Source organism: Camelus ferus, chromosome 35, assembly GCF_009834535.1.
Source record: "Camelus ferus isolate YT-003-E chromosome 35, BCGSAC_Cfer_1.0, whole genome shotgun sequence".
In the NCBI taxonomy this organism is placed as follows: domain Eukaryota; kingdom Metazoa; phylum Chordata; class Mammalia; order Artiodactyla; family Camelidae; genus Camelus; species Camelus ferus.
In genome coordinates, this window is record NC_045730.1 from 25,635,352 (window position 1) to 25,759,450 (window position 124,099).

General features: G+C 51.2%; 1 protein-coding gene and 3 long non-coding RNA genes across 4 annotated transcripts; 1 reads left to right on the forward strand and 3 right to left on the reverse strand.

Moving 5' to 3' along the window:
• The first annotated feature begins 11,293 nt into the window (after positions 1-11,293).
• LOC106728557 (partitioning defective 3 homolog) lies at positions 11,294-114,766 on the forward strand. The gene is made up of 4 exons (XM_032474142.1): positions 11,294-11,633; positions 90,565-90,670; positions 103,770-103,777; positions 114,753-114,766. The coding sequence occupies exons 1-4, from the start codon at positions 11,514-11,516 to the stop codon at positions 114,756-114,758; spliced, it is 240 nt and encodes a 79-aa protein (XP_032330033.1). The 5' UTR covers positions 11,294-11,513; the 3' UTR covers positions 114,759-114,766.
• Positions 13,150-17,863, reverse strand: LOC116661610. Its single transcript, XR_004317561.1, has 3 exons — positions 17,854-17,863; positions 14,410-14,412; positions 13,150-13,236 (listed from the first exon to the last, which is right to left on the reverse strand). It is a non-coding gene; the product is annotated as an uncharacterized LOC116661610 (long non-coding RNA).
• LOC116661608 lies at positions 18,496-22,697 on the reverse strand. Its single transcript, XR_004317559.1, has 3 exons — positions 22,488-22,697; positions 19,525-19,678; positions 18,496-19,181 (listed from the first exon to the last, which is right to left on the reverse strand). It is a non-coding gene; the product is annotated as an uncharacterized LOC116661608 (long non-coding RNA).
• LOC116661609 lies at positions 32,802-48,634 on the reverse strand. Its single transcript, XR_004317560.1, has 3 exons — positions 48,383-48,634; positions 36,538-36,545; positions 32,802-32,812 (listed from the first exon to the last, which is right to left on the reverse strand). It is a non-coding gene; the product is annotated as an uncharacterized LOC116661609 (long non-coding RNA).
• Positions 114,767-124,099: the final 9,333 nt, after the last annotated feature.

A 124,099-nucleotide genomic window follows, 5' to 3' on the forward strand; every position in this document is an offset into this window, starting at 1 on the left:
CTGCACTCCACTTTAGAAACTATTTCCATTTTCACTGAGCTCATTGGATGGTTACAGCAACCCTGGAGATGCGCATTGAATTATTCACGTTGTGCAGGTGTTGAGAGAGAAAGCTGTCGTGATTGCAGGTCCCTCCCCTTGGCCAGCAGCACTGCGAGTGACGAGAAAGCTCACATCAAGCCTTCCGGCTGGAAGTCCCGTGTTTCTCCCATTTCATAACACCGAGTGCCTGCCCTGCAGAGACACCCCCCGCCAGGAAGTGTTCTTCCTGGCCTCTCCCTGCGGCCGGCACTGTGGTGCCCTGGTGGACTGCCGACACCACGAAGGCACGTGGACACAGCCCGCTGCCAACAGTACCTTTCCAAACTGATATTCCACTTCCTCTTCAATACTGGAATCCATGCATTTAACCCTCCACTTTCCCCGCCTTCGGACTGGTAGTCTGGCAGAACTCCTCAGCTGTTGACTGACTCCCTCATTTTCCCAGTATCATGGTCTCCAACTTCAATTTTCTCATTTTATTCCATCCTCGGTCACTTTTAAGTCTCTTTGCTTCTCTCCTGGAGGAACTCAGATCTGTCCATAATCCGTTTCCATGGATTGGACCTCCCCCTGGTTTCAGACATTTCATTTCCTCAGTGGCTCACTTGCCAATCATACATTTTTAAAATTACCCTTTTCTAGAAGCTTTGTCTGACCACCTCTGGCCACCGAGACTCCAGCCTTTGTGGTCCCACAGTAAACTACACCAGCGTGCTATCGTGTCCTGTTTACATCAAGTGCCGGTCCTCCCCTCCCAAGAGGGGGACATCCTTGAGGGCAGAGATGATGTCTTAGCTTTTACAACCATTTAGCTGAGTGCTTGGACAAATAGTGATTTCCCAATAAAAGTGGAAGGAGTGAGTGAATAGATTTTTCACAGAAGGACATCTCTGGGGCCTGGGATGTCAGAAATGGGAGAAGCGATGCCAGGTGTTGGGAGAGGGAGGGAGATGCCCAAGGGAGGCCCCAGGACCCTGGGCTGCAAACCAGATCTGCTGAGAGAGAGGAGGGGTGATGATAGGCATCGGGGAGATGGAGCTGCCTCTGGGCCCCAGCCTGCATACTCCACCCATCAGATCTGGGCAGCTTTAGAGGAGGGCAGGAGGGGTGAGCTGCGGGGTGCTGAGGAGACACTGCAGACACGGCCGGAGGCGTGACCGTGAGTCATGCAGTGGTCATGCCTGGGAGAGCAGCAGAGGGAGCCCGGCACGAGCAGCTGATGGTGGTGCAGCCTTGCCCAGGGGAGACCCTCTGCAGCAGGGTGGGGGGCGCTCTCCTAGGTCCTAGCTACGGGGGAGGGCAGCACCCCCCAGAATCACTCCTGTTACCATCCTGCCAAGATGGTCAGGTGGGGGGGCCAGCCAGCTGATCTGAATCCTTTCCCCACCAGACACTCCCCCATCCCACACATGTACCCCAAATCCTTCAAAGACTCCTCACTGGCCGTGGAATAAAAGGGACATTTTAGCATAAAAGGCCCTCCATGGCCAGATCCCCCAACACACCTGTTACTTGTCACCTCCAGCAACCCTCACTCCCACAAGGCTTGTCTGCTCATCACCGATTCCCAGAAAGCCTGTGACCTCCTGCCTCTTGCTCTTACTCAGTGGGACCCCTTCCTGAATTGCCCGGGAACCACCCCTAGGATGCAGGCAGGAATGTCCCCACACCTCTGGGCTGAGCAGAGACCCAGGGCAGCAGAGGGAGGCTGTGTGGGCATGTGCATATTCACACGCACACACAACACGTGCATGCCTCTGCACACACGTGCACACACGTGCACAGATATGCACACACGCACACACAACACGTGCATGCCTCTGCACACACGTGCACAGACATGCACACACGCACACACACGTGCATGCATCTGCACACACGTGCACAGACATGCACACACAACACGTGCATGCCTCTGCACACACGTGCACACACGTGCACAGACATGCACACACGCACACACATGTGCATGCCTCTGCGCACACGTGCACACACGTGCACAGACATGCACACCACACACGTGCACACATGCACATGCACACGTGCACACCACAAGCACACACGCACGCACACAGATGTAACAGCCTCTAGCATGTTCAAAGCAAGAATCTCAAAGGAAAAGCTGAGGGAATCTGTACATTAATTAGCATCCTAAGTGATTCTTAGCATCAGGCTAAGATCTTCAGAGGAACCTCAAAATTCCAGGGTACTTTAAAACGCAATCCAAAGACCTCCTTGTGTGGACGTATTAGTTTTCTCTTGTTATGTGACATTTGCCACATGTTTAAGGGCTTACACCACACGCATGTATCCCCTCACAGTTTCTGTGGGTCCAGGGTCCAGGCACAGCTGGACTGAGTCCTCGGCTCAGGCTGCTCTCAGTGGTGCCAAGGGCTGTGGTCTCATCTAGAGGTTTGATTAGGGAAGATGCTGCTTTCAAGCTTATTCCTGGGGGCTGGACGGTGGAGGCCTTGGCTCTGGGGCACCAGCAGGCTCTCAGCCACTGTGGCCTCTCCACATGTGGTTCATGACGTGGCCAGCCAGAGTCCCCTTCAGTCAGTGGGGGCTGGGGGCAGGGAGTCTTATAGGATGGAATGTCATCGCCAGAGGGCATCCCAGGACGTTGGCCAGAGTCTATTGATCAGAAGCAAGTTACAGGCCCCAGCCCATGTGCACTGGGGCAAGGGTTATACCACTGGCAGTTCACTGGGGGTGCCTTATGGTGCGTCTGCATGACAGAAAAGGAACACAGATGCTCTGAGAGGGTAGCGTGTCCAGGTCCCAGGAGAACGAGAGGCAGCGTGGACCAGTCGCACTCCTCGCTTCCAGCCCCTGTTCTTTCTGCTTCACACTGTCTCTCACCTGATCACCACGTGCCACTTTCAACCACAGTCAGCACACTTTTCCTGTAAATAGTCCAGACAGTGAACGGTTCAGATCTTCTGGGCCACATGGTCTCTGTTGCAACTGCTCACCTCTGTGGATGGGGCCCAGAAGCCGCAGATAATACGCAGTGAGTGAGCGTGCCTGAGTTCCAGGAAACCTTTGTTTATGGGCACTGAAATTTGAATTCCATGTAATTATCATTTGCTGCAAAATATTATTTTGGTTTTGATCTTTTTCCTCAAACATGAAAAAATAAGTGAAAACCATTCTTAGGTCACAGGCCACACAAGCAGGTGGTGAGTCAGATTTGGCCTGTGTTTACGTGAGTTCACACCTGCTGTGTGTGGAGAGGCTGGACCACTCAGCAGGTGCCCCCACCCAGCACAGTGCTGGGGACATTGGCTGGTATCTACTCTTCCCTTTTTTGTTATTAAAATATAGTCAGTTTACAATGTTGCTTCAATTTCTGGTACACAGCATGTTTCAGTCATACATATACATACATACATTCCTTTCATGCTATTTTTCATTATAGGTTACTACAAGATATTGGATAGAATGCCCTGTGCTGTACAGAATAAACTTATTGTTCATCTATTTTATATATGGTAGTTAGTATCTGCAAATCCTCAAACTCCCAATTTATCCCTTCCCACCCCTCTTCTCCCCTGGTAATCATAAGTTAGTTCTCTACGTCTGTGAGTCTGTTTCTGTTTTATAAGTAAGTTCATTTGTGCCCCTTTTTTTTCAGATTCCACATATGAGTGATATCATATTGTGCTTTTCTTTCTCTTTCTGGCTTACTTCGCTTAGAATGTGATCTCCAGGTCCATCCATGTTGCTACAAATGACATTATTTTATTCTTTTTATGGCTGAGTAGTATTCCACTGTATAAATATACCACAAGCTTCTTTATCCAGTTACCTGTCGACGGACATTTAGGTTGCTTCCATGTCTTGGTTACTGTATATAGTGCTACTATGAACTACTGCAGTGCTGGTGTCTTCTCAGATTACGAGTTCCCTCTGGATACCTGCCCAGGACTGGGATTGCTGGATCATTATAGTAAGTCTGTTTTTAGTTTTTTAAGGAACTTCCATACTGTTTTCCATAATGGCTGCACCAAACTACATTCCCACCAGCAGAGCTCTTTTCAAAATAACAATAACTTAGGAAACATGGTGACATCCATACACATCTAAAGGCTGCACTCTGAAGTAAAGATGATGCCACAGAGCCTGATAGGTGACCATGTTTCCTCCACGTGACAAGTGTCTCGCTGGTCATTGGTGATGGAGATGTACTTAACAAATCTGTACTGAGCCCCTGTGTGGACTAAGCACCACTGCAGGCACCCAGGACATGGTGCTAAACAAAAACAGAGAGGTTTCTGCTTGAATGAAGATGACATTCCTTTGGAAGGGCAGGCGGTTGATTAATAAGCAGGCAGGTATGCAGTGTGTCCGATGGTGATACGTGCTGTGGAGAAAAATAAAGCACGGGGGACAGACAGGGACAGGAGAGAGCTGTTGTTACTCTGTGTCAGGGGGCCAGGAAGTGCAACAGTGACATGGGGCAGAGGCCCAGGAAGCCAGGGAGGCGGCCAGCAGACCCTGGGGGAAGGGCATTCTAGCCGAGGGAAAAGCATGTGTGAAGGCCCTGAGGAGGGGCACCTCCAGCTAGTTACGGATCAGCAGAGCTGCAGGGGCAGACAGGACAGGGAGGGTTGTAGAAAGGTTTGGGGGCAGTGGGGGGGGGTCACGGAGACCTTGTAAATCACCATCAGGACTTTGGTTTTGCATCTGAATGAGATGGAGGTGCCGTGGGGCTCCCAGCAGGGAAATGACGAGGGCTCCCACGTGAGAGAAGGGCTGGGGAGGCAGGACACGTGCTGCTGTTCTGTGGGCACGAGGACTTCCTGCTCCTGTGGATTCTGGGTCCAGGATGGGGCCCAGTGCTTCGTGCTCACCCGAGCGAGCAAGCCCCCCATCGGGAGCAAGCTGGCAGCCTCCGTTCAGCTCAGACACAGCAGATCTCATTCCGAAGCAGCAGGGCGAGCTTTTGAACAGAGTAACCTGACAGAGGCAGGGAGGATGAGTCCGCGCCTCAGATCAGGGACAGGGCATCAGGGGAGCGGGGTGTGCCCGGGTTGCGCACACCTGAGTTCCTGTGGAGAACTCTGGGGCCTAGGCACTGGACTTCATCACAGCCAGCCTCACTGCCACTCACCTCCTTCTGACACCAGCAGGGCTGGCCCGGGGGCAGGAGGATTTCCCGCCTTCAGCCTGGTGGGGCGGCGGGGCGGCCGGGGTGCAGGGGCCGTAGGAGGGTCTCGGGCTTCTAACCAGGTGGGCGTGCAGGCCCAGAGGCACTCTGAGACGGTCCCCATCCTTGGTTAATTCCACCACAGGGACAGCTCTTAAAGCTTCTCCATCACCCATTCTCATTGTTTCAGGATTTGAGAATTTCAAACATTTAATCTTGACAAGGTCAAGGTGGATTATTCCAATTATCAACCTCAATGTGGCTTTTTTTTCTCTTCTCTTTCCTGAATGAGACTGCCTAGCCACATTTGTGAAAAAGTCTTAGAAGTTGATTCCTATCCCCTGACCAGAGGTCCTTGCGAGCTGAGGTTTACTCTGACGTTGGTGTGAGGCTTTATGTGAATTCATTGCATCCTTTTCCTCTTAATCATCAAAGCTGAAGTGTCCTCTGGGTGAGGAGAATTCCACTTCTCAGGAAATGATTAAAATCGTTTCCTTGATCTGCTCCCTATTCCCACCTCATTGTCTCAGTTTTTTAGAGTGAAAATAGAAAACAAAAAAATGACTTTCGGTACTTCAGGTTTCTGGAAGAGCAGTGCCCATCTTGGAGAGAAGGCGGATGGTGTGCACAGCTGGGGGTCCTGATCAGACTCCTGACCCACCACCCACACCCGGGCTTCCCCCAACTGAAAGGCCAGCGCTGAAGGCCTCGCTGGAGACCTTGACCCTGAACTTTGCCCTCAGGGGTTCCGCTGAAAGGACATCTGGTGGAAAGGCCTCTTCACGCCAGTGCACGCTCGGATCTGCTGCGGGTCCGGTGGCCCTAGGGGGTAGGTGGTGTAGATGGCTCTGCTTGAACCTCCTGCAGATTTGTCTCCAGTAGTTGGGTGTTAGCGTCAGCAGCGGGGCTGCCCCCACCCTGCTCCCACCCTGTTGGGACGTGGAGGGCTTCCTTCACAAGCTTGCTTGCTCTTAGGTTTTGGAGCCTGGGAAGGAGACAGGCGTTTGGCTGGGGATCTGGGCTCAGAGTGGTGGATCACAGGGCGGAACTGAAGGACTCAGGCAATGGATTTCTGCTAGGAGTCGGGCCTCTCCCGGCATTCTGTGGTTGGGTGACAAGGGGCATCCAGAAGTGGTGACCTCAGCCTGGACTCCAGCGGTTTCTGGGACTCCTTCCAGGCATTTCTGGGAACTGTGGCAGGACAGTAAGAATGTGGGGGACACTGTGGTGACTGTAGCTGATGACTGGTGGAGGGTGGGCGGCCTGGAATATCTTCAAGGTGAGAACTTGGATGCTCGTGGTCAGGCATGAAAGTCAACCCTACCCCACGTGAAATCACGAGGCCAGGTGAGTCAGGTGCCGCTGGGACTGCACCCGCCTCTCGGGTGAAGACGCGGTGCTGGGTGTGCAAGGTCAGGAGCTGGGCCCCCCCAGGGCTGGGGCCGGTTTTTCTTTCTGTTTTGGAACCAAGTCACACCCTGTGCTTTTCAGGCCCACCGACAGCTTTCAGGAGGTTGCGGGATCATGTACTCTAGTGATTGCCTGCTCGCATCTGAAACCTTTACCAGACTGGGCATCTCTTGAGGAGGGGAACTCACTTCATACCCACCGGCACGAGTTGCATCTCTGTCGGGAAGCTGTTGTTCCCTACCCCCCCCCCCACATCCAAGGTCATTCACTCATTCATCAAACAGTTACTGAGTGACCAGTGTGCGTCCAGCCTTGTGAGGACAATTCTGGGTAAGTGCTGAGACCAATACCACCTCTGACCTTGGGGAGCTCGATCCATCTGTAAGCTCCTTGACATGGCTTCTGTCAGCAGCAGGACCCTCCCGTAGAGCTGTGCTGTCCGGCACGGTGGCCACTGGCCACGTGTAGCCGCTGAGCTCTCACAAGGCCACACACGTGCTGGTTACTCAGTAAGTCTGACGAGTAACTGGATGCGTGGAGGGCGGGCTCACGTTCATGAGCCATGCTGTGTCATGAAGAATTCATGGGCAAAAAGTATGAAAAATTTGGGTTAGTCGACATTTGGTTCTGTCTGAAACATCTGTGAGACATTTGGTCTACACCAGAAGGTTCTTGATATTTGGTCATATTCGGTCCTGTCCAAAACACCCATGAGATATTTGGTCCATGCCAAAAGGTCCTGGATAGTGGGTCCTGCCCAGAGCCATCTGGCATGGACCACGAATGCTCATGGATGTTCTGGACAAGACCAAATGTCCTGTAAGGAAAATATTCTTAGTGTTTTAAAAAAGTTGATTATATGTTGAAATGATAATAGGATATAATGTATTGAATAAAATATATTCTGAAAATTAATTTCATCTGTGGCCACTGAAAGATTAAGCCACACACTTGTTTCCCTGGATGTTTCTCTTGGGCGGCTTCTCTCTAGATGGTCTGCTTCCGCCCCGTCTCTCTCCTCTCTCCCGGGAGGGAGCGCTTCCTCTGGGCACCACCGCCATCCCCGCTGGGTCACACCAGCTGTACTCTAGTGATTGCCTGCTCGCATCTGAAACCTTTACCAGACTGGGCATCTCTTGAGGGAGGAACTCACTCGCATACCCAGCCTGCAGTGCGGTGCTTGGTATGAAGGAGGTGGACCGTCATTATGTGGTGGGTACTGATCCAGTTCTCCTACTGGATTAAACTTGTGTGAGGCGAGGCACGCAGGGTTGGTAACATGATCTGAAGCATCATGTTGAGTAGGCGTCCAACATGTGTGTGAGATATTTCAGAGATAACTTTGCTTTCCAAGGTATGAATTTTTAAAAGTCCTGTTAACATTTAAAAAATTCCTAATTATTAACTTTCCAAGGGTGAGATGCTAGGTGATACAGTACTACACACAGAGGGTGTGTGTTTATTTCCTGGTGCACACGAATGCTGCTGGACGTAGCTGAAATTACAGTCCACGTGGTCACACCTGCCCATTTACAAAATAGGCACAGAGCCCAGCTCGATTCTAATTAATTCTCAGAATTCCCTGTTGTTTTCAAACCAGTTTAATCAGTCAATGGTAAATGAGAAGTATAGAGATGAGGAACATAATTTTTTTTATCCTGGAATATGCAGAATTTAAGACAAAAACACACTAGACAATATTTATGTAACACTTGACCGTTGCCTTGGATGATTTTGCTCCCACTGGGACCAGGTTTGCCTTTATGCTCACCTCAGCCAGAAGCAGTTCGGTCAAGGGAACACTTTAGAGATGTGAAAGCAGCTGGCCCTGATAAATAAGTAAAAATAAAGCATCTTTATGGCTCCATGTCCAGTGGGCATATCAGTGAAAGTAGATTATTTGTGAGGAAATTTTATGCATTTGAACCAAGACACGGAAGTGTCTGCTGTCTAAAATTAACACAGCATTAGTTTTTCATCACTGACTAATGTAAAGGGAATCACTGCTTCTAGATAAACTAGGTAGATTTAAATAAAGCTTTAAGGCTTTCTCTGGTTAGTTAAGATGTTAACACAAAGACATAATTGTTAACCCTATGATCATATTTTTGAAAACCTGTCTAAACCCTTATTAACTACTGACTAGTGGAAGGGATTGGTGGAGATAAGTGGTACCTGTGTGCTCAGAAGCAGGTCTCCCCCCAGTACTGCCATAAACTTGTTGCTGACACTTAGTGTTTAATGTCTTGAATTGCAGTTATGGAAGTAGCTGTCTTATTCTAAACTCTATATTTTTCTTCCTCATTTCAAAAATTCTGCAATGCTTAGCCAGTGCTTTCCACGTGGAAGGTCTTCTCCAACTGTGGGTGGAATTGGATTTAAGTGAAATAGCTCAGTGGTGGAGTGAGTGCCTGCATAAGGTCCTGGGTTCGTTCCCCAGTACCTCCAATAAATAAATAAATAAGTAAAAATAAAGCCTAACTACCCCCCACAAAAAAAAGAAATTTAAGGAAAGGTGCGGAAGGTTTAGCTCAGTCGTGGAGTATATGCTGAGCATGCGGGAGATCCTGGGTTCAGTTCCCAGTATCTGCACTAAAACACACACAACATTAAAGTGACATGAGTATAGATCTGAGAGCCATGAGCTGGGTTCCGGCACTGAATGGTGGTTATCACCAGCCCAGCGATTTCCCTGAGCCTTGGGCTCCTCCTCCTCCCTTCTCCAACCCTCCCGCAGCACCATCCTTTGCCCTCCTGTCTTGACTTTGTTGCCCTTCACCTAACTGGACTCTACCAACTACACACTCCCATGTGGCAGCACATACTAAGTGTCTTAATACATTATTTTATTTTTTAAATTGAAGTATAGTCAGTTACCATGTGCCAATTTCTAGGGTATGACACAATGTTCCAGTCATGCATAGACATACATTTGACCCTTGCCTTGAAAATATATTCATTTTCATATTCTTTTTTTTTTCATATTCTTTTTCTTAACACATTATTTTATTTAGTCCTCACCAGTTATGAGCTGGAGAGCGTCAGCCCCACTTTTCAGCAGATACAACTGAGGCCGGAGAGGCACTGGGCGCCGCATCCAAGGCACTCTTCAGTGGTAGACTCGGGAGCTGAACCCAGATCCCCGCGATGTCCAGTGTGCTCTGGCTCTTCCTGAACTTGCCTTTCAGCTAGAACTATTTTGAGAAAGCCCCTCCCCAAACAAAGATTAAAACAGAAACGTCTATAATTATCAGTAATTGTTATCCTGGATCCAAGTTCTAATGCAAGGAGCAAGAAGACCTCAGCAAGAGCTGTCCTCATTGTCACAACCTTAATTATTGGGTAGACATGTTGAGCGCTGCGGCTCAACAGAAGTATGAGATCCTTTCCTGGGAGTGCGTGCAAGGAAAGTGGGCTCTCTTCTGGGTCTGCCTCAAGTTTCCCCTGGGGCCTTGGGCAAGTGCTTTCAACACTGGTTAGTGTCCTGGGGTAAAAGATGGCACAAGGAACCTACTTACGGCACTGCTTTGCCAGGACAACTGATTGTGTTTGTCAAGGGCTGTGGATGAGAGGAAGCACAACGTTTTATATGACAAACTGCACCGCACCTGGGGCAGTGGACTTGCGGGGACCTGGGAGGCAGTTGCATCTCTGTCCTGTCTCCTTATTTTAAGGTGGGAGGTGGGCGGCCACCAGCTCTTCCTGCTCTGGCCAGAGGTTCTCCTGGAGCTCACGGAGCGGTTGGTGCTTCCCCACACCCTAAACACGCGGGCAAACACGACGAGGGCCAGGACTCTGTGGATATCTGCCATTCTCTCAACGCAGTGACACAGTGGTAAGGGACACTGAGTCTGAGCGCCACAACCGAGACACGGGGAGCGCCACATTTCTTGACTTGATCCCAGTCCCTCTGAACTGTTGCTATGGGGCCACAGGCAGGTAGCTCCTTATGGAGCTGGGTTCCTCTCCGGGTGAGGTGCCGGCGTTCTCAGCGTATTGTTCACAGCTTTGCGTCAAGATTGCTTGGGTTGCAGAATTTTAAGAAATAAAACGATCTGAGTTGCTGATACTGGAGTTGTGCCCGTTGAGGCGAGCGGGTCACCAAGGGGTCACGGGGCTTCAAGGTAAATAGTGGCCTCGGGAGAAGGGCCTTCCCCCAGCAGACCCCTCATTTCTGCCGGTGACGCGTAGCTGCCTCGACTCCGCCTGGCCGCCGGGGTGGGAGGCCCCGGGCGGGAGCACCAGGCCCTCTGCGGCGCGATTCCGCCCCTGCCCAAGCGCCCGGGGAAGGGGGTTCACAGTGACAAAGGAATGGGGGCTGTAGAGAGCACGCGGCAGGCGGGGGGCGGGGGCGCGCGCCCGCGGAGGGAGGTGGCCGTGCGCCCCGCCCCGCCCCGCACCCCGGCGCCTCGCGTGCTCAGTGTTGTGGGCCCGCCGCGCCCCTCCCCTCCCCCCTCCTCCTCCCCGCCCTCCTATCCCCTCCCTCTCTGCTGCGCCCCTCCCCTCCCCTCCCCTCCCTGCTGCGCCCCTCCCCTCCTCTCCCCGCCCCTGGGGCCCCGCCTCTCCCTGCCCCTCCCCGCGCCGCCGTCCCCTCCCCCGCGGCTCCGAGCAAGCGCCGCGCCAGCGCCACACGGCCCCGCCGCCGAGCGCGCCGACACGCCGAACAGGTGGCCGGAGGCTGCGGCGCCGCGCGGGCACAGGCGGGCGAGCCCCGGGCCAGGCCAGGCCAGGAGAGGCGAGGGCGGCGGGCCAGGCATGCGAGCCGAGAGGGCCCCCGGCCCCGGCCCCTAGCCTCCGCCCGCTCCCGCCCCGCGCCCCGCGTGCAGCCGCCCCGGGCCCGGGCGCTCCGCTGCTCCGGCCGCGGTCACCGAGGGGGCGCGGGCCGGCCCGCGGCGGCTGCGGCGGCGGCATGAAAGTGACCGTATGCTTCGGAAGGACCCGGGTGGTCGTGCCGTGCGGGGACGGCCACATGAAAGTTTTCAGCCTCATCCAGCAAGCGGTGACCCGCTACCGGAAGGCCATCGCCAAGGTGAGGGGCCGGGGGCGGGCGGCGGAGGGGCGGGCGGCGGAGGAGGGAGCGCCGGGATCAATATGGCGCTTCCTGGAAGGGGAGGAGGCGGGAGGCGGGGAGACGGAGCGCGCGGCGCCTGCCCGGCCTGCGCCCCCCCGCCCGCCCCCCCGCCCGCGCGCTGGCCGCCAACTTCCCCGCGCCGGGCCCCGCGCCGCCGCGCCGCCTCCCCCGGGCCGGGCCGCGGCGCCTCGAGCCTCCCGGGAGCCGATCCCGAGCCGCGCCCCGGCGCGCGGAGCCCGGCCGGACGCGCTGCCTCCCGGCCCCCGGCTGCGCTCCCGGCTCCCCGCGCAGGCCCGCGGGCGGAGGCCGGGCCCGGGAACTTTTCTGGCGGAGGAGTTCGCTCCCCGCGCCAGGAGTGGCTCGCTGGGGCCCCCGGGCGGGGGGCGCCCCTCGGTGCCGGGCGGGGGTCCCACTCCCACTCCCACTGGCTCGCAGGCTTTGCTGGAGCCCCGCACCTCGGTGCCCGAAGTTGGTCCCTGGGTGACGAGTTTCCCGGCCAGCACCTCTGCGTGGACCCGTCTTGCTCCATGCGGAGCCCGGGCTGCGGCGCCCGGTTCTGGGGTTGAATAGATTTCCCTCTTTCCTCGCGGAGTGATAACATGGTCTGCTCTTAACTGCGTTCCTCTACAACGTGTCAGAAGTGAAAAAGCGTTTTGTTAAATTGTTTTATCGTCTGTGTCTGTTTGACAACAGCCCACGCCTCCCAGATTTCTCCCAAGCACCTGAGGATATTTCCTTTTCCGGAGAGTAATGTCGGGTGGAAAGCACATTCACTTTTACAGTTTCCTTTTGTCCCCGACGTTGGAGTGGTTTGGGTCCTGTGGGCTTTGGGGCCGCAGGTGAGGGGGACGGTGGCTTTGTCCGCCTGATTGAGTGTATACGGGGTGCTGGGGTGGCGTTCTCTAAAGTCTCTTTGAAATTTAAGAAGAAAAAAACTTTTTACACTATTTCAGTACAGAGAAAAAATAGCATAAATTTGGCCTTTTAAGGATAATCTTAGCGATGTTTAATTACCTGACAATGGTAGAAGATGTTGACCTTAATTAACTGTTTTAAAATGATACAGTTGGTTAAAGTTTTTTTTTTAGTGAAAATCAAATAAAATTTGTGGAAATTGGGCACCTGTTTATCTTGAACCTCTGTGGAGGGGGGAATCCCCCTGAACCTACATTTAGCATTTAAAGGATTGGCAATTTGTGATTTGAATGTTCTGTGTCAATAATCGGGTTGCACATAACTCAGGAAACCAACAAAATAAATCTTGAAAGGAAAGAGAAATACAATAATGTATACTCTGCAGTGGCTCAAGTTCCTGAGGGGTGGGAGTGATCCACATTTCTTTGCTTACATGCTTAATTTAAACTTTACTTGCTTAAAAATTAGTCATTTACATGCTTAAACATTTACATGCTTAAAATTAGTCATATTTTGTTATGCACCCGATGCATGTTGGTTGAACAGCTTGTTTGGGAGACACAAACGTAGTTGTTTGATTGAGTCGTTTGTCCGTTCCACAGGAATTCTCCAGCACTTACTGTGTCCAAGGCACTTCCCCGGGGTGCTGGGCACCCCCGGGACCGGGAGAGTCTGGGAGAGAGGCTCCCTATGGACCTCCAGGTGAAGGTGGCCGGCCGCGCGGCTGGCTTGTGGCGATGCAGTGGGAGCAGATGGCGCGGGGATGCCGGGCAGACGGAGCAGAGAGGCCTCGGGGATAGGGCCGGACCTTGTTCTTAGGTATCAGCGGTGGGGGTTTCACAGTGACCTGGGAGCGTGGTCGGCTCCCCGGGAGAAGAGCTCAGAGCCGCGTGTGGAAGGGTGGGTGTGAGAGTGATGGCCTGCTGCAGAGGGAGGAAGGAAGGGCGAGTCTCAGAGTGACGGTGTTGTTGGGGTTGGATATAAACGATTCAGGGATGATTCAGGGGTTTCTAGAATTATTAAAATTCTCTTGAAGTGCAGCTCACAGGTCAGCAGGTACATTTTAAGATGGGTTTTGTGTTCTGCAGAGTAGTCACCGGCTCACAAGACTGCTGCCTCTCAGGCGGTCTTCCAGGTCCACTCGTAATTTTACCTCTGAAATGATTAGGGAGTGGCTGAGATTAAACAGGAGTCACTCTGCCTTCTCCCACCCGCTTTAACATGAGTATGGAGCAAACACATAGTAACACTTACTCTAACTTTTATTCTCTTATCTCTTCCTTACCCTTTACTGTCGAGTAGAACCATGATAAATTCTGTGTGAGGACCTGGGTAGCTGTGGAGTGGCGTTTGGTTGCTAGGTGACAGGTGCCATGACGAGCTCCCATCTGGTGGGGAAGATGGGGGAAGAGCATGCTTGTGGCTTTGTGTAAAAACCGACCAAGGTGAAAAGAGAAAAGACAAACAGGAAAGGGGAAAGAAGGATCCTGAGCATCTAAGCCTTTCTCTGCAGAGAGCATTTTGTGGTGTGGTGGGGCTAATTTTTTGACATTGTATTTGAGTGGTTTTCAGGTTAAACAAGTCAGTTCTTCTGGGCCATGGAGTGGTGTGACTTAATACCAGAAATGTTCTCAGGAAGCAGATACTTGAAGGCTTACACTTACTTGTAGCATTTTTTTCTTCCTCTAGTGAAAAAGGGTTTTCTCTTTGTGATCACTGATGGGTGCAAATGTTTTGGCTATTGCTTCCCATCCACCCATCCTTGTCCAGACCGTCTCTAAGGAAGGTGCCCTGCTAGACTTCAAGGACCCGGGTACACGGACTTCTCTGTGGACGTGTCTGCGGCCCGGCTTCCCTGTGGTCCCTGGTGGACACAGGTGCAGAGTGCCACCTGCCCCGGCTTTGTGGTCTGGTGCCTTGCTTTCTCAGGGCTTTGATGGCCCCTTCTTAATTCTGAGGGGATCAGGGCAGGCCTGAGACTTCCCATTTTTCCTGCTGTGCATCCAAACTCTGGCTAGGAAAAAGATACGAAAATCTCCATGCTTGGTTTTTTGTTTGTTTTTTAAAAAATTGTTGATTTGTTGAATGGCTGCTGTACAAATCTCATACTTTATGAAGAAATGTAAGACTGAATTCTTACACTCAAGAATGCAATCTAGGAGGCAGGGTGAGTATATTAGACAGTCACAGGAGAGCAGCATTGATCGGTAACAGGGTGGTGCAGACGAATAGCAGTTGCTTCTGGATTTCAGAGATGGGAGGGGTCATGGTGGCGTCGGTGGGGGAATCTCATGTAATCACTAGGGTTTGCCTTGTGCTTGGTAAGTGGGAAGACTGGCCTTGGTTTAGGGCAGTGCTTCCTAACTGGATGGTGGGGTGACCTCAAAAGGCGCCTGCCTGGCTGAGGTGTTCTGGTTCTGTGGGTCAGCAGTGGGTCCAGGCGTGTGGATATGAAGAGTGTTCTGACAGGTGGTGGGGAGGCATTGCAGGAAGGGCAGCGGTCTGAACAAAGGTGGTTGGGCCCCAGGGCTCTTTGGCTCCTGTGGTGCCTTCGAGTCCGATGGTGGGGCGGGACCAAGCGGAGGAGGACGAGGAACACTGGGGCAGAGCTGGGGACTCCTGCCGTGTGCTGGTGCAGGAGGACAGGGCATTTGGGCGGGGCAGCAGGTGGACCAGTGCTCCTGCTCTTCAGTACGGAGAGAAGTGAGGGAGGGGCGTGGCTCTTAGCTCACTCCCCATCCCCCACAGCCCTCTTCTGCGGGGGGGGGGGGTGCGACCTTTGGATTGGGTTTGAAGACCTAGGTGTTTTCACCATTTGACCTTGGGCAAACCAGCCCTACAGAGCCACATTGTCTCATCTCCTAACCGGGTCGCTCCCTTGCAGGGTTAACGTGAGTCCTGAGTGGGGTGATGAACAGGGTCCCCTCGGTACTGCATGTGGATCCCTAATATGCTTTACTCACCACGCAGTTTTACTGCTTCTGAAACTCCCCAGTGGTCTCCTCTTCCTGTTTGGTCTTTGCTTAAGAAGGCAGTGTGTAGCTGAACTAAAGAATGGGTAGAAATGCTAATCTTTGCCTAAGCAGCACCACAACCAGAAGAGCAAATTGCGTGTGTGTGTGTGTGTGTGTGTGTGTGTGTGATGGGGGGCAGGGGACATAAAAGTCATGGATTTTGGCTCTAGGTTGATTTCTGGGCCTCTGCTGTTGGGGCCACTGCTTCTGTCCTTCAAGTGTGGAAACCTTGAGTTATTTACTAGCAGTTTGTTGTTATTTGAAAAACTTAAATTTATGGACAGGAACTTTTGAAAATGTGCTTTCCTTTTTGGGAGGGAGGGATGTTGATTACTAAAACCACATAAGTCATGGTTTTTATGGAAAATCTTGTGGTTGGTGTGAGACTTTCTGTGAGCAGATGGATTGACTGCATGTTGTTACACATTTACAAGCTTAACTGAAACTTTTAGGGACATAGTTATATTGTTGCAGAGTTTGAATGACAGTATTTTTGAGTAGTGAAACGAAATAAAATTTATTATTTCATTAACATTTTCCTGCCTTCCCTTTCAAAAAGGAAAAATACACGAAACGTGTTTGAAAGTCTGGCCTTTCTAAAATGCACATCTCGGCGAACTCTTCTACACCCGCTTTCCCTCAGCAGGGCCTGCCCCCTGCAGGCCTCCCCCCACCCCCAGCCTGTCCCTCCCCAGGACCCCACCCCTGCCCGCCTGGACCGCTGGCACTTGCTGCCTTTGTGCAGCATTTTCGGTTTCTTCCGCCTGGAACACGTGCTCCGTGCCTGCTCCAGCCTAAGCCCGGCGCCGCGTGCCCAGACCACCCGAGGTGCCCCTGCCTGGGGCTTCCCCGGGACCCCCCCCCCCCGCCCCAGCGCCTGTGCGACCCCCGGGAACGGGCTCTGCTGTGGGCGCTTCGGGGCGCTGGCTTCAGGACAGAACTGCCTCTCGGCCCGCAGGGGAGGTGCGCGCTTGAAGGCGGCGGCCCTGCCCGGCCTGGCGGGTAGTTGTGGGGGAGGCTGGGGTGCGCGCGGCGTGGGGGACACACATCACGCGCCTTCCCACGCGAAAAGCGCACTTTCACTTTGGAGACTGTACAGTTTTAAGGACTTTAAGGTCTGGCATGTTCGGCATATTGGCACAAAGAGATTCCAACTCAAACTAGGATTTCGTGTGATTTTGGAGTCCCTGGAAGTTATTCTTTTCTGTCAGCTATTTTCAGGGAGTTCAGGCTGTTTTTCAGACCAGGCAGAGGGATTGCCCGGTGGTTTGCATTGGGCCTGGTTCAAGGGCAGGTGGCCAGGGCCGTGCAGGAATCTGGCCCCGAGACACCTGTGCTGGGTCTGGCGCTTCTCATCCTGTCAGTTGGGGCCCGTGGGTAAGTGCCAGGAGTGAACAGAGACGTTGAGGACCTGAGAGTCGCAGAGGGGGTGCTCTGGGCTCCTGCTGAACGTGGAGGAACTGGGCACGGAGGTGACATTCAAAGTCCCACTTATGCAGACGCTCCATCTGTCCTGGGAGGTCTTTCCCTGCCTGTAGAGTTGGATGCAGGTGGGTGACAGTGAACACTTGAAAGGTGAGCAGAGCCCTTTGCATTTTTTTCAAGGTTGGAAAGAAATGTGTAAAATTGGTCCAGGAAGGTGCTTCTCACAGGTGGGGGTGCTTTTCTGGGGGCGAGGCCCACACTGCGCTCTCCTGGGCCACCCACACAGTAGTCATGGCTGCCACCAGGGTCACCCGCAGCAGAGGGGGGGCTCAATAAATTTATACCTTTTGCCTATTTTTGGTATTTTTTTCTGTTTTGCATGGAGAATAGAAAAACCTTTATGAAAAGAAGTGCAAAGTTCTGTGAACATGGTAGAAAGGTGATTGTTTTTTGTCTTTTAGTCATTATTTTATCCTGTTAAAATTGTTTTCCATTTGGAAGGATTATGTAAAAATGACTTTCCTCTGTAGCTATGTCTTCCTGTGTGTGGCCTGCCGTCTTTATGTGGTTCGTGCGGCTGAATACTACTTTTGTTTATTCTTTTTTCCTCCATCAACTAATACTGGAAGTTAGAAATAAAATTTCAAGCTGCATTCTAAATGACTTGAAATGTGAATTACTTATTTTTTCCTCTTAAAAATAACCCCCCCCATGCATGAGAAATGAAAACACGTGTCTACACAAAAACATGTGGATAAACGTTTGTAGCAACATTGTTCTTAATAGCCAGAAGACAGAATAACCCAAATGTCTATCAACTGAACAGAGCGTGGTCTATCCATACATTAGAAAATTATTCAGCCATCCGAAGGATGAAGCTCTGACCCGAGTGTTACCAAAGATGAACCTTGCAAACGTTGTACTACATGAAGGGAGCCAGTCATGAAGTCCATGTGCATGGAAGGTCCAGAACAGGGAATAGTCATCGCCAGGGCTGAGGGTCGGGGGTAATGGTGAGTGACTGTTTATGGGGATGGGGTTGGTTTTCTGGTGATGAAAATGTTCTAAATTTAGACAGTGGTGATGTACTAAACATAATTGCATTGTACACTTTAAATGGCTAAATGTTATAGTACATCATTGCCTCAAGAAAGATGTTAAAAAGATAGACTACATTAGCTATTGTGAACAAAGCCCCATTTTAAGGTGTTTTATGTGCTGAGAGTCCCATAAATCGTGTTTTTCTGTGTCAGAGATGCTCAAAAACCTCAGGTGAAGGCTGGCTACTTCTAGGAGTTTTCCATAGTGTGTGGACCTGCTTTCTTAAGCCGCCTGCCCTACCCTGTGCTGTGCAGTAAGCCTCTGAGTCCCCAGTCCCCCCGGCCCCTGTCAAGGGCTTCACCAGCTAACTGTTCACCTGTTCTGCCCTGTTCTCCCCACCTGAGAGTCCCGCCCGCCCAGCTACCAGCTGCCTTTGCAGTTGACCTGGACGCCCAGAGATGCCCACTGGTGGAAGAGCTTTTCCAGCTTTTGGTTTTGGTCTGTAGTTTCAAGCTTTGGCAGATCCCACAAGCTCTGTGAGCATCACTTTTCCCATTTTCATCTTCCCAGCATTCAGAGGTTCCAGGCTGGGCTCCCGCTGTCCGTCCCCCGAGCCACAGAAGCCCTGAGTCTGCTGTGGTTGGTCTTGGTAGCCTGAACCGAGAGGCCTGGGGGTGTGCAGTGCCTTTGCAGACAGGAGAGCCCCCCCACTGTGGAATGTCCCCCTCACTCACCTCCTGTGCAGTGACGGGCGTGTCCCCGGGGCAGGCACACGCTGTCTGAAAGTTAGGCTGTTGTCCCTCAGCATTCCTCGCTGTCTTTTAGGGTAAATTACATGCTCAGAAGTGACTTGTGGCCATTTCCTTTGTGAAGTGTAGCTAAATGTGTGTGTGGCTCTGCATGATCCGAGACGCGTGGTGTGTGCACGCACGCGCACACGTACATCACACCTCCGTGTTCTTACGGCGGTGCACGTAAAGCGGTTTTAGAGATGACGGTCAAGTCGGGACGTCCCCGCCTGTAAGGCTGTCAGCGCTCAGACACGGCGAGGCGGCCTCCGGGGCTTATTTTCCTCCTGGTGGTGGTTCTTCTGGTGGCTTGTGTTGCTTCCCTGCGGATTAGAGAGCGAATCTGTATGACAGAGTTTATGTTTCTGAAAAGTCCTCTTTGGGAAATTCTGTGATAAAAATCAATGTTTTCTTTTCTATGTTTATTTCAGAAAACAACTCGCTATATGTCAGAAACCTAAAATTGCTAAACACTTAAATATGTTGTATTAACAGATCAAAACCACTGAAGAGAGTACAGATTCTGTGCAGCTGGCTGGTACGACACTGAGTGTTTTGATTTAGTTCTTCAAAGTCTAAAGTAAAAAAACTGGGAAGTTTTTTCATGTTTGTGTTTTAATTTTTTTTCTAAATCTAATATTAAAAATCCAGAATTAAAAAATATACCATTTTCCAGGGAACACACGAAGGCATTTAAGGTGTGTAGCTTGTGACTCTGAACTCCAGTGTGCAGGGTCCTGTGTGAAGAGTGGCTGGCCAGGCTCCTGCCCGGCAGGGCTGCGCCCTGAGCTGGGGTTCTCTCACAGGCAGCCAGCAGCACCTGCAGAGGAGGGAGGTGGCATGTGCCGACCGCCACACGGGATGCGACTCATCACTGAATCCACTGAAGCTGAATGTAGGATTTGGCACCTTTACCACTTTGTTAGAGAGCTGGAAAAAACCTTTCAGACAAACCAAGAGGACCTCTAAGTGAACGTGCAGTCACTTGGATGGATGGCTGTTTAAGCTAGCTGCATCTGGAAAGTGGTGGTTTTTCAGCGTTTGTTCTGTCTGATGAATAGGAAATGGGTCATATTTTAAATTATGAAGGCACATACTATCGGGAAATTTTTTTTTTCAAGGAAACCTGGAAAGCTAATAAAACCCTGAAGTTTTTATGGTGGATTCAGGTTTATCTTTTGTATTTTGTGACCCACTTCTTAGCACACAGATGTTTGCAAACACACAATTAGCTGGAGGTGGAAAGTTTGGTGGTGGATCTCTGTCTCCTAGGAGGCGGGCACTTCCCGTGACACACTCTGGGCGGCGACGCAGAGGAGGAGGTTGCATCATTTGTCTGAGAGCAGGATCGGTAACCTCTGGAAGCCCAGGATCCTTGGCTTCTAAAACCACATCCTTCAGTGGGATTGTTGAGAGTTTGAGGAGAGAAGGTGAAAAAGCGTTGCAGGAGGTGAAACGGAGTAGCTGTTAGCTGTACTGCTCCCTTGCCTTTTTGCTGAGAATGCTTTTTCCAGTGAAGAAGTGCTTCTAAATTGCTTCTTCTCATCCTGCTTAGAACTGCTCTAGATGTGGGAAATTGAATGTCTGGTGAAAAAGTTCTCCCTTAAACAGTTCTCAGAAAGTCTCTCACAACGTAAGAAACAAAATCCCACTGATGCTGGTTTAGTTGCTCCAAGGATGTCCACAGTGGAAGAACTTTTCTAGTGTTCGGTTTTGGACACAGTAGTTTTGAATTTTGGCCCGTCCCACCAGCTCTGTGAGCCTCAGTCTTCTTGCCTGTAATTTGGGAATGTTTTTGTTTGTTGACAGTAATGGAGATCAAGGGATTTAATGTAGATAATTCTTCTGTCATTTTATAGACTCTTAGTGAGTTTTAGCTTTTTCTTTCAAGTTTTACACGTAGATAGGGCCACTTTTAATGGCTAATTCTTCAAGGCAACTTGATTTTCATTTAAGATACCAGTTGTCATTTTTCAAGATGACTTGTTAAAAGGGTTACCACTTTATTCTTAAAAGTACTATAGAAATCCCAGTATTAGTACTTACTAATAAACCAGTCGGAAATAGGGAAAAAGAATGTTCTGATAACCCAGTAGTTAAAGCTGATTCTTCTGCAGATCAGGGGGTATGTCTGTCTGTCTGTCTTCGTAGCTGTGCGCCTTTCTCTGCTATCAGCCCTTGTGATTTTTATAAAACACTTGCAGGTGCTACACTGTTAGATGAATGGAGATTACGTAAAGTTTCTTTGCTCTATTTACCATATTTTAAAAGGCATTGGTTACACATTTTCCATTAAAATCTTTTGAAACTTGGAAAGAGCAGCACTAGAAGTTGTAAGTACGATCGATATTTACACAATGCACAGATGTTTTAATTTAAAGACCCTTGGTGTTTATTAACTAGTGGGAGTTCTGAGAATCCCCTGGAGCTCAAAGAGAGAATCTGAGTTATAAAATACAACGAGAAAGCCGGCGTTTTTGTGACCTCTCTAACCCCTTATTATATAAGCCTCTATAATTCACGTGCCCGTAACACTTCTTTACGCCTCTCTGGACCTTCAAGACGGTGATTTTGAGGCAGCTACTTAGTCAGCAGTAAGTGAGCAACAGAGCATCTTTTGCCTGGGTCGGTACACTGATTCGACTTTTAATACCTTAGTTCAGCTAAAGACACCCAGTGCCAGTCAGCTGGAAGCTTCACCCAAGAACTGACCTGCTCATCAGTCCGAGTGGGGAGTGGTGTCGGGGAGGCTTGCCTGGCTCTGGGTGTGGCCGGGCTGCGGAGTCAGGCCTGCCAGGTCAGCACAGCCCACTGGCTTCGTGCTCCAGACCACCACCTCTTACTCGCCTTTTCCCCACCACAGTACTGAGACTTGTTTTCCTCTCTTGGAGGACTTTAAACAGCTTACTAATTAAAGCGGTGCTTCCTCCCTCTCAGCATATGTGTTTATGGAAGTTGCTAAGTGGTGATTAAAATAATAAAGCTTATCTAGTTGTGCAAGACCCTGTTTGACTTTGATCCCTTCCAGTATTTGTAAACATTGTCTCACATGAGTGCCTTTGAAATCCAAAGCCTTTGTTTCATACAGGACGTGAGAGACATCCAGAGTGGGAGATTGAAATTTATACCCGTCTCTTCCATTTGCAGCTTCCTGTGTTTCGTGGTTTGTAATGAAAGTGGTGAGTGGTGCCTTGCAGAACACTCCAGCATTTCATAACAAAACTGAAGAGAAATAACTCTGGGGGAGCTCCCCCCCTCCCTTTACTGAGGTGTCATTGACAAATAAAATTGTGAGATATTTAAAGTTTACGCCGTGGTTTGATATACATACACATTGCGCAGAGCTCCCCCCATCAAGTTAACACAGTCACCGCCTCCCGTATTTATTTGTTTTTGGTGAGAAGATTTAAGTTTTACCCTTTTACCCGGGAGAGTTTTAGACAGAGCTTAGTCTGTTTTGACGGGTGGTGGGGGTGGGATTTTAGTCCAAAGCAGAGGCGTTTTGGGGACCAGGAGGGAAGCCGCTTCCTTTATTGATCTGGGGGAGTGGTACTTTCAGGTCTGTCTTTGCTTTCGGTGCAGAAAAGCTTTTCGGGTCAGGACAGATGACCGGAAGCTCTTGCACTTACCCGCCCTTCAGGTGGGGGAGTTGTTGAGAAGGTACCCCGCACAGCGATACGCGTGGCGTCTTCTCGGCCCCAGCTGACTGAGGAGCTTCCGGTGGGGAGGAGGGGCACAGGAACCAGTGGTGTCGGCAGACGCCCTCTTTATGAAGAGTGAAGCGTAGCGCCTTGGGGCGCTTTGTCTCGGGCCCTAAGCGCTGGGCTCAGCGCTCCAGGTGTGTTTGTGACTCCCAGGGAGTTGCTGGTGTGCCTGCAACCCCGAGCTTACCGGGGAGGACGCTCGGGCTGAGGAGGGCTAAGGAAGTGGCAGCAAGTTGTGCGTCTGCTGTGACCTCCGGCTGCGGAGCCGGCACTGGGGCTGCGGGCGACTCGCTGCCGTGGCCCCCGCGCTTCAGGCGGTTGCTGCTCCTCAGCGGAGGGAAACGGGGCCGGCCAGGCTCCCTCGCCGCCGGTGGGCAGGTGCGCGGTGACTCAGCAGTGTTGTTCCGCACGCGCGGCCCCCTGATTGGGGCCCAAGGACGCGCGCTGCCCACGCGCGCCGGCGCCCCGTGGGTGCACGTGGTGGGCCCGGGTGATAAGGGGAGGGGCTTTCCAGGCCGCCGTACAGCCCGGGTCTTCCTCCGCGAGGGCACATCGGAGGTACCCACGCCTCTGCCGGTCTTCTCCGGCCTGCCCGAGCCCGTGCACCTGCCAGGCCTCGAGCCCCTGCAGTACCCTCGGGGTGAGGTGAACGGTACCCGTCGGAGGAGAGAGCTGGGTTTCCGACCGGCCCCTGGGCTTAGGAAGAAGTGCCCCTTCGGAGTCGGAGCTGGCCGGGTCAAGGAGGCCTGGCGCCCGTGCGCTTGGCTGGACGTCGAAGCCCCTTGCTGCTCAAGTGTGGTCTGAGGACCCGCAGCACTGGCGTCGCTCCTTGGAAGCTTGTTGGCGCCGTGGACCCCGCCCCAGACTCTCAGAAGCTGCGTTTTAACCAGGTCCGCAGATGACTCCAGAGCAGTCGCTCTCCGCCCTGGCTGCGAGTAGGGGCACCCGATGCCCGGCCTCCCCTCAGGCGCGGGAAGCAGGTCTCCGGGGCGGGGTCGAGGGGTGGGGGGGTCCTGGGCCTGGTCTCAGTCCCGGTCCCGGTCCTTGTTCCAAGCTCCTCGGGCACGTCCCCGTGCCGCCAGGGTGGAGGACCTCTGGGTTAGCGCAGCCTCGCCCTCCGTGCTTGGGGTGGTTGTGTTGTGTTGTGTGACGTGGGACCTGCCGCCTTGGAGCTGTGCGCGGAAATTTCCGGAACACGAGTTGAGAGGATCAGCCAGGGCGCTCACAGGTTGGCCACATTCGTGACAGTAGCTCAGTCTTACACTTTCATTTCTGACTTTAAGTCACTCATTCCTCCTGCCTGTTCGGTTTGAGCTTTAGTTGTGGAAACACTTGACGGCGCCTTGGTAGGTATCCTTGGTCTTAGCCGTTAGCTTTTCACAACGCCTGGTCTTTCAGTGATGGAAATGAGTGAAAGGTCCAGGAGGAGCAGTAAAAAGACTGCACGGGGGTCGGGGGTGAGCGGGAGGAAAGGTCACACCAGTGAATCACCCCAGTTGTGTGAGTGGGAGGAGGTCCTCTGGTGCCTGTGGTGTGGAGAAACAGGACAGCTCACACTTGGGTTTGGGTAAGGAGGGCCTGTGGGCGGTGGACCGAATGCTCCTTCAGCTGCAGTTTCTTTCCCGGCTCGCTGGTGGCTCAGCCCCGTGTGCTGGGGAAACCGTGGGAGAGGAGGCGTAGGCACACCCACGGGGCAGGGGCTTCCTCTCCTCGCTGCACACTCGGCTGCCTGGGATATTTCCCGTCCGACAGTCCGGTCTGCACAGCCCAGAGCCTGAGGCCGAGGGCAGACACGTGCCCCTGAACCCGAGCACGGTTGGAGGCGCTGCCTGCTGCACCCCCCTCCCCCCATCAGCTTTATTAACTTGAACGCAGCCTTGGTTTTGTGTTTCCTGGCGTCCTGGCTCCTGTCTCCCAGGGTGTTTATACATCTCCTTTGTTACTTGAAGTCAGGAAGAGGGGACAGATGCCCGAGCTGTCATTCTTCATGTGGGCCGTCATCTGGACCATCTGCACGGGGGCCGGGATCTTGGCATCCCTGCAGCCCTGGCTCCCAGGGCCCCTTGGGGCCGCTACTGTGAGGCTTGGGCACTCATAGTGTGACCGGCGAGAGGTGATCAAGACTGGGAAGCCATTTCCTCAAGGGTGCTTGAGAGCGGTAAAGTGCAGGTCTCCGTGAGGACATTTAAAACATTGTCTTCATGTATTCTGCAGCTCCAGGGACTTGCACTGAATCTTGCAGACCTGTTAGGAATTACTTTAGTTAGAGGCATGATGTGTCTGGGGACAGTGCTCCTGTGAGAATTGTTTCTTATGGAGCAGTTTCAAATAGCACTTAACGATAAGTTGGTTAGTAACAATGTTGTTTAATAATCCACGTATATTTAGATGTTGCCGCATAACAAAGCACCCAGGACTTCATGGCTTCTTCAGTCAACGACTGATCACATCCCTGGATTTGGAGGGTTGGGGATCTGGGCGGGGCTCCACCTGGGGTTTCTCGGGGTCATTCTGCTGGCAGGTGACCTTGGCTGGAGGTTCCTTGTTCGCTCCATCACATGTCTGGCGCTGGTTGGGGTGGTAGAAGCTGGGGTCTCCTGGGCCTGTTGTCTGGAGCACCTGGTCGTCATGTCTCCCATGTGCAGGGCTCAGGGCCTGGAGAGGATGTCCTAAGAGTCAGGAGAGGAAAGACTTCTTCGGAGACCTAGGCCTGGAGGCCAGCACAGAGTCATTACCCCTGTCTTCTCTGGGCCAGACCAGTCACGGAGCGGCCCAGATTCTGGGGTAGGGGACGCTGGCTCCGCTTGTCAAAGCCAGAGTGTCCAGAGGGGCTTGTGACCATCTTTATTCTGCTCTTGGGATGTGTGTTGTGTGTGTTGCATCTAACATCAAATGTTTAGTCTTTTTATTTTGTGTCATGTTTTAAAATTGTCCTTTTCTTGATCTGGGCACAGCAGTAAAATCTATGTCCTGAACTTTCAAGGCTGACAGACCTAAGAAGTATTCTGAGTTCTTAACTCATGGTCTGACAGCTTTCCCAGGCTGTGCTGCAGAAGGAGACTGATGAGAACACGTTAGGTTACACGGCAGCTTCTCTGAGAGGTTCAGGGCGGCTGCACCACTGTAGATGCCTTTCCTGGAATGGTGAAGTAGCCGTGTGCACGTGAGTTCGTGTGCCGACGAGGCAGTGAAGTAATTTCATCCACCTGCTAATGAGCGCTGTGTAGAAGGCAACTCCTCCAGTGATTAGACTCCAGCTGATTAGAGCTTGAGTGTGAGTCTTACTTTTCTAAGTCAGAATTCTGCAAAATGGATTGAGTTTTGAACATCTGATAATATTTCGGATTATATGCCATTTGCCAAAAAAGTGTTATGTTTAAAGAGGTTATTTTTCTAATGTGGGTTTTGTTTGTTTTTTGGTGGAAGCTTATGGGTATTGCATCAGGTAGGGTGTTTCATTTTAATCGGCTAAATTCTTCATGCTCAGCAGAGACAGGCAGACATTAGCTGGGGTGATGGTGGCCACCCTCTGTGGCGTGGAATGAGGGTGGCGCTGGAAGGTGGGAGACCCCTGTCCCCTGTGTGGTGTCTGTCCATCCCTGAGTGCCCGCATTGCGGGGGCATCTCCTTGTGCTTTTGGGTGATTAAATGGAGTTTTCAAGGGTGGTTTGACCATATGTTAAATTCACTTTACTCATGCAGGTTGAGTGCCCAGCCTTTGACCAGGGTGCAGCTCCACTGTAAGGCTCTAAATGTGGTTCATTCAGATTTTGCTTAAAATGAGATACTTGACGTGTAATTGGTAGGTGTCAGGCTTTGGGAATGAAGCTGTCCAGCCACTACTTGTCGAGGGTGTCTGCTACTCACGCCCCCTCCCCCTTGTGTGGTGACCCCCACATGTTCCCAGCGGGGAGGCTCCCCCAGGACAGCTGTCATTACCACACTCTCCAGTCCGTGTGGTCCGCTGGCCCTTCCAGGTAAAAGTAACCTGTGTTGGCCTGAAAACTGGCCCTGTCCCCTTCCCCTTTGTCTCCAGCACGTCTCTCCAGGTCCTGATGGGTCACCTCTCCAGTCTCCCCAGAGTTGTTCTGTTTCCCTGGCCACCTTCACTTCCTGCATGGCGGCCCCGGCCGGGAGTCGCTCTCACCTCGGCCCCTCCAGTACCTTCCTCTGTCCTGTGCCCAGAGCTATATGCCTTTTTGCTGAGAGTTGGAGGCTTGCGCTGTCCCAGGACAGATGGTCTCCTTTCCGCCCCCTAGGTGGCATTCCCTCTGCGTGGCACCACTTGCTGCTGTGCGGCCCTGGGGATGTCTCTGTCACCACCCTCCCCTCCCCCCACCCACAACCCAGGGAGGGCCAAAAATAGACATGTCCAGTTACTGGGATATAAAGCATCACTGTGCACACATGTGCTTCTTGAAAGGAAGTTTATAATTTCTACTGTTATTACATGTTTTATTACTTGTAAATAAAATTGGATGCACTTTTAAGAAACACGGCTTGTGTGTCCCGTCAGGAAGGATTTCTGGTGTGTTCCTTTTGCTTGCGGTGCAGGTCCCAGCCCCCACCTCCAGGAGGACTGCTGTCCCTTGCTGACAGCTGTGGCTTGACACTCTGGGCTTACTGTGCTCAGATGTCACCATGAAGATTAAGTGGGACATGCAGGTTGCAGGTGGTGGATGGCTTTTCCATGAAGTGTACAGAAGAGAGTGAAATTTATCCTTTGTGGAAAAACTGCATGACAGCTGTGACTAATACTGGAGTTAATGAAGAAATAGTCCTGGTGGTGAGGAGCCAGACTTCTTTGTCTTTTGTAACTGAACCTGAGTGGGTATTCAGGTGTGTGTTTGGTGTTTGCTGTCCCCTGGGGCGTGGAGTCTGCCCGGCGTCGGTGACAGGGCAGGCACTGCTGTGCTAATGACAGTGTCTGGATCGAGTGCGGGAAGCAAGCTGGCGGCTTGAGCTGGGTATGTGGGACACTCCTGTTTCCTTACTTCCTTCTAAGGGTTGGCAAGACTGTTCGGGCCCCGTTCTGTCAGGACTGTCCTCGGCCCTGTGCTGGGCACAGCGGGAGGTGCGTCGGAGTGAGAGCAGCAGGGCGCCTTCCACGTGGCCGAGCCTCCATCCTGGCGGGTCACCGGGGTGGCTGGACGGTGGGCGAGTTGGGGGCAGTTAGACAGTGGACCCGGGCAGTTAGGTGAAGCTGTCAGGCAGAGGCATTGGACCCGTCCACGTGTAGCCCTGGACGGTGTCTTGGATCTTCCGGCTCGGCCCCGTCCGTGTGTTGGGTCCTGACGGGTGAAGTGTGCCGACCCATCCCCGGCGCTGCTCTCTCCCCCAGGAGCTGGAGTGGTTCTCCAGAGGATCGTGTCCTCCCACCACAGCCCCATGGTGGCTCCCAGCACACCTTCCGGAGGGAAGTGCAGCGGGCCGTGGGCCCCGTGGCACCATCACTGCTTGGGGGTGCCGGCTGTGGCGGCAGCAGGCTCAGTGTCTTGGCAGCTTTGCAGGGGGTAGGTTTGGAGGTGGAGCCGGGAGGGGACGTGTCTGCCGGGCTGTCAGGGCTGCCCGGGCTCAGCTCAGGGCGCCCTGAACTGGCAGGTGGTCTCCTGCGTGACAGGTGCTCACTCTGAGTGGCGTAGGACCTCATAAAGTGGGCGTGTCTGGCCAGATTTAGGAATGATCTCACAGGAAAAGAGCTGTTTTGTGTTGACTGACTAAATGGAGGAGCAGCATTTTGAAGGAGAGTTAGGCCCCCGGTTCCTTCCAGTAGAATGATTTTCTGTTCTGCGATCTCTCAAACTGTCAGCCAGAGTGTGTGTGACTGGGAGGCGTCTGTGCCCCTGCGCATGTGTGCACCACGTCTGCGTCTGTGGGAGGTGGGGCGGGGGTGGTTCCTGGACTGGGTGAGCTCTCTAGTGAAGACTTGGGATTTATTTTATAATTAGAGGCTGTCTGTTGGTGTCTCCCAGGTAATAAATGATTCTCTTATGCAATTCAATGGATGAAAGAAATGCAGTTTCTGTTTGGCTCATTAAATCTTTAAAAATTCATTTATACTAGAGTATGTTGCTGGAATATTTAGAAAAGAGGTTTATAGTAAAACTTCATTTTTTTCCCATTTTGTTTATATTCACTCAGCTATAACTTGATTTTTCCTGTTTCACGTACAGACTTCTCATTTACTTAAACTGCTGCATTGCATGAATGCTGGCTCTGCGGCAGGGCAGCTCTGGGGACGTGGGGTGGGGCGGGGCGGAGGGGGCGGGCAGAGCCTCCCTGTCCCCACCGCCACTCAGCTGATCCACGTGGGTGCTCTGCTCTTGCCAGGGAAGTAGTTTCAGCCTCTTACCCTCTTGTTTGCGTGTCAGCTCCGTTACTGAGCATGGCTCCTCAGGGATCTGACTGGTAAATTAGCGCTGGCGGAGGAAGTGGGAGACAATGCACCAGTGTTTTATTTAAACAAACACATGCTACAGTGTATTTTATTGGATTTTGTCCTTTGAATGAGAACACCACGAGTAATCCTATTACAGCCTAGAAACTGCTTGCTCCGCCAGATTACAGGCTTCAGGCTGTGCGGCCGAGTCTTCGAGAGCACATAAGTCTTTAATAAACAGGGCCGTTTCCAGGTTCATCAATAATTAACCGGGGATATGACAAGTTTATCCCAGCCCAGCGCTGCGGCGTGTGAAGCCGCCTGCGCCCGCAGACGAAATCTGCCTGTCGTTAATGTACAGATGATATTGTAGAACATAAGAAGTCACTGAGAGTCCCATCAACCAGAATAGTCTAAAATCTGAGTATTTCTTCTCAGTCTGAGTTTCTGTAGGTTTGTGTGTATATAAACATAGATGCCTTTTAAAAATAGTTGAAATCATGTTGCATGATCGTTACTACTTATTTTACGTGACAGATTCACGTTTGCCCGTGTCCTTTAAAAATGGTCATAATGTTAAAGGCCATATGGCGTTTCCCTGTGTGGATATGTACATATTTATCTAGCTATCTGCCTGTTGTTGGCAATTTGTTACCCTGTTTTTCACCACTTAAAAATATTGTAACCATTTTAGCACATAAAAGTTGGTCCAGTTTGGATTATTCATTTAAATTAGGTGTGTAGTGACTGGGTGGGGAGCCCTGAGCTCCAGTGTGCGCGTTTTGCCATGGGCCGGTGCACGCCTGGCTGGCCCGGGAGGGTCTTCTTGCCTCCTCCAGGGAGACCTCCCGGGTCGGTGGGTGCACTTGCATCCACAGCTGTGAGTCCCTGGGCCCAGGAATGAGGGCTGCAGCCTCCTTTTGATAGTCTGTCCGCTGGGCTGTAATACCAGCACCCCCTCTTTGGAGATTAAATGAGAGACGTGTGTGAAGGGCGTGGCGTGCAGGCTGCCCAGCGCAGGCATTTGGTGCTTGGCGGTTGTGGCGCGGGCGACGGCTCTTACGTCCATGGGTGTTGATTCTCCCAGTGTTAATGGAGCTGAGCAGTGGCTTTGGAGATGGACAGTAACCCATGTCAACTTGTCACCCACTTTCAGAGAGACACACAAAGTGCTTCCTTGAACTGGGATTCTGTGTAAAACAGTTTGGCAGCCAATGTCTCGTATTAAAAAAAACCAAAAAGACCCAACACAACTCTTTTTTTCCTGAGGACGCTGTGTGGGTGGAATGCATCGGTGTCCTCGTGCCTAGATGATGGCCCACCGTGCCTTACGGACCCTGCAGGCGTTAGTCTGCACAGCAGGTGCCCTTCTGCTCTGTGCTTTGGGTGACATTTTGGGGCCACATTTTCCACAACGTTCCCTCCAGTCTGACAGGGTTATGATGGTGAAATTTGTTTTTTCTCCACTTAAGGACGCACACATTTCCTCTGCCTCTGTGTCGTCTCCCAGGATCCCTTCCAGTGTTGACTGAATGCAGGGATGCTGAGGTCATGCTAAGGTCTGCACCGTGGTTCCTCCCGCTGCCTGCGCACTCCCAGACCTCACGTGGACCAGTGATGAGGTCCTCTGGCCCTGGCCGTCCCCGACAGCTCTCCTCTGCCCGCTCCCCTTCTCAGGGAGGTGGCTGTGTGAGCAACACTGTCTTTTGTTAAGATTCTGCTGTTGGAATCGTCACTGTTTTGTCCTTTCTTGAGTGTCACGTTCCCGTCGTACGTGAAGGCTGTGTCCTCGTTACCTGCTGCGTTTGGATGCGTCTGTGCTGGTTTAGCACTGGTCTTAGGAGCTAGGTTTTATCTTTGTGTTCTGGACATGTGTAATAGATTTATAGGGATTTATGTTAGGTTTCCAAGGATTGAAAGAGTTGTGAGAGACCTAGTGGTTTTCAGGTCCGTGACTCCAGGCTGGGTGCGGTGCTGGTTTTCAGATTGCTTGCTTTCGAGAGCGTTTCCCAAGCCTTGCAGCCCCGTGCCCTGGTTTTGGTGTCTGATCCTTCTGAAGTAGGGATGCACAGTAGTCACTTCTTCACTGAAGTCTCGTGACAGTTTTGGACTTTTGGAGACAAATCTGTATGTGCATTTCGGGAAACAGGTGTGCACAGGATCCTAGTTTGTGAAGTGGCAGGGAGTGTGAGCAGTGGGTGGATTCTGGGTGGATGTTGGAGCTGACGGGCGTGGCTCTCCCTCTGTCCCTCTCTCTCCTGCCAGCGCCTCCATTCCTTTCTAATCCCCGGGAGGTAACAAGACACCTCTGACTGTCATTCCTTCCTGTCGCCTGCCCCCTGGGTGGCAGTGGTGTTGCCTGCTTTCAGAATGTCAGGACTTCACCGCCCCTCGGAGCCACTCACGTCCCCCTGAGGCTCTCACCAGTTGGGGTGGGTGTTTGTTTGGGCTCGTCCAGCATCAGATGCTCTGTCGTCACTTGACCACTTTTCGTGAGTGATGGTGGGTCAGCACTTTGGCCAGAAGAAGTGGTCGACAGACGGAGTCAGTTGGGTTGTCCTTAAGCTGCTACAGAAGAATGGATTTCAAAGTGCAAAGTTAAGGAAATAAGGGGCAAACGATTAAAATCAGGGGTTTAGATTTCTGGGGTTTCAGAAGCATAACTATGTGATGCTTGTGCAAGTTTTTGGAGATTGAGGTTGTTTGCGATTTGAAAAACCATTCATTTTTAAAAGGCTAAAATCATTCCTCATTCCTCACTTGTGTGTTTAAGTAAAAATGTTCCCTAACATTCCAGGTGGCTCGACTCTGGACTGGAGGATCAGCCACTCCCCTGAGAGCACTGGCCGGTACTTTCCACATAAGTGTCTGTAGAACTGCAGTGCCTTGTCTAGCATGAGACAGTTTAGTATTTGTTCCTATAAATTAATTTAAATTCCAATATCCACTGTAACCATTTCCAGCAGTTATAAGGCAGTGAGGAAACTTAGTTGGTGATTCGATTTCTGGAACCAGCTTTTCAAAGAGGACATGAAGGTGAAGTCTGAGGAGTGGGGACCAGTAAAGTTACTATTGTGCTGCGTTTATTAGGAGGGTTTCACGCCCATGAACAGTTACGTTCCTACTCGACAGTGCAGGAAGTTCGGGATGCTTCCCCAGTTCCACAAGAGTAGGTAGGTGAGACAGGGAAAGAAAAGGGAGGAGAGTCTTTGAAAAGTACATTTGGAAACACCAGGAGCCAGTTCTCTCTGCCAAGACCTGCTCTTCTGTTAACACCCAGGTCTCTGTCGGGACATCTACCTGGGCTCTTTTCTTCCGCCGTTCCGTGGCGGTGCGGAGGGTGGGGGTAGGGTTTTCTGTGACTTTTAGGTCTTGCTATTTATGTTGTATGGCTTGGGCTACTATTAACTTTTTAGAATCCTTACTTTAAATATTAAGAGGGTGGTTATAAGAAGTGTAGCACTCTCAGGAACCACTTATGAGGTTCACATTTTACATTCAGTAAATATGCTTCCAAGTGGTTAAAAAATGCGCTAAATGATTTGGAAACATACTAAACCAATAACAATACTTGTTTTAGAGTGATGGAGTATGGTGGCTTTCCCTTTTTTTCCTTAAATTTTTATAGTGTGATTGGTTATGTTTTTGTGATACAGTAAAGCTCTTTACTCTTATTTTCAGTGTGCAAAAGGATTTATTATAGTCTTAAATAATATACACCCTGAGGCAATATTCCGCGTTAAAATTAAAGTCTGTCAAATATCTAAGAGTTCAAATAAATGTACTTTAGAGAGAATATTTAGAAACCAAAATTTTTAGATGGGACTTATATCATTTAATTTGTTATACTCCCCAAATTAATTCTTTTTGCCTATTCTCCCTTGGATTAAAATAAGTTCACCTTGATCCATCAAACCTTAAGGTTTAGCACTCCGACAAAGATGGTATCTTAAAAGGTGTTTTAAGCTAAATAATGTTTAGATGCTTACTTTCAGTCCTTCTTGGAATCAAGCTGGCGTATGGGGCAAACAAGTTGCCCTTTGTGAGCTGTCGTGTGAAGGGACAGCGCTGCCGTGCCGGGGGGTGACTCCTAGTGCTGCAGGGCTTCCGAGCAGCCGGCTGGAGCGGCCAGTCCTGAAATGGTTTGATGTCTTTGTGAGAATTGCAGTTAATTAAAGGAACCAGTGTGGGGCTCATCTCCCCATCTGAGGTTGTGAAAAATGGAGCTCCTTAAGGAGACGTCTGAGCCTGGGGGTGGCTGGGCACGCCTGGCTCCCTCGGGGACGCTGGTCCTCCTTCAGGACGTGTGCAGCCCTCAGAAGCTCCCCAGCTCCCCTGCTCCCCCCGCGCCTCTCAGGCCTGAGGGGACAGCAGGTGCTGGTCTCCGCGCTGCTGGGCCACACTGCGTCTGGGTTACATCGCTGGCCTTAAGTCTGGCTGCCGCGATTTGCTGGGGACTCTGCTGTGATGAGGGGGATGGGGGTCCAGAAGCCAGTTAGGAGGAGGATTGAAGGGAAATTGTATCCTCATAGTGGAGGCAAGGTGTGTCCCCTTACTCTTGTCTCCTTATAAGTAAGTCAAAAACAGCTAAAAATTGCAGCAGGCGTGTCACAGTTTCTCAGTAGGTGCCAGGTTTAGGCCACCTTTTAAAATGCTCAAGCACCGTGAAGAGAGATTCCACTAACTATACAGTTTTTTTTTTTTAACATTTTTTATTGATTTATAATCATTTTACAATGTTGTGTCAAATTCCAGTGTTCAGCACAATTTTTCAGTTATTCATGGACATATACACACTCATTGTCACATTTTTTTCTCTGTGAGTTATCATAACATTTTGTGTATATTTCCCTGTGCTATACAGTGTAGTCTATTCTACAATTTTGAAATCCCAGTCTATCCCTTCCCACCCTCCACCCCCCTGGTAACCACAAGTCTGTATTCTCTGTCTGTGAGTCTATTTCTGTCCTTTATTTACGCTTTGTTTTTGTTTGTTTGTTTTTGTTTTTGTTTTTTAGATTCCACATATGAGCGATCTCATATGGTATTTTTCTTTCTCTTTCTGGCTTACTTCACTTAGAATGACATTCTCCAGGAGCATCCATGTTGCTGCAAATGGCATTATGTTGTCTGTTTTTATGGCTGAGTAGTATTCCATTGTATAAATATACCACATCTTCTTTATCCAGTCACCTGTTGATGGACATTTAGGCTGTTTCCATGTTTTGGCTATTGTAAATAGTGCTGCTATGAACATTGGAGTGCAGGTGTCAGCTATACAGTTTTGTTTCTCTAAAAAGTTCAAAAAACCCCTCTGCATTGCCTTCCTGTAATCAGGCCTGGGTGGTTGGTGTTTGCTGGGTGCACCCCCTCCCTCCCCGCTCAGGCCTTAGCTCCTCCCCCACAGAGCCGTGGACTCTGGCCCTGGGTGACGCCCCGAGTCCTTTACACTCTGTACGTGTGGATGGTGCCCAGCGGTGGTTCTTGTCTGTCCTGCTCCCCTCCCCCGCTTTCCCTCCCAGAAACCGTCATTTATTGGAGAACAAATAACTGAAGGTGAACGTCTTAGAGGAAAGGGCATTGTGCATGTGCAGCATGAGACCCCGCCTTGCTCTGACGTTCTGTCACAGCGTCATGCCAACCTTCTCCTAAAAACACCTATCAGACTCTTGGTTTTAAAGGTTTTTGCCTGTTAATTTCCCTTTGGAATCAAGCATTAGCTGTGAGGGAAAGCTGAAATCTGGCTGCCTCTTCTGTTTTCTGAATGTGGAGACCACCAGAATCCAGTACAAAGACTGGGAAGTGTTGAAGCGTGGACAGGAAGCACCAGCTACCCCAGCGAAGCACCGCGGCTCATCGGAGCCTGGATCTGGGTGGGAGAGGGAGCGCTGCCACAGCCGCCCCGCGGCCAGCCGGCTCCGGGAAACGCCAGGTGTCGTCCGACTCCTGGATGCCCCGTCCTGTGCATGTGCGGGCGCTCTGGGGGGCTGGGGGGCTGCCCCGGCCCCCGAAGGTGTGGAGCGGCGCTTGGGTGCTGAGCTGGAACTGGGAAGCGGGAGAGGGGAGAGTGATCGGCCCCAGGTTCAGGAAAAGTACAGAGTGAACGGAAGTATTTCCTTTCACGTGTCGGAAATCCCGAGTTGCCTGTATGTTTCCCCTCATGGCTGCGTGAAGTGGCGTCTGGCAACCTAGCCCTGACGCGGAGTTTCAGCTCCCTGGCTGTGTGGCGTCCTGAGTGCTGGTTCTCGGTGTTTCCTTACTGCGGTGCAGTTGTGTCTCGTGTCTGCGCTGGGCATTGGTCTTTGTTAATTTAGCCAGAGAAGCAAAGCAGAAACAGCAGTAATTTTGAATTACAGCTCTTCCCCTTTTTATTTTAAAAAATACAGCTTCTGTAGGAGCCGTGGCAGGCGAAAAGAAGGGACGTGCAGTATCCCTGGGGATCAGACAGGCAGGAGACCAAAGATTTCAGTAATGGGTCCCAGTGGAGTCTTCACAGCAGAGCAGGATTTCCTCCTAGTGTGATTCTCAGCGACCTCCAAGATATGGTTCCTTAGCACAGCCCTCGTGTGACCTCTTTCTGATTGCAGGCCTATAATAATTAGATGTTTATCTCCAATTAATATCTATTGTATTAATAGTGCAAAGGAAATGCTTGTGCACCTTGTCATGTAAATCACTGTCTTGTGGTCTGCATCATTCCAAAAGTGTTTTTTTTCTTTTTCTGGGTGGGGAAGGTAGTTAGTTTTTTGTTTGTTTGTTTGTTTTCTAAGTTTTTAAATTTTTAAATTTTTCAAGCAGAAGCACTGGGGATTGAGCCCAGGACCTCGTGCATGCTAAGCATGCGCTCTACCACTGAGCTATACCCTCCCCTCCAAAAAAGTGTATTGAGAAGGCCGTTGACCAGGAGTTCTCCCAAAATCCAGTACTTGGGCTTGCAGAGAATTGTTGTCCATTGTTGAAAAACATTGACATCTCAGGGAAGAAATGGAAAACCAGGGAAATATTTGGTGATTGGTTTTTGAGGTTAGGTTGAGGGCAAAGAAATATAAAATATGTATCACCAACTTTTAAAACTGTTCCTGTAGGAGATGCAGAGTCAAAATAAGTGTGACTGTGTTTTTGTGGTGTGACCATCAGGTACATGGCATCTCCTGAGCAGAGAGGAGGCTGGAGGCAAAAGACAGGGGAGAGGGTGATGGGGGCTGATGGCGCGGTGGCATTCATGTCATTGTTTGCTCATTTCTAAGCCTTTGGCTTCTCAGCTACAAGGGATCAGGGAAGTCGGGGACCCAAGGAAACCACCGAGGAGGTTGCCCCTGTGTACGAGTTCCTCTGAAACGGGCATATCTTCCCGAAAACCCCAAGGGGGAGAGCCATGCTGGATTTTTTTCGCACATGAATCTCCTCTGGATGGTATTGGCAGCTTTACACGATATGTGATTGCAGTGCTTGTAAATGTCTGTGTGCACGTCACTCCAGAGAAGCAGTGAGTCCGGTGGGTTCTTGCAGAAAATTCAGAAAGCGGTGATCTCTGCGTGGCCGCTGTGCGTTACTGGGGCGGTGGCTCTGCCTTCACATGGGTCAGTGCTGACTGACGGCACATACTGTGTGTGCTGTAGGGTGCTGGGTTTTCCTGAGTCGGAGCCTGACAGCTTTGTCCATTAGCTGTAATTTGTCCATCCCCGGTGGGCAAAAATGCTGGTGTACCTGCCTCACCAGTAAGGAAACGTGATGGGTGAGGGGGAGATGCGTTTTAAAGAGGCTGCACTGGGGAGAAAGTCACACTAGGTCTTTTAAACAGCAAAGTCTTTATTAAAAATAGTTTGTCGTTTACATCAGCTCAGCATGCATACAGTTCCCCACATAGCTGACAGCAGGTGGTAGAGCCCGCAGATCCGAGGTTGTGTCTAAGCACGGAGGCCTTCTGGGCAGCGTGGACACACTTTCTTCACCAGACGCTCTGGGGAGAGGGGTGACCCCCATGGTGCGTGCACTCTGCTCCGGTCCCAGTAGCCAGTTCTGAGGGGTAAAGACTCTTGGTGGAAAGGCTCTGTCAGCCTGATCCTGCTTCATCTCACCCTGGTGCTTGTCACTCAGCCTGAGGGACCGGGCCTCCTCCCGTCCGTCCGAGGCTCCCAGGTGGTGAGACTGAGGCAGCAGAGACACTGCTACCTGCTGGGCAGGTGCGTTTGAACCCGCTGCTGTCTTGTGTCTGTCCTCGGCCAAGGAGTGTAGAATCAGACAGACTGGTAATCGGAACTGGGGGTCACCTGGTGGCTCCCCCACAACCTACCTACTTACAGGGATGCCTCGAGACCCCTGCAGGCTGTGTGCGCTGCCCAAAGCTGCATGTGCTGGCTGTGAGCTGAGTGACTTTGGCTTCAGGTCTGGGTTCAGTAATGAAAAGGTACTTTGATCTCCGCATTGAAAAGCTACTGGTTCTTGTTTCTGAGTGTGGTTTTGACTGGCTTGAACACCCGAGGACATTCACCCGTCCATTCAGTTCCCCATCTAATGTAGAAATACAGTAACAGCAATGTGGGAAATTACAAGCAGTGCTTTGTAGGCATTTGGCAACCGTATTACAAACATGAGGCTGGTTTCATGGTCCCAGGGTAGGTCACGGCATCCCTGTCTCCATGGTGATGCTCTGAGGCCACTGGAATCTGCCATGCCTCCTCCCCTCCCCCAGCTCTGGAGGCACGTGGACCTGGGGTTCAGAACCGCTTCTTAGCTCTGGGACCTCAGGCAAGCTACTCAGCCACTGAGTTGCAGCTTTTTCTTTCTTGAAAGGGCTTGGTGCTGCCGATATCTGGAGGGCGCTGGGCAGCAAGATCTAGGTCCGAGCCTCCTCGTGTGCAGCCTCGGGGAGGCCAGCCCCGTTCGGCCTAAGTTTTCTGATCTCTTTCTTGTTCTTACGATCAGGATCTCAGGGAATCAGCCATTAGGTGATTGATTACGGAATCGGCATCTCTTCCTGGGTTCCTGGTGCTAGGGATGTGAAGACGCCCCCTCAGAGCCCCCGGTCCAGTGAGAAACCCTGGCAGCGGGGTGGAAAGCGGTGCAGAGATGTAAGCACCACGTGCCCTGGGGCCCAGGGGAGGCCGCCTTCCCTGGGCTGGTGGCAAGTGAGAACCCGTCCAGGGACGTTGCCGTGGAGGTGGATTGGGGCGCGTCCACCGGGAGGAGAGGGACTGACCCGGGAGGGCAGGGCCTCGAGGGAGGGCTGGCTGTCAGGCAGAGGAGTTTGCACCTGCTCCTGTGACAGCTGAAGGCTCCACAGTGGGGGAAGTTACACAGAACTACTGAAAATGCCTTGGAAATGTCCTGGTCTTTTATTTTTTAATTTTTTTGGAAGGAGAGGGAAGCTACTCATTCTCTGCTCAGTGCTGTTCCTTTCCCAGCTTGAAGTTGTGCTGTGAAAAAAGACGAGCAGGAACAGGACTGGTTCTGTCAGCCTCTGCCACCCAGGTGGCCCGCCTCTCCTTGCTCCAAACGCAGCCAGAACCTCACTTTCCTCCTCTGCTGGCTGAAAAAACCGTCATCCCTGCACTTCCGCTAATTCGGGGCTTTGCCTTCCTGACAGAGTTCTTTGCGGTTTGCGCCCCATTTGTGTTTCCTTCTTGGCTGTGTGCCTGCCCCTCCAGAGTTCAGAGACACTGTTTTATAACCGGAACTACCCGGTTAGTCAGACTCATGGCTTTGGGCGTGCGGTCTTTCTCAGGCTGTCGTGTTTTATTGTCTTCTGTCCTACAAAAGCAGTGGTCTTTTTAAAGTGCAAAATGCACTTTTTCTTGGACTTTCAAAGTCAGGTCTCTGAGCCGAGAGATGGTACCTGCTGTGCGTGTTATGTCCTTGTCTTGCTGTCTGTACTTTCAAAACTGGGTGCTTCCAGGTTACTGACTGCCTGACTGATTGGTTCTTGTTTAGTCCAGATTGTGGGTGAATTTGATTTTCTTCGTATTTTTCCAGCATTCGTCCGATGAGCTGCATTACTCTTGTTAAAGAACAAGTTGTGAATTGCAGAGAAGGAAGCCGAGGACGGTAGCGCCTCCTTCTGCTCCTTCAGGGCAGGTCGAGGGTTCTTACGACGCATGTGTAATTCTAGAGTGATACCCCGAGGTTTCCCTTACTTCTTGATTCTGCACAGATTTGTGGTTAGAAATAAGAAAGTTCCACGCGTGCGTGTTTGGTTTCTCTGGACCGTGAGTGGGGCACTCTCCTAGCAGTGCTCCATTTTGCTTCCCGCTGATTTGCACCCCAGTTTCTTCCTGCTGCCACAAGTACATGCATTTCCTCTTGTGATGCATTTTCTGAACAAAGGGTCCCTTTGACTGGCAGCCCACGTCCCTCGTGTTTGTCCAGTCGTGGTCCTGCAAAGACATTGGTTCCTCTGGCTGCTCAGTCTTGGTCTCAAGGGGACATAAAGGCTGGAGAACTGCTGTGTTTTAAGCAGCTTCTCTGCCCCACGACCGTGACCTACTGGGTGCCATGCTCCCTTTTTCTAGGTTGTACAAGTCTTCAGAATAAAGGGATTTTGGAGTTAAAAAAATTCCTCCTCTTTTCCCTCAAAGTACATTTCCTTTCTCTGGTTGGCACTTGTCTCCAGAGTGGTGATTTTCACAGTGTAATTACTGACGAGCCTTCAAGGCCGACGCAGTTCCTTGGGCTTTTCCATTTCATATGCTTTCATTTAAAAAAAAATGAACTTTTATCAGTTACTGAAATTTGGTATCTGTTACTGAAAACTTAGTGTGAGAGTTGAGTTCAGTATTTTAAAGCCCGGATGTCACTTAGTCCTGGACGAGGCCACACAGCAGTGACGGGTGTGAGTGTGCAGCTGGTTTTCCTTCAGGTAGAACTCGAGAGGGATGTCGTATCAGCACAAGGTCAGCGCGGTTTCCAATGGCTGCATTTGTTTTGCTTCTAAACTGTAAATTCGTCCACTTGGCATCATCCTTACCAGTTTACAGTGCATTGTGTCGTGTGCATTTAGCTTATGCTAACTTAATTACAAATGCTTGCTTAAAAATAATGAATAGTATGTGTTTTTTCCATGCAGCGTTCCCTTGTATGAGCCAGGCTTCCGGCGTTCAGCCAAGGAGAGGGCGGTCCCTCCAGCAGCACAGGAGGGCCCAGCAGTGCTGGGCTCTGAGAGAGAGAACCCGCACGCAGAGCCACGCGCGCTGTGCCGTCTGCTTAAGTGATTTTCAAGGATAATTTTGTCTTAAACTTAGCCTCACTCTTGGAAGCCTGTAACAGGTGACTCTGCGCGCTTTGCTGTGACTTCTTCAGCCAGATCTACGGGGTGTGGGGTGTGCTTTGCTATCAGCAGGAGGGGATGGTGATTTTCTTTTTTTGAGGGGGAAGGTAATTAGGTTTATTTTGTTATATTATTATTATTACTTTAATGGAGGTGCTGGGAATCGAACCCAGGACCTTGTGCATGCTAGGCAGGTGCTCTACCCCTGAGCTACCCACCCCCCCTGTAATTTTCTAATGAGAATTTAAGTTAGGTCTGCTTTGCTGGCCCTGTTTCGCGGGATGTGTGTTTTCACCCTCTGTTTGTACAGGGACTGTCCAGGCTTGTCACTGAGTGTGTTCTCTGTCGGGAAGCACTGGTGGTTGGGGAAGGTGGGCTGGGTTACAGACACTGAGAGCAAAGCCGTCTTTACCCCCGGAGGTGGGAGTCCCCTGAGTTGTTTACCTCTGAGCGTTCATCCAGCGGAGCAGTGATAGAATTAAGTCTGTATCATTCTTCATCTGCTGCGAAGGCTTCTCATGGAAAACGCAGGGCACTTTTGGGCACTTTGACTCCGTCAAATTAATGAGAAGACCATTGCGAGCCCAGCGGGTGCTTGGCCAAAGGACTCAAGTGGGTAGTTTAGAAAGGAGGGAATTAACGAGTAAAAAGCCATGGAAAAATGTTGAATAAACCAACTATTTAAAGACCCACAAATTTAAATATTGCCATTTATCTTATTAAATTGACGAAGCAAAAAGTGCACATAACACACACCCAGGGCTGCAAAGTCACGGTGCCCGTGCGTTTGGGCACGTTTGGGGGCTGTCGTGCCCCTGTGCAAAGTGTGCGTCACCTTTTGAAAAGCAATTTGGCAGGATTATCAGGGCCTGCAGCGCCTGGGATGTTGCCCTGTGTGGTGTCGTTCACCCCTCGGAGAGTGAAGTAACGGGTGGCGGTATCCAGCCGGCATTGTCTACATTCTGAAACTGTCAGAATGACTTCAGAGGTGTGACAACAGGAAAACCGTTCCGTAAGCCACAGCTTATCCATTAGAAGAGACAGTATGTAGCCAGTAAATGGAAAGGCGATAGATAGCAAAGTGAAAAAAGGTTATGCTAGGTTAAGTGAAGAAAGGTACCAAATTAAACGTACCTGCAATTAGAACAATGTTGAACACGCTGTAACCAGGGTGACACCCAAGTGTTGCTTGTTGGAGGGTGGGGAGTCTATAGACGCACTTTCTGTCTTTTGGTTTGTAGTTAAGAGCTTCATCAAGGTAAAGAAGAAATTAAGGACTTAGATGCAGCTAATGGTTGGGTGAAAATGAGATGCGAGGGTGACTTTATTTGTAATCCAGGGGACTGCGTCAGCCCCTTTGATGTGCCTCCTGGCTCTGCTCACGGTTCGTCTGCTGCGTAAATGGTGTTGCTCTCCTAGCTGCCTCGGTATGAATGGGAAGCAATTTTGGTAGTTAAATAACATGTTAAGGCCACATTTTGAAGCTCACATTCCATCTGCTGAGTGTGTCTGTTTTTGTAAAAGTATTTATTGCAGCTTCCCTGCTCTGTTGAGAATACAAGCCACAGAACCATGTAGAAACAGATTTTCTAAGTATTTTAGAGTAAACCTTTGACTCATCAGATGTTTTGACTCCTACTCCTCATTGTGGGCCATTTTTATTTCTTTGTTTGCAAAGATTCTGTCCTTGGAAGCTGTCAAGTTGATACCCACATTTAACAACTGATCTGTGATTGAGGTACCAGTGACTCACGCTTCTGGGGGGAACGTATTTAGCACATTTTCCATAGTACGCATCTCAGAGATACTCAGATAACTGAGGCCACGCGTTTTGGGATGAAGGCTGAAATTTGCATGAATGCTTATTCATGCAGTGTGGGTGGATCTTAGCCAAAAAGAGGCGTATCTACTCCATATATTAGTGACCTCCAGGTGTGTCTGTTGAATGTGTGTGTTTTCCTTGCTGTTCTAGAGGAGGCTTGAAGTTGATTTACAGAAAATACACTTTGACAAGCATTTATGGAATCTTTCGATAGCTGTTTGTTTCCTGTAGTGAGGAACCATGGGTGCTGTATTTTCTGCACTTTTGTTTGTGGTGTGTGTTTGGCAGGGCTTTCTTGAGTCAGCAGACAGTGGTCAGTCACGGTTTGAGTTTTTTCAGTTAAATTTACATCTACCGAGGAGCCTCCTCGCTGACTGAAATCTGCGTTTTGGAGGAGGAGCTGAGCTCTGCTTCCGGCAGGTTCTTTCCCGCGTCTCTTCAAATCTTCTTTTTTTATTTGGCCTCTTTGGTTCTTTACTTGCTGGAGTCTCTTTATGTAATAAGTGAAAAAAGGAAGCCCCGTCTCTTGATTTCACAGGTGTGTGCTGAGCACTTAGCTGCCACCAGGCATTGTGTAAGGTGCTGGGACAGTGTCCAACACCAGAGTACTTTAGAGGGATTTAGAAAGTAAGATTAATCTCCGCTTTTGGGATATAGTAATTGGCATATTATAAGGCCTGAGTTTGGAAAATTAGTGAGGGGACCACTATCCTCATACATATAACACTGTCGTGAGGAAAATCTCAGTGAAGGACCCTTCCCTGCTCCCTGCCTGCCTTCATCCAGAAATTTACTTAGTTGGGTGGGTTTTGGTACCAACTTGGAAGACATTCCTTTCGCTGCGTTTACTTACTCCCTGGTGTATTTCCCCAGTCGGACGTGTCATGTTACAGGGTGCACAGTGCCAGTCCTCATCCCTGAGGAGCTCGCCCACCTGGCAGGAGAGAGGAAGGCGAGCGAGTGCCCCTGACCAGTGAGCCCTCTCAGGGCTCGCGAGGACTCAGGAAGCCAGTACTCACCTTCTGTATCCCTGAGACATCGAAAGCTTCTCCCCTGCCCTGCTCCAGGGCTGGTGCTGTAGAAATACTTGCTATTTAGAAAACGTTTTACCTGTGAAACTTGACATCTGAGTAGTGATACTTCCTAATGCTGAGGAAACCTACGTGGCCCAGTGGCAGCTGTGAGGTCTCGTGTGTCTGCAGGTGGCATTTCCGAGCCGACCCGGAAGAGCCGACAGGGTGTGTTTCACTGGATTCAAGTAAGACGGCTTCCTTTCATTTTGAATCATGACTGCACGGTGGAATAAAATGTCCCTGCGAAAATACTGGAATTAGAGCGGTGCAGTTTTAAACATCACTTTGTACCTGTCACGTTTTGTTGCCAAATGATTGGAAGCAAAAGCGGCTTTAGCTGCTTAAGAAGATAATCATGGAGAGAGAATGCAATGTTCTTTCTTCGGGAGGTTGGCTTCTGATTTTATCTCTTCTCGAGAAATACTGTAAACAGGCATTTTAAATAAAGGGAAATACAGAGAGATCAATTTTAAAAGACAGATTAGGAAATCAGTCCAGTTTCCAGCATCCATTTTCATTGAGTTGTCTGTCTGTTTTGGAAAATTTTATCTGTTTATTGCTTCATTGCCAATGTTTAAAGTACTATGTATGTGTTTTTTTACATATATATATAAAGTACCTTAAAAAGGTCGACCTTATTAACTAGATACCTGCTTCTTCTTATGTTCAGAATTCTGAGGATGTGTGTGTCAACCTGAACTGTGTCCTTGGGTTGTTTCTGAATAGGAAATAAAACATTTTGAAGTTCTGGTAATAAAACCACTTGAAAGACTTCTTGTCCATGTTAGTATAACTGGATCTCTCGAGGAACAACTTGGTTTTTGCCAGCGTCGGTGCGGTTCCTCCGCTCAGACGTGTGGTCAGTGGAGGTGCATCCGTCTGGCTGTGTTTCGGCGTCGCGGGCCCCGTTGCGAGGGTCACCGGCCCACGGTGGCGGCAGCAGAACCACACAGTGTCCATCTCTGACTGTTGGTCGTTGGTGTGGTGAGGGGACCGCCCGCACCCCGGTCCTGGCACCCACGCTTGCTGCCGGGCTGGCCTGCCTGCCAGCTGCTCCCGCTGCTGCTTCAGCGGCAGATGTGGGAACTGTCGCCCCGACACGGAGGGTTTCAGAGCGATTGGCTGCCTTGGGAGCATGGGCTTCAAACCTGGTAACACTCACTGTGCAAAGTCTGTTTTTATATTTGCGTCCTGTTTCTATCCTGCCGCATTCGCTTGGTTTATATTCAGCCCGGATGGGCCTGCGGGTCTGTTTAAAGCAGGCATTGTGACCTGGTGGGTGCGTTCCTGCTGGGAGCTGACTGGGCAACAGCCATGCTGGACGGAGCAGGGACCCTTAGCGGCGCGTCCTGTGCTTTGCTGGTTGGGGTGGAGGTCGGCGGTCCCGCCTTCCCGACTGAAGAACATCCTTTGTGATCGGACCTGCGACGTGGTACCGCTGCTCAGGGCTGCCCTGCACTTGTTTCCAGGTGTGACCTGCCTTCGTGGGCTTATCCTGTGGGCTGTTAGGAAACACTGTCATTTTAATCTGCCCCATTTCTGTGAGACCATCAGGCAAGGTCTGGGCTCGCCCTGTGCAAAATTTCGCCTCTTTGCTTCTACGTAAGAGGACAGGATGCTGGCATCTGTCAGATAGGGTCTTTTCAAACCCCAGAGCATCTTAATCCAAGGAGTATGAACTTGAAAAAAAAATTAGGAATTTACTTGTGTGGAGTTTCCTGATGAAAATCGTAAATGCGTGCATGCTTTAAAATGAAAGATTTTGATACCAGGTCTTCCTGCCTCCCTCCCTTCCCCTCCTTCCCCACTTCCCCCTGCCCTGTACCTCTCTCCCCCTCTCCTGCTGCTCCTCCTCACCTCCCAGAGGGAGCACCCGAACTTCATTCCACGACAGCCTCATAGACTTTAGGTGTTTTTTTTTTTTTAGAATAACATTCATTTTCTTTTTAAAAAACATTTTTATTTATTCGTTTTTGTTTATTTGGGGGGAGGTAATTAGGTTTGTTATTATTAGTTTTTAATTTTAGTGGAGGTACTGGAGATTGAACCCAGGACCTCAGTGCATGCTAGGCATGCACTCTACCACTGAGCTGTGCCCTCCTCCCTAGACTTCAGGGTCTTGAGTCCCCAGAGGAACACTTGCAAAATCTCCCCAGACCCAGTGATGTGAGACTTGAAGGTCACAGGGCATAGGCAAACCCATGGCCTCACGTTGCCGCCCAGCTGTCCGGTCTGTGGGGGACCCTGGGGACGGCCACATGTTCTCTGCCCAGAGCTCCCACGTGACCGCAGCCTGTGGCCGATGCCACCAGGGTCCTAGGAACGGGAACTTGACCTGCAGCTTTACTCGTCCCCTCTAATTTACGCTCAGAGCAGACATTCTCGGTTAGGTTCCTGTGGTCCAGGGGTGAGTCATCTGCCCACAGTTACATAGTGCTTCCCAGTCTGGGAGGCCACCCTGCTCCTCCGAGAGTGGGCCCCTGGCCCATGAGGCAACTGCTCAGAAACATCCACGCGCCCTTTCACCCCTGAGCTGAGGGTGCTTTATCAGACCCAGGTAAAGCCGTCCTGTGCCGGGTGCAGTGGCAGGGGCGAGGGGAGGAGTCAGATGTCAGAGCTCTGTCTTCAGGGAGTTTACTGCCAGGCTGGAGGCAGAAGCTTGGTTCAGAGACACTTAGAGTACCAGGCAAACAGGTATGGTTTTAATCAGAAGGAGAAGGTGCTTTTCAGTTCAGAGGCCCGAGAGATGATCATTGGTTGAATAACCAGGAAAGGCTCTGGAGGGGATGGCGCCGAGTAGATGTTAGTGGAAGCACAGACACGTGGGCGTGTTGGCCGGGATGCGTGGCGAGGCACAGGGCGGACCGGACAGCTTGTGTCAGGTGCGGGGAGCACTTGGTGGCTAACGCAGCCACCGGTGGAAGACCCGTTGGGAAGATGGCTTCGTGTAACAGAGGGTCTGGAATGTGAGACCATCGCTGGTGCTTAATTTAGGAAGTAACTGGAAGCAACTGGACATTTTTGAGCAGGGGAGTTAAGTGTTTGGGGCCTGCGTTTTAAGAGGATAAAGTCCGGCTTTGGTGGTGAGGGAGGATCAGAGCAGGGGACCCTCCCTTCCTCATTCTGAATTAGTGTCCCAGGAAGAGAGCCGTGGAGACTCTGCGGCCGAGGGTTCAGGTACCAGGGGCTCGCGGGCCTCACAGCAGCCTCAGACACAAGCGCTGCCAGTCAGTCCGGGATGCGGAGGAGCCGAGAAGACCAGTGCTCTGCGGAGACATGGCAGTGGCGTTGGCGCTGACGTGAGCGTCTCCCGGTTTAATCAGACGGCTCGTCGAGGGAACTGTCCTCTCCGGAGAACGGGCAGGGCGGGTGTTGCGTGTGACGCGGGTGTCGCGTGTGACGCGGGTGTGAGTCTGTGGCTGGCGAGCTGGGGACCGACTCGCGCGCGGAGAAAGCCGGCGCTGAGTCTTTGTCTGCTGCAGGTCTTTGAAGTTCCCCGCAGCCCTTCTGCCAGGGTTGATGGCTGTGCTCGTGTGTAACTTTTTATTTTTTTTAATGACCTTTGAGTTATTCGGAGCATTGTGGTTGATTTTTCATGGTATGTGAAGTATTGCTCTGTTCTCCGAACTGAGGACGATTGAGGCCAGGTTCTTTGGTCTAATTCTCTTGGGGCGGAAGTGGCTTCACTGCGGACGAGAGCCACCCTGTGTCCTGTCATGGCTATTTCTCCCGCTAATCTGTGTGATTGCTCGGTTAAGAGGGCGTTTTTGACAGACTCATCCTCCCCGCCGGCCCCACCTTGGGCACAGTTCTGTCCTCTTGCTGTTGGCACCCGGCCCATCCTGCCCCTGGCCAGCCCGCCGTGCCTCCCACGTGTCACTGCACATGTTTCACTCCCTGTGTGCCCCCGACCGCAGCCTCCCTGAGAGCCAGCTCCTGCGCCCGTGCACCCGGCGTGTGCTCAGTGGACCTCAGAGAGAAGGGTGAGCCTGATGGACGCCTGCACAGAGGCCTGGAGAGGCTTTGGGGAGTAACTGTGAGATCTGTTGTAACTGATGGAATACAAGCAGACAGTCTCAGTGTAGGAGAGGCTGGTACTGTTGTCCCCTGCCCATTTTATAGGTTAGATAAGGAGGCTTGGCAGTCACACGAGAGTGTCAGGACCACGGGAAGGGCACTGGTGACCTCCTCATTTTTACACCTTGGTCAAGCTTGTGTGAGGACTTTGACAGAGCACGTGTGAGCGCTTGCAGGCACGTCGGAGGGGCCCGACAGAGGCTGTCACAGTGATGGCCCGTTGTGCACGTTTACAGGAGTGCGTCCATGGTCCAGCACAGTCTCACGGCAAAGTTGTTGGTGACACTTGGGAGGGTGGGCAGGAGGCAGGCCAGCCCTTGGTCACTTGTATAAAGGCTGGCTCGTTCAGAACAGAGGCGTCACCACAGTACAGTGGGGGTGAGGATGGGTGCCGGGCAGACCGTGTTCTTCGATACCGAATTTGTCATTCAGAGGCTTTCGATTAAACCAGCTGAAGGCGATACTTGAGGGGAGAAGTTGGAGGTAGAGGATGGTGGGCTGGAGCTGTGGCCGAGGCTATGGTGTGCACGGTGTCACTGGGAGGCTGTTCCGTCCTGAGGGCCACACCTGCCGCGTGGCTGCAGGACTGTGCCTCAGAGCAGTGTGTGGGCAGCTTGGTTCTTCGGGGAGTTGGGGTTTGTGGGGTAGGGGCTTCATTCAGCTTTGAAGGAGGCAGAGTCAAGGGGCTTGGTTGATGGGGGCCTGGGAGGGGAGGTGGTGAGCGTGAGCGTTAGCACAGGGAGGTCTCCACGGAGGGCCGGGCCCTTCCCTGTTAGGACCTGGGGAGCTGCACCCGGCCAAGCTGGGTGTCCCTGCCTGTGCTGCAGTGGGGGCGTGGGCTCAGGGCCTCAGCCAGGCTGGGAGCCGGGGGTCAGGCCTGTTTGCCTGCCTCTGCTGTCCAGTGCTCAGAGAGTAAAGGTGGACAAGGGCCAGGTCAGGCCTTCTTTCCCTTTTCCTTCCGAGGTGACACTCAGGGTGACTGTCGGAGGCCCGGGTGTGGCACACGTGCACCTCGGGAGAGCCTTAGCGCCCTGACCTCCTGTGGCGCCGTGGAGCTGATGGCAGGTGGAGGCCAGGTTGATAACAGACTCAGGAAAACACTTGTATGGGTGTTTTTTCAAATTTTTCAGTTTTATTAGGTAGAATTGTTACAGTTTGGCTGCACATATACATTGCATGTAAATACATGTATACAATATACAGCACTTTTTTTTAGCTTATGTATATGTACTGATCGTTGTTTCTAAGGACAGTTTAGAGCTTTAGTTTTTTAAACTTACATAATTATCAAAGGAATAAATCTAACCACAAAATAAGAATCAACAGAATGCGGTAATCCAGTCATTAAAGGACAGTCAGATTGCACAGGTGTTTTTAAAAAAACAAATTCATGCTTCTTACAGAGACTGGACTCTCATCCAATACAAATACATTTTGTATTTTCACCTTTTATTTCTCTCATATTATGAATTGGGAGGTCACACCAAGATGATCAGTTATTACTTTAAAACCTTGTTAATGTTTTCTTCTAGTAATATTATTTTATACGTTCTTAATGGCTTACCGTATTTCTTTGTATGGACATAATACTTACATAACTTTTCACCCTAAATATTTAACTTGTTCTTATAAACAAGCCTGCACTGAGCTTGTTTCTACGTAAAGGCTTACCTACGTGTCCAACATTAGGCTCCAAAAGAGGAATTACTGGGTGAAAGGAAACAAGCTGTGTGTATGGGCACGGCTGCCTTTTTTATTTTAGAAAGGCTGTAGTTTTATAGCCTCCAGCATGCCAGCAGTTGTGGACGTAATGCTTCATTTTACCTTTATCTCTTTCATTATATAAGTTTTAAAAATTTGCTACCTTTGTTCAAAAATTGTAATTAAAAGTCTGCAGCTGTCCTCGGCTCCCTGGAACTTAGGGAGGCGGGCGTGCCGGCTGCACACGCCCAGCAGAGCTTGGATTATAGGGGTAGCAGGAGTGGAAGAGCTCTCCCACCAAACCCCCCAGAGAGCTGGAGGCCGCCTTTCAAGACGCTCCTTCACTTGTCCCAAAAGGAAGCCCTTGCTGAAGCCGCCTCTCGTTAGCTGGTTAATCCAGGTTCGGTTCAAAAGACTTGGAGTCAGCTGACTGCTCAGGTGTGCAGGGGCGCCGTCTGTCCCCACAGCCCCGTGCCTGGAGGAGCCGTCCGGCCGCTCCGGCCCAGGGCCCCTTCTCCCTGCCCCTCCATCTCGCTACCCGGGCTCGCTTCTCTCCCCTGAAATGGTCTCTGTCTTTGATTCTGTCTTGGCCCTGGGAACCCCAGCTGTTGCTGCAAGCACTCCTGGGACCTGGCCTGGAAGTGGGGCCCAGTGAGCCTCAAGGCCCTCCTCCCCGTTGCCTGTGGAAACAGGTGTGGACTGTCACCCCTCGTCAGTCTGCCCCAGCTGCTCCCCAAGACTGCCCTCCCGAGAGACCCTGCTGGGAACCCTGGGCTGCCCCCTGGGTGCAGGTGCCTGCGGCCCAGGGCCTCCTTCCTCCCTGAGCCACCAGAAGGCTTGTGGAGTTCTGAGGGCCCAACACAGTGTTTGGCTTGTCTCCCCAGCAAAACCCTCCCTCTCGTGCAAACTGGCCCCAGTGCTTGGTTTTCTGCACCTCGGAGAGTTATCCTCTGTCTTAATATAAAGTGCCTTCTAACCACGTGCTTGGTGTCTAGGTGCCTCTGGGTCATGGGACCCCCTGCTCACTCTGGTCCCTGGTCCACGCTGAGTGCCTGCTGAGCCTTTCGCTCCAAGGTCTTTGTTTCCCAAACTGCTTTTTTTTTTTTCTCTGAAAAATTTTCAGCATCTCTCACCTCACCTCTTAAGTTGTGTATTTCTTTGTCAATGGCTGGTGGGAGTCCTGGCCAATTCCAGTCTCATTAGAATACGTACCTGCACTGTGGTTTTCCCATTAACTTTTGCTGCAGGAGTTTCTAATCAGCTTTGGGGCTGGTAGCAAATGTGGATAATTGTTTCCTGCTCAGAGTCAGATCTGACACTTCCTGTTGAAACATCTTGCTGTCTGGGATACGAGGCAGATGGTCGCTTGCCAGCTGAGCAGATGCCTGTTCAATCAGAGCATTTTAATCTGCTCTTGTGCCTTCAAGTGTTTCCCTTGGCAAATACCCGCTTCTGACCTGCTTGTCCTCGGCTCTGGGGGTTTTCCCTGCCGAGGGGCTCCATAGACGCTTACAGAGAAGTCTGGTCAAGTATGGGGACTGAGACGTAAATAATTCAGTGCTGCTCAGTCCATGTGTTCATTCAGCCGTGGGCACCGTGTGTGGACCGACTGGGTGAGCGGCTGTTCGTGGATAAGCACGCGGTTAATAGGCCCTCTCGACCGTGGCACTGAAACAGCCAAACGCAGTTTGCTTCTTCAGACTGAGTGCAGGCTGCAGGCAGGCTGCCTGGCTTTGAAAGCCGAGCTCCGTCACTGAGGCCTCGCCGTGCTGTGCTCGGGTTCCTCATCTGTGAAGTGGGAGTAGGGGGGCAGTAATGACGTCACCGTAAGGGCTGAGTGCGGGGCACATGAGTTCATGGCGGAAGGTGCTGAGGATGCCTCCTGGCTCGTCCGTCATCACCGGAGAAACGTTGGCTCTGTTGCTAATATCATGAGCGTGTGGTCACCTCATCCCACCTGAGGGTCAGAGCTCCCGCCGCCCTGCGTACCCAGGGCAGAGGCTGGAGGCACGCCGGGTCCGAATGAGGAGCGTCCACTGGGACCTCTGCGTGGTCTGCCTGGTGTGGCTTTGTCTGTTTCTAAGGAGCTGGCTGTGCGATGTCTGGGCCAGTTTCTTTGAAGGTGTGGGTTTTGGACATCTCGTTGAGGTGGGAGTGCCTGTTACTCATTTTGAGGGTGGAGACGTTACATGGAGAGATTAGAAGGACAGTGTGTTGAGGTTGAACCATACTTTTGGGGGCAGATGTGACTTTTCTCAGTGCTCTGTCTGCTTTTGGCCCAGACAGCACTGACCCAGGGAGGACGTGAAAGTCTCACCATCCGCAGGTGCCGTGGTTCCCAGAGCCTGTGAGGCCGACCCCGCGTCCCAGTGTTCCGCCGCGTCGGAAGGTTGGCAGTGCGGCCCTGTGGGGGCGGAGAGGGCTCTTTACCTGGTTTGCTCGGGTTGAGTGCTGTGTGCTGGGCTGATAAAGGCCCAGGAAGCTCGTCCAGAACCGTCCTGTCCCGGGAAGACGGTGCCGAGCCCTGCGGAGGAGGAGACCCCGCCCGCTCCCTCTCCGCCTTCCCCTTCGCTTTGTCTCCAGCAGAAATTCCCACCATTTACGTCTTCACAAGCGGCTGTCCACACGGCCCAGCTGTGTGTGTGGTGTCTGTGTGTGTGGAGGGGGCAGGGTAGCTTTGCGTCATGGATGTTGTCAAGCAGGTGGAGGTGAGAACTGACGGAGCCCTGGGACCTTCCCCCGGCGTCAGCCGCTACAAACATGCGGCCCATCTTGTTTCAGCCGCAACTCCTGTCCCTGCTGCCCCTGCTCCTGCCGGATTATTTCAAGGAAAATCCCAGAAAATGGACCTTCCCCCCCATAAATTCTGTATGTATCACACAAAGATAAGGACTCTTACCAAGCTTTTATGCTAAGCTGCGTTTTCCACCCAGCCCCTCACTTAGGGAGAGAGATTGGTGCACTGGCTGATGCGGGTAGACTTGCCTGAACGTGGCCAGTGGTTGCATACTTTGGAGATCCTGTATTTAACGAGCAATCCAGATTTAGATGACATTCCTTGAGGAGTTTCAAAGGAATACAACATGGCTTATCCTCCTGAAAGCTTGGTGGACGTTTGACCCCTGTTGATAAATTTTTGTGGGCGTCTTGAAAATTCTAAACCTGTGATGATTATGGCCAAAGACTGGGGACGCTCATCCTTCTAAGATGGTGTCTTCAGCTTAGGAGGGGGTTCTGAATGGGGTGAAGATTGCCATGGCCTTGGGGGAGGGAGGGAGGGGGCAGAGGTGACAGACTCCCTTGAGGCTGGTGTTCTCAGAGTGGGGTTCTCAGCCCTGAGGACTCAGCATCTCTCCGTTTTGAGGTAACTGCAGACTGGCAGGAAGTGGCAGTGATGGGGCAGGCAGTGCCCCGCTGCTCTTCGCCTGGCTTTCCCCCGCGGTCACAGGAGTGCGATGGCCGGCTGCTGACTGAGTCCGTGGCTCTGGCCACTCAGGGTCACAAACAGCTTTGCTGCAACCGCAGACTCTTCCAAAATAGTGACCAGCTCTCAAAGTCGCAGGCTGTCTTCACTCAGTTTGCGTGGTCACTGCATTCCTGGAACATTGAATGCTGTTAAAACTGGGAAAAGATACTGTGTAAAGCAAATTTAAGCTCAAGGCTCCAAAATTTATTAACAGCTTGTTACTTCCTGAGTGTCTGGTGGGACCTTCAGAATGTGAAGGTGATTTCTTCCCTCTGGGAGACTGTCCCACGCTGCAGGGTGTCTGGCTCGCAGTAAATGCCAGCGTTCCCCCACCGTTGTGACAGCAGCGTTTCCACGGGGCTGCCAGGGAGTGGCACCTCCCCTTGGGGAGCTCCTGAGACGCAGGCAGAAACCCGAGTTCCTGATGGGGTTTGTCCCCGGTGCCGGTGTCAGAGAGGATGTGCTCAGAGTGCAAGTGTTGGTTCAGGCCAGTCTGATAACAGCGACGTTCTGACGTCCAGACGTCCAGCCTTTCCTTCCATCGCCTGCGGGGCATGTCGTGTTTGCCCAGGACAGAGTGCCCCGCTGGGTGTGGGAGCCCCACTGTCCTGGGCACACTCATGTTCTCAGAGGTGCAGCGCCCCACCTGTCCCGGCACCAGAAGCTCTGTTTCTTTATCACTAACAAAATCCCCTTTCCTGACCTCGGTCTCCATTGTATCCAAGCAGTTTTGTGGAGCATTGAGTTTTTGTCATACATAGAGAAACCACGCAGAAGTCAAATGTTTTGTGAGACAGGTTGTGAAGTGTTCTTGGGTCTTGGGACACAGTCTGCTGGGGCTGGGCCGGGTGACTCTCAGGGTGAGAGGCAGAACCCGGGGTTCTGTTTTTGTGATCTTTTTTCAGGATGGACTTGTTTCAACGTCCTCAAAGGTGTAAGTGTAAACTCGGCACCAAAGTAGCCCTCTCAGGGGCGCCATGCTCGCTTTGGGGGGGTGTGACGTGAGTAAGTGTCACGGCTCTCAGGCGGAGCATTCAAGGCCGGCTACCTGTGTGGAAGCGGTTTTCCGAAGCCCCTCCTTGAGCCCCCTCCCTCCTCCATCATGAGCCCTGGCTCCTTCCGTGGTAGCACCTCGTCCCTCTGGGGAGAAGGGCGGTGCCCCAGACAGCGTGAAGCACTGCGGGGATCCCATGGAGGGAAGACGCTGGTCTCTGCCCCTGATGATCCTCCAGGGCACCCACTCACTCGAGCGCCCCGGGAAGAACGCTGGAGTCGTTTTATGGGACTTGGTTGGAGAAATGTGCCATTTTCTGCCTCTGGAAACCTCCTGGGAGTTTTGTGTTTCGCTTGATTATTTCTTAGATAAAAAGTAATAAATCCTAATTGTATAGTTCTAGACCACCCTGGATTCTAGAAAGTGTGTGTGACTTTTTTTTTAATGTTTGAAAAATAATAAATCCAAATCAGGATTCTTTGTGTTTTCAGTGAGGGTAGGTACTTGAATGCGTATGTTTTTAATAGGTTGGTTGAACCTTATGCCCAAATACTGCTGTGTCTTCTATGACAGTCTCACTATAAAAAGGTGTATTAATTTTTGTTACCCAATTTCCAGGATTTATCTATTGCAGTATAGAAATTACCCCCAAGCCGACTGGCTGAAGGTCCCAGACGCTCGTGGTCTCTGCGGGCAGGACTGCGGTGTGGCTCTGGCCCACCTGCTGTGAGGCTGGGTCACCCGAAGGCGCGAGTGGGGACGGGGGCCCGCCTCCCTGGCTGTCAGCAGCAGCCTCGCTCAGCTCCTCACCAGGGAGAGAGGCACCTGAAGCAGAAGCCACCTGCTGGTTAGAACCTGCTCTGGGGGTGACACCCCACCACATCTGTTGTGCTCTGGACACCAGAAGCAGGTCGGGGACGCGATGACTCCGTGGAAACCGGGCGAGGAGAGGACAGGGTGCTTCACAGGAGCCTTCATGCACTTAACACGCGGCTCCCTCCTGCTTGGGGTGCCAGGGAGCCTGCTGGAACCTGCGTCCCTCGTGCCAGTGCGAAAGGCTTTGATGGGCAAAGTTATGCTTCTGAAAATGAATAAAGAGATCTCCAAGGAAAATGAAGGATTTTTTAAATTCATAAATGTCCTAAGTGGATTCTGACAGCGGGAAAGCAGGAAACTTGGGGGTGCGTGTGGGGTCTCACTGTATTAACTCGTCAACCACGAGACAATTTTCTCTTGTTTCCTACGTGAAGTAAGCGACGTGCGAGCTGCCATAGGGGTGAGCTCGCTTCGGTAACCTCTAACGCTGGTTTTGACCTCGGCGTTAGCGTGCTGGCTGGAACCCGGCTACGCTCAGCGTCGTCTGCTCGAAAGACCCCTGCCTTGGTTTTGGGAGAGGAGTGTTGGATTGTCTGCCCGAAACCTCTCAGTTCTTTTTATCCTGGTATTTTTTTCCTTCACCCTCTTTGCTTGTTCTAAGTTGGAATGTTTGATTGCTGAGTGCATTGTCCTTCAGTGAGGGGCTTGAGGCAGAAAGTTCTCGTTTATTTTCCCTTTCTGCTGAGGGGCCTTTTCTTGTGGAAATAATCTGGGCGACTCCAGCCAGTGATGTGATGTTTTCCTGGAGCAGGGCCACTTTTGAAACAGCTCTCCAGAGTGCATCGTGCCCTCTGTCAAGCGCGCTCCGTGCAGCGCTTAGTGTCTACTGGCTACGTTTTACTCACACACTTGCACAGTTTCGGTCCCGAGTTTCCAGATTCGACAGTGTGCCCGAAGTCAGACCTGTGCTCGTGTTACTTTTCTGTGCACTTGGGCGTTTCTTTGGTTTCTTACGAAAAGAAAGAACAGGTGGATTTTAGATTCAGTGCTCACTGCGGTTTCTGTTCTCAGTGCTGAGTCTCGGTTACTGGAAGCAGCGGTGAAGTGTTTCCTCTTCCTTTATTTCAGCCCTCACTCACCTCCGGTGCCTGTGACTCCAGAGCTTGCTTTCTTTCCTTTTCTGTTCTCGGGCAGCAGTGAGTATGAAAAAGAGCCGTCAGTTTGAGCCCTTGCGTCATCTCGGTCTCACACCACCTTCTGTCTGACTGAGCGGTTTCGGTCACACCCCTCACAGTTGAGGGATTTCCAGCGTTGTTGGCCCTCCTGGTCACTGAGTCCAAGGTGTGCCTTCCAGGGGGCGGGGCTGCGGCTCTCCCGGTCTTGCATTTTAGGTGGGAGGTTTTTTCCTTCTGTGAATGAGCAACAGTGAAATTAATCCGAACACAGTGCTCCCAGGATTAACACACATTTACGAATTACACTGTAGGTTGAAGGTCCACGGTACCTAACTGCCCCGACTAGAAGGTGATTCATCGTTAGGTGTAGTTCTGCAGAGAGTATGACATCAGAGAGGAAGAGGAAACATTGCAGGTGAGACAGCCCCTCTGACTTAAACTCCCTTGGCTTCTCTCACGTCCTCCGAGTCAGAGCTCCTCTCCTGCAGTCCAGCATGAGATGCCGCGCATCGTGGTGGAGGGGCTTTGGGGGATGTGGGGTCATTCCCCGATGCGTGACCTGGAAAAACTACTTACTCTCTCTGAACCTGGGTTTCCTCATCTGTAAAACGGGGGGAACTCCAGTTTTCTGGGGAGACTTGCTGAGGTTCCTAAGAATGTGAACCACGTGCAGCAGCTGAGTGGTCATCACTGGCCCCTCCGAGACGCTGGGCGGGATTGTAAAGCCCTTTTTCTTTATTGAGCTGACGTTCTCGAGCCGAGTTCGTCCTGAGTCAGCGCAGAGACCTGGGTGAGGGAGACTTGGTAACAGTGGCCTTGTGGGTGGCAGTGGCGTCTGCAGCACGTCGTGGTCGTGGCAGCCTTAGAGCTCACAGAGGGGCAGCAGCAGGCGAGATATATGAGTAAAGATCTAGGTGGGCCCGTAACCTGATTAGACAGTCAGGAGTGAGCTTAAGGAAATTAGATTTCATGCCTAAAACTTCATGTGTGAAAAGGCAGCTTTGCCTTGAAAGGGAATTTAAGGACATGACTGTGCAGCACCCGCAGCCCCGCTTTCCCCCGAAAACTCCTGTCTTCTGCCCCATCCACTTATTTTAGGGACTTGGAAAGTGGCAGTGCCTCCTGGTTGACGTGCTCAGTTTGCGCATGAGCTTGGGGGTTTCTTGCTTGTGGTCCTGCATCTTTGCAGTCAGCCCCTGTCCTCATCGCTGACTGACACCGTGTCGTCGCTGCAGCGTCTCTTCCTGCTGTTCGCTGCCCACAAATGCCACTCGTTAAAACGGGGCAGGTTATTTCTCTGAAAATCATTTGTGATGAGATGTCTGTATGTGTGCAGTTCAAGTCAGGGGATTGTCTGCAATCTGACACCGTCTGAAGTAGCTTTTGGAAGTTGGCGTGTTTTCAGTTTAGCCTCGAATTTATAGATGTTGCTTGAAGATGGAAAAAGAAAGTCTGCCTGATTTTGAATCAGTGACTTTTAACAAGGTATGAAGTGAAAAGGGCAGATTCTTTGTAACAAAATATTCCTTATTGCTAATAAAGTGTTTGAGTATGTCCTGTGCAGCCATGTGCATGCATAGAAAATAGGTAAATATGAGACACAGTCCTTGCTTTCAAGGAACTTGTTTGAGAGTCAAGGAACAAAGTTGTCCCCTAGGGCGGGGCTCTGTTATGTAGCCATTCGACTTGGAAGAGCTTTCGTTGCTTGTACATTTCTCAATAAATCGGTGATTCAGCAACATTAAGAAAAAAAGCTATATGCCATCTGATCTGTGACAAGGATTTTTTGTTTCTTCCACAGTTTCATAAAAACCACTTACCCTGTGTGATTCAGGGGAAGCCACTCTTGGATGTTTTCGTTGTAAGCACAGCCCTCTGCTTGGTTAGCGGGCTGTCAGCCTGAAGTGCCCGCCCCCTTTCTGTCTCCAGCTGCCTCTTCTCCCTGGGCCTCCACGTGCACTCTGTGTGATTCTGTGCCCCCTTTCCCGCAGCACCACCTTCTGCCTGTGGTTCTCTGCTTCTCCACGGGCTGGGTTTGCTGGTCTAGGGAAGAGATTTTGAAGCTTTTGTTAAGCAAGCGTTTGAACACCCTGAGTTCGTGCCCGTGGGGCTGGGCTGTGGGAGGGTGTTCCCTCTTCGCCGGGAGTTAGCTCTCCCGAGTCGGAGTCTCGGGACCTGGGCTGGGACTCTGGCCTGGAAAGTAAGTGGGGGCGTTTTGGTTCCACCACGTAAGTCAGCCCAGGTCAGTAGACAGTTCTTTACGTTGGAAACTAAAAATGCCCACGTGCTTTAAAAGAATGCTTTATCCATTTCAGTAGGCTTGAATTTTGTGGTGTGAAATCACTGGTGTATATGCTGCATTCCGGTCGGTTAGGATTTAAGGGAGGGGGAAGGGAAGAAAACTTACCATTAAATTCATGGGAATAAAGCGTTTCCTTTTACTCTTTCCATCTTGGTCTAAAGCTTTGCTTTCAGTCTTCTAATAAAGTTATTCCTGCTCGGACTGGTATTCTGTAGGAGAATTGTAAATAGCTGAATGTTTACTTTCATCCCAGTGGGTGTTTTGTTAGGCAGCAGTGAAATACAAAATTGCATATTTAACCAGAGTGTGACTTATTTTCTGTTACTTTCCAGGCCACGTGGTGGGGCCTTAGGAGCGTTTGCCTGTGCGTTTGCCATTTTAAGTGGCTGCTCTCCGAGGCTTCCCTGGTGGTGACCTGGTCTCTCCAGTGTGGGGCAGGGAGCGGGGAGGGTGTTGAAGGAGTCATGGCTGGTGTGTCACCAGATGTGGCACCGGGGCTCACGTTGGCAGCGATACGCCTGTTCTTCCAGGTTTGCCCGGAGCTGGCTGCCGGCTTCTCCACGGGTGCCCGGCGCTCTGGGTTTGCTTTTCCATTTGCCAGTCCAGGTGCCCTTGGGTCGGGGGTCCTGTGTCCAGTTCCACCCTCAGCTGGGCGTGTGCGTGGAGGGGGGCTCTGGTGCTGGGGGCTGGTCCGGGGGATGGACCCCTGGGGGGCTGACTGCTGCTCTGACTCTCGCTCCATCCTGACACATCTCAGGATGGGACATGAGGAAGAACGGGTGGTAGGAGAGGATGGAGTCTCCGCTCTGACTGAGGCCCCTGCTGCGCTGCTGCTTCGGCTCAGGAAGGATGAGCTCCCTTGGAACCAAAGCTTTGGTGGCGGGCCATGTTCTCAGACTGGCCCCTGGCCGGGCACCCAGGAGAACAGCCACCAGCTGGCTGCGTCTCCCGGGAGTTCCTGAACCCCAGGCCTTACAGGTTTCGCTGTGTGACAGGTGATAACACCACCCTTCCGAGTGTGGACGGGTGTCTGCTGTGCGTCGGACCTGCCTCTTGCATTTTGTTTGGATGTTTTGTGAAGAGATTCTTTAGAGAGACAGGAGTGTTTGAGGTCAGTGATTACACTTGACCCCATAAAACACTCTGAAACAGTCTTCTGACCCGTCAGGTTTGACTTAGCTTCAGTATACATACCATATTTATATTCTCAAGCCTTTCTTAGCTTTTGCTGTTGTTCTGGGGACATCTAAATGACTTTTCTTAAGAGCTTATCCCATAAATGATACAAAGGGCTGCCGCACGTTAGCGCAGCATGCCCCGCGCTCACTGCCCAGCTGGGAGCGCTGTCTGCGTGGCAGGCTGACGTGATCGAGTTATGTTCGCGGTGCCTCGCTGAGGGTTGAGCCGGGGCTGGAGGGGACATGGGCTCCATCAGACGCTCCTGCTGTGATGAGCAGTTCCCTCCTGGTTCAACTCCTCCCCACTAGGACTTTCTCGTTTACGGGCACCTTAGAAGCTGGGTTTTCTTGTCCCACAGAAAGATCTCCCACAAAAATAAGTTGTTATTCTCTAAGAAAATAGGACTAAATTTTAGTTTACTTGGAAAGCGTTGGATTAGCAAATTAGGAGAACCGTGGATCTCAGACTTGTAGCCAGCTTCGCCCCATCTCACGAGCTGCAGGGTGCACGGAGTTGTCCCTGCCAGCAGAGGGGGTGCCCCTGTGGACGTCCCCACTCCGCCTGGGCTCCATCCTGCTCTGGGACCGTGTGCTTAGGTGTCCCTGTCAGGGAACTGTGAGTCCAAGGTGTGAGCTTGTCTGTGCTCACACCGATTTTGTGACGTAGGTGTGTTCTCCCCACTTTGATAGGAGACAGCACTGAAGCCTGGCGAGGTGGAATGATTTGCAGCACCTCTCAGAGCCTGCGGGTGAGAGAGGCAGGCATGGAGCCCAAGAGCCTCCCAGCTGCAGAGCTCCCTGCTGGGACGTAGGAGGTCAGGTCCTTGGGCTGGGAGGTGATACTGCGCATTCACTTGCAAGCACAGTTTGTCGGGGCGGAGGGAGAGCCTGGGGTTTCTCCCTAGTCTGAGATTTTAAGGTTCCATTTACCTGTTTTCCTAGAGGAGATGCTGTTTGTTAAAGGTAACACTCATGGGATTTTCTCAGGAATCAGGGCCGACACACGACCACTCACCCTGCACCATGAAAGCAGCTGCAGCAGAGGCTTCTGTGCTGGGGCTTGCACATCCTTGTAAAGTTGGGACTATCTCCTAACTTTCAAAGTGGTTTTTGAAAACTAATAATCCATTCTGTAGTTACCTCTTACAGTGGGAAACAAAAGGAAGGCACTTTGGCACTTAAAGAAAAACATACTGGTCACCTGATGGTCACTTTGGGATGGAGGGAGCACCTGTGGGTGTTGGTGAGAAATACCTGACGTTTGCAAACACTGGGCATTTTGCTGATGTATTTACAGAACTGTAATCTGCTTTCTAGAAAGATGTGATGTTTCATTTCTTTAGTTTTTGAACTAAAAGCATAATATGGAATGGTCATTAAGCATGACTACCAGTGTGTTAAAATATTAGATATGTTTGAAAAAAGTTAAATTTTAAGAAGTTGCATGTATCAGTTCCCAGGACTGTTCCTTCTGGGTCAGGGCAGATAATTCTGTTGGAAGTTCTGTTATACTGAGTATTATTTTTGTGGTTGCCAGTTTTGACTTTTGAAGAGTAATAGGCAAATGGGAAGAGCTTTTTGGATGGAAACATGTAAGGGTTAGTAACTGTTGTGCAGTCCACGATGCCGATTCCCGGGGACTGTGGCCCTGGGCGGGGCCGGGAGGCGATGCTGGTTCCCCGGGACTTCAGCCTGGGCGGGGCCAGGAGGCGTGGGCTCTTGTCCCAGCCTTCCCACTGACAGTCCGCGGGCCCAGAGTGTGTGTGCTCCTCTCTGGAGGTTGCCTCTTTGAATCTTGTTTTCTCTTTTGTGCACTGATGTTTGGTGTCTTGGTTTTCAATGTTGATTTTCAGGATGCAGCAGGTGCCTAGGAGGACACAGAGGTCCTTGTCACCTCTGCCTTCTCCGCTGACCCTCACCTGCCTGGAGGTGGAGGGCCGAGGTGGGAGGCTGCCCTGGGCAGAGGGTTGACGTGAAGGGACTGGTGACAGGAGGGGCCGAGCACTAGCTGAAGCCCACAGCCTCTGTTCTCATCCCTAGGGGGAGCAGTGTGGCCTGCGATGATGATGAGCACTTGGAGAGAAGTTTTTTGAAATCCTCTCTCATCGGCAGGACCCTCAGATGATCTGTTTTTATTTAAAAATTTGACATTTTACTAATCATGAATTTTTGGCATTAATTTTGATTTTTTCCCCTAAAATTGCATTTAAATATTTTATCACGACTGCTTTTCGATCCCCTCTTAAACTGTCTCCTGGACGAATGCCTCCTGTCTCACCCGGCCCTGCTCCAGCCACTGCCTTGCAAAGACTGTAATTCTTTGTTGTGTGTCATAAAGAGTGGTTATCAAAGCCAGGTGATTTGGAGGTTTAGACGAGAGATTCCAGAGATTGCCGGTGAACAGGTGCCTGTTCCTGCTGTAGTCAGCAGCTGGGCGGCCTGCTGGAAGGCAGGCGTAGAGGAGGTGCCAGGCTCTCCCCTGGGGGCGGGAAGAAGCCTTTTAGCCTTTCGTCCTGGAAGGTAGATGTAAACAGCCAAATATTGGATTAACTTAAACACATTTGTACTCCTTTTGAGATGGTGAAGGTGATATCCTTGCTCCTGAACTCCTCTTACTGGTGAACGTTTTTTTTTAAACTGGGCTCTCTTGTGGTAAATATTTCAGGATTTACATGGATAATGCAGAGCGTCCTCCAGCATGGGTGATGTTAGGGGAAGCAGTCCCGTTGTCTGGCCTGCTGCCTTTTGCTGTGAGACTTAGCTGTTGTGCTTTTCATTCTGGTCTCTGAGTGAGACCTGGAGGGTCCTCAGAGCAGAGTGAGATGCAGGCGTGGGCCTCGCGTGACCGGTGGGGCCCCTGGGGTTGCTGTGGCCTGTCCGTCCCCAGGGCCGCCCGGCTACTTCCCCAGGACCCGAGTGTCCGGAGGTCTTGGACCAGCAGAGACCTGCTTCTCTCAGCGGTTCTGCTGCGGGTGGCCGAGCGCTGCTTGTGTGGCAGGGACGGCTCCTTGGGAGGGACACGTGGCTCACCGGCCTGCAGCCCAGCTCTGTTTTCTCTTCCCTCCCTGACTGTGGCCTTGACTTGGGACCACTGACCTGCAGGACGCTCCTTCACATTACGTGGGACAAGTTGCTTCAACTTCAGATGCTCATCTGCCAGCCGGTGGTGCGTGTGGAGCCCCTCCGGGCTGGGGGGTCTTGGGGAGGGGGCGCGGCTCTGTGCGCTGCGTTACTGGGCCGCTTTCAGGACCTTAAGCTGAGAGCCGATTTCAGCCCACTTTGAAAGGCAGGTGGAAGGTGAGGCCTCCGTGTGGAGGTGCTGGTTAGGCCGGAGTCCTGTGAGGGCCGGCTTGTCCCGCATTCAGCTGTGGGCTCATCTGATCTGCCGCCTGCCGCCTCCTCTCCCAGGGTGACAGAGCTGTCTGTGTTGGGTCATTGGTCCTGAGCGGTCGCACGAGAACACTGAGGCTGCTGGCACCATGTGGGTCTGGTTCCTTAGGAAACTGCTCACAGTGGCGTCACTGGCAGGCCCGCACCCAGGCCTCTGGTCCTGCCGGTGCACGGGCCCGAGGTCTCCTGCTGGGAGAAAGATGTAATGAGGAGATGCTGCTCACAGAGTGCAGCTGATGTCCACTGAGTCCAGTGTGCTCTGCGAGGCCTTCAGTGTGAACTGACAGCCCCGTGAGCTAGGTGTCACTTCGTTTCAGACAAGGGGGGACTTTGGCGTGGCGATGTCTGCATAAACAGACTTGTGGAGTCAAGTTTCACATTTGAGACATTTAAAATCAGAGTTAATTGATTTTATTATTCTGTGAAGCTTGGATCTAGTAAAAAAAGATATATGCCAATTTATGTGTATTTGGTTCAGAATAAAGATTCCATCTTTGACTCACTGGGAGGTGGGAGGGAACAGAACTTGTTCATAGAACATAATGGAGGCTGGGGGGCACCGAAGCCTGGGAACAGAGTGAAGTGGGGCGGGGACAGGTGGGAGGAGCGGGGTGTGGGATGGGGCGGGAGCCGAGGGAACACTCCAGCTCTGAGCACGCTGTCGCGGTGGGCTTCCGTTCTGTTGTCGCCACACAGGTGACTGGCAGAGGAGCTATCTGGTGCCACCGCCGCCGGTTCACAAGGCTGGTGACTCTGACCTGCTTGGGCCATGAAAGAGCAGGTTAGTTTACGGGGAGACCAGACCCACTGAGCCTGGTTTTTTTTTTTTTTTTAGCTCAGTTTGCCTTCAGAGCGTCCATGTCTGCTTGGTGTACGTGCGTCTCGGAGTCCAGAAGGGCTCTGATGCCTCCCCTGCTGCACTGCTTGGAGCCTCCCCAAGGACGTGTGCCCGCCTCCCAGCGCAGTGACCTGGGAAGAGGCCCTGCCCCCCTTCCCTCTCTCTGTGGTTTCCTGTTTCCTTCCTGATCCTCCTGGGCTGAGTTGGGGGGCGTGCTGTCCCCAGCTGCCGGCCTTCTGTTTCCTTGTGTCTTTAGCTGCAGTCATCTGTCATCTTCCTCCCCTCCTTGGCCTCTCGAGCGTGCATGCTGTGTGCGAGGGGGCCCTGGTGGCCATCTGTGCCCCCCACTCCTTCCGTGGCTTACCATGTTACTTACCTGAACTCCAGATTTTACTTGGTTTTCACCATTTTCGTTAATATCGTCTTTCTGTTCCATTACAGCTAGTTGTCACTGTATATTGATAAAAGCTTGTATGCATTTCAATGCGCAGTAATTTTAAGGGGTGGAGGTGGGGATGGGCGCAGTGCCTCCCAGCTGTCACCTGTCCTCTCTGCTGTGGGAGGTGTTTCTTCCAGATGCTTCACTCAGCAGCCTTTCTCCCAACAGCCCGCTTGTCCTTGTTCTGGTTTTAGATTGTGCAGCAGTGTGCTCCTTGGACACTGTAGAAGTAGGATTAGTGAGACTTTGTATGAGGGGCAGTAGGCTTCCCTCCCGTCTTAATGGGGTTTGAACACCCAGCAGTTTTGGGGTGCCCGGAGCTGAGCAAAGGTGGCGTCTGCTTGTCCGACCCCACGGGTCTCGTGCCAGCCTTCCTGGGACCAGCGGTGCTCGTGCAGGTGTGGTCATTCCATCCTGGCATCTCCCTTCGAATTACGGATGTGTGTCACTTAGGGCGGTGAGTCCAGCGTGCAGGGAGGGGCTGGGGGAGAGGAGGTCATGTTTCTTAGTACGTTAAAACCAGCATTAAAAAAAAGAAGAAAAAAGGGAAACGGCGAACATTTCACGGAGCCAGACCCACAGCCATGCGAGGACATTCAGTCTCTGCTTATGGCACTAGACGCCCACGCCTGGCCCTGCCTCGCCCAGCCCGTCCCTGGCTCAGGTGCGTCCTCAGCCCCGGGTGCTCTGCCTCAGCGGTGGTGGCACCTGCCCGGGCTTCCTGGCCGCGCACCCCCTGCATATGTTCCTGTTGTGGTAACTGTGGGTGCTCGCTGAGCAAGGGGAGTGACTTTCACTTTCCTGGCCTCGGGGTGAGTGCTGCTCTGGGGTGTTGGTGGCAGACTGGGTTGACTGCAGGACTCGGCCGCCGTCCTTGAAGGCGGATGTACCTACAAGGGTTTTCCGCCTTTGACTGTCGTGGCTGCAGAAATAGGAAATCCTCCTGGCCTGGCTGCGTAATCACAGAATAAACTTTGGCTCCTGTTAAAAAGTGAAAGGCACATTGTTTGAGTTTGGTATCTTTGGCCTCACAGCTGTTGGCTCAGCCACCTACACCCACGGGGCACAGTGAGTTCTTGGGTCAGGTAAGCCCCCCGCACCTCCCCCGCACTCTGGCCACTCGTGTCGCTGTGACTGGTCCCCGATCTTGCCTGTGGAGACTCGGCTGTGAGATGGGAGGGGTACGTGTCCAGCCTCCTCAGCGTCTGGAGCAGCCAGTATCCAGCACTTCAAGGTGTTCTTAAACTTTGTTGTGTACATGTCCCTTTTTAGTGAGCATAGACAGCACTGCACAATTACTTATTTCTGTCCCGTTTCTTTCATAAGTGTGTTAATGAGAAAAATCACTCTAAATTGAGTTTAACCAGACACATATAATAAATGATGGGGGACCATAAACTGTGAACTTCAGTCTTTCAGAGTTTCTCTGTTCATTTCTTTCGCATTTACAGACCACGTGCTCTGTGCCGAGCCTCGTGCCAGGTGTGGGGCCTGTGGCGGCCGGGGAACCCCAGGCCCCTGACCTGGCGTAGCTGGCTGTGTGCACACGGCGTCCGTCACCGAGGTTGAGGTGCAGGGAGCAGCGGGTTTGGAGGGACCCGAGGGAGCTGTGCTTGGCCGGGTTGAGTTTCAGATGCCAGCAGTATTTAAAAAATTTTATTTTTGTAAGGGCCAAAATTCAATATTCATTTGTCATTACACTCTCTTAATTCTGTACTTTGTAAGTCTTAAATTTCATTACTTTCCTGCCGTTATAATGTCGTTCACGCATTAAATGTAAATGAATCTTTGGCTTTGACCTGCTTCTCTTCCTGCACTGGGGAGGGAGGGAGTCCTGCACTGGGAATACGGGCCGACCAAACCCAGGACACCTGACACTGGACAGGTGCGCTGTTCGGCAGGTGGTTTATGTATGCCCCCAGGCCAGGGAGGGGGCCCGACACGCTTGTCAGGGGTCCCCTTGGGAACAGAGGGAACCAACAGGGAGGTGGGAGGCAGTGGGTTCGAGAGGACGGGGTGACCCCTGGTTCCCCCAAGGGGATATGAGGGGCTGGTGGGGAACTGGAGGCTGTTCCCCAGGGATGAGTGGGAGCTGAGCCTGGTCCCCACGTGGGGGGCGGTTGGGTGGGGGCCTCGTCTGCGGGATCAGAGTGGGCAGGAGATTAGAGCTAGGGTGTTGGAGACGCTCCTGGTTTTCCAGATGTCAAGGCAGAACATACTGTTGAGCCTTAGTTTTAGACCTTACACCACATACTGGGATTAAAACAATGCTTTTACTTACTGACTGCTCTGGAGAATGGGTGCTGCACTTTAGAAGGCAGTGGCGTGTTTGAGAAGACAGGTGCACAGACAGTTACAGTGCCAGGAATGCACATATCGTGGAACGATGTAAACCAGCCATGAGCGATGTGTGGTTGTCCAGCTGCTTCCATCTGCCAGGCCTTGGGCAGGCCCAGCAGACCGGTTGCTGGCAGCTCCGAGTGGCTGCAGGGGAGGTCGGGGCTGAGGTGGCCTCTGGGGAGCAGCCCCTCAGTGTGCAGGGCTGACTCTAAGTCGGCTTTGGTTTTCCCCGTAGAGAGGGCGTCCTCCCAGTGCGGTGGCGCTGTGACCGGCCCAAAGGCCTTTCTGCGGGCAGTTTTAACCCGCAATCTGTCTGGCCGAGAGGAGGAAAACATGACTGGATAAATAAGTGTTTCAGATACTGACTTCTAATTAATGATACGCATGCTGAAGTGTTTAAGGGGAAAACGTCTGCAACTTACTTTGAAATGCGTCACTAAGTAAGATGGCAAGTGGGTGGGCAGAGGGGTGAGTGGGTGGGTTTGTGATAAAGCAGTCGTCGCAAACCCTTCATCGTGGAATCGAAGCCGTGGACTCTCAGGAGTTCCCGGTACAATTCTTTCAGCTTTCTGTGGGTTTGAGTAGTTTATAGCACAATGGTGAGAGAAAAGTGTTTAGAAGTAAATGGAATGTGTTCCATTAGTGGGTAAAACTGGCATTGAAGAAGGGTTGGAAATATTTGCACATGAGTAGGACTGTTCAACAAGGTTTTTGAGCACGCATGTGTAATGCAGGGTTTTCACGTGAAAAATCCACATTTGAGAGTTTGACAGCACTGGCCTCGGGTTTGGATGGGAGTGTGGCAGTGGCGGGAGGCCCTAGAGGAGCGCTCCACCTTCTGCAGGTCTCCACCTGAGCTGGAGTGAGTAAAGGGGATTCCAAGTGCCTGACTTCGCAGTGGATTTTTCTTCAAGGGTTTAACGTTGCCGAAGAATTTAGCGTAAGAATTAGAACGTACCATCAGCACTGGCTATTTTTGTCTTGTTCTGTTTTCAGCTGTAGGCAAAGGAAAGGGAAATCTTTCATTGATGGGTCAAAAGAATTGAATGTGTATATTCAGTTGCAAATACTGCATTTCCTTTGCAGAATGTGTGTGTGTGTGTGTGTGTGTGTGTGTGTGTGTGTGTGTGTTTTAATGGAAGAAAGGAAAAGAAGATGAAAGCAACTCTTGGATTATTTATTTTTTTTAGGACTTTCTCCCTTTCAGAACTACTCATTGTGGGGTATGATTTTAAAAAGTGTTAATTGCTTGTGTTAAATATTTGGGGAAAAACACACATGAAGGAAAAAAAACCCTGTAGTTTTTCTCACTCCAAGAAAAGTGTTTATGACACCAATGGGGTGTGTGCCGTAGATCAGCATTTCTGTTAGAAGCAGTGGGATTATCTACATACATTGCCTTGCTGAAAGGATAGCAGGCAGAGTGTACTGAGATCTGCTGCTGACTTTGAAAAGAATAAAAAGTAAGGTGGACTAATTGTTTCCGTTTTTTCTATCATAGAGGATGTCATGAGAATCTCCCCGATTAAATGATTGCATCCACGGACTTTATTTTCTCAGGCAGAATCTTTGAAGCCTGTTTGATAAGGTTGGGTTGTATTTTGACAGGCATTGCTGATGAAAGTCAGGGACGTGGAATGCTTGACGGAGAAGCCAGATTTGCGGGATGGGCAGGTGCTTTTGAATTTGGCACGGAGCACTGGAGGGGGGAGGCGGAGGTGGCAGGGGATTTAGACTGTGGTTGGTCACGTGGGGGTGCAGTGCCTGACTGAGTCTGGATTTTGGGTCCTGGCGTGATCACACATCCCATAATAGCTCGCAGTGTGGCGGTGGCGCAGCTCAGGTCACCGTGCTGCTGGTGCTGATTCCTGTTCTCCAGGGTTCTGTTGCAGAGAACCCCCGGTCCCGTGTCTTTGCAGATCTGTTCTTGGTGTGGGGTTTTCCCATAGAACCTGAATGTGCTGCTTGGAGCAAAGGAAGTGCACATCTTACGTTTCATTAGCTATTTGACAAATGGCACTGAGAAGGTAATCTATGCTCCCTGCCTCTGGCGAGCACCGTGCTGTCTGCTTATCATCACTTTTGGCCACTTTGGTGTCAGAAGTTGGTGTGTGATCATTTCTTCAGCTTCCCTTAGTGCTGGCAGTTCTCAGTATCTCACATGTTTTTATCTTTTGCTCACAATTTACTATTTATCTATTTTTCCTTTGGGTTTTTTTTCTTTATGAGCCCCTTATAATGGTGACTTTGTGATACATGTTGAAAATATATTTTCCATCTATCATTTAACTTTTAAAAAATGATACGTACCATACTCTACAGAAAATTTTAACTTCCCGGCTTTTGAGTTTTACATCACGCGTCTTGCTTAAAAAGGCCTTACTCATCCCCAATTGCAAAACTGTTCTCTGTTTTTAAATCTGATACTTTAAACATGATGAAACAAAACACTTAGAATGTAATCTTAAATTAATCTGGCATTGATTTCCTGTTTGTTAAGGTAGCAACCTAAATCCCTCCCTGCAGTACCCCTGCCTGCCTGGGGGGGCCAGGTGCTCTAACACAGTATCTGAAATTGCCGTTTTCTGTCTGTTTCGTTTCTAAGGTGCCCACATACTTCTTACACACAGATAGAGCAAATCAGATAGAGCAAATCGTCACTGGTGGGAATCTGACTGATCTTTAGGTACAGAAATGTGTTGTCCTGGGGCTTTTGTGAGTTCTTAGTTGATGTAATATCCTGTGTTTACTTTTTGGATTGGATAACAACTGATGCATTGCCTTGTGACAGAAGTTTTTAAGAGAAGTTATTTTTTTGAACCTGAGAAATTGTAACTTTCTATGTCATAAATTAATGAGATTAAGAAATGTTTTATTTTGCAGTTCATTCTTTATGATTTTTAAAAACATGGTTTGCTTATATACTCTGTACACTTTTTTTTTTCTGAATACGTGATGGTTTTGCTATTTATGGGGTTCATTTTGTCAGCAGGAAGTAAGTGGAAGACAGCTTTCATTTCACTTTTGCAGAAGGATGATTTACTCTTTTGTGGCTTGCAGTTGATATTCGGGATTTTGAGAAACATGGTTCATATTAAGCTTGAACCTGCTTTACCAGAACAGACACCTGATAAAAACCCTGATCATGCTCATCAGCAGTTGTACTTCTTATTGGTGACACCGTGGAAATGTGTTTGCATGAAAATCTTAGACAATTAGTATTAAAGGAAAATTTTGTTTCTCCTTAAATTTTGTCTTAAGGAGGAAGCGCCCCTTGCAGAGTGATTGTAAGGGTGCACGCTCAGCACCGCTGGTTGTGGCAGTGCTGGGGTCGGGTTCAATGCCCACGTGCAATGAGGAAGTCACTGGTTAGTGACGGCCGCTTAGTCAGGCTTTCACGCGTGATTGATGGTGTTGTCTTTGAACTTTGGAATAAAGTCTGAGGGAAGCACATGAGTCATTGTGCTGGTGAGACTCAGGCTTGCAGCTGAGAGATGATTGCCTCTGCGCTGCTCTTGGGACACTTCATGTCTCTGATCCCCGCTGGCTCCTTTCTTGCAGTGCCACCTGACTTCCTCCAGAGGGCAGGAGAGAGGGAGATGCAGAGAGCCGGTGGATGGCGGGGCCAGGGTCTTCAGGGAGGGAGGGGTCGGCGTCTGCGAGCTGCTGAAAGGGGGAGGCTCTCTCCCACGCTGACACTGGGAGTGAGTGCTGCTGGGGTCCCTTTGTCCAGCGGCTCAGGTGTGTTTTGTTAACACAAATACAGACATTAAGGCATAAGATGTACACTTTATTTACTTTAAAGATAAAAACCAAGAGCCTCCAGAGGAGGCTGCCCAGACCTTTGTGCTGAGGGGGAGAAGGAGGGCTGCGCTGGGTGCCTCTGGCCTCCCTGACTCTGCTTCCTTAATGTCACCGGCACCTGGTCGCACGTTTCCAGAAGCTCGTCCCTGGTGGTGGCTGCCTGTGTAACTGTGTCCTCTAATAGCTCTTTCACGGGGGCCTTTTGTAAGAGACAGGGACACCTCCCTGCTGCCTGTTTTCCAGGGAAGGATTAATAGCTGTGATTAATTTTGCAAAAACCTATTCTTACCGAGATTTAGTCTTGCAAAAATTCTTCCTCTTTGTTCTTCACCTGTCAGTTCTGAGAACCTAGGAACACAGGAGCCTCAGGCTTACACCCCATTATGCTTGCCTTGTTGAATTTAGTTGGCTTCTTTGCTCCGCTCTTGTAAATATTTGCAAATTCATTACAGTATTTACTTTTCCTGTGGTTTAGCTTAAAAAAAAAAAGGTTTTTGCAAAACATGCTGGCATGCTGAAGGAGCATGGACCAGCCGCTGGGGGCTGGAGGTTTTGGATCTTGTGCTCCAGTTACTTGGGCCTTGACTTTCTCAGTGGTTATCTGTGTCCTCCAAAGTCTTTGCTTTCACTTGAAGCTCAGTGGTTTTAATGACAGATAATTGTTTTATATTCTTTAATGCCCTAAAAAGTATTATTTTAGGAAGAACTTTAATTTATAGGACATGTGGCTATAGGATTTTCATGTTACTTCCAGACAGGTTGGGGACAGCTGTTGAGGTAAGCGGTATTTGCTTGGCACCTGCTCTGGTCGGCCCTGGAGCAGTGAGTGTACCGGTCATGACTGTGTCAGCCGTCAGTGGAGAACAGCTCCTCAGGGAGATCTTTAGGGGCACTGAGGCTCTCATGAGAATACATTCTCTGTGCATGCAGCCTCAGACTCAGACCTGCCTTGTTGAAGAGTTCTTAAAAGATGATCAGTCCTAATTTTGTATCTTGACATTTTTCTGAATCAGGAAAAAAAAAAAGGTGCAGAGAAAACAGTTCACAGAAATAGCTCAAAGCCTATTTGACAGGTTTGTGATGGTGACCCACTCACGTACACCTTCATGGAGGTCCAGAGGTTCGGTCCAGAGGTCTTTGTAACACAGAGAACCTGCCCACGGGGGTCTGTGGCTGCAGAATTCTCAAGTTTGGGGAACAGACAGATCCGGGTTTGTGTAACAGGGACCAGATTGTAGGGCATTCTGCCCCTCCCCATTGCTTTTGGCATGAAGGTCATTTCCATTTACTTGGGAGACAATGAAAGAAGTATTCCTGTGGAGCTCAGGGCTGGATTTGTTAGAGAATGATGCCGAGGGTTTACTGTGCCTCACACAGCAGTCTCCCTGAGAAGCCACGGAGAAATTTCCTCCCGGGAAGGGTGTGCGCCAGGTGAGAGGGGGTCTGGAGACCTCCTGGGGTGCATTTTGAATATCGCCCTTGGCTTCATCTTAGTTTTCTAAATTCAATTTTGACTTCAGGTTATTAAAAAATAATCCTGCTGCATTATGCAGATTTGTAGCTTTGTAAGTACGGTATAATGTTGGTGAAAAGTTTTCAGTCTGCAAACTCATTAAGTTGCAGACCCAGTTAATTTAACCTTTGGAAAACAAAGACAGTTTTGGATTTTGGGGAGGGAGAGGCTCTTAAGAGCTGCGGTTGTGGACAATATGCCTTTATACCCCGACGGCTGCTTTTATATTTTTCTGGGTTTGATGTGCTCATGTTTTGTTAAGGATTTCTGTGCCTGTGTTCGCGACGGAGGTAACACGTATTGTAACGTCTTTGTCTGATTTGGGTAGCAGGTTGGTGCTGCCCTTCCAACATGAGTTGAGAAGTGTTCCCTCCTAGTTCTTAGAAGAGTTTGTGCAAAGCTGGCATTGTCTTCCTTGGACGTTTATGAGAGTTCAGTAAGGAGGCTTTCTGAGCTTGGAGTTTTCTTTTTGGGAAGGTTTTAAATTATGAATCTATATTTAAAAACAGGGTTATTCAAATTTTCTGTATCTTTTGGTATCAGTTTTGGTAATTTGTGTCTTTCAAGGAATTCGGTCATTTTATCTAAGTTGTCAAATTTATCAGCATAACGTTGCTCTTAATGTTCTGTTATTTCCTTTTTAATATGTGTTTGATTGGTGGTGTCGCTCTTGCCTTCCTGGTGTCAGCATGTGTGAATTTCTCCTTTTCTTTGATTCCTGTAGCCAGGGATTTACCAGTTTTATTAATTTTCTAGGACCCAACTTTTGGTTTGGTTGATTTTCCATATTTGTCCATTTTCTATTTTGTTGATTTCTTACTTAGTTTATTTCCTTTCTACTTAACTTTGGTTTAATTTGCTTGTCTCCTTTCAAGCTTCTTAAGACAAAAACTTAGATAATTGTTTTTAAACTTTTTTCCTCTTTTGTAATATAAACATTTAGAGCTATAAATTGCCCATCAAGCTTTAGCTGCAAGCCATGAATTGTGATATGTTGAGTTTTTATTATTCAGTTCAAAATCTTTCTATTTCCCTTATGAGTTCATTTGCCCTTGAGTTATTTAGAAGTATGTCCCTTAATTTTCAAATAGATCTGAATTTTTTTTATTCAATTTCAATTTTCTATTCTATTTGAATTTTCAAATAGATTGGTTTATAATTTAATTCTGTGGCTAGGGAACATACACTGTATTTCAGTCCTTTGAAATTTACCAAGACTTGTTTTGTGACTCAGCCTGGGGTTGAATCTGGGTGAAATGTTCCATGTGCACTTGAAACCTTTTTTGTTTCTGTTTTGGCCAGAAAAGGAAAGATAGGTTGAATTGAGAACAAAGCAGCATCTCTGTCCAGGCTGAGGTGTGGGAGTGATGCAGGCTGCTGGGTTCACTGTGACTTTCTTGGTGTGTTTCATGTGGGAGGGGATCTGGGGTCCCCTCCCCTGTGACTGACCGCAAAGCTGTAGTAATGAAACCGGAGGCAATTGTAGGCTATAGGAGGAAGATTGCTTTATTGGTTACTTCCTCAAATTGCAAATTCGCTCACATTCTTTGGGCAGCTCAAAATGATGGAAGTATGATGTGTCCTAAGGAAATTCCATTTTTCAGCAGTAGGCTTTTTATGTAACATACATACAGTTGTCCCTTGGTATCCATGGGGGCTTGATTCCAGGACCCCCTCGAACACCAAAGTCCATGGATGCTCAGGTCTCTTGTGTAAAGTGGGAGAGCATTTGCATATAACCTACACACACCCTCTCGATGACTTACCACACCTAATACAACGTAAATGTTGTGTAAATAATTACTGGCGTGTCGCAAATTCAAGTTTTGCTTTTGGAACTTTCTGGCAGTTTTTTTTCTGGAATATTTTCGATCTGGTTGCATGAATCCTTGGATGGGGAACTCAGTGGATACAGATGGTCAGCTGTATGTGTTTTAAGAATGATAATCTCCCAGGTGGATGAACTCAAACTGTTCTGTTATAAAATGACAATTTAGCCACTGTGCATTTTCCTACAGAAATAAATACTAAAATTTGATTGCCTTGATCCCTTTCCATGTTGACTTAGAGTTTTGCAGCTAGGAGGGAGGCAGATTGAATAAAAGACACTGGGATAGCTGGGACACGTTGAATTACCTTCTCTTTCAGAATTTCGACTTTAAGGGACTCTGTCAAATAAATATGACCATTTGGCAACATAAATTCAATTTAGTTTTCTAGGAATATTGACCTAACTGAATTTCTCTGATTCCTAGATAGTGGTTTTTTAAAAAGCATTTTCCTTCCTGCTGGATTTTGACAGTTTTAAAATCATGACAAATCGCAATTGCAGCCTAAAGTTTTACCTCAATACTAATGCTGCTAATATGTTGCTCAGCTCACATCAGGGTGAGAAAGGGACAGAGGAGGCACTTCTGTGAAAGTCTGATTTCAACCAGTTGATTTATTATCTTGCTGGAAGTTTTGAAATATTTACTGTGTTTTTTGGAAATCCAGGGTGATGTAAAATTCTCATTGTGTCCTGATGTAATTCAGTATGTTTTCCAGGCTCAGAATCTCCCTCCCGACAGCCGGCGCTCCAGCCTCCATCCAGGTACTTGTGCAGAGGGTCTAGTTTCTAACGGGAGCTGAAAGGTTAGCAGCCCAGAGCCGCTCACGTTTGACAGGTGAGCCGCAGTGTTTTCTGTGAGGTCCTCGGAGGGCGGGGGCGGGGGCAACACTCTGCTCGGGTCAGGGTATCGCTCTTGGGAGGCTGTTTTTGTGAGCACTTTAAGAAGCACACTCAAATTCTTTTTTTAAATTAATTTTTAATTTTACTTTTTGGGGGGAGGTAGTTGTTTATTTAGTTATTTTAATGGAGGTACTGGGGCTTGAACCCAGGATCTCCTGCATGCTAAGCATGTGCTGTAAGCCACTGAGCTATACCCTCCCTGCTCACACTCAAATTCTTTATGAACTGCTCTTTAGTTTTCTGATTCAGACTGTAAGACGTATTAAAATTCTCCAGTGCGTATTGAAAAGCCCTGATTTTGCACAAGTGAGGCAAGGGGGATGTTGGAAGTGGTTTTTATCAGAAGGATCTTTCCTTCTTCTCCATCCTTTTAAATTTAATCAGTCCCCAGGGCTGGAGCACAGGTGCGGGCACGGCAGGCGGCCTGAAGCGTGGCGAGGTGACCTCCGGGCGCCTCTGGGAGGTTGCTCAGTTGCGCGGGGTTAACTTGCTGTGTGTAACGTCCGTAGTATATTTTGAATTAAGTGGGATTTTTATGTGCCCACGTTTATCAGATTGGTTTATAGTCACAGACCTTCTTGTTACATCAAGTCACACTGTTAGAAGATGTTTAGCGCACATTTCACAGGTAGAATACTTACAAGCCTCTCAGGGTTTTTTTATTCATAGCACTGTGTCTTATAAAAAGTAGGCTACTTTCAGCCTTCTAAGGGTTTACGTGTGAGGATAGTTTGATAATTTTGCCAAATGGGAGGATTCAGAATACTGCACTAGACGTGACAAACGATTTTGAACATTAACGCACCTCCTGAAAATGTGGAGTCTTTGATTGCTGCTTCCAGGTAATGAGAAAGAAAAGGTGGGTGGAGTAGCGTCTGTGTTCTGCTGGGCAGTGACAGCATTTGCTCCGGTGCAGTGACACCGTGTGAGGAGCACTTAGAAGTAGGCAGTGGTGCGGTGTGACTGCGAGCCGGTCAGGAGCATCAGGACGGGGGGTGGGGGGCGCAGGAGTGGTTTCAGGCGGGGAGGCACTCTGTGGTGTGTATGTTCCCTGCTTCTGTTACTCATCTTTTAGGTGCTGATTTCGGATTGAGGAGAATTCTGTTCCTTTTATTTCTGAAGTGCCCTGTGTCATCACAGTCTGTGGAAGTATTTAAGATTAGGACTAGCTGGCTACGAACGTGACTTTCAAACCTGTGAAGGTTCACAAACTACCCTTATTACCAGAGTCTATTAAGTTTTATTTGTTGTGTTTAATGCACTCATTTCCTGAAGGATGTCTGTATGTTTGAAGCGCTGTATAATTTTGTTCAGTATTTGAGAGCTGAAATGTGAGCGCTTTTCCTGAAACCTGTTTATCAATTATGGTAGATTCTTAACTAGGCTGAGGGAAACGGAGAGTGAAGGGCTTTTGCTGTGTGTGCTTGTCACCTGCGGATCCATCGAACACAACACACTGTTAAGCCTCAGACCTGGACTCCAATCACACAGATGGAATAAACGTGCTCTTTGACCCAGAATGCGTGCAGGGGCCTGGTGTTAACCTGTCTCGGTGCTGACGCTGGATGTGACATGTCAGATGTCAGGTGCCCACAGGCTGTGCCCAGGGCACCGAGTGACTACGCCCGAGGTGGTCAGTGGGGCAGGTGGAGTGGCCTGTGCCTACGTGGGGGGGGGGTGGCTATTTCCCACACCTCCAGCAGGAAACCCCCTCTTCTCAAAGAAGAGAGTGTTTAACAACAACAGGACTGTAGGAGTTTCATTCTGGCCACAGTGCTGGCCCAGGGACGGAGAAGAAGACCAGAGGCAGAAAGGAGTCTGAAGGGCTCCGAGCCCATGAGTCACCAGGCTTGTACCTTGGCTGGCTTCTGACGAGGGGGACACGCACAGCGGCGCTCTGGTTGGTGTGCTCAGGCTTGCTTCAGTTAAGTCAATTTTGAGTCTTCCGAAGCTCCAGGTGAGAGTGCTTTGTGCTTTCAGACTCACTGCCTGGAAGGCCGTCGTGCCCCCCCTGTCGGGGTGCGGGGCGTGATCTGGGCAGCAGTGCCTCCCCGCTGTCTGGCCCGGCCACCTGAGCAGACGAGAAGCTGCCACGTGGATCACTGAGGACACCCAGACAGGAGCAAGCCCACCCCTGCAGCTGGCCTTCCTCTCACCCGCTTTGCCTGTTCTCTGGGTCCCCGTAGGCACATGAGCGCGGGGCTCCCTGCCCACAGCGTTCAGGCCTGGCTTCTCCTGAAGGTGGGCCTCCCTCATGCTGTGTGATGTGGGAGTTGGAGGGCTGGTGTTTGCGGCCCCAAGGGTGGGGGTCCTTAGACCTCAGCTGCCCCTTGGTAACTGCGGAGAGGGAAGCGGCTGGCACTCCCACCTGCCTGAGCGGGGACCAGCGCCGGTTCCCAGTCCGCAGGGACGTGTGGACGTGGCCAGCCCGCTGGGGCCCAGGGTGCTGGGAGCAGGAGCACCCCCCCCCCCCAACACCGGGCCTGGGTTCAGATGTGGTGCCGGCCTTCCCTGAGCGCCTGAGGGAGAATAGCTTTTGTTTCAGGAAACCACTGACTCCTGGCTATGAAAATCGTTACAGCTGAGAGCTTTAGGAAGTTACATTGCATCTGGCTCGGAGAAGGTTGACCATCGATGGTTAAATTTAGGCAGAAATCCACAAGGTGCGAATTGATCATCAATACCGACCCTTGGAGCTGGGACCAAATCTCAGTCGGGGAATTTATGCTTAGACACCACGTGTAGCTGCCGCGTGGCCGAGAGCAGGGCTTGTAAACCACGCGCCTGCTCACCGTAATGGGAGAGTCCGCCCATGCCACGCAGACGCCGCTCCTGGGGGTCGTTCAGGCACGTGGCCATCGCGGGAGGTGGGCGGGCACTGGCTTCTCTCGTCTGGCCTGGGCTGGGTGGTGGGTAGCTGGTTAAAGACGCTCCTCACGTGTTTCTGGTGGAGTCAGTGCTGAGAACCACTGCGTACACCCTGTCTCCCTGTTGAGGGAGAGTGACACTAGGCACTGTGCCCCCAGTGTGCGGCACCAGCCTGCGCTGTTGATGAAGGGACTTTTTGGAAGATCCTGCCCCTAATAATAGTAAGTAACCAACTGAGCAGTGACTAAATGCCGTGAGCTGCTTCAGCTGCTTTAAAGATTCCGACTCCTTTAGTCTGTTAAACTAGTCTGTGTTTGGGGACTCTTGTCACCTACGTTTCTCAGGAGGGGATTGAGGCAGGGGGAGAGGCTCAGGACTTGGCTCCAGCGAGGCGCAGGGCTCCCGCTGCTCCTGCTGTGCGGGCCAGCACGACAGAAGCCCCTCGGCTGGTGACCTGATGGACGGCGCTGGCATTGCTCTTGCCCAGGCACTTGCCTCCACTGCACGGCCGTCCCTTGAACCACGGCATCCGGACCCCGGTGTGATGTGGGGGGGGACGCCCGCCCGCCGCAGGGCTGCCTGATCCTGGCGCCTCCTCGCTCCGACCCCTGGTGCTTCTCAGGATGGATAACGTGGCGAAGAGGTGAAGGGAGAAACGAAAGTGTCTCGTGGTTTGTGTCCAGGTCAGCTGAGATGTGTTTTCACTTAGTATTTCCTGTGGCTCTGTGTGCTGTGTTTACTGTGATGGTCACCAAATTATTTTAAATGGTTTATTGACATTAGGATTAGAGCAGTTTATTATATCCAGTTTAGTTATTTTACAAGCAAATTTAGAAATGTACTAATACACTTGGAAACATTTTACTTGCAAATATAGAAATGTGTAAGCTTAAAAAACACTGCTCCTGTTAGAGATCTGAAGAGGGTAACCATCACCATTGCTCTGTTCCCAGGGGGCGACTTGTGTGGGTTTCAGCGTGGGCCTGATCTGGGAGGAGGTTTTAAATTGCGTGGCCTCAGAGAGAAATGCAGCTTCCAAACGCACTGTGTTGGGTTTTAAAATTTTTTTTTTTGCCTCCTTAAAAAGTTTCTATGTAGGAAAATATTCTGAACAGTATAGGATTCATTTTGCAACATCCACAGACTTCCTGTTCACTTTCTGATGAGCACACAGTTTTATTCTGATTTCTGACCGTGTTCTGGATGAAAAGCTGCAGTTACTACACGCGCTTTGCCTCGATGGGGATGAGCTCCCTCCCACACCCGCCGCGGGGATGGGACCTCTGCTTGTGGGTGTCCTCTGCTGGCGGCTCTCGGTCCCCACGGCGGTCCCAGAGCCACTGCCCTGAGTCAGGGAAGCTGGACTGGACCCAGCATAGAGGTCCCCGGTCCCGACGCCCAGCTGCGGGCCCCGCCCTGTGCCTGGAGCCAGCCTCCCGCATCCCTGCGGGGTCACCAGTACCCGCCGGGCCTCGGTGCCTCTGCTGTGCCGTCGGGATGCTGACGGGAGTGTATCCGAAACACAGTGTACTAGGGGAACACACAGTGTGCGGTGCTGGGTCTCCCACCCCAGCCCCTGGCCTGGAGCGAGCTGTGAGATGGGGAGTTTAAGTGGTTTCTTGACATGATACAGCTGCGATCAGTTCCTCTGCTCTGACTGATACCTGATGCACTTTGGTTTTTAAAGGATTGTGTGAAATAGTGATCTGAGTGGAAAAAAGTAGAGAGATCAGAGGTGGGGAGTCAGGCACCACACTCCTTTAAGGGGGAAACACTGCAGAGAGTCGTAGTGGGCACAAGGCTTTGCTGGTGTGTGTGCGTGTGGCTTCAGCTGTCCTTGACGGCTTCTCCTCGAGGTTTTGTTGGTACGTGTGAGTGGGGGCACCCTCTGCCCTTCGGTCCATACATGCATTTGGCGGGGGGAGCACTGGACTAGCACACCCTGCTCTTGGCTGTGCTTCGTAAAGGCGCTTCTTTTTCGGAAGAAGGTTTTAAACATGCTTTGCGACATCCCAAATGCAGAGGCAAACAGTGTGACGCTAGACGTTTTTGAGGTTGAAGCCTTAAGCCTGTGTCCCGACGGGGTTGGGGTTGGGGGACCACGGGGGTGGCCCGTTGAATCCCACATGTGAGGCCCCCGCTCCCCCTGGCGATGAGCAGTCCCTCCCAGTCCTGACCCCTCCGTGGACGTGTCCTGTGACCACGGTCGACAGTGACCCTGTGCAGAAGCACTGAGCCAGTTTACTCTTGGAACTGGGGTAGTTGTTACAAAACAAACTGTAACTTGTTTTCTGTGGAGGTGATGTCACTGGAAAGTCCAAGGGTGAATAACAGGGTGGCTGCGCATGAAACCTTACTTATTACCATTTGGAAAATAAAGCCAGTGTTTTTCTAGCATTAGAGTTGATACGTTTGCAATCTAATAGACGCTTAATTGAAGGTGTTGGTGGAACCTCAGTACACATCTTTTTCATCTCACTCAGGTTGGTGGTGATACAAATGCCCATTTATTTTTTCTATCAGATACGGAATCAACCTGCTTGTTAGGTCTCTCACTTTCTTCTTTAATCTCGTCCTAAGTGGCAGAAGCGTGGCTCCTGACAGCTCCTGGAGACGCCGGTCCAGCAGTGTCTGCGACGTGGGGTGTGGAACCACAGTGCCCGGCTCCCTGCTGTCCCTGCGCGAGTGGGGCCTGTCACCTCCCCGGCCCTCGTGCACACCGGGCACTCTCAGGGAGGCCCCCACAGCCCTCTTCCCATCCAGCCCAGTGTGTCCGCACCAGCGGCGGTGAGGGTCTGGGGGAGGGGTCGGCTCCCTCGCTGCCCTGCCCTGCGGTCCCCAGGGGCCTCCATCACTTTCCTCCTTTCACGTGCTTTGCACTTGGCTCTTCCCACACTTGTTTGACTCTTTCCAAAGACATTGTGGAGATACAGGACAGAAAGAAACGTGGTCTGGAGATGAGAGTTCTGTTGCCTTTAGAACGCAGTCCCCTCTGCTCTGGGGCTGCCTTCTGGTCGCCGCTGGGCTTTGTGCAGGAAGAGGGGACGTTGCTCAGGAGTTAGACGCCCCACGTCAGGTCTGCTTCAGTGTCACGTCCCTGTCCTGAAGCCTTGTCGCGGGTGCCGGAGTGTCTGGTGTGGACTGAGGAGCAGCGAGTCGCCCTCCGCAGGGTGGGCCCTTTGCCTTCCTGGTGTGAGGCAGGGTCACAGTTGTGTCAGATGCCCTCCAGGTTTTAGTTCAGAACGCGTGACTTCTCATTAAATGAGACGGACATCCTTCGGGACAAGTTATTCTATGTAAATGGTGATGGATCTCCTCCCTAAATGACTTGGAACATATGTAGGACTTCAGTGGTATGTATTTGTGTATCTATGGGTTTTATTTTAGGTGAGTCAAGAATTCTTGACAGGGTACAAAACGGAATCTTTCTGTCAGAAGAAAAAAAAAGACAGGTGAGTGTCAGTAACCCACCAGGCTTTTCAGATTCGCCTGTGAAGAAACTGCTTCCTAACACACTCTGCACCATGAACTGAAATTTTGGTTCTAATCCTTTTATTTTTTTTTTAAAAACTAAATCTTTTTTGGGAGGAGGTAATTAGGTTTTTATTTATTTAAATGGAGGGACTGGGGATTGAACCCAGGACCTCCTGCACGCTAAGCATGCGCTCTGCCCCTGAGCTGTACCCTCCCCCTTCCAACCCTCTTGGTTGTGGGTCCATCCAAAACAGAGACAGGTTTTTGCGGGAGTGTCATCTGACTGGGGACGGGCCCACACAGAAGCTTTGCACCAGAGCAAGTGCACACGTAGGCCAGACGGTGTCGCAGACTCAGCACGGGCTCCCGTGTCGCAGCTCAGGTACTTGGATGTGCCGACTTTATGCTAATTCAGCCCAGTGTGTGGTGTTGGCTGCTTGGTGGTGCTGCGCCCGGGCCGTGGCTCCGTGGCGGGGAGGCCGGCAGGGCTGTGCTGGCCACACGTAGAGCCTGGCAGGTGCCTTGAAGAGCGGCTGTTTCTCTTGCGCTCACAGGGGCACATGTCAGACGGGTTTTCTGTTTTCCTGGTGGAGCCTCATTGACCCGCCGTGAGGTCCTTTGACAAACAGGAAGAGCCCGCATGTGCCCGGAGGGGAGGCTTGAAGGAACCCTTGACACTGCACAATCTGAGGGCTGGAGTTTGACCCGGATGGGATTTAACCTCAAACAGAGGTGGGATGAGGGGAGCGCGTGGCCCCAAGACAGTCACTCAGTCTTGAAAATTTTGGAATTCTGAAAAGTTGATTCTGGGGTCTTTTGAAGTGCTTGTCAGATCTCAGCTTGTGGGTGGAATTTGCTGCCACTGTTGGCGACGTTACCTTGTTTTACCAGTTGCTGAGCGCAGACATGAGGCTTGAGATGACACTGGAGCTAGGACTCAACTCGGGGTTTGGAAGCCGCCCCTCGGCCCGGCCCCAGCGGGGCCTCGAGCGCGCAGCTAGGCTGTGCTCAGCTCACCGCGGTCCCGGGAGGGAGGACGCGTCACATCCGCCTCTGTCCTTAAGTCCCCGATTGAGGTCAAAACGTTCCTTCATGAGGTGCTGTCTTCGGTGTTCTCTGAGCTTAGTTTCGGTCACCAGGCGTTACTAGCGAGCTTCCCGCACCTGTGCTGGCCCTGCGGCGTTGACCCTGAAGTCTCGGAGGGCAGGGTCTTACACAGACCGGCTCTGCCCCCTTCATTCTGAGATGCGAGCGCTGCTCTCTGTCCGCGCGGGAAGGCCTGCGCTGCCTGGTCGTGTGTCGCTGTGGCTGGTAAACGTGTGCAAAGTGTCGAGTGTCTCAGTCATCTGGAGCCTCCCAGTGCACGTCTCCCGCGTCCTCGACGGCTCCTGCTGGTGAACCCCCGGGAGTCTGGACGGTCCTTGCTCCCGGACTTCGGGGGACGAGGAGCGGGGGGTCTGACACCACTCCAGGGCTCTGGGTGAGGAGAGCCGCTCTGGTGGGTGGGCCTGTTGAGCGCTGCGCTGTGCTTCTGCAGACACGAGTGTGTGTCATAGAGCATGTGGGGGGAGGTTCGGGAGGCGTAGCTTTGTCCTTTCAAGCTGTTTCCAAGGTCAGATCTGGTGTTTGTGGAAATGCTTGTCTCCTTTCTGCCTGGAGCGGGTTGAGTTTTCGTGGCCGTGAGCATCTATGAACCTTAGAGATGACCCCCCTCATTTGCACACTCGAGGCCTCGGCGCCGTATTGGGAAACACCCGCAGTCCCCTCCCTGCCCCTTTCTGTGGGGTGGACAGGGCGCCCACTTGGAGCCGCTGTCACCAGAGCCGCGCTCTCGTCCCGCTGCTCTGTCCGCGCGTCCTCAGAGCCTCACCAGCCAGCCTGGCTGCTGCCTGCTGCCCCTCACCCGCCCGGGGGCGTAGAGTCACACGTGTGCTTCTTGGTAGCTGGTCCATTTCGCGTTTTAATTACGGGCTTGTGTAAGGAGGTTTTGCCCGGGTTCCGGCGCAGCAAAGTTGTTTCTTTGCTTCTGTGCAGGATTTTTATCGGAAACTTCACTTCCAGGTTTGCTGCGGAGGGAGATGGTCCAGACGGGTGGGGTCTCTGCTGGCTGCTCTGTCTTCGTGCTTCGCGTGTGCTGCTTAGTGGCTTTCTTTTTTCCTGAGGTGCTGTGTCCCATGGTTTCCCAGAAGCAATGGACTGAAGGCACAGTGACCTGAATTTCAGATGCCTTGTCAGGGAAGCTTGGTGAAGGGTGGTGCACCAGCCGTGGGTGGAAGGGACTAAGATGCCTGCACAGGTGGGACCTGCACTGGCCGCTTGGCGTGTTTCAGGGAGTACCTTGGAGCTCCCTTCCTTCCAAATTCCCCCATTTGAAATGTATTTGAAGGTTCAACAGATGGGCCCAGGTAAGGTCTTGAGTCACATAAGGGATTTTCAGGAGAAATCTAAGTGCCAACAAGCTTTGAGACACACTGGGTCAGTAAGGGGCCTGCAGGCTGAGCTTGGCCTCGATGCCTGGCAGCACGCATTGGTGAGCTGGGAGTGTGGGGCTGTGTTGGAGAGAGCCCTGCGGGTACGTGAGCGGGGCTGGAGGCTGCGGGGGAGGGGCCCTGCCCGTGGTCAGCGTCCACTGTGCAGCAGGTGCCCCACGCGGGTGGGGGTGACCGGGTAGGGTCCATGGCTCGTTATGGCCACCCCGCACAGCAGTGCGTCCTCACAACGTAGGAGCCGTGGGGAGACAGACGGGCAGCAGGTAAACTAGGGCTGCAGACCCTGTTGTGAAGAGGTGGGTGGTGGCAGGAATTGAAATTTGGGTCCGTTTTCCAGGGTGACACACAAGCCAGAGAAGGGCACGCAGCAGGGAGACCCCCTGGACTGACTGGCTGGACTTGAGGTGTGTGGCGCCTTTGTGCCCTTTGTCTGTCGCTGCCACTCCCTTCCTCCTGAAAACCTCCCCCAAAGCTGACGTGTGTCCCAGAGAGAGATGTCCTGGTGATAAGATGAGGCTGGCCTTGGACACGTCCTGTGAAGATACCATCAGGGCTCCCTCCCTGGTCCGGTTCGGGTTCTGGGAGGCGGAGGGAGTCCCGCCTCTGGCACCAGCTGTCCTGAGAGACACACAGGGCAGAACCTCCGCCTCCTGGGTGCCTGTGGTCTGGGCCGCGCTCCGAGGCCACACTTGTGATGCTGTGTTGCTGTGGGGCTCCGAGCCGGACCCCACGCCATGGGGGCGGCCCTGGATGTGGGCCTGGGGGCCGCAGGGGGCAGCTGCAGAGCCATTTGCCCAGGCTTCTGAAGAGGAGATCCGAGGTAGGTGCAAGTTCTCTGCCAAAACCCACCGTCTCCTGTGGCCTCTTCTGCGTTAGTTTTGGGGGCGTTTCTTCTGATTCGGGATGCTTGGCATCGCCAGGTGTAAGGAACTGAGGGGTTTTACGCAATATGAGGTACTTTCTTGAAGAAAAATGGGGAGGTGGTGTTTGGATTAAGTGACACGTTGTGGGGAGGTGGAGAGCTGCTTTGGGGTCAAGGTTTGTTGGTTTGGTTGAGAATTCTGAGCTGTTTAGAGTTTATCATATCTCAGGGAGGTTTTGTCTCCAGGTCAGAGAAACTCCTTTGGGTCTGAGTCAGCCTGTCTTGTTTGCTGGTTGGAGAGTAAATAGGGGAGGGCAGGGCTTTTTATTTTTGTTTTTTTTGTTTTGTTTTTTGGGTGATGCTGGATGAGAACCTTAAGGGCCTCTCAGGTTGGTTATTTCTTCTGTAAACACCAGGAAAACGGCCCGCATTTCAGCCAGCTCTGAGAGCGCCCCACGGTGTGGTCCTCGCTGTCTGAACGGCGGGCGGGGGGTGGGGGCTGCGAGGCCGCAGGGCGGGTCTGGGCCGCGAGGCGCCGAGGCCCTGTTCACTGGCTGTGAGCTGCTTTCCTGCCGCTCCAGGCCCAGCACTGCCGGGTGCATCTCAACCAGGCTCTTCCTCGGTCCCTGTGCTTTGAGGGGTGACGTGGTGCACAGCACTGCCTCCTCGTAGCGAAGTTAGTCACGTTTCCAGCTGGTGGCTGGTATGTTTTCATCATTTTTAAAATCATTTTAAGCAAAAAGATAAACAGAAAGTGCCCTATCTTGATCCCTTTTTCCTTCCACATTTGTCCCCCTGACAAATCTCTTTGATTCTCCTGCAAGAGGCAGAGAGTCAGACACGAGCACCATGGCTTTAGACGTTGGAGTGAAGCTGAGCTCACACCGCCTCCCTCCTCAGTGGCAGCTGCGGGTGCGATGATGTCGGACCAGGTGGGTGGCCTGCCTCTGGTCCCTCCCTCTGCCCGGGAGCCAGGCGGGCACTGGCCATGATGTGAGTGCCAGGGCGGGGCTGATAGGCTCGTCCTGTTCTGGGGACCCAGGCTCCCCCACCCCGTCCCCATCCCTTCTCCCATCACTGGTGGTCCTGGCCTCCCTGAGACCAGAGAGGGCGGGGCCCTGGGGGGGCTGAGCTGAGCTGCCGCCTGGCCCCCCCTCCCGGTTGTTGGCAGGTCCATCCAGGCATCAGGTCGCTTCTGTCTGGGTCTCCAGGCCGAGGTGCTGGGGACTCGGCTCTGTGAGCGACAATGAAGGTGTTTATGCTGGAACTTGGGCTCCTGCCGTGGGAGGGGAGCACCTGAAGGTCTCCCCGCAGGTCTCCGGCGTCTGGAGTGTCCGTCCGTCCGCATTGTCTCCTGAGCTGGTTCCGGAGTTGGGTGGGGGTGAGGGGCACGGGGCCTGCGTGCCCCCGAGTTTCTTTCTGTTCGCAGCGAGGAGAGTGCCACTGTTGCTTCTAGTGTCTGAGGAAGTTGGGTTTCAATTGTTTTCCTTGCCCCGTAGGGTTATGACTTTTATTATGTATGTTTTACGCCTTGTTTATGCAACAACTGGGCGCTTTGTTCTTTGTTTATGCTAAAAAAGCAGGAGAGGGTCCCTGCCTTGGGGGGCACTGATCTAGAGAGGAGCAGAGCAGGGCGGGTGTGCAGGGAGCTGGGCTTCTAAGTGAAGGAGGTGGTCAGGGGAGAGCGCCTCGGGGCTGGAGTGCGCTTCACCGAGGCAGCGGTTTGGGTCGAGGCTGGGAAGCGGCAGGTGGGGGGAAGTTGAGCTGTGGGGGGAGGTGTCCAGGTGCGTGGGCAGGGGTGACAGTGTCTGCTGAGCACCTGTGCTGGGCGTGGGGTCTCGGGAGAGCTGAGGGCCTGCGATGGGACCTGGGGAGATCTGGGGCAGCAGGCTTGGAGGGAGTGTGGGTGCTCGGCCCGGGGTGCTGAGTTCTGACGTTTGGGAGGTAGTGAGTCACTGGAAATGACTCATCGCGGGACAGAGACGAATGTTCACTGACGGTGGAGGTGGCAGCAGGGCTGAGAGGCCGGGGGTCTGGAGGCAGTGGGATGAGTCAGAAGGTGGTTGCGTTACTGAGAACACGAGAAAGAGGAAGGGAAAGGAGGAGACGTGGTCACGGTTATGTAAGGGGACAGAATTGTGAAGCTGCACATACGTGTTCATTATGGAAAACCAGCAGGTGTAGCGAGGCCTCCGCGTGCAGTGCAGGTGGTTCTGGCTCTTGTCTGTGGCTCCTTCTGCCTGGCACTGTCTTCCGACTCTGGGCAAGACGACACTCCATGGTATTCTGTGCACAGTCCTTGAGTTGCTGTATAATGTTTCCCTGATTGGATGGACTCAGGCAACTCCTAATTGTTGGACTACATAGCCGGTTTCTTGTTCTGTATTATTGTTTATTGAAACATCTGATTGAATGTGTACATCATGACCATGTAACTGCGCAGGTGAAGTCCTGGGTTAGTGGGCGTGTTCAGTTTTAAGGATTCTGACGCATGGTACCCAGGTTCTCCTTCCCGGCACCCCCACTCCCATCAGGATACCAGGACAGTTTAGGACTCGGAGCTGCATGTGAAGGACGCCGGCTCCCTTCCTCTAGTGAACCCTGGGTCACTGAGGTTGTTTAAAATCGATCTTTTCCCCAATTTGTCTTGAAAACCTCAAAGTACAGCTGTGTCAGCTGACCTCTTGTTGGATTTAGGGAGTGGGAGGTGGGAGGCCCACGGCAGGAGGCCCTGGAGTAGCTCCCCCCACCATCTGCTTCAGGCTGTGTCTCTGCTGAGGCGAAGTCTCTGTCCAGGTTCCAGCTCCTGCCCAGAGGCGTCCCCCCGGCTCCTGCCAGCTGCCTCCGGTCACTTCTGCGGCCTTCGGGGTGTCAGCTTCCTGCCCGGCTGGGAGTCCCACCTCTTACAGCTTTGTCACCAGTTTGCCTGTTTAAAGCACATGCACACACACACGCGCACACAAACACACACACTCACACACTATTTTAAAGTAAAAAGCAGACGCCGTGACAGTGTCTGCCTACCTCAGCCCACATCGTCTAAGAATGAGGGCATTCTCTTACATGTCCACAAGGCTGATATCAGACCGAGGAAAACTAAGAGTGATTTTCTAGGATCATCTAACACTGAGTCCGTGTGAAGTTCCCCCAGCTGTGTCCGCGATGTCTACAACAGTGGGTTTTTTGTTTTTTGTTTTTGTTTTTTTTTGACCACAAGAAGGATTCAGTGACGCCTCTACCATGAATCAGGTCTCTTAGATCAGAACGGTCCCCAGTTTTTCAAAATGACAGACTTTTAACATTTTCTCTTGAAAAGTTTCTAAACTGCTGAAGGGTAGGCTGAACCCTTTACCCAGAGTGACCGATTTTCAATGTTTTGGGGCTTTGGCCTTCTTCCTGTCTGTGTGCACGTAAATCTACCTTAGCAACAGCATTGATTGTTTTCTGAGCAGAACCATTTGAGACCAAACCGCAGATATGATGACTAACCCCTGAATAATTCACACATCGCCTAAACACAGCACTGTTTTATGTAATTCCTGTGCATGGATCCCGTCCCGCCCAGGGGTTTTCCGGTTATCAGCTCCGTCACATCATGTGACAGATTCTTCAGTTGTCCCAGTGCTGGGCTTTTTCGTAAAGTTTTTCTCCCGTTGCTGGATTCGCTCTGGGCTCATACGCTGCCCCCAGAGGTTAGACAGCATGGATTTTTTTTTTTTTTTTTGAAGAGAGATCAGTGCATTTGTGTTGTTAAAAGTCTCACCTTCTGGATTTGTCTGGTTGTTACCTTTGGTGCCACGGGGCTCGTTCTGCACCCCCTCCATCTCCTGGAACGAGGTTAGGTTTGTGGATTGATTAGGTTCAGTCAGAGGAGGATGGTGCTGTCAGGAGTGAAGATAAGACGTTGGTTTTAGGGGGAAGATAACGGATATAAGCTTAATATGTTTGAATTAATATAGGACCTGATAAAAAATATTGTTCTGTTATCAGTTATTCCCAGATGGACGTCCTTTCATTCATTTTGTTAACATTTCCTGGCAAGCGGTAGAACAACCTTCCTGGGGTATCGGGCGGCTTCCAGCGTCACGGGCTGCGTGAGGGCCGCTGTCTGAGATGCGAGTGCCGGGAGGGCTCAGGTCTGGAGACGTGCTGTCTGTCCTTCTCTGCAGAGAGCTTAGAGGTGAAGCGACTCTGAGAGATTTTGTCTCTGACCCTGTCTGTGGAATTTGTCTTTATGGTTATCACAGGAGTGTCAAACATCTGTTTTTAAGATGTAGAAGCGAATGTCTGTTTGAGTTAAGACATGTTCGTGAAGGCGTTAATCCATAGATTTATGAGCTAGAACATAGCACGTAACAACACATGGAAGGAACACAAAGCGTTTTAGCCTTGAGGCATCTGGGTTCGGCAGGCCCGTGATAGACCCCGAGACTGGGGTTTCTGACCAGTTGCGAGGCTGATCTCAGGTGGGCTCCCGCTCGGAGAACCATCACTTCAGTTCGTGAGGTTAGGACTGTCATGGAATACTCGGGTGAGTGGTTTGTCAGGCTTGATTTTTAAGTAGTCAGAACCTTTTTATTAAAATAAGTACTTTATGCACATCCCCATTATGCAAAGTATAAGTAATGACGCTGTTGGGAAGAGGCTGGGAGAAGACGGGCGCCTGTGATGCTGGCTGAGACCACCGTGGGCGCCAGAGGGGCCACAGTGAACCCTGGGGCGCGTCCTGGCTGATAGTGTTTGTCGGTGGTGACTTCCCGTCAGCACCTTACGCTCAGAGCCTCAGTTTTCTCATCTGTTCAGGGAAGAGAGACTTCAGGGACATAACTGGGTTCCTTTAATTGAGATTAAATTTTTGTAAATTTGCATGTGAATTACTACTGTTTGTCATTACTGTATTTTGATTTATATTCCTTCTTCCATTTTTGAGTTTTTTTTTTTTTGGCCTATAGATCTATTTGCCCAATGTTTAAGAAACCTTTAAATGCGGAAGATAAACAAGTGAAAGGATGATAGAAGTACTTACCCCTTATACGTACTGGCACTTCTGTCATTAACAGTAATATTATCTTACTTTTGTTTAAAAGCCTGGAATTACTAGATTAAACAAATAGATTGAGTATTTATATTTTAACCATTACTGTGCAAGAAAATACGAATTTTAGAATTTATGCATTTTTAATAACTGTACATTGTAAGTTAACACTTCTTTTTTTTTCTTTTTGGATATATGTATTTAATTAAAATATAGTTGATTTACAGTGTTGTGTTAGCTTCAGGTGTACAGCCAAGTGATTCAGTTACAGATACATGTCTATTTTTTTTATTCTTTTCCATTATGGGCTATCACAAGATATTGAATGTAGTTCCCTGTGCTACACAGTAGGACCCTGTGGTTTATCTATTTTATATACAGTAGTGTGTGTCTGCTCATCCCAGACTTCTAGTTTATCCCTCCCCCGCCCCCTTCCCGTTTGGTAACCATGAGTTTGTTTTCTGTGTGAGTCTCATTTTTGTTTTGTAGATAAAGTTTATTTGTATTTTTTTAAAATATTCCACATATAAGTGATATTATATGATATTTGTCTTTTTCTGTCTGACTTACGTCACTTAGTATGATGATCTCCAGGTCCATCCATGTTGCTGCAAATGGCATTATTTTATTTTTTATGGCTGAGTTGTATTCCATTGTATAAGTATACCAGATCTTTATCCAGTCATCTGTCAGCATTTAGGTTGCTTCCATGTCCTGGCCATTGTGAATAGTGCTGCTGTGAACATTGGGGTGCAGGTGTTTTTTCGAATTAGAATTTTCATTTTTTCTGGATATATGCCCAGGAGTGGGATTGCTGGATTATATGGTAACCTTGTTTTTAGTTTTTTAAGTTCGCCATAGTGGCTGCACCAGTTTACATCCCACCAGCAATGAGGGAGGATTCTCTCTTGGAGGCTTCGTAAGGGTCCGGATTCCCCAGCCCCAGCCCTGGAAGGTCTGAGTCGGCGGATCTGGGGGAGGGTCCAGATCCTGTGTTTTAACTGTCCTTCACCTTTGCCTCCTCAGTCCCAGCCTTCCCTTAAAGAAAGAGCTGTACCAAACACCGCTGATCAGGTGGGGAAAATGGAGTGTTGAAACTTGGCTTGAACTTTTTATCAGTAATTCTGTGCTGTGGACAGTTCAGGAGCTCACGGTGAAAGACAGTTCAGGGTGTTTTCATTTGGGTACGAATGGGAGAGGTTGTAGAAGCTTGAAAACAACTATGTTCTCTCAGACAATTTTAGGGCCTGGCTTTATGTTCTAGTGTGTGTGTGCATGTGTGCATATGCACGTACGTGAGCATGCACGCAGACCCAGACACCCAAGCAGACGTGTGTGACGTTTAGAATGAAGTCCCTTTGTCTTCCTTCCCCCAGCCCCACTCCCCGTTGGGAATAACAGGTGCCGGTTTTGGGGTGTATTTGGGGGTATGTCTGTGGGCATATGTCCTCTTTACAGAAACGGACTTGTGCTCGTGTCAGCGCTCTTCTGTGTCCGTGTGCTTAGATGTGTTTGTAGTGATGGCTTTGCGCCACCATGGCAGGCAGCCTTCTTTTCTTCAGACGGGCTGGGACGTGAGGTTTTCAGATGTGTCGTATATGCTGCCTGCTTGTTAGAATGTCTCAGTAGATTGGATTGGGAGGATTGAGAAGGATTCCATGCTGGACAGCGGGGACCCCTGCCCACTTCAGAGAGGTCAGTGTTCCGTGCGCAGCGAGGGTGCTGGTTTCCGTGGTTTCTGTCATAACGGTGGATCAGCGTCTGAGCCAAAGGGACGTGCGAGCACCAGTGACCCGTCCTACAGAGAGGAAGCCGGACCCAGCCAGGGAGGAGCCCCTGCACGTTCAGCCCAGCGCAGCGCTGCTGATGGGGTCCGGTCCTGTCTGCGGCAGGAAGTCACCCCAGTTGGCTGTTGTGTGCCCTTTGCTGCTGATGCTGACTTGCTGTGTTCGACGTTTCTGTTCCTTTCACAGGATCCAAACTACTGGATACAGGTGCACCGGCTGGAACACGGGGATGGAGGGATTCTCGACCTCGACGACATCCTGTGTGACGTGGCCGACGATAAAGACAGAGTGAGTCCCAGGGCAGGCGCTGCCCTGAGTGCATTTTGTGCAGACTGGGGAGGGTGCGGGGCGGGTGGGGCACTCTCCTTCCTGTTTCAGACACACGTAGAAGAGCATGTGGGCCACTCACACCAGCGTGTCTGTTACGAGCCTCGTGAATCTTCAGCACCCTGAACCCAGGGCACAATGATTTTTTTGGTGTCTCGGACTTAATTCTAAGTTTTGGAAAGTTAAAATTGCAACGTTTTAAATGGAAATACCTTTAAGAGGTTTCCATGCCGTTCCCCCTTTATTTTAGCCACATGTAATGTCTTTCTTGACAACGTGGGTCGTCATGGTGATGACTGTTTCCACAGGCAACACGCAGGGTCTCTGCTCTGAGCCCAGTGCTGGCCTTGGGGGTGCTGCCCGGCTGTACCCCCGTGTCCTCCTGTGGGCAGGGCTCTCAGGAAGCTCCCTTCCCTCCGGGGCTCCTCTCAGGTGCTGACACACTGCAGCTCCATCTTCACTGGCCCACAGCAACCTTCGGTCTGTCCTCTTGGATGGGGAGGTGGGGGAGTGACCCAGAGCAGGTGGGGGTCTGGGTCCCGGGCTCTGCGGGGAGAGGTCAGCGGATTAGGAGCCCTGGCTGGTGAGGAGCTGCGGCCCTCGAGTTAGACTTGAAGTGAAATGACGCAGCGGGGGTGTGGGGCTGGCGGCATGTCCTCATCTGTTCATCGCAGCCAGGTGTAGCCCAGGGTGGGCTTCCACCATGGGGTTGAGGAAGGTAGATCAGCTGGCAGGCACCGTTTGTCCCCCCGGGGGCTCCCGGACCCCTGGGCCGGGGGCCTGTGCTGCTGGGCTCTGTTCACGCCAGCCCTCCTGACGGTCAGCGCAGGGCCAGCCTCAGAACTGGCGGGTGTCTCGTGTTTTCTGGAAATCCTGTGGAAAAGGAAGGCTCTCAGGTCGCAAGTATTGCGAAGTTCGTGGATGTTTGATTTCCATCCCGCTGCCGTGGCCGGGAGCACGCAGGTCAGACGTGGGACTCTCGTGCCCTCTGTCCCCTCTGCTCTTTGTCCCGGGGCCCCGCGTCCTTGTCCTGCGGTCCCCGGGGAGAGTACCATCCAGAGCCTTGAATGGTAGTTCCGTGCGGTTCGGCTCCAAAGCCTGGGCAGCCTGGGAGGTTTCTGAAGCGCTGAGCCGGGTGTCCTTCCCTGAATGTCCTTCCCCGGGTGTCCTCCCCGGCCCTGGCGCCGGAAGAGGCGGGTGAACGTTGTGCTGCTGTTCCCCCCGCCTCCCCCTTTTCTCTTTTTTGGTTGTTTTTCGCTTCTACAAAAATAGCAGGGCCTCCTTGACAGAGAAGGAGGGGTCACCCGCGGCCCCGCTGCCTCGGCCTCGGGTGTCCTGACGCTTTCTTACTTCAGACACACACACTCTTCCTCTTAAACACAACGGCCTGTTCTTTGGAGCTGATTGTAAAACTGCTTCCACGTGTCTTGACGGCAACTGTGCCGACATGGCTGCCCCGAGTCTCGTTCAGGGCCTGACGTGCCCTCGCTGGCCCTGTTTTGGGTTCTCAGGTTTTGTGGCGGAAGCTGAGAGACCCCGGGAGCGTCCCCTGCATTCAGCTGTCTCCCCTCCGGTTTCCTTTCTGAGCACAGACTTAGGCGTGACCCTGCTTTGCTCTGTCTTCTGTCTGAGTGAGTGGAGCCGATGTAAATGGGCTCTGAGGTGCCTCCGTGCCGTGCCCCCTCGCCCCGGGTACGGTCCTGGGCCTCGGTCACCATGGGAGTCGGGTGTCCCCAGCCTGGGAGCTCTGAGCTGAGCGGACCCCTGTGTCTGGCAGCACGCGGTGGGGTGGCAGGTTTATGCGGCATAGGGAACGCGCCCTCCGCGCCCCCGTCTGTGCCCCACTCCGGACGCTGCTCGTGTGGAGATGCGTGTGCTCAGCGATGGGCGTCAGCAGGGCCTTTAAGGCTGGGCGGAGGCTTCCCAACAGCGCAGGTACGGCCGCCTTGGGGGGCGTCACGTGCGCTCTGTAGCTGCCGGTTCTGCGAGCCTCAGTCGGGTCGCGGTGGTCGCTGTCCTTGTTTGGATTTGGGGGTGACTTGTAACTCAGCAACTGAGAATAGCACACCCTTTTCCACCAGGGGGACCATTAGATCACGTAAAAGCCTAGGATAAGGCAGACTGTGCGACCTCAAACAGCTGCCATTAAAACTGTAGAAAACTTATACTAAGAAGCGTTTTAGATTTTATATCCTCAAGTGACTTTTGATGATGGTCATCCACACTTTCTGGAATCTTTTGCTGTGTGTCCTGTACAAGGTAAAACATCTTGTAACCTTAATAATCCTTAAAATCTTTTCCAGGAAGACTTTAAAGATTAGTAAGTGAAATAGGATTTTAGGCAGTTTTATATCATGTAAATTAAATTCAGTTAAAAAAAAAAAAAAGCCAGAGGGTCCACTGGCCACTGACTGAAACAGCATAGTCAGCCTCCACCTGCTCACTCTCCCAGTGGGTGGGTCTGTTTCCTCAGCTGACACTCACCAAGTCACGGAGCCCTGCGGTGTTCCCACGGTGCAGTCCAGCCCCCGGTCACTGCGGCTGTACTGTGAGACCCCCGAGCGCTGGGCTGGGTCTGGTCTCAGTTTCTCCCTGGCTAGTTCTTCCTGATCTGTCATTTGCCGTCAGGGAGCACCCTCAGCTCCCGGGAACTCCTAGCCTTCCTGGGGCCCCTCTGGGCACCACGGCCGACTTAGAGAAGACAGCAAACACGGGGCTTCACCTCTCCCCGCGGGCCGGCACTGGGACTGACGGTGAGGCGGTGACCGGGGGTCTCACAGTGCACCTGAGCGGCACGTAGAGTTGGGGGACGGTCAGCAGGAAGGGTCCCTTCCCGCTCTCACCACTGCCTTCCCTTCTGCCTCTGGTGCTGCAGGTGACTTAAATGTGGTGTCAGGCACTTCCTTTGTCACACTTGGGTGTAATTTTGTTTTGACCAAGAGCAGTGTCATGTGCGTTCTGTTCTGGCGCTGGCCTTGTGTGATGCCTTCCTGTCTGTCCCGCCCTGCAGGGGAGGGGCCGGAGGAGGGCAGTGGGCACCCCCCGGGGACACACTGTGTGTCTAGAGCGGGGCCAGGCGCGAAGGGGCTGTGCAGAGACTGGCAGCTGCCGCTTGCTGGGCAGAACCTGGATTCTCTGGGGACCATCTGGCCTGGGTCCTCACGTAGGAGAAAGCTGAGAAAAAGAAACTTGTAAAATGTGCTGGGGTTTGGGCAGGTGGCCCCCGGCACATGTCGGTCAGAGCCCAGCCTTCCCGCTCGCCTCCCCCGCCGCCCTCGCTACCGCTGTTGCTTCGCGCCCCTTCTGCGTTAATGACACCACTGCCCATCAGATGTTTCCTGTTAGTGTTTCCAAATGTGTTGTTATGAATTTTGCTTTTGAAATGCACGCATGGCGGGACTTTGAGGTAAGAGACGTGCGTTAATTTTAAAGATTCACAGTTTGATCCTGTCTCAGGTGTTTCTCATTACCTGTGTGTAACGTGTGAAGCGTTACCGTGCTTGATTTGGCATCAAGTCCTAAACAGTAACCCGCGTCCGGCAGGGCGGGGCTTCCCTGTTGGTAGAAACCAGGCCCGAGTGTGCTGTGTCGGGGCTTCTGCGCCCTGCTCCGGATGACGGATGACGGGGGAGAAGCCCCGGGGTGCTGGCGCCGGGGGCAGTACCCGGGAGCGGCCGTCCTCACGTATTCTTTGTATCTGGAGTAAGGGCCGTTCAGGTGAGCTTATCTGGTGATAATGAAAGGGGTTCTTAAAGCGTGAATAGACCCTGCTCTGTTAAGAAATGGATTGCTGCTTAAATTACAGTGAGCTTATAAGTAACAGAGATCTAATTTTAATTTCTTTTGAGGCTCTCTGTTTCTCCTTATTTAATACATGATCATGTATGTGCCTGATAAGAGAACGTTCTGAGATTTGAGTTCCTTTGTTATCGAAACAAAAACAGTAAATTGTAGCATCACTTGAATTGTTTTTAGAAAGTCCACATCCTGGAGGGGAGGATACAGGTCCGTGGTAGTGTGTGTGCTTAGCATGCGTGAGGTCCTGGGTTCAGTCCCCAGTCCCTCCACTAAAAACAAACAAAAAAGTCCATGTTCTGAGGGTAGAGGTGGGGGGAGTTGCTGAATAACTTCTTTTTCATGCCCTCCTCCTTTTTCGGGGGAGGAACTAATTTCTTGCTGAGGAATTGGTCCAGAGACAGAATCTGATGCTATTCTATTTTTTTTTAAGAGCGTTCTTACTTATGCCCTTAAATGTGAATAGAATTTTCAAAGATGTCAAATTCCCTTTAATCCTGAATACATAAAATCTTAAAATCAAATTGGGTATGTTGTGGGAAAAAAAACAGGAAAGAACTGCAGGAAAATTAATGCACTGGGGCCCATTTTGCATGTCGTCATGGATACCAGTTTGTTGACATTGCATATGGTGCCTTCCTTAAAATTGACAAATGTAAAAACACACGTGCATGGACGGGGGGAGACCTCTGATACCAAGTAGGTGACAGTTGTGTTTTGCTCCTGACAAATTCAAGCAAGTTATGTGTTAGTGGAAAGTAGTAATAACTGAGATGACTGTGTCCTTATTTCAAGTGGATTCTTTTAGTTGTTACAAAATATGTAAACATGTAAAATTAATTTGAATTCAGTGTTTTACATGCAAAAAAAGGTATGGATTGCAGGCTGGGGCTTCCAGAAGTGTGTGCGGTAGGGTGCAGCACTGGGTGCTTTTTCCAAATTAGAAGTGGTTGCGTGAGGTAAGATGGATCACGACGTTGCTGGGGTTTTCACGGCGACCAGCCTGTTGGTGTGAGTTTTACTCCTCAGGCAGGTTAGTCATGGAATCTCTGTTCCTTGCCTTCTCTTGAGGTGAATGGGTGCAGCTGTGGGAACCGAGCTTTTAAAGCGGCCCGTCCTCGCCTTTCCGTCTTGGGGAAATGTGCCTCTTAAAGAAACACCGCTTTCTGAAATTATTCCCCACCACGTAGCCTGTCTGTTTACAGAGAAACGTGACAGTGGAATGCTTGTGAGAAATACTTCCCTTGCCTTAATCCAAAGGAATAAGGTATTTGTGTGTAAAGACACCACCCACTGTCTTTTGATGAATGTTTGAGGTTGAGATTGACGGGAATAGGTGAGTTAAAGCTGCAGTGTTGACTGGAGCTAAGTGCCTGTCCCGTTATTGAGCAGAGAGAAGGTTTTCAAGCCAGGGCGCCCGGATAGTAATCATAATTTGTACTGCAGCGCGTGCACTAACTTCCTTTGAAAGACAGCAAGACTTTAGGTCTTTTCAGAACCTTTAGTTAACTTAGGCAACTTGCTGAGCACCTGTGGTGTGCCAGGCCCTGTATTTAGTGTGCTGAGCCGGAGTAGACTTGGTCCCTGCCTTCTTGGGGCTGACGGTCTATTGTGAGAGTCAGAAAGACTGACAGATAATGGTTCTGCACGGGGGATGGTCCAGTGAAGGTGACCAAGTCCCTTGCCCAGGACAGCCAGCTGAGGACAGGGGTGCTCGGTGATCAGAGTGACATTTGGGAAGCATCCCCAGCCGAGTGTGAAGCATGAAGGGGCCCCCGGAGGCCAGTGCACGGACTCCGTGGGAGGTGGGGAGTGGGTCTGGGTGGTCTGACTGTGGGTAAGTCTGACTGTGGGGCCATCCCTCGGACGGGGGTGCTGGGGGTTGGGGGACTGGGTGACTTGGGACCCGATGGGAGATGAGGATTTAGTCCTGACTCCGGTCAGTTTGGGTGCCTTGGAAGTGTCAGCTAGGCAGTTGGATATTTGGAACTGGAGTGCAGATAAATGTGTGAATTTGTTTAAAAAAATCAGGTTAAAACGACATTCAAAATGTCTAATTTTAGTGGAAATAATTACATTGTATATGGTTTAAGGGACAGTCTGAAGCAGTTATCTCAGGCAGGCGCACGTGAGTGGCTGGGGGTTTTGTTGCTGTCTGGGGTTTTGATTTCTCCATAGTTCTCCTTCTGCCTAATTCCAGCGTGAGGCGAGCCCCGGGCAGCCCTAAGTGCAGGTTAGAGCAGAAGCATCCCCTTTGTCGTCAGTGTGGACCGGCACAGGGAGGGAACAAGTCAGAGAGTTTGGTAACTTGGAGTAGTTTGTGTGGACCTCATTTAACTGGATGGCTTGATGAATTTCCTCCTAAATGGATTTATTTCAGTTACGTTCTAACGAAGGAAACATCTAAATGCCAAGCAGAGCCCTAAATAGCTAACGAATCCGAAGGGGTTATCTCCCAGCACTTCAGCATCTTACGGGCACTGGTTTGCCCAAGCGCATCAGTGTGGGGGGCGGGGAGCAGGGCCGAGAGTGTCGCAGAGGTGGGGGTGGGGAGGGGTGTCGGAGGGAACAGAAAAGGGGGCTGGCTCCGCACGGCTGCTCGGAAGCAGCAGAACTTGGATGGTGGGGCAGCCTCTCTGGGGGAGCAGGGAGGACTTGGCTCCCCAGGGCCGCCCGGGGAGCCTGGGGGGGCATCTGCCACGTTGGCTGTGGGCTGGGGCTGCACGCTGCTTCCCTGTTGCTTCCTCAGCGAGGGGCCTCTGCGGGGGAGCTGAGGGGCCAGGCTGCCTGAGTCTGAGTCGTGGCTGCAGGACTCCTTGCTCTTCTGAGCTCTGGCTTCTCTCTCTCACCTCAGTTTTCCCATCTCTAAATGGAGCATAATGACTGTGCCCACCTGACAAGGGCATGTTAAGTTGAAACCTGAGAACTTGTGTTGAGGCCCCAGAAACGGTCATCACTGTCCTCATCCTTAAATTCGGCTAACCATTCTCTGAATACCATTTTCTGCTGATTTAAAAACAAATAATCCAGGCTATCTTAGGTATTTGTTTTATAAAATAAATTTCTGTAGATAATTCATTTTCGTTTGGTTGTTTTTACATTGCTGCCAATTTGAAGACAGCTTGGTGCATAGCAGGTGCTCAGGCATAGCTGATGGAAGAAGCAGGTTATTCTCTGCATCTTGCGAAGCTGAGGCTCCTGGTGCACCGTTGGACTGTGTATGTTTTCTGAACCAGAAAGGAAGCAAAGGCCCCAGTTTTGAGTTTTAGTGTTTGGGAGCCAACAAGAACCATATCATTAAACAATAAGCCAAACCAACGCGAAACTAAGCTCTTGGCGTTAAAAGCAAAGGCAACAAAAAGCAAAGATAAACAAACGGGACCACATCGAATCAGGCGGTTCTGCTCAGCAAAGGAGAAGGTGGCTACGGAGTGGGAGGAAATGTTCGGAACCACATACCTGACAAGGGGTGATGTCCAGAGTGTATGAAGAACTCAGAGACTGAAACAGCCAGACAATCAGATCAAGTCATGGGCTGAGGAACTGAACAGACACTTTTCCAGAGAAGACGTACAGAATGGCCACACAGAAGCAGTGTGCTCAGCATCGCTGACCTTCAGGAAAACACAAACCACACCCACAGTATCACTTCACACCCGTCAGCTCGGCTGTTGTTGGAAGCCAGACGAGTGTCGGCGAGGATGTGGCGGGAGGGAGCCTTGTGACTGTGGCTGGGGATTTAAGTTGGTGCAGCCTCTGTGGGGAAGAGTATGTAAGTTTCTTGAAAAATCAAACCTAGAGCTACCATCGGGTCCAGCAATCCCACTTCTGGGTGTTTATCCAAAGAAAATGGTCACTGTCTTGAACAGGCGTCTGCAGCCCCACGTTCACTGCAGTGCTGCCCACAACAGCCGAGATTCGGACACAAGCCAGGCGTCCATCCACGGTGAACGGATAAAGGACGCACACAGACACAGGAACATTCAGCCACAAGGAGGAAGGAAACCCTGTCATCTGTGACAACGTGGATGGACACCTGGCTTGGTGGACATCATGCGAAGTGCGGTAAGTCAGACAGAGATGTACTATGCGATCTCACTTACATGTGGAGACTGGAGACACCAAGCCCACAGAAACAGACGATAGTGCTGGTGACCAGGGCTGAGCGGTGGGGGAAAAGGGTGGTGTTGGTTAAAGGGTGCAGATTTAAGATGATTAAGTTTTGGGGGTGGGATGGACAGCCTGGAGATTATAGTTAGTGATACTGTGTTACAAGTTTGAAAGTTGCTCACAAGAAACATGGTGATTATGTGATGTGTGCAGTGTTAGCTAATACAAAGGTGGTAATCATTTTGCAATATAATTAGTGCATCAGGTCAATACTTTGTACACCTTAAACTTACACAATGTTGTGTGTCTCAAAGCTGCTGGGAAGGGGAGGCCTTGTTTACAGTTTAAGAGTATTTTTTGGTCAACAATGACAATTCTCCAGAAAAAAGAGCATGTCTCAGAGCAGGTGCCCCAGAATGAATGCTGTGCAAGGCTGTTTGTTTCATCATAGTTTTCATCTTTTAAAATGTTTACCCCACGTTTTCCCTTCTCTCATATCTTGAGTGAAGTGTATGAAATACACTTGTTCACTTGTAGAAGCGACATCATGACAAAAGGGAGAAGGAGGAAGGTAGAGGAGGGTAGATAGTGTCTTCTGAATAATTTTGGAGAAGTAATTATAAATGGTGGAGAAGGACGTTCTGTTTATTCATTCACAGCATTACTCATAAAGGGTAGAAGCCACATAGGAAGTGGCAGGTTTTCATTCTCCTGGATTTTATAGTAAAAGAGTGGAAAAGAGGAGGAGTCTGCACCCCTCTGATCCTCCTGTGTTAAGTCAGCCAGTGAGACTGGAGCCTCACGCACTGCACCTCTGTACCCGCCCAGTGAGACGGGTGGATGGGAGGGTCCCCATTTTGAAAAGAGGGAGGATGGATGTGCCGTCTGCCCCGCACACCTTCTCATTTCTCCAGGCGCCTGCCGGGCCCCAGGTCACCGACCCTGCCTGTTGGCGGGGGTTGGAGGAGGAAGAAGTTAGTTTGGCCAATAAGACGTGTCGGTTTTGCCTACTGAGTTTCGCTTTGTTAGATTACTTGTACGTAATCTTCTTGTGTGAGTGTTCGTTAAAATGCCAGGAGCTTAGTGTGAAGTGTAATTGCATCACAAGCATGTTTACTGGTGCCCCACGTTCATGCAGGCTGAAATTACAGCGTCTGTCTAAGCAGGGGCTAGGCAGGCCTTATGGATGCACTCCTTCCTTCCTTCCTTCCTCCCATCCCAGTCAGCGACACCCTGGAGAAGCAGCTGGAGGTGCCCCGGGTATGTGGGGGGGGGGGTCCTCATCTCTCAGAGCTCTCCTTGCAGCGTGGGAAGCAGATGTGAAGGCAGCGAGTCTGGGATGCGGTGGAGCATCGGCGTGGGGTGGTACTTCCGTCTGGGTGGGAAGGACAGCTCTCCGGAGGAGACGGGGCTGGATTTCAGGGCACGACAAGGAGCCAGACCTGGAAACAGCTGGAGGCAGAGGGAGCAGCTCGCGCAGCAACTGACGTGGAAAAAAGGCTGAGGCTGAGGTGTTCGTGGACCCACAGAGGGCGGGTGTGGCTGGGCTGCGAGGCTGCTGGGAGAGGGGAGGTGGGGGGCTGTGGAGGAAGGGGATATTGAAGACTGCATTAAAGCTACTTGAGATTTGCTGCTAAATGTGGTAAAAAGCCATTTCCCTGTCAGACTGAGACGTGACATGATGAGACGTATCTTTAGAAGACTGCGTGGGGAAGAATGCTTCGTAGATGGGCGAGGTGGGGAAAGGCTGCTGTCCAGTGACGAGATGACGGCGGGCGAGCCTGCAGCCAATGTGGGGGATGTGACTGGGGTGGAGACCTGTTTCGGAGCTGGAGCGTCCAGGGTCTCAGGCCGCGAGGAACGAGGGCAGAGAAGGCACTGAGGGTGACGTGCAGTGTCTGCGCTGGAGGAGCTGGGGTGAAATGGAGCCGCCTCCTCGTTTGAGTTGAAGACTTGAGGAGTGGAGTAAGGATGGGGGCCGGGAGTCAGGTCCCCTTCCTGTGGAGACATTGGACTGGTTTTGCAATGCCTTTGAGACGTCCGAGCAGGTGTCGAGTAGGTCCGTGGACCTGTAATTCTGAAGCTCAAGGGAAAACTTAGAGTCGGACGTAGGAATGTGGAAATCACTATGGTAAAGAATAATAGTGTTTAAAAGCATGTGACAAGTAGTGTTTCCACATGGCCGCAATTTGCAGTCATTCTGACCTAATAGTCCTCTTTATCGCTTCCTCCAGTGGTGCACACACTCGCCTTAATACTTCCCTTGACTGTGATGGAAAATGCGAGTACATTTTAGTTAGGAAATTAGTGTAAAACCTGCCAGAGGAACTCCTTAAGTTCTCCTGAATCAGAGCATTTGAATGAGAGTGACATGAGGTTAGATTCCGAGGAAAACAGCCAGGTATAAAAGGCTGTAATGAGCCAACTCAGGGGGACCCCTCCCTGACGCGAGGCGGCCATCATATTATTTCAGGATCTGCATGGACAGTCACCCGGGAGGCCTGAGGAATCCGAGCGTGGTTGGCAGGCCCCCGACTGCCCGGAGAGCGTTCGCTCATGTAGAGCAGCGAGGGCACCAGTGTGACATGGGATACTCACCTGCACGGGGGGACCGGACCCCGTGGGGGCGCCCGGTGCGCTGCTACTCCCCTGCAGAATGCCAGGCAGCCCTTCATTTTTACGGGGGCAAATGGTGGCTGTCCTCAGGCGGCCTTTGTTTGCAGTCACGTGTGGTGTGAGCAGAGGTCTCTGTTCTGGGAACTTGAGACCCCCTCGTGGCGGTTCCTGTTCTGTGTCAGTGTCATTTTCTTTAGCTTGGACGTGTTTATCGGATTTCTAGCTGGAGCTGGAGGTACTGCAGAGAGCAGGGAAAGCTTGGCTTAAGGATCCTCCGTGAACCAGGAAGATGACAGTGCCAGCAGAGTCGTTTCATCTGAGACAGTCTTGTTCCATGTTCTAAAATTTGGTTATTTCTCTCATCCCTTTTTTCCTTAGTGTAATTTAAAGTAGTCCCAAGCAAGCAGCGTGCCGTCTGCAGGTGGGGTGCCCAGGCTGGGTGGGTGAGGAGGGTGCCCCCTCCCAGACCAGACGTGCGTGTCCTCCCTGGCAGGTCTGACCGCCCGCCTCCCGGAAAAGCCGTCTAAGTCAAGACGGTCCCCATGCAGCCGATGAAGCTGAGCCCTGCCTCGTCCAGCGCTGTCCCCTTTGAGGCCCCCGTGTGCATTACTGATCAGCCAGACACTCTGATGTCGGCTAGCGTTGGGTTATGTAGTTTCCGCAGTTACGTGGTTTCTTTAACGATTTATGTGTGCGTTTTGAAAAAATAACAATGATACGCCACTTGTTAAAAAAATAAACGGGACTGTGAGCTAAATTTAAAAATACTACCTTGACTGGACTACCTGTCAGTCTTGGGTTGGGCGGGGTGTGTCCTAAAGCGGTGGGTCTGGTGGGTCTCGTACTGGAAATGCCGTGGGTGTTAATCATGCTGTGAGTGTTCTCAGTGCTCAGTACTCACTGGAAACCTAGTTCTCTGACGTCTCCTGGTCCCTCCTCACGCTCAGCTGCGCGCGGTTAGACCTGAGACAAGGGAAGGGCCACACAGCACCTTCTCCTTTCCCAGGCAGAGGACCAGTGGTGTGGACTCCTTTCATTTTTCTTGTGAGTGTCTTGTCCTTCACTTTCCTGAGTGAAAGCATTTGAGCTTCGATCCGTCTACGTCTTATTCAGTGGAAGGAGAGAATGTTCACAGAGCTTAGCAAACCATCCTGCTAATAAGTAAACGGGCTCCGCTTTGCAGGAGGGGCTGCGTCTGATCCTGCCCGGAAGCCGGCTGTCTGTTCTGACAAGGGGCGAGTTAGGCGTCTTTGAACCTGACGTGTTGACTCTCAGCCCGCCGACTCCGCAGCGTGTGAGCACCCTGCGCACCCCGACAGCCCCCCGGCTGCTGCGCTGGCGAAGGGCGTTTTCCCTTGGTGCTGAGGGGCTGGCCTCTGGCCTCCCTGCGCTGCCCGGCGTGCTTGTGTCCAGGGACGGGTACCTACGTGCAAGGGGCTCTGCCCCCCACTTGCTGCCCGTTCCCAGTCTCTTGCCCTTTTCTAGAAGGCTGAGCCAGACACGGGCTGTGCAGCCTCGTCTGGGGGGCTCTTGACCCGGGGATCACTTGAGAATGTCGTCCGTTTCGGAGCCCGAGTCCCCGTGGACGTTGCCTTTCTCCTGGGTTGTGATGGCAGACAGACGAACCGGGAAACGTGCGAAGAGGTGTTACTCTTTTCTGGAACTTCTCGGAAGGATTCAGTGAAGGCGCCGAGATTTTCAAGGTCATTGAACCTCAAAAGAGCCACTTCAGGAACCAGCAGAAGGCAGGTTGGGGCAGGGTTCTCTGGTGCCTTCAGGGTTCCTTTGATGCTGAAAGTAGTTGACATTTTTGGAAGTTTCTTGATTAATTTGAACGTTCTTTTGAAGTTTCCAAAGCATATAGATTTTTCTGCGCTGTCATTTGCTTTGTGGATGTTCTTTACTTGTGTGTACGTGTGTTCCTTTGTTACGTGGATTTAAATTACTCACTGTCACGACACACAGTTGTGATGTTATCAGGAGATTCCGGCTCCTGTGGTGAACTCCTGAGTTCTCGGAAGACGTTGTTGTAATGAGGGCCCTCATGTTACTCGAGCATCTCACCGAAGAGACTTCATTGACTTTCGTGCTTAAACAAACTGGTAGAATAAAAGCAAATTAGAGTTTCTCTCATTTCGTAGGAATGCTGTTCCATAGGACTGTGTGGGATTCAAACTTTTTTCTAAAAAATACTTGGAGCCCAGTGCATGGAAATATAGGTGACAGGAAGCTGCTCTGGCTGTGTACTTTCTTGTTGTTTTGTTTTACTATGTGTTGAGTGTGTAACTTGAGGCTGTTCAGATAGCATGTCTTTTAATAGCATTGTCTGTTAGAAATGAAAAGATTCCTTTTCTTAGTGTTAATATTTTTGGAGCTAGTTTTCAGTTACCAAGCAACAATAATAATTGGTAACAAGGAAACTAACATCCCAAATAAAATGTGATTTTTCCCCCTTTATCATTGATCTTTGGACAAGTGCCATGGGTTGTGTGCGCCCCCCAGTGGCCTTTTGGTGGAATGGCTGTTTGGGCTCCACTGAGAAGTAGCTGTGGTTCTGAGCCACTGATAGGGGAACGGTTGTGTTTTCTGCATCACAGATACATGCTTCAGAACTACTTTCTCCATGTAACTCAGCTCCAGCTCAGATACGTGGTGTTTTCCTGGTAGTTGATGAGCGATGTGTGTGGGGAACGTCTCTCAGTGGTTTGTAGAATTGGACGCTGTCATCACTGCTCCGCTGTGGTCCTCATGTGTCTGCTGAAGCTTGAGTGTTTTTGACTTCACCTTCTCCCCCTTCTTTTCCTTATTATCATGGAGAATGTTGACATATCAGAAAAAATCAAATCACTAATCTGTTTCCTCCAGCAGAAATCGCAGCCATAATAGATGTTTGTTGGTTAAGAATTCTCAGCAGTCCTGAATTTTTCCAGTGTGACGGTGTTGATGCACAGATCAGTGTAATCTGAGTCAAGGGCACAGAGTAAAACCTGTTTTTAAGAAATTAAACCTTCTAGAATACACAGAAAATAATGCCAAAATGAACGAGGAAATTAAGGATGCTGATTCAGCAGGCGGAATCTTTTCTCTTCCCCCTGGAAGAAGCGTGGGGTTTAAAACCCTACTCGAAGCTGAGGGTGGGGGCCCCTGTGTTGGCGTCTGAGCTTGAGAATTTAAATGTGAGCACCTGTATTGTCATTCCAGATTCCGTGGCTTTGTTTATCGAAGTAGGGTATGTCCCTGGAGTTCTCTGCCAGAATCCAATTGTTTAATTAAATTCTGCTGAGCATTTCTAACTTCCTGCCCTAAACTGCCTGGAATGGCTTGTGGGTCCAGCGGTGGGGGTAACAGTGAAGGTGCACCGCTCCCCTAACTTGCCCTTCGGTGACTAAGCTCCGAGCCGTCGGGTACAGTGAGTCACTTTCTGCGTTAAGGGGTAGACGTGGTCTCTGGGAGGGTGTGGGGCACGTTGGCTGTGTAGCTGAAGAGCTCAGTTAGGCTCCTGCCTCCAGGTCCTGGGCCATTTTGTGTGTGACACTCTTGACAAAGAAAGGCACTTTTTTTTTTTCCTTCAAGGAAGACACATCCCTCCTCAGAGCCTCGTCTCTCTGCTGGGAGCCAGCGTGTCACATGTAAGCAGCCTCATAGTTTCGTTTTTATACATCACTGCTTGAGGAAATGTTCCCATAGGAAATACGTTTCAAAATCAAGGTTTTGTTTGCTTTTGTGGGGTGGGGGTGATGGTTGGAATAGGAGTGTAATGTCACCCCTGAGAGTTGTCAGGAGAATTAAGATCGTGTATTAAGTGGGAAAAAACCAAGAGAAGCAGAAATGTCACGTGCTACACAGTTTGCTGGGCTCACGGGGGAGAGCATTCAGTTAAAGTGTGCGGTTGAAGAGTCTGCCTCAGCAAAACAGCAGTCTTGGAAGTAGATGGATGGAATTCGTGCGTCAGGGTGTGTGCAGGGCCCAGCGCGTGCGTGTCAGCCATTTACCCCAGTACTGCCGCTGTGTCACCCACGTGTCCCTGTGTCTGTGCGACGCCTGTGTCTTGATCAGATGGGAAGTCACAGTCTAGCCGTGGAAGTCAGCAGAGTGGCAGGCACATCCTGACGGTGAAAGGACAGAGACGCTAAGTCAGAAAGGTGGGCGGTCTTCTAATTCAACAGAGACAAGCCTTCAGAACTGTAATTTGCACAGACTCCGTGTGCCTGCTCAGCGGCCTTCCTTTTTAAGTGGAGCAGGCACAGCTCAAAGCCAAGCTGCTCGGTCCTGCGGGGCCCGAGGGGCCTGGTTTTGAACTCTTGCTAATGGTCCTCGGGTACAAAGTAAAGGGAATCGGGTGGGCTTTGTATTCAAACACTAGGAATTTGTAGTATCTGGTGTGCGTGCGTGGGTGTGTACGCGTGTGTGTGCACGTGTGTGTGCGCAGGTGGGATGCTAAGGCATCTGTCGCAGGCTTTTCCATGTTCTGACTGAGCTGCATGTGGAAGGACCACCGTGCAGCGAAGCCCAGCCCTGTGCACACACGTGGGTTTTCACCCCTGGAGCCCCGTGTGTGCCCACGTGTGTTTTCACACAAGGCGTTCTCTGCTCCGTGGACGGGGCCAGTTCTCATCAGCGAGAGCCTGCGGCCACATCCAGGGTGGTTCCAAGCACAGCACTGTTTGTCGTGAGCCGCTGAAACACATGTTCTTGTGAAGTGCTTGTTAGGAAGCTCCCGAAGAACTTGTGACGAGTTAGGGACCTGTAACACTTCTCCTGTTTTCATAAAGTGTAACCACTTTTTTTTCTTTTTGAGAGAGAGAACGACTTCGCAGGTAGGATGTGTACGTGTGGACGACTTGGGAAAGTGTATTTTCCCTTCGTTACCAGAATGGTTTCCTAATCGCAACAGAAGAGACAGTGTTGCCGCCAACGTCACCGAGATGGGAGGAGCGTGTTCCTGGCAGGTTCTGTGACGTTGCTTTGCTGCGTCTGTTTCACAAAGTGTCATCACATTGTGTTTCCTCTTACTCTTGTGTTGCCAGAGTTGTACGTTCTTGCTTTTTTCACAACCTCAGTTAATGAGACGCTTCTAAACTTAAAAACACTTCATATTTTCAAGAGTAGCTTCTGTATTTTTTAAATTTGAGCCTAGCTTCTCCCTGTGTCACCAGGTGAGCGTGTGCAGAGCGTAGTCCTCTAAGGATCAGTTTAAAAAGTACAAACCCTCAGTATTTGCTCCCCTCAAGTTATTCTAGGGCAAATACAGGTTTCTTCCAAAAACACACCGTCAGCAGATGGATTGAAACAAGCTTTCCTTAGTTATTTCTGGGGACATTTTTGTTGGGAATTAGGGGTTAACTGCACTCCTCAGTCTCCTCCGACACTGAGTTGTAAGATGGTTTGGCCTGACATGGCAGCCAGGTTAAAGTGGGCTGAGATGGTTTTGACTCTTAAGAGTAGGTCCATCCACGTTTTGCTTTCTGTTTGTTCTGTGAGCGGGAGGTAATTAGGTTGGGTTGTATTTGGAGGCGGTGCTGGGGATGGACCCCAGGACCTCGTGCCTGCTGAGCTCGCGCCCCACTGCTTGGCTACACCCTCCCGCCGGAACAGGTGAATCCAGAGCCTTCAATGGTTACCATCAAAGGGGAGTGGGGTGCATGCAGGCGGAGTGCGTGGCGGGAGTGCTGATGACATTCGCCGTCCTCGAGGTGGCAGAAAGGCTGCTGAACAGTTCTTGAGAAGGAAGCACGGCCGGGGTCTCTGCCTTTATCCCTGTTCTGCATCTGTACTGGAGTCACGGTCTCCCCGCACCAGAGTGACCCCAGCTACAGGCGCCAGCTGCGGAGTCAGGAGGGAGGACAGGTGCAGGGCGCGAGCCGGAGGGTTGGTGCGCGTCCTTCGGGAAGCGGCTGTGCGCGTAGGGGGTGCGGTTCACACCGTGGTGTGTTGGTTGCACCTGTTCCCCGTGGGGAACTGGCTCTACTGGGTTACAGAGGGTGACTGTTGCCGCGTGGGGCCACACAGCTGCGTGGCCGGAGTGCCTTGGTGCTCAGCTGGTGGCACATTCCTGGTTTACCTTTTTGGGCTGTGAACTAAGTGTGCTGTAGTTTGTGTTAATTTGTGCTCTAAACGCCTTCAGTTTTGTGCTTGATCATAAGGGTGGGTGAGAAAGGACGATCCGTGTGTCAGGAACAGCTCTGGCGGAGGCGCAGAGGTGGACCCTGCGAATCAGACGCACGCGAGTAAACCCAGGCTTCTGCTTTCAGTGACGTATCCATTTTCAGCTTGTAGCTTTTAAGCCACGGAACGTGTTGTTTCTGAAACCCATGGCCTGTGCCTGCCTCCCCCGGGAGGGCTGCGCCGGCTTTCCTGTGACGGCTGGAACAGTGGGCGTTCGCTCCTGAAGAACCAGTTGTCTCTGACTTGGAAACACACACGGTTGTGTTTTGGCAAGCATGTTCCTTTTCCGTTTCTCCTAGCCCGCGTTTCAGTGTGTCTTGCAGCATTGTACGGTGACGTCAGCCCTTAGTTTTAAATTTTTTCTTGAGTTTACTTTTCATATGGAGTTTGAACTACATGTTACTAAGATGCGTGTAGTAAACAATTTCATTAGTTTTTTAGCACGGTATTCTAAGCATCAAGCACCAAGCAAGTTTTTATGTTTTAAGACATTGTTTGAACCTTGTGGAGGAGGTAGGTGCATCGCTGGAGGAAGCTGGTTGTAAATCCGTCCTCTTTAGAGGTTTGACCTACTTGAATCACTTTATTTTTCCTTGCTGAAGTTGGCATTTTTGTACAATTGGATATCTTGTTTTTACATCTGAGTTCCCTGATTCACAACTATTTCTTCAGCACAAGAAGCAGTGGCCTGGCTTTATCACGTGTCTTACCCTTTCAGGGGAGCCGAGACTGTAAGAAAGGAGGTCTGGAGACGGAGCCCAGGCGGCTGTCTGACGCCTGTGAGATGCAGCCTGAACGCTCCTGGGTTGTCCGGTTTATTGCCGCATAGCTGCTCATGACGTTCTCTTACTGTTTCTCTGTGCACACTGGGTGCGTCCAGCAGGACTGGCCCGGAAACGGGGGCCCCGGTCTGTCCCATGTCACCATGTGTCAGCACTGTCGTGCTTGCAGTCATCTACTGCGAATGTTTCTCAAATACGCCAGACACAAAATCATCTTAAGTCGTTGTGCATTTTCAGAGCCCAAGGCTGTCCGACGTCCTCGGGTCACGTCATCCTGGCTCCGTGGTGACTGAGGTGACAGCACTGTGGCCCCATGAGTCAGGCTGCTGGTGGCGCGGCCGCCGTGAGTGCTGGTGACCCGCCACTGGCCTCCCCACTACCCTTGCTCTCGGTGTTGACCGTTGTGTTCTGGGAAACTGGGCTGACACCCAGGGCACAGCCCATTCTTGAGGCATTAAATTCTAGCTACTGACCTGTTGGCATCACGTGGCAGAAAGGTTGCTTCCGCCGGCTGGTTGGCCCTCGATGATGGCTGGATTTTGTTCTTGGGTTTCCAAAGCAATTTCTCAGCCTGTATGTCGAGAGTCCTGGGCTGGCTGTTTGTAACCCAGTGGGGGGAGTTTCTGAGCGCTTGGGAGCAGACGTTTATGTTGTTGAGGGCGGGGAGTCTGGATGCACATAAGAGTGTGATTTCAGATTAGGTCCAAGGAAGGTCTGCTTCAGAACTCCAGTCTTTAGTTTCCGGAACCCTCAGTCCCCTGCTACGTGTGCGAGTCTGCCTGCCCCGCGTCCTGCCTCGAGGATGAAGGGAAGGCAGGCAGCACACCCCAGGGGCGGAAGAACAGGCGAGGAGGCCTCCGTGCGCAGACGGCTCGGGGCCAGGGGACAGGCTGAGAGTCCAATGGTCAGTCGTCCTGCAGCGCCACCTAGAGTCGGCGCCGACACTGGACTGGCTCCCGAGCATGGCTCTTAGACACGTTGTGTTGTGCTGGGAACTGCGAGTAACAGAGCTACGGCTTCTTGCTACTTGAGTGGCTGCGTGGTCAGCATTCACTGCATGAATACACATGCGAGGGTTTTCAGCGATGCACCTTCTGTGCTTGAGCTGGGCTTTTTTGGAGGATCGGCTTTTACTTAGACATAAACTAGGTGGTTCGTGAGAATCCCTCTTGCAGTATGACCACCGTCTAGCTTGTTTGAGTGGCCGTACCTGTACTGAGGAACACGTGCTAGAAATCTTTACTGTAAACAACGTGCACAGATTGTACTGACACAGGAGACGTCTCCAGGCAGGCTTTCCTTGTTACCTGCAGCTGTGCTTTCGCTCACGTTGTCCCCGTTCGGTAGGATGCTGTTCCAGGAAGGTGCTTATTCCTCCTTTTGGGCCGTCGTCCACTTGAAAACAGGCACAAACACTTACGTAATTGACGAAGCAGTTCTGAACCGTCTGCAGATTCGGCATAAACCATTACAGAGAGGAGGACAGAGTGTGCCTGAGGCCCTGGAATGAGGAGAGAAGGTATTTAGCATCTTGCAAGGAAAGACCTGCTTGGGGTGACCCTCTTCGTAGCCTTGTCTGGAATGACGGATGCTGTGGCCGCTAATTTGACTAAGAAAAAGGTTTTGATTGCATTTGCTCTTGGTACAGACTTGACATGAATATATTAGAAGCACTCTTTCTGGGGAAAAAGGGGAAAGTTTTAGAGATGAATGGAATGACACAGTGTCTTTAAACGTGTGCCATGCCTCGCACCCTTCATGCGCAGGGGCGGGTGCGGGGTCACACCCCAGAGCCCGACCCCTGTGCTCCGGGTGCCGTTTGTCACATCAGCTTTTGCCCATGGTCGGTACCTGGAGGTCTGGGGAGCGAGGAAGCTGACCGTGGGACAGAAGGGCCAGCAGCGCTCTCGACCGCTCTGAGATGTCAGTGAGTGTGGACACGTGGGGACGCCGTGCCCTGCCTGCTGGTCCCAGGGGCTGCATCTGACACCCTCCCACCCCCGGGCTGTGGGATCTTTGGAGCAGGGGTGCCATGGGGAACCTTCGTGCAGCTCCGATAGCCCCAGATGCCCCTGTCCCCGTGGGAAGGGCTGAGCTGAAGCTCAGGGGCTCCTGTCTGGGTGTCTCCTTGCACCGCAGCAAAGGCCCCCGTCCCTGACTCTGCTCCGCTGTGGCGTGACGGCTCTCACTGTGTGGTCCCTCCCTCCTGCTGTGAACGCAGTAGGGGCCTGTGGACCGTAACCCAGGCCCAGTTCGGGCTGCAGATGAGTAAGTAGATGGTTCCAGTTTTTTTGTTCTTCTTGATTCTGTGCGAAGATGAGGCGTAACAGCTGTGACTTTCTGTCCGAAGCTCCACAGAACAGAGGTTTGCCCCCGAGTCTCCGCTCAGATGCGGCCGACCTGGCGGTCCCCGCCTCCCGCAGACGCGAGCAGTTCAGGAAAAGCGGCAGGACCGTCATCAGGCCTGCTCAGTGCAGAAGCTCCCTCTGGTGCCTTGTGGTGGTCCCCGGTCCCCGACCTGCTCACGGGCTTCAGGGTGTTTGTGGTGGGCTGTGCTTCCTAACGCGCTGTCGCTTTGTTAGTTATGGAAGCGTGAGCCTCATCAGCGTGTCGGGGGCGTGACGTGCGTCTTTTCTGCCCCTCGTTTCTCAGGTGGAGTAATTTTAGCTTCAATTCAAAAGTAGTTTCTGACTTGAGGTTCCCGGTAGGTCCTGAAGGGCTGCGTTCTGTATAAGGATGAAAAGTTCTGTTCTGCAAAATCCCCTCACTGTTTCCACCAGTCCAGGTGGCTGTCATCGGAGCCCTTCTGCCTCACGTAAAAAGTGGCTCTGGTAGGTAGTTTGATACGTGAAAGGATGCCTGCTGTGGGTTCAGCTTCTGGAAGTTGCCCTTGTTTGCTTATTTATTTCGAAGTGGAGTTGATTTGCAGCGTCCTGTTAGTTTCTGGTGTACAGCGTGGCGATTCAGTCGTGCACACGTATTTCACATTCTTTTCCATTTTAGGATATTACAACATAGTGAGTGTAGTTCCCTGTGCAGTACAGTGGGACCTTGCTGGCCATCTGCTTTATATACAGTATGTTTAATTTTATCTTTCAGTTCGAGTGTAGTCGATGAACAGTGTTGTGTTTCTGGGGCACAGCGTCGTGACTCAGTTATACACGGATACGCGTTCTTCTCCTTTGTAGGTTACTGCAAGGTATTGACTGCAGCTCCCAGGGCTGTACAGCGGGGCCTTGCTGTTTATCTAGTTTATACACAGTGGTGTGTCTGCTAAAAGTCACACTTGTTTACATTCCTCTTTCCTGGGGTCAGCAGGGGCTGCCCTTCGGGCCGGCATGGACTGTGAGGGGCGGACTGGGACGCAGCATCAGGCAGCACAAGAGCGGCTTAGAACTCCGCAGCGGGACGCGGAGCCTCCGTGTCGTGTTGACAGTTCTCCAGCCTGGATGCGGCCAAGTGCAGCTTGTGTGGATGACACCCGCCGTGTACTGTGGTGGCTGCACGAGGCTGCTGTCTCAGGTGGGTCTCAGGTGGGCCTCGCAGATGTCTGTCCGTATGTTCACTGCTGTGCATTCTGGGCAGTGAGGGGACGACAGACGTGATCCTCACAGGCAGTCGTTCTGCCCAGCTGGGCTGTGCCTCTCAGCTGCAGTGCCTGGGTGGGGGGACCCCATAACCACGGTGCCCGTGTGGCCCTGAGCACGGTCGTGACATCTGACAGCTCCCGTGCCTAAAATGTACTTCATGTTTAAAACCTTTATTCTCAACTTAAAATCATCTACCTTTAGAGAAAAGTAAACAGTGCAGGCATTTATACAGATACCATGTGTGGTTCAGCCGGACTTCTGTCCTGTAATAAGCCTTAATTAAAACAAGGACCATCAGAAATTAGTTTCAAATTTGGAACTAAACAAAAAAGAGTGTTTTATAACGATATGATTTTTAAACACTGGAAGGAACTTCAGAAATAATTTTTAGCGGGTTCCCTCCTCGGGGGAGGAAGCACAGGCCTGGGTGATGTGTGGCTTCTTGTTGGCGACGAGCCTGCCCCGGGCGCAGGGTCTCCCGGTCCCGGCTCCCTCACACCCATCTCCTTTTCAGACCAAGCCAGTGCTCATGTGTGCTCTTGTTTTGCATGAAATCTTTCCATTAGAGTGGATTTTGTGGGTAGAGTCTCGCCATAAAGTAGTACACGTTAGATAACAAATACTTTGAAAATAATATCCTATGTAAATTCAGCACTTACCTGCGCCAGGGATGGCCATAAGGACTCCTTGCGTTTTACCAAACGTGACGGTCCCCTCCGCGAGTGGGTTCTGGTACCTTCTCCATTTCACAGATGAGGGAACTGAGGCACGGGGATGCATCCAGGACAACCTGCGTGCGTGCGTCCGCCCACCCTTCGCCCCACGTGCGCTGTTCCCTGTCCGGGTGCTGGGGGAGCCTGGGAGGGCAGGCCGGGGAGGTGGCACCTGCTTGCTTTTGGTGGCTTGTGCTCCTGCCAGCACTGCCCAGCGGGCCCTTCCGCGGAGGCTGACTCAAGTTCTCAGCTGTTTTTCTGGCGGCCCCAGAAGCAGCTTCACCAGGCTCCTGGGAGGTGTCCACAGCCAAGCTCCCGGCCCAGGTTCCAGCACCAGCCCTGCCGAGTGCTTCCTCTGTTCCTAGGGACCAGACCCCCGGCCAGGCCCTGCTGGTGCAGGAGGTCCTACTGCCCAGTGCCCAGTGCCTGCGTCCCAGCCCCTGCACGCAGCGCCCTCTGCTCCCGGGGCTGGGTGCCTGCTGCCGGGACCCTCCTCCAAGGCTCTGCTCCACCCCCACCCCACCTCCCATCCCGTGTCCCCAGCTCCACGCCCGCCTGGTTCCCTGGTTCCCCGTGTTCTCTGTGGTGATGTCTGTTTTCCTTACTGGACCCTGACTGTACTTTCAGCATGTATCAAGTAATATTCAAGATCAAGCAAATTAGATAATAAAATAATTTTGGCAAGTTTATTGTAAGTAATACTGTAATTTAAACTAATATCTGATTATGAATTAGTACTAGTGCATATTTGCACATATTTACTGAAGAGTATAAATCTCAAACAATCTTTTTTAAAAAATGGAATGATTTCTCTATTAAGCTCCAAGAAAGTTAAAATGAAGCTGGAAGAAGGCAGGAGTTGGCCCCATGAAGTAATTAGTAAAATTTACAGCTGTTGGGAACACTGCTTATCCATTTAGAATAAACAGGTGTCAGCTGATTTTCATGCACTTCAAGTGGACTTTTTTTTGAAAATAATTTTTTTAATCAATGAATGCCTAAATTCCTTTCTTCTCACCCCAGGTTAAGGAAGCGTAAACAGTGCGTGGGAGTGTGCATGTTCCTCGTTCTGGCTTTTCTTATTTGTGCTTCTGCCAAGGATCCAAAAGACCTGGTCGCTGTTGCACAGGTTTAGGGTCAGAGTTTGCATCAAAGCATAAGTCCTTCCAGAGTGTGGCACGTGCTGCTCCCGCAGGCACAGTTGTAAGTGTTTAACGCAAGGCTGTTTCCTCCCCGCGTGTTGACATCGAGCGTCTCGCACGCCTCCGCTCTGCGCTTTTGCAGTTTTTATGTGGCATCTGTTCCCCGACCCCAGAGCACTAGCGAGGCCGGAATCCAGATCACAGTCAGGACAGCGGGGAGGTGCCTCTGTCTGCTTCTGACTCCTCCCGCGTCTTGAGTTATCGCTCACAACACAGACTCGCTCCCAGTTCCCAGCGTGTGCGTAGTTAGTGGAAGAGACCATCCCAGGAGGCTCGGCAGCCACAAGTAGGTCACCATCACCAGATGCGTAATCACTGTCACTGGGAAGCATTTGGAAGTACCTGGTAAGCACTCTAACAGCGTAACAGCAAGCAAACCCCTCTGGATTTTGACGATTGATCCTTTTGTGTTGAACGGTGATTAAAGTGACTGTGGGCACAGCTCTGGAACCTTCCTCTGAACGTCTTTATCCAGAAGAGGCGATGGTCACCCTGCACTCGGTATGAAATGCACGCCACCTTCCTTTTTGTGCGTCCCCCACTCCTTCAGCTGTGCCAAGTTTTAATTAACGTGCGTCAGTAGTATGAGAACGTGAGCCTCTATGATTACGTCTCTAGTAGCCACATTTCAGTCTTTACTGACAGTATAATCAGATCCCAGCTCCTGGGATAAAGGCCAGTTATCTGGAAAATACTGGAATGAAATGTGTTCCAGTTTTTTTTTTTTTTTTTTTTTTAAATTTTGAAGGTTAAAGATAAAAGACAAAATAGTGGAGGGAGGCTGAGAGAGCTAATGTTACCGTGGAAGAACGGGTTTACCACCACTCTGTTAACATTACTTTTTTTTTGGTGACACGTGAAGGTGATTGTAGAAACTAAATTTGACAAAGGAAGGGAATTTTAAAGAAAATGCTCTTTTCCCCCCTTCTGTCTCAAATTTGTATGTCGTAACAGTTTCTTCTGACTTTTGACTACTATGTGAAAGGGCTGTTTTCAAGTCATCCTTCTCGAATGTTTGTTTTGAGCTCATGCTGAAGACGACACTGAAAATGTCCTTTTGGTTTTTGAATTCAGTTCTGAGGAGCAGAGGGGATTTCTGTTCTCTTTTCTGCTTTATTTCACTGCTCCTTCTGCTTCTCTTCATATTTGTTCACTCCCTTCCTGGTGGCTTGTCTTCGTGGAATTTAAAGTTTCTTTTAAGTTGGAGTTTTGGTTTTTAAGCCAAGTTTCCCAGCCTCCAGGTACCTCAGAGGTGGGCCCACGGACTCCCCCTGGTGGGCACCGTCCACATTGTATCCCCAAGGCCCTCGGGAAAGCGGCTGGTCACGTAACATCACGGCTGTTTTTAGGACTGAGAATGGCTTCATAGTTCTCCCCCCTTTATCTCCTCCCCTCTGCGTTCTGCCCTCTTGCGCAGGTTTTGTAGTGATGTCATGCCCCCAGGAGCCCCCCAACCCTGGTTCTGTGTGATCAGGAAAAATGCAATGTGAAAATGTTAACAGGTGGCCCTGGAAGAGACATTCTCATCAAGGCTTTGTGTTGGGTGCAGCTCAGCCTCTACTTTTTAGGGGTTTGTAGGGTGTGATAAGAAGCCGAGCTTGCTTTTCTTCTGAACACTGTAATGGAGGCGGGGCTGGAGAGTGAGCAGGTTGGAGTGCAGAAAAGTCACCTCGTTACACGGGGGAAGCGGCTGTTTTTCTAACAACAGGTCTGAATGGCAAATGCCGTTCAAAGTTGTGCTTAACAAATGCTGGGCAGGGTGTTGGGCTCTGAAAAGCATGTGTCCTGTGCTTTTATATTTTCATGGTGGGAAAGAATATATGGTGATTTTTTTAAGTGCTTGATTTCATGGTTCTTACTGGAAGCAGGCGTGAGCATTCGGGGGTGGACTGTGATTTCAGAGAGAAGAGGCGAGGGTCACGGTGTTTCGGCGTCAGCGTTAGGGAAGGGCAGGTGCGGAGAAGCTCGCGGTGTGTCCACGTAGCAGTGGACCATCCTCCCTGCAGAGCAGCCCACGTAGCAGTGGACCATCCTCCCTGCAGAGCAGCCCACGTAGCAGTGGACCATCCTCCCTGCAGAGCAGCCCACGTAGCAGTGGACCATCCTCCCTGCAGAGCAGCCCACGTAGCAGTGGACCATCCTCCCTGCAGAGCAGCCCACGTAGCAGTGGACCATCCTCCCTGCAGAGCAGCCCACGTAGCAGTGGACCATCCTCCCTGCAGAGCAGCCCACGTAGCAGTGGACCATCCTCACTGCAGAGCAGCCGGCAAGAGCCCAGGACGGAAGACCCTGAGAGCAGACGTCAGAGCCGAGTTTAGGAAAAAGCAGCACGTGCTGGTCCAGAAGGCGATGGAGAAACGAGAGGTGAACAGATTCTGTGATGGTTTGGTGTGCAGTGGACCTGACTTAGCAGCACGGCAACCACGATGACCTGTCTTTGTTTTTCATCGGTGGAACATCTGCTTCTCCATCGAGGGTCACAGATATTTTTCTACAGAAAGGCAGGCCGTATGTCTTGGGTTGTAGAGTGAGTCTGGATTCAAATGGCCTGAGTTCAACTCAGCTTTCTGGCTGTGTGACCGTGGGCAAGTTACTTAACCTTTCAGTGCATCTGCAAAACGGCGGTGATAAAAATAGTGTGTCTTAGAGGGGGCGGAAGCAGTGTGCGGTGGGTGACGTGTAAGTCCTTAAACACGTTAGCTGTCGTTCCTTCATTTTTGTGTGTCCGTGTAGCCATTCCCAGAGGCCAGCAGTGGAGTTATCTTTATGATGCTTCTCTGAACTGTTTTTCGTTTCATAATTTTATTGGCACCAAATGTGTTTATTTTCACATAATCCCTGTTAGAACCATGTAATCACACTCATATTTCTATAAAGCTTGTCAGTTTACTGTTAGAGCAGTTAATAAAGACAAGGTGTGAATTGCTAACTCGCGCCTCTGTTAACGGGAGGCAGCTGTGAGGACGCTGCCGCCAGTGGGCGTGTGTCTGTTGCACCGGCACACTCGTTTCTCTTCTGGATTTCTCTCCTCCTGCCCTGTAGTCGCACCTCCAGGTAACGTGTCACAGAGAGCAGCTCTTCCTTCGCAGCCGGTGCCCAGTGGGCACGCCCGGGGCCGCGGCAGGGTCCTCTGGGGTGGCCGGGGTCCGAGGCCCTGTCCACAGCTGTGTTGTGTGTGGAGCTGTTCTGCGGGGCACAGTCTCCCCACTCCCTTCCAGACCCCTCCTCCTGGGCTCGTGGGACACGTACTGTTGTCGTGTGGGAGCCTTTTATTTTCAGAGGAGGCGAAGTTTGTCACAACAGGGAAAAACATGGAAAGATATGATTTTTTTTCAGAACTTAAGTGTGACGAACAGATCTCTGTGGGGACTGCGGGTGACGTAGTGAGGACCGCGTGAGGGACAGGCTGACCGGCAGATCACAAGAAAGAACTTCGATTTTCCCAGGTTACACGTCCAGCTGCCAGGCTTTGCTTGTCAAGTGGCTGTGCTTCCACATTGTCTCCTTTTTCATGGTTGAATGTAAGTTGTTTCCTCCTAGACAACGGAGTCCTGTCACTTGCCCACAATATTAATTTTTCTGAGTATTATGCCTTACATAAGACCCTCCAGATCTTTCTCTTCTTTAAAAGTGGTCCAAGCTAACAGATTTCTCTCTCTCGGACGCGTGCTTCATCTGCTTTATTTTTTGTCCCTGCCCAGAGCCCTAGAGCTTGTCACTTAAATGAGCACTTCTGTTTTAATACTCCCACCTCTTCAGCGTCTCTGCCGGAGCCACAGCTTTTTATTTGAAATGCAACTCTCTGCATCACAAGCCCAGGTCTGACCCACTCACACAGTCGGTCACCTTCCTCTGGGCTCCTTGTTACAGTGGAGGAGTTGGCACATCTGTGACGTCGGGTTGCCGGAGTCCGGATGTTAACAGTATGTTTTATTCTCTAGAATTTGTCTGTCTGTCTTTCCATGCACCTGACCTCCTGGTGACGCTGTGGGCTCAGGGTGTCCCCGCCAGGCGGTGAGACAAGATGTGTCCCCCAAACTGCAGGACCGGTCCCCATGCGGCTGCCACGTGGGGGTGCCTGCTCGGTCCTGCTGTGTCTCTGCTTTGTCCCCCATCAGCAGGGGTCCTGGGCTTGGTCGTTGAAGAGGACTTGGGGCCGCAGGGCACTGGGCCAACCCTCTGGCCGGATGTGGCAAGTGCTGAAGCCCCTGGCTGCGTCATGCAGAGCCAAGTGGTTGGTGAGGTCACCACATGTGGTGGCGGTGCTGGCTCCTCCCTTCTCAGTTTTCACTACCTGTTCCCGGGCTTTTCGGCGCATCTGCGTGGAGTTGACGGTGTAGACATTTCCTGAGCTCACCCTGAAGGCCCTCGTTTTTCTAGGCTTCCCCGGATACTTAAGCAACTTAAAAAGATTCCTTTTCATCCTTGGGGTCCCTCCCCAGCCCAGGCAGCAGCCCTGCTATGCTCAAGTGAATCCGTCCCCCAAGACACATGGCCCTCCTGGCCTCCTGGTCACTCTCAGGGATGCAGTGCCTGGTGTCGCCCTTCCTGTGGCCGCACAAGCGAGGGCAGAGGACTCGGGAGACCAGGAGCCCTGGAGGCCCAGCTCAGCCCGTTTAGTTTAATGCTGAGCGTCCATCGCTCCCCTGCCATGTGCAAAACCCGACGACGGTGTCCCATGTCGGAGGAGTCACGGCCGGGGACTGCGCCCAGATCATCCCCATGGGCAGCCCCGGACGTGCCAGCTGGCCCGTGGGAGCCTGTTAGCAGTTTGGCGGGGCCCCTCGGATCCCCAGTGTCACGGGGTCTCATCACGGCCGCCTCCGCACCCACCTGCAGGAGAGGGGCGCACACAGCTCTCAGCGTTTGTTTTCAGATGAAACACGTCAGCGTTAAAGATAAACGATAAAGTGCTTGTGGAAGCTTCTGGAGCTCCTTTAAGAGTCGCTTTGAAGCTGACTATCATCGTTGCGTTCATTACTGTCACTCTGCGGTTCAGCTTGGCTTTACAGGTTTTGAATCTTGGGTTCCCATATGTGTTTTACGATGACATAGCATTATGTGAAGTTTCAGCCTGTTTACGTGCAGTCCTCGGCCCGGGTGTGCGCCCCGTGGTGGTACCGGGAGGGAGGGCATGTTTGTGTTCATGAACGAACAGGGGGTAGTGTTTTCAGTGAGCTTTGCGTGTCGAGGGTCCACCCAGGGTGGGTCTCTGTGCCAAGAACACTGACGCGGCGCCTGCTTGGTGCCCCTGTTCTTGGGGAGTCAGCGTGTGTCCCGCTGGCTGGGATCTCAGACGGTGCAAAGCGTGGGTTCCACAGACATCGTTTCTTGATTGAACGTTTTCAAAAGCTAACTTGTCCTGGGGTTTCTCTCGCAGGGTGTTCGCAGCTGCTAATGTTGGTTAGAAGACAGTGAAGTGTGTTCTGCTTGCTTGCATTTTAGCTGGAAAATCACAAGGAGGCAAGGAGGTTATGGCTGCGTGTCAGCCTGGTGCCCCGACTGCATCAGGGCAGGGCTGACCTGTGGCCAACAGGCTTCAGGTGTTCCTGGATTTGACTGTCACGTCCGAATCTGTTCCCAGGGGTTGGAGGGGGGGTTGCTTTAAAGATTCTACTGTCACTGCTTTGAACTAGTACCAGTGATGTCTTAGGAAATAGAGCAGCTGAAGTCAGAGGATTGCAACGATAGGGCCGCAAATGTTCTGAAGTCGCCATCTTTTTTAACTCAGCCACTCTGCCATCCATGAGTGTGTTTGTGGGTGCTTGCACCGTGTCCTCCAGGCCCAGCAGCGAGGGGGGTGGTGAGTGGACAGGGCCCTGTCCCCAGAGCTCACAGTGGCCATCGCTGTGGGGAGGGCTGCGTCTGGGTGCCGGTCCACAAGATTCTGCTGCGTGCGGGCAGAACCCGCGTCCACGGGTGGAGGGCCGTCTGGCTCTGTTTACAGCGACTTATCCACCTGCCCTTCCTCGTCAAGTGCGTGGCAGTATCCAGGCGAAAGGATAATCAGTGAAGCTCTCTGCTCAAATAAGAGCAAATACTTCCCCGTTTCCAAAGAATGAGGGAGGCGTGTGGCCCTGGTGCCAGAGGACTGGGAGAGGTGGATGAAGCGGGGAGCCGGGGGCAGCAGTGCCATCAAAGGCCTGCGGGCACTGTGTCGGAGCCGCGGTCAGCATTCCATCGAGTCACAGCCAGAGAACTCCTCCTGGGTTCTTAGTGGGCGGTGATCACGCTTGGTTTTATTACCGAATTACTGTTACGCTCTCTGAGGTATGAAGTGATATTAATGACCATTTCCAATGAGAAATAACACTTTATAGCCTTGCTATCATTTACACGTATTAAAGTACGTTGTAATGTGGAAGAACACCCCGGGGAGAGATGAAAACATAGGAGTTTAATTTGAAATGCAGTTGGGAAATTATTTGGACAGGAGAGAAAGCTTTAGGGCAAAATTTCCATAAAAAAGTACATTATTTTCTAAATTATTCATGAGGGATGACAGTCTGTTTTTAATCTACCTGGACTTAATTATGGTCCCCCCCACCCCAAAAAAAAAGTTTGGTTAATTGTAGCCACTCATCTGAACTAATCCAGAAACAAAAATGAGAAGTTAGTAATGATAGCTGTTTAGGAAAACCAGTTTATTTTTTGACTGTAACCACGTGCTCGGTGCTTCTAGCTCTTTCGTGAGCAGGCGTGTTTCTGCTCCGTGTCTTGGGAGGTCATGTCCTGGTGACTGTGACACGTGCTTTCATCAGGCTCCAGAATTGTCCCAGCGAGTCTCCAGAGAGCCGATCCATTAGAGTGATTTTCTTTTCCATTTCAGATTTTAGCCTCCAGTTTTACTCATGGTACTAAAATATTCTCTGAGTAACGGGAGAATTAGAACATGTCGGCTGTAACAACACGTTCGAATAGTTTGCTCTAAAAACCGTTAATCAGTTTGTAATCTCTACTCACAGTACGTCTCCTCCTCCTGCCCCATTTCTTAGGGGAGTTTTTATTCATTCATTGTCCCACTTCCAGGAGCTGGAGGGGCCCGGCTGTGCCCGGCCTGTCAGCCTCCTGGCCCCGTCACTGTGCGCAGGTCCGGGTCACCCTCAGGGCCGAGGGCAGAGCCCGTGGGCTGAGTTTGGGGCCCGAGCCCCAGAGACAGTGCTGGGCCTGCCTTGGCATCAGGCCCCCTGGGAACGTGGAGGCCCTGCCGGCTCCCGGCCTGAGTGCCTGTGAAGGCCGGGAGGCTGAGCGGCGCCAGCTCCCTGCCCCCACGGACAGAGGCCCGGAGCCCCGGGGGGCGGGCTGGAGATGCTTTGAGCCCCGGGCTCCAGGACAAGACCAGGCGCCCAAGGCAGGCCTGTCCCCCGGCCACTGTTTCTGATTGGTTCCTTCACGTGCTGCCGAGAACACTTGCCTGCAGGAGATCCTCAGTAGCTTTTGGTGGCTGCGCTGTCTGGAATCCCGTTGCCTGGGGCCTGCAGTTACTGGCATTTTCTTTCCACCGTCTGCACTGCCTGCTGGTCCAGTTGTGACAGGTGCACACTTGGCCTGGGTCACTGGCCCTGAGGGCATTTGTAAACTACTTGTGGAGAACCTTTGCTCGATCAAGCACTGTACCAGGGACTGAAAGAGTAGGGCTGTAGTTCTCACTTTAAAGACACTCACACTTGGTAAAGAGCCAGGGATGCTGGGCTGCAAGTGCGCAGAGGCTGTGACCCAAGCACAGACGTGAGGAAAGTGAAGCTTCGTTAGGGCTTGTGGGGGCTTCCTAAACAAGCTGATCCCCAGGCTGAGTGTTATAGGCAGAAAGGAAAGTGGGGAGGTGTTACAGGCTTACAGAGGAATACGTGTGATTAACTGTTGTCTGGAACAAACTATAAGCTGTTAACAAACAGCTTGGCTGGAGCATTCAGTGTTGGCTTAGAAGGCTTGGAGCAAAGAGATGAAAATGAACAGTTAGGGGTCAAGTCAAGTATTTTATGCTGAACCAAATAACTTGGCATTTACTTCAGTAATAAAACTCCACGGGGAAAGATTTTAATCAGGGGAGACAGATGATCTGATTTTCGTTTTAGAATGGTCACTTTGGTAGCTCTTAAAGAGTCAGTTGAAAAGGGTCAAGGTTAAAACCAGGGCAGATTTATTAGGAAGTCATTCCAATAGTTTTTATAATTATTTATTATAATAGAGTGGAATCGAGTTTTGCATATAACTTAAATTCTAAAATGGAAAAAGTACAATTCAAATATAGGAAGTATTACTCTGCCAGATTCTTCAGTTTCCTCACATATTGTAGCACAGAGTCCAGCAGAAACATTTTCTGACTAACTTTGAGTAAATCACTGTTGAACATCAGATAAATAGCTGCTCTATGCATCTTTTAATCTTTACTCATTCCAACAAGATGCTTAAAACCAAGAGAAATGCACTGGAATTGACAGCAACTGAGGGAACCATGTGACTCGCTACTCATGCTCACAGTGGAGTCTGTGTTCACTGGGAAGGCTGGAGGTTCTCCCACACTTTTTAAATTCTTCTCTGTTGTCTTCTCTTTGTTGTTCCTTTTCTCAAGAGCTCACTGATTTCAGTACATACGTGGTGAGACCCTTTAAGTGTAAGAAGGAAACATTTTGATGTAGCCAGAATCTTTTCCAGCATCCGGTATTCTTTAGGTCTATTCATAAATCATCTGGTTTTGAATCTTTGAGGTTTGGGAGATGTGTGGAGTTAAAAGCTTTTACTTGCTCCAGCTTTTGTCTTTTTATTGGGAAAAGAATCTTGTCTTCCCGACTCATAAACAGTGTTCAGATAAAGTCTGTCTCTACTCCTCCTGACCTACTTTTCTCTCTTCATCTGTGTGTCCAAGTCCATAGCACTTCCCAGCTTAAGGTGTGACGGTTGCATCTCATTTTAGGCATTCAGTCACTCTTTGTGGTAGGTGTGTTCTCAGTGAGAAGGTGGAGGGTCAGAGTGGTTTGTGATGATGGAGTGGGAACCAGGATCTGCATCCAGGGGTTAAATTCACGGCTTTTCAGGTTGTTGCTTCAGAGTCAATTACACCTGCAGTGTGCCCATGCTAACCCTAGAAGTTTGGCGTCAGGAGGAGTTCAGAGTCACTTAACTAGTTTTAAGGCTTCTATTGGCTTCAATGAACATTTGTGAAAATTATGAAATGGTTCTCCTTGGAGGACAGATGGGTTCCCACACAAGTGTGGGTGCCTAGCATAAAGGTGCATGTGCACATGTGTGTTTCTCAAAGACACAACTTCCAGCTCCCTCCCTAGAGATGCATACATTCCAGAGCGCTGTGCCAGGTGGGTGGAATGCGGGTGAGCTTGCACTCCTCACGCCTAGCTGGGCGCTCAGTGCGGGGCACAGTCTCTTTGAGCTGGAGACCATGCCTGTCAGTGACAGAAACACTCCCAAGTAATTTGAGCCCAGCTTCCAGGCGAGAAGTTTCTATTCCTAATTTTTCTGTTTATCCCAAACATCTCCTGTCCTGCCCACCTCCCCACCACATTGCTTCTGAGTTACTCCCTATCTGTCTTAATACATAACCAAATAAACATAACATTGCCCTCAGTTTCTGTGGCGCACGCCCCTCTTACCGTGCCCCACAGCCTTCGTGTTCCCTCCCACTTCAGCGTCGTGCTTTCTAAGGGAGCAGTAGCCAGTTTTGATGATACAATTTAAAATATATTTAAATAGGATATAGCAGTTCCCAAACATGGGAAAATGTGATTTTTGTCCTAATAAGATCAAATGGAGAACTTGAGAACTGTGCACAGAAACGGTTGTGAACTCTCCTCCTCCTGGTTCATTGAACTCTTCAGCTATTTATGTCCCTTTCATTTTCTATAAACACTGCTCTGTGTGCACCTGTTCTGTGGGACAGATCTCTGCTCTTTTCATAGATGGAGTGTCATTCTGTGGGTTTAGCAAACAGTGTACTTGAAGGGCAGCCACATTAAAGTGGGGTTAGAAATATGTCACAAAGGAGCTTGTTTCTCAGATTTGCTTTCTCATAGGAGGCAGGTAATTGCTCCTAAGCAGCAAGTTACTATTTTCTTAAGAGTCTTAAGATCACTCAGGTAGCAGTGGGGAATGAATAGACCCAGGTATGGCAAACAGTATTACATGCCCCCAACAGAAAAATAATGACTACCCTTATATTAAAAACCTCTAGCAAAGCTTTTGAACACGTGCTTCTCAACTCCATTATGGCTCTTGCTTAGACAGGGATTCTATAAAGATACCCACAACTCAGTTTTGCTGAATTTAATTTTGAGCTTATTATTTTAAATCAGAGTACCACTGCCTTGATTATAAAAGGAATGTAAATCCCAAAGACAAATGTTCAAACATAACGTACAACATGACCGTTCATCACACAGCAGTCATACCTCTGCAAAGTAGGAGTG

What these genes read in the sequence shown, in the direction of transcription:
- LOC106728557 (XM_032474142.1), top strand. Translation starts at nt 11,514, where the DNA reads ATGAAAGTGACCGTATGCTTCGGAAGGACCCGGGTGGTCGTGCCGTGC. An exon ending in ACCGGAAGGCCATCGCCAAG is followed by an intron (nt 11,634 to 90,564) that starts GTGAGGGGCCGG and finishes TTCCTTTCACAG; the next exon opens with GATCCAAACTACTGGATACA.